This window comes from Pan troglodytes, chromosome 7 (genome assembly GCF_028858775.2).
Source record: "Pan troglodytes isolate AG18354 chromosome 7, NHGRI_mPanTro3-v2.0_pri, whole genome shotgun sequence".
Taxonomy (NCBI): Eukaryota; Metazoa; Chordata; class Mammalia; order Primates; family Hominidae; genus Pan; species Pan troglodytes.
The window spans coordinates 80,813,846-80,958,024 of NC_072405.2; the positions used below are offsets into that span (position 1 = coordinate 80,813,846).

Sequence of the window (144,179 nt, forward strand, 5' to 3'; positions counted from 1 at the left end):
TCCTCACATGGCATAAACCCTTTAATAAGGCACTAATCCATTAGCCTACATGGTCTAACCCCTCCTGAAGGTTCCATCTCTTTATTCTGTTGCATTGGGAATTAAGTTTCAACACAAATTTTGAATGGGGCACAAACATTTAAACCATAGCAATTCTCTTTGATTTATCATTTTTTTATAAAGTAGGCTACTTAAAAATTCATTAGATTCCTTAATACTCAAACTAAGAAGCTTTTATCAAGGAGTTTTTATCATAGTTCTACAAAATTGGAATGCCACAAGGCAGAACTCTCATGAAGTCATTTTTTTCCAATGTAATATATATTTAAAGGCAGATTGATTACAGTCGATGAATTTTCAACACTAATCTCACATTGAAAAAGCTGGTAACTGACAAGAACAAGTTGTTTAGCATAAATATTCAGTGAGGTTGCACACTTTCAAAAGAGAAAAACTAGCTTTGACTCCATGTAGCTTTCTGCTCCACCCATCTTTAGTTGTAAAAGGGAGAGAGGCACAAAGCAGAATCAATTATTGTTCCTTGCAGGAAACTAGAAATTCTTTCCACTTGACCCATTTCACCCACTCATTGAAATTGTACCCTTTGTAATACATTTTTTTTAAATCTGCAGTTTGCTGTGAAGTTTTATAAACCAACCTGTGATACATATTTTGACTCAACAAGCTATTTTATTTTTCTTTTTTAAGAGGCAGGATCTTGCTCTGTCACCCAAACTGGAGTGCAGTGGCACAATCATAGCTCACTGCAGTCTCGAACTTCTGGCCTCAATGAATCCTCCTGCTTTTGCCCATAGCTGGGACTACAGGTGTGTGCCATCATGCAGAGCTAATTTATTTTTATTTTTTGTAGAGAAGGCATCTCACTATGTTGCCCAGGCTGGTTTCAAAATCCTGACTTTAAGCAATTCTCTCACCTTAGCCTTCCCAAACACTGGGATTACAGGCAGAAGCCACTGTGCCTGACCAAAAAAGCTTGTATTTCTTAAAGTGCTTTGCTTTTAAGTGCTGGACACAATTTTTAAAAGCATATTTAAATAGCATGCGTACCCAGGCCCTCCACATATTAGATGAATAACTCACATATGTCATGGAAAGAGATTATTAAAAATATTTTCTTCTTTGCGAGGGAAAAACCCAATGCTGCTGTTTCTTTTTTTTCTTTTCTCCTTTTTTTTTTTTTTCTTTTTTGAAGATATCTCATTCTGTCACCCAGGCTGGGGTGCAGTGGCGTGATCTCGGCTCACTGCAACCTCTGCTACCCGGGTTCAAGCAATTCTCATGCCTCAGCCTCCTGAGTAGCTGGGATTGCAGGTGCCTGCCACCACGCCTGGAAAAGTTTTGTATTTTCAGTAGAGATGGGGTTTCGCCATTTTGGTCAGGCTGGTCTGAAACTCCTGACCTCAGGTGATCTGCCCACCTGGGCCTCCCAAAGTGTTGGGATTACAGGCATGAGCCACCGCACCTGGCCACTGCTGTTTATTTCCATGTGAAGGAGCTCAGTTGGTGTAATTCAAGCCTGAGCCTCCCTCTGCTCCTTTGCTCAGTCTGTTCCCAGGAGGTGGAAAACTCCTCTGACTATTACGTGTCAACTCTGAGGAAGATATTTTCAGGAAGGATGAAGGGAGCTTGCTTGGCTCAGCTCTGCCCTCTTCCTCTTGGAGAAGGGGTGCATAGCAACCTCCCATTTCCCTCTGCACTCCCAAGCTCTGCCACTGCCTGTCAGCCTGGCTTTCACAAGCTGTGCATTTGTCCTCCGAACTAAGCGTTAGTCTCCAATTTAGCCTTTGTCATAGTATATTTTATGTCTCGCTTCATGTTTCATTTCTCAGCCTATTCAGATCTCCAGCTGAGATAAAAGTATGAGTTTTTATTTTAGAACCTGTCACATACCTCAATACTTAGTGCATGAACAAGAAACACTGACAAATATAAAGACAAGAGGGGAATTTGGGGAAGACAGGCTGTTCGTGGGAGCAAGGTTTTGTGGCTTTGGACTTTGGACTTCCATGTGTAAAGAGTAATTGACCTTCACATTTTCTACAGGATCATATGAGATCAGATGAGATTTTAAAATTGTGCAGTGGCCTATGGTGAATTTTTTTAAATTTAGTTTTATTTTAAGTTCTAGGATCCACGTGCAAAATGTGCAGGTTTGTTACATAAGTAAACATGTGCCATGGTGGTTTGCTGCATCTACCCACCCATCACCTAGGTATTAAGTCCTGCATGCATTAACTGTTTATCCTGATGCTCTCCCTCCCCCTGCCCCCACCCCGACAGACAGATCCCAGTGTGTTGTTCTCCTCCCTGTGTCCATGTGTTCTCATTGTTCAGCTCCCACTTGTAAGTGAGAACATGCAGTGTTTGGTTTTCTGTTCCTGCATTAGTTTGCTGAGGATAATTCACAATTGCAAATACATGGAATCAACCCAAATGCCCACCAATGATAGACTGGATAAAGAAAATGTGGTACATATACACTGTGGAATACTATGCAGCCATAAAAAGGAAATAAATCATGTCCTTCACAGGGACATGGATGGATCTGGAAGCTATAATGAAATTTTTATCATACTGGGTAACCTCAACTTATGACAATTTTATGTGCACGCCATGGCTGTTTGTATACACAGGGGAGTGTACTTTGAGGACTTAAGAAAATGGTGCTCAGACTTACTGAACCTACAGAAGTTTGGGCCTCAGCAAGGAGTGGAGAAGAACTTGGTTCTCCCATGGCCCCAACTGCAAGGGCCCCAGCTTGAGCACAAGCCTCCAGCAGGCACAGGGAGAACCAGGTACAAGCTCACCCTGGAGCTCATCATGCAGTCATTGCCTAGGGGAAGATGCAATCAGAGAGCAAAGAGGCATTCTTTACTTATTAAAATGTTGGGGCGAGAACAATTTTTACTGGTTTTGCTGTCCTCCTAGCTGGGGCTGCTAAGGCAGTTCAATTCTACCCGTGTTACATAATGCTTCCTTTAAGTGATTAACAGCTAGACAGGAAAGACTAGATTTGCTGCCCAAAATTCCATCTGCAAGCAGGACCAAGGAGGAAATTGGAGAGATTATTTTAGAATTCACTTGGCTTATTCATAGACTCTGGTTTCAAAATGCCAAATCATTTCTAGATGGGAACACAGTTACCATAGGTGTCTGTAGGTATGCCTGCAGGGAGCACATGTGACAAATATATAGAATTCAAGGGAAAAACTATATGGAGATCCTCATGTTTGAGATATGGTTCTCTCTCATCCCCTTGGGCAGTGCTTCTTAAACATTTAGGATGCATTCGAATCACCTAGAGGGTTTGTTAAAACTGGAGCTGCTGGGCCTCAGCTCCAGAGTTTCCAATTCTGTAGAGCTGGGTGGGGTCTGAGAATCAGCATTCTTAAAAAGTCCTTGGTGAGGCTAATAGTTCTGGTCCAGGGAACCACACTTTGAGAACAATGGCCCTGGGTGTGCAGGCATCAGAAGCATCAACAGCAGCTTCAGTTTAAGAGCCTGGCAGGGGTGATTTTCCAGCAAAAATAAATCTGGGTCAGAAGGGAAAAATATTTTCCAGGCAGTGGGTTGATTAGGGCTAAGCAATAGTATGATAAGCCCATTGAAAATCTGAAAACCTAATAGATGGCAGTTTCTGGACCTACTAAATGCACTAAATGACCTCACCCTTTCTTTTTTCTTCAATTAAAATAAGAAGTTTATTCCCGTTCTTTCTGTTTCCTGGAAAATGAAATGAACAGATGGTTGGTATCTTACATGTTGCGCCAGGTGAGAATATATTTTTGTTCACATTTGCTCACTCACCACTTTTTTAAACTTTTATTTTAGGTTCAGGGGTACATGTCCAGGTTTGTTATACAGGCACATGGCATGTCACAGGGGGTTGGTGTACAGATAATTTTGTCACCCAGGTAATCAGCATAGTACCCGATGGGTAGTTTTTGGATCCTTGCCCTCTTCCCACCCTCCACCTTCCAGTAGGCCCTGCTGTCAGCTGTTCCCCTGTTTGTGTCCATATGTACTTGATATGGTTTGGCTCTGTGTCCCCACTCAAATCTCATGTCAAATTGTAATCCCCAACATTGGAAGAGGAGACTGGTAGAAGGTGACTGAATCATAGAGGTGGTGTCTGATGGTTTAGCACCATCCCCCTAGTGCTGTCTCATGACAGAGTTCTCATGAGATCTGGTTGTTTAAAAGTGTGTAGCACCTCCCCCCACCCTCCTGCTGGCCATGTAAAGATGTGCTTGCTTCCCCTTTGCCTTTCACCATGGTTGTAAGTTTCCTGAAGCCTTCCTAGAAGCAGAAACCTGTACAGCCTGCAGAACCGTGAGCTGATTATACCTGTTTTATTTATAAATTACCCAGTCTCTGGTAATTCTTTATAGCAGTAAAAGAATGGATTAGTATAGTACTTAATGCTTAGCTCCCACTAATGAGGAAGAAACTGAATATTTGGTTTTCTGTTCCTGCATTTATTCACTTAAGATAATGACCTCCGGCTACATCCATGTTCCTGCAAAGGACCTAATCTCATTCTTTCGTATGGCTGTGTAGCATTCCATGGATGTACCAATTTTCTTTATCCAGTCTACTTTTAATGGCATTTAGGTTTATTTCATGTCTTTGCTTTTGTGAATAATGCTGCAATGAACATATTCATATTCTATTCATATTCAGGTGTCTGAATATGCCTATTCAGGTATCGTTGTGGTAGAATAATTTATATTCCTTTGGGTATATACCCAGTAATGGGATTGCTGGGTCTAATAGTAATTCTACTTTGAGTTCCTTGAGAAATTGTCAAACTCCTTTCCACAAAGGCCAAACTAGTTTACATTCCCATCAGCAGTGTATAAATGTTCCCTTTTCTCTGCAACCTCACCAGCATCTATTATTTTTTGACTTTTTAATAATAGCAATTCTGACTGATGTGAGATGGTATCTCATTGTGGCTTTGATTTGCATTTCTCTACTTATTGGTGATGTTGAGCATTTTTTCATATGCTAGTTGCCACTTATATGTCTTGTTTGAAAAGTGTCTGTTCAGGTTCTTTGCCCACTGTTCAGTGGGGTTGTTTGTTTTTCTGCTTGTGAATTTAAATTCCTTACAGATTCTGGGTATTAGACCTTTGTCAGATGCACAGTTTGCATATATTTTCTCCCACTCTGTAGGTTGTCTGCTTATGCTATTAATAGTTTCTTTTGCTTCATAGGAGCTCTTTAGTTTAATTAGGTCCCATTCATCTGTTTTTGTTTTTGCTGCAACTGATTTTGGTGTCTTCATCATGAAATCTTTGACAGGGCCTATATCCAAATGGTATTTCCTAGGTTATCTTCCAAAGATTTTATAGTTTTAGATTTTAAATGTAAGTATTCAACCCATCTTGAGTTGATTTTTGTATATAATGTAAAAAAGGGGTCCAGTTTCAATCTTCAGCATATGGGTAGCCAATGACTCCAGCACCATGTACTGAATAGGGAGTCAGTTCCCCATTACTGTTTTTTTGTAGACTTTTTGGGAGATCAAATGGTTGTAGGTGCGTGGCCTTATTTATAGGCTCTCTATTCTATTCCATTGGTCTGTGGGCCTGTTTTTGTACCACTACCATTGCTGTTTTGGTTACTGTAGCTTGTAGAATAGTTTGAAGTCAGGTAATGTGATGCCTTCAGTTTGTTCTTTTGCTTAGGATAGTCTTGGCTATTCAGGCTTTTTTTTTTTCTTTTTTGAGATGGAGTCTCACTCTGTCACCCAGGCTGGAGTGCAGTGGCGTGATCTTGGCTCACTGCAACCTCTGCCTCCCAGGTTCAAGTGATTCTCCCATCTCAGCCTCCTGAGTAGCTGGACTACAGGCATGTGCCACCATGCCTGGCTAATTTTTTTTTTTTGGATTTTTAGTAGAGAGAGGGTTTTGCCGTGTTAGCCAGGATGGTCTCAATCTCCTGACCTTGTTATCCATCTGCCTCAGCCTCCCAAACTGCTGGGATTTCAGGTGTGAGCCACCGCACCTGGCCAGGCTCATTATTATTATTATTATTATTATTATTATTATTATTATTATTTTTGCTTTCATGTGAATTTTAAACTAGTTTGTTCTAATTCTATGAAGAATGTCATTGGTAATTTGATAGGAATAGCATGAATCTATAAATCTCTTTGGGCAGTATGGCCATTTTAACAATATTGATTCTTCTTATCCATGAGCATGGAACGTTTTTCTCATTTGTTTGTGTCATCTCTGACTTCTTTGAGCAGTGTTTTATAATTCTCATTGTCATGATCTTTCACCTCCTGGTTAGTTGTATTATTGGGTATTTTACTCTTTTTGTGGCTATTGTGAATGAGATTGCATTATTGGCTTGGATGTTGTTTTTTCATAGAAATGCTACTGGTTTTTGTACATTGATTTTGTACACTGAAACTTTGCTGAAGTTGTTTATCACATCTAGCAACTTTTGGGCTGAGTCTATAGGATTTTCTAGGTAGAGAAACATACCATCTGTGAAGAGATACAGTTTGACTCTCTCTCTTCCTACTTGAGTGCCTTTTATTTCTATTTCTTGCCTGATTGTTCTAGCTAGGACTTCCAGTACTGTGTTGAAAAAGAGTGGTGAGAGTGGCTTTTTCTTGTTGATGTTCTCAAGGGAAATGCTTCCAGCTATTTCCCATTCAGGATGGTGTTAAGTGTGGGTTTGTCATAGATGGCTCTTACTATTTTGAGCTATGCTTCTTCAATGCCTAGTTTGTTGAGAAATTTTAACATGAAAGAATGTTGAATTTTATTGAAAACATTTTCTGCATCTACTGAGATGATGATGTGGGTTTTGTTTTCAGTTCTGTTTATGTGATGTGTCATATTTATTGACTTGTGTATGTTGAACCAAACTTACATACCAGAGATAAAGCCTAGTTGATCATGGTGAATTAGCTTTTTGATGTGCTGCTGTATTTAATTTGCTAGTATTTTGTTAAGGATTTTTGCATCTATGTTCATTGAGGATACTGGACTGAAGTTTTCCTTTTTTGTTGTGTCTCTGCCAGGTTTTGGTATCAGAATAATGCTGGTCACACAGAATGAGTTAGGGAAGAGTCCAGCCTCCTCAGTTTCTTGGATTAGTTTTAGTAGGAATGTTACCAGCTCTTTATACATCTGGCAGAATTCAGCTGTGAATCCATCTGGTCCTGGACTTATTCTGGTTGGTAGATTTTTCTTTACTGATAAAATTTCAGAACTCATTATTGGTCTATTCAGGGATTCAATTTATTTCTGGTTCAAATTTGGGAGGTTATGTGTTTCTAGAAATTTATCCATTTCTTCTAGTTTTTCCAGTTTGTGAGTGTAGAGGTGTTCATAGTAGCCTCTTAGGGTTTTTTGTACTTCTGTGGGGGTGGATAGTAATGTCCTCTTTATAATTTCTTATTGTGTTTATTTGGAGCTTCTCTGTTTTCTTCTTTATTAGTGTAACTAACAATCTATCAATCATATTTATTCTTTCATGAAACAAACTCCTGGATTCATTGATTTTTTGTATGGTTTACACCATCTCAATTTCCATCAGTCCAGCTCTGATTTTTGTTATTTGTTTTCTTCTGCTAGCTTTAGAATTGGTTTACTCTTCTTTCTCTAATTTCTCTAGGTGTGATATTATATTATTAATTTCATTTGAGATTGTTTTAACTTTTTGATGTGGATATTTAGCACATACACTTCCCTCTTAATACTGATTTAGCTGTGTCCCAGAGATTCTGGTATGTTTTGTTCTCATTAGTTTCGAAGAATTTCTTGATTTTTGCCTTAAACTCATTGTTTACCTAAAAGTCATTCAGGAGAAGGTGGTTTAATTTCCATGCAATTGTTTGATTTTGAGTGATTTTCTTAGTGTTGATTCCTACTTTTTATTGTGCTGTAGTCTGATAGTGTGGTTGGTTTTATGTGTGTGTGTGTTTTTAATTTGCTGGGGATTGTTTTACGGCTGACTGTGTTGTTGATTTTAGAGTATGTGCAATGTGCAGATAAGATAAATATATATTCTTTTGTTATTGGGTGGAGATTTCTGTAAATGTCTGTTAGGTCTATTTGGTCAAGTGTCAAGTTAAGGTCCCAAATATCTTTGTTAGTGTTTTGCCTTGATGATCTGTCTAATAAATACTGTCAGTGGAGTGTTGAAGTCTTCCACTATTATTGTGTAGTTAGCTAAGTCTCTTTATAGATCTCTAAAACCTTACTTTAGGAATCTGAGTGCTCTTGTATTGGATCCATATATATTTGAGACAGTTTTTCTTGCTGAATTGAACTCTTTACCATTATGTAATGCCCTTCTTTTTCTTTTTTGATCATTGATGGTTTAAAGTCTGTTTTGTCTGAAATTAGAAGAGCAACTCTTGCTTTTTTCTGTTTTCCATTTTCTTGGTAGATTTTTCTCCTTTACTTTGAGCTGGGTGGACATCTCACATTGCATGTGAGATATGTCTCTTGAAAACAGCATATAGTTGGATCTTGTTTCTTTATCCAATTCACCACTACTCTGCACCTTTTAATTGGGACATTTAATGCATTTACATTCATGGTTAATATTGATATGTGCAGATTTGATCCTGTCATCATGTTGTTAGCTGGTTTTTATGTAGACTTGATTTGTGGTTGCTTTATAGTGTCAATAGTTTATGTACTTCACTGTGTTTTTGTGGTGGTTTGTAGTGGTTTTTCTTTTCCATATTTAGCACTCCCTTAAGGATCTGCTATAATTCAGATCTGGTGGTAATGAATTCCCTTAGCATTTGCTTGTCTGAAAAAGGAACTTATTTCTCCTTCATTTTCGATGCTTAGTTTGGCTGGAAATGAAATTCTTGGTTGGACTTATTATCTTTAAAAATGCTGAATATATGTCCCCAATCTCTTCTGGCCTGTAGAATTTCTGCTAAAAGTCCACTGTTAGCCTGATTGAGTTCCCTTGGTAAGTAATGTGACCTTTCTCTCTAGCTGCCTTTGATATTTTTTCTCTCAGTTTGATATTGGAGACCTTTGATTACTATGTGTCTTGTATAGACATATACAAGGGGATACATAGGGGATGATTGTCTTGTATAGTATCTTGCAGGGTTCTCTGTATTTCCTGAAGTTAAAATATGGTTGGCTTCTTTAGTGACATTGGGGATATTTTCATGGGTGATACTCTTAAATACGTTTTCCAAGTTTCTTGGTTTCTTTCCCTCTCCTTCAGGGATGCCTATGAGTCATAGATTTAGTCTCTTTACATAATTTAATATGTAAAAGTCTCAGAGACTTTGTTCATTCTTCTTTATTCTTTTTTCTTTATTTTTTTCTGCCTATTTTGGAGAACCAGTCTTCTAGCTCTGAGATTGTTTTCTCAGTTGCTTAATTCTGCTGCTAATACTTGTGATTATGTTATAAAATTGTTAAAGTGAAGTTTTCAGCTCTATCAAATCACTTTCATTATTTCTTAAAATGGCCATTTCATCTTTCATTTCCTGTATTATTTTATTGTATTTTTTTAGATTCCTTGGATTGGGTTTTAACTTTCTCCTGAATGTTGAAGATCTTCATTCCTTCCATATTCTAAATTCTGTTTCTGCCATTTCATCCATTTGAGCCTAGATAAAAATCATTGCTGGGGCATTAGTGTCTTCATTGAGGGAAATAAGGCATTCTGGCTTTTTTAGTTGTCCAGTTCTTGTGCTGGTTCTTTCTCATCTGTGTGGGCTGATGTTCCTTTAATCTTTGAAAATACTGTCCTTTGGATGAGTTTCTCTACTTGTATTTTCTTTGATACCCTTGGGAGTTTGATTGCGGTATAAGGTGGATTCAGTCAACTGGCCTCATTTCCAGAAGAATTTAGGGGGCCATGGCTCAGCTCAGCACTACTGGGCTGTATACTCTAACTCTAGGGAGCTGGTACCAGGCCCTGGCTTTGTTCACTGGCCCCTTGAGATTCAGAACCTGCTGAGCTGAGGTGCTAAGGTATTCCTGGTCTGCTGGCCACAACACTCTGATGGGTGGTGCCAGCTAAAGTGCTTCATCTGGGCAGTGGCAGCAAGACCCAGGCTCATTTGCATGCATGCCCGTGGCCATGGAAGTGCAGCAGGATGCATGGCTGTTGACTGGGACAGGGACCACCAGGAGTGGAGCTGTATCATTACTCTGCACACTTGTGCCAGTGGCTGGGGTTAGTGGGGAACAGCCGGGACAAAGCTGCCAGTGTCCATGTTTGCACTTGCACTGGCAAAGGCAGATGTGGGGACTGGACATTGGCGGGCATGAAGCTAGTGGCATCCATGCACGTGTTCACAGTGGTGGCAGTGGCAGCACAAGATGGAGGCAGGGCCACCAGCAACCAGTGTCCATTCCACATTCACAGCAGCAGCAGTGGTGGTATGGGGAGCAGGGTGGGGTTGCTTGCATCTATGTGAGTGTTGCCAGCAGTGGCAGTGCAGCCAGATGCCTGCTCATTAGGGAGGCAGGGGCAGCAGGGTATGCTCACACAGGCAGCATTTGGGTGACACAGTATGTGTGCACACACACACTAGTGGGGGAGAAGTGATCTTTGCCTGTGTGCATTCTCACAAAGCAGTGGGGGTGTGGCCACGGGTGAGTGCATCCTGGCAATGCAGGTATGGAGGAGGCTGCAGTGGGAGAGGGTGTGGGTGGGCTGTTGTGTGTCAGTGGAGGCTGCACTGATAGAGCTCTCTGATGCTCAGGTGCAGCCTGCTGGTGAGGGAGCTATGATGTGAGCCCCCAGGAAGCACCTCAATTGGGCATCCAAGGCTGCATTGCAAGCAGGTGCAGTCTGCTGGTGAGGGAGCTATGATGTGAGCCCCCAGGCAGCACCTCAATTGGGCATCCAAGGCTGCATTGCAAGCAGGTGCAGTCAGATTGGGGCCCTACTAGAGGTCAGCAGACAGGGGTGCCCTCAGATAGAACTGGCTTTATCTAACCAGCATAAAAAACAGGATTTATACCTCTCTGTGTCTCTTTAATCCCAAGAAGTTGCTTGGCTAAAGATATGAATTATCTTTTTTGCCTCTAAAGATCTTCTTCAGGATGATACATGGCAAACCATTAACATCAAATAAGATCAGTAGAAACTCCTTGAACCATTGAGGAATTCTCCATAAGTGTATTGCCATCATTGGACTCTCTGCACATTAGCTGTCAACAAGTTTATCTTCTCAAAATGACCATTTTTATTTATGGTAAAAGTATTTAATTATCTGCTACATAGTTAAAGAAACAGAATGGGCCTGGCACAGTGGCTCATGCCTGTAATCCCTGCAATTTGGGAGGCTGAGGTGGGCGGATCATGAGGTCAAGAGATTGAGACCATCTTGGCCAACATGGTGAAACCCCGTCTCTACTAAAAATACAAAAAATAATGATAATAAATTTGCTGGGCGTGGTGGCACACACCTGTAGTCCCAGCTACTCGAGAGACTGAGGCAAGAGAATTGTTTGAACCCGGGAGGTGGAGGTTGCAGTAAGCTGAGATCATGCCACTGCACTCCAGCCTGGTGACAGAGACTGCGTCCAAAAAAAAAAAAAAAAAAGGAAAAAGAAAAAGAAACAGAATGCTATAGAAATGATTTTGATACTTAGCATTCCCTATAACTTTCACTTTGAATGTGGTGGGTTTCTATGAGAGAGACACCTGTCATTTGTAGGCCTGACATAGATTGCTGCTGATTTTGTTTTTGTTTTTTTCTTAATTTAATTTAATTTTATATTAAGTTTCAGGATATTTGTGCAGGATGTGCAGGTTTGTTACACAGGTAAACGTGTGCTATGGTGGTTTGCTGCACCTATCAACCAATCACCTAGGTATTAAGTCCTGCATGGATTATCTATTTATCCTGATGGTCCCCAACACCCCACTCCCCTGACAGGCCCCAATGGGTGTTGTTCCCCTTCTCGTGTCCATGTGTTCTTATTGTTCAGCTCCCACTTATAAGTGAGAACATGCAGTGTTTGGTTTTTGGTTCCTGTGTTAGTTTGCTGAGGATAATTGCTTCCAGCTCCATCTATGTCTCAGCAAAGGACATGATCTAATTCCTTTTTATGGCTGCATAGTATTCCATTGATGTATAGGTACCACATTTTCTTTATCCAGTCTGTGATTGATGGGCATTTGGGTTGATTCTATGTCTTTGCTGTTGTAAATAGTGGCACAATAAACATACACGTGCATGTATCTCTATAATAGAATGATTTATATTCCTCTGGGTATATACCCAGTAATGAGATTGCTGGGTCAAATGTTATTTCTGGTTCTAGGTCCTTGAGAAATTGCAACACTGTTTTCCACAATGGTTGAACTAATTTACCTTTCCACAAACAGTGTAAAAGCATTCCAATTTATCCACAGCCTCACCAGCAACTGTTGCTTCTTGACTTTTTAATAATTGCCATTCTGACTGGCATGAGATGGTATCTCATTGACGTTTTGATTTGCATTTCTCTACTGATCAGTAATGCTGTGCTTTCTTTCATGTTTGTTAGCTGCATAAATGTCATCTTTTGAGAAGTGTCTGTTTATGTCCTTTGCCTACTTTTTTAATGTGATTGTTTTTTTTTTCTTGTAAATTTGCTTAAGTTTCTTGTAAATTCTGGAATTTAGACCTTTATCAGATGGATAGACTGCAAAAATTTTCTCCCATTCTTTAGGTTGTCTGTTCACTCTGATGATAGTTTCTTTTGCTGTGCAGAACCACTTTAGTTTAATTAGGTCCCATTTGTCAATTTTTGCTTTTTTTGCAATTGCTTTTGATGTTTTTGTCATGAAATCTTTGCTTGTGCCTATCTCCTCAATGTTACTGCCTAGATTTTCTTCTAGGGTTTTTATACTTTTGGGCTTTACATATAAGTCTTTAATCCTTCTTGATTATATTTTTGTATAAGGCACAAGGAAGGAGTCCAGATTTAATTTTCTGCATATGGCTAGCCAGTTATCCCAGCACCATTCTTTAAATATGGAATCCTTTCCCCATGCTTGTTTTTTTTCAGGTTTTTCAAAGATCAGATAGTTGTAGATGTGTGGTCTTACTTCTGAGATCTCTATTCTGTTTCATCGGTCTATGTGTCTGTTTTGGTACCAGTACCATGCTGTTTTGGTTACTGCTGCCTTGTAGTATAGTTTGAAGTCAGGTAGCATGATGTCTCCAGCTTTGTTCTTTTTGCTTAGGATTGTCTTGGCTATTTGGGCTCTTTTTTGGTTCCATATGATTTTTAAAGCAGTTTTTTCTAATTCTGTGAAGAATGTCAGTGGTATTTTAATGGGAATAGCATTGCATCTGTAAATTACTTTGGGCAGTATGGTCATTTTTACGATATTGATTCTTCCTATCCACAAGCATGGAATATTTTTTTCCATTTGTTTGTGTCCTCTCTTATTTCCTTGAGAAGTGGTTTGTAGTTTTCCCTGAAGTGGCCCTTCACATCCCTTGTTAGCTGTATTCCTAAGTATTTTATTCTCTTCATAGTAATTATGAATGGGAGTTCATTCATAATTTGGCTCTCTGTTTGCCTATTGTTTGTGTATAGGAATGCTTGTGATTTTTGCATTGATTTTGTATCCTGAGACTTTGCTGAAGTTGCCTAGATTGCTGCTGATTTTGTATGACAACTCTGCATGCTATAACATAGCTATTTATTTTCTGAAGCTCTCTGATACATTTTCTTTAACTCAAAATCTTCAGTCTTGCAGAAGATTTAGCATTTTACTGTTTACCTTTTCAAATATCAAAATGGTAATATATCTTATTAGGTTACCTGGTTTGCAAGAGAATAAAACTTTCAGAAAATATGGTTCATCATGCACAAAAAGAAATGAATGTAAGTGTCCTAGGTCAATATTTCTCTTGTGCAAGAATATCAATGGAAGGGGGAAAAAGAAGAAGAAAGTAAATTCTTTAAATTGGGACTGATTTCTAGACCATAGCAGATGGTAACCTAAGGGGAAGAAATGACTCACCATATCTATTTAGAGAAAGCCAGTGAACAGACTGTTACCCATCCTCTTATGAGTTTGTTTGCCTGTGAACTGACCTAAGGTATCTACCAAATTTATTGTCTTATTGAAAAAATGGCTTAGTACCAAAAGAGGCAGGAAATCACTATTGACCATCTTTAAACATCCACCAAGCTAAGGCCCAGGAAAGAAGACAGTCCCAAGGGAGTCATTTTCCAAGTTAGCAGCTGCTTATTTGCTTATGTAGCTCAGTCTTCTGCAGTGCCCTCCCCCATGAGAGCTGAGAACTTCAACCATGTCAATGGTTACACAGAACTTGCCTTTCTATCAGTTTCCATCATAACTCCAAGCACACCAAGCATTTAATGAGATTCATAAGGTCATGCTGCAGACCATGTTGCCCTTAAAATGACTTTTAGACTTGTTCCTTTCCTAAATCTTCACTTCCTATGCACATATTCTACATATGTCCCATGTTACTTCAAACCTAGGTACCATCACCCACCAACACATTTAGCATTCTAGTTAGGACACTCATGTCTTTTAGAAAGATTCATGGATTATAAGGTGTTTTTGTTGTTGTTGTTGGAGTCCCACTCTGTCACCAGGCTGGAGTGCAGTGGCATGATCTCAGCTCACTGCAACCTCTGCCTCCCGGGTTCAAGTGATTCTCCTGCCTCAGTCTCCCGAGTAGCTGTGACTACAGGCGTGCACCACCACGCCCGGCTAATTTTGTATTTTTTGTAGAGATGGGGTTTCACCATGTTGGCCAGGATGGTCTCAATCTCTTAACCTTGTAATCCGCCCTCCTTGGCCTCCCACAGGGCTAGGATTACAGGCGTGAGAAGGTGGGTTTTTTTTAATGTTTCACTTAAATATATTCACATATGCAATGAATTCCTTCATAATATTTAGCAAGAATCTTAGCCATATTGGTAAAATTTATTTCAGAAAAGGCCAGTTCATATTTTTACCCTCCTAGGCAGAGGCTAAAGATTTCACATATGTACATCCAATAATAAAATCTTCAAAAACTATCATCTATTTATACATTATGGTAGCAATGTTACAAGGTGGAGGAAAGTGGAATGAAATTAAAACAAACCTATATCCTTTCAGGTATCAGACCCCAGGGAAGAATAAAATGAATAGGATAAGCAAATAGTCTGGAGATTAATCTGTTTAAAATAAATATAATTTTGTTTACATAAGGATTGTCCATAAGAAAGGTTTACACAATGCATACAAGGTAAGGTGTGACAAGTCCTTCACCTAGAGAGCTTCCAGAGTTACCAACCCCATATTATATTCTCTGCTCATTTGCAAAGGCAGAGGTTGCTAAATTCTTTGAAGCTGTTATACCCACGAACAAAGCTACACATAAGTACAAAAACTCATGTGTTCCATGCAGTCACCATGTTTCTTTAGTCTAGTTTAATCTGAAAGAGTTCCAATCTTATGCCTTGATAATTTCATAGAATGCCTCTCAGTTTAGGCTTAGTCTAGTGTTTCTTCCTCATTCAATTTAGGTTATGTGTTTTTGAAGGGAGTATTATGACCTGTGACAGTCTCATTACAGAGGAGGTTAACTTTATTCAGTTAAGGTGGTGTCTGCCATGTTGTTCCTACGTAAAGTTACTATTTTCCTCTTCCTCATTAATACACCTCTTGTGGGAGATACTTTGAGACTACGTAATATCCTGCTCCTCATCAGATTCTCACCCTCTAATTTTAGCAGCTGCTGACAACTATTTTAGCAATTCAATTATTACTCTGATGGTTGCAAAATGGTGATTTTCTAAGTCCATTATCCATTTACATGTATTACTTGGCAATCTATTGTAAAGAAAAAGACATTTTCTTCTCTATTTGTCCCATTTGTTTGTTTATATAATGTCAGGGCAATTCATGAATTCTTATTTTATTCTAGGGTGGATTTGTTGTCCAATACTGCATAGCCAATCATTCTAAAACTTAGTGATTTAAAACAACAGTAATCATTTATTGTCTCACACCCATTCTGTGGGTCACGATTTCAGAGTGGTTTGTCTGGATGGGTCTGGCTCAGGGCTTTGATGACGTTGCAGTATGGAGTCAGCTAGTCTTCTGAAAATTAGACTGGGAGGAGAGGGGTCTGCTCCAGGGTGGCCACTCACAAAGCAGGCAATTTGGTGTTTGCTGCTGGTGGGAGGTCTCTCCCCAGGGCTGTCTGAGTGTCCCACAGCATGGACTCTGGGTTCCCCCAGAGTGAGCCATCCAAGAAACTAAGGTGGGAACTGCATTGCCTTTATGACGTACTCCTGGAAGTCATGCTCTGCTGCCTCCACTGCATTCTATTACTAACACAGCCTCCATTCAATGTGGGAGGGATTGCACAAGGGTGTGAGCCTTAGGAGATAAGGTTCATTGTGGGCCATCTTAGAGGCTATCTACGAGTGGATCATTACTTTTTATTATCATTATTTGTTTTGAAACTCACTTTTCTCCAGATTTGGCCCTTCAACGTGGCTCCTATATCCTTTTGACACTCCCCCATTATTCTTTCAGAACTTCCTTAATTCCAGGTGTTATAAGAAATCCCAGGCTCATCTTATACCTTCTTTGCTCTAGCTCTGGCATTAACTATGTATTTATGGATTCCTTTTAGTGAAGAATGGTTTTGAGAAACCAAGATCTAGGGGTTATGTGTGCTCAGTGCTACCAGAGTATCATTGCTTGTAGGTGCTCTCAGCAGAAAGAGGTAGTAAAAGAAAATGCATGCATATAAACACACACACACATATATATATGCACATATATATATATAGCCATGAATGTATATTGATAACAACAATTCCAATCCAACACCACAAATATTATTCTAGCCTTCACCCTTTCAATATTTTTAAACCTCTTCTCCCATGATAAAACTTCTTGTTGCATTTTCATCAATATATTTATGTATTTGCTCAACATCAGAAATTACTAAAAGCAGGTTCAAAATTGTGAACCCACACCACAGGGCAAACAAATGATGATATTAATATGTGTTTATAGTTTTTTTGTCTTTAATCTGAGGATATAACAATACTGTGTTCACAATCACTTGGGTTTTTATCCCCTTCAGTATGGCTATGTTAGTCATCCAAAATAAAATCACATTCATCTGTTCCTGTTTATCATACATTTTTGTTTCCTTCTCATCTTTAAGGCTTTTTTTAGTATGAAAAATTAATAAAATCAGGAGAGGAAATCATTTAGATTTCAGCTAACTCTCCCTCTAGCCACTTCACTGTTCACTCAGTTGACCCATTTACAAGTCCCTACAGTGGCAGATATAGAGGATGTGCATAGGTCCAACAGCATAGATCCCCCTCACTGAAGCCAACCTGAACGCCACCATTGTTGACTGCCCAAATGACCAGTAGAAGGGACTAACACAAAGACACTGATATAACACCTGCTACCTGGAGGCAGGATGGTTGCAATACACCTTTCTACCCTACAGGGAACAATGATATGTCCTCACTGGACTAGAGACTTTATTCTGGATATAGGTTTGTCTTTTTGTCCACTGTCTTTCTCCTAGCTTCATTATATGTAGTGCCATATTTACCATCCTGTTTTCTGATACAGCACTGCGTCTAACAAAGAAACTCATTTTACAAAAAGATGAGTGGCAGTGATACCACGGTCAAAGAATTTCTTGCTCTTTCAACATACTTGATATAATTGGCTTAGTGAAAACCCCAGTTATGGAGCTAATTCTCTGCAAAATAAATGTGGCCTCCAATATGACATGGTGTATCCAAAAAATCACTGCCACTATGTAGTTTTCTCCCATAGCCAGAATATATGAGTCCAGGAATCAAAGCATGATAATTGAAAGGGCTTGTCTAACTATTTTACCTAAGTCATTCACAAAATTTTTGTTTCTCATCTTCGTGTCTTTGGACTCTTGTATGTTCTCAGAGAACACAACAATTGTTTCCAATTGGAAACTAGGACTGCCATTTGGTAATTTGGTCTTATCATGCTATAGAATAAATATCTGAAGGAGATTACTGTGCAGGTTATTATTATTTGTTCTGATTAGCAAGAGGAAATATGGTTGCTTCAACACAAAGAGGTGGAAAGGGAGAAGTATGTCTGGAGCCCAGAGGATTTTGTGAGATGCCTCCTGATATTTCCATGTCAATTAGTAAAATTAATAGAAAACAATAACAATCCAGTTGAGGTAGACTCACTGGGGACTTTGATCATCCAGGAATAAAAGTTTGGAGTATTGAGGTAAAACATCCTACTAGCTAAAGTGCTAACTGAGCACAAAGAGAACACAGAAAGGGTAGTGGGGCAGGAAGTTATAGATATTAACTTCTGCCTTATGACATATTAGAGAAACAATTATAGCATCCATGCATATTTTCTTTCTTTCTTGTCTTAGTAGCCAGCTTCCAAGGTAGTCCCAGTGATTCCTGCCTCCTGGTGTTTCCATCCATTCTCTTTCTCTCTCTCACTACTTCTCTAGAAAAAGTCAGCTACCAGGACATGAACAGTTTTAAGGAAGAGCCTAGATGGCAAAGAACTAAGCACTCCAGACAACAACCATCTGCTTAGAAATGAATCCTTCAGCCCCAGTCTAGCCTTCAGATGTGTATTACTCCATTATCACACTGCTATAAGGAATTATCTGACACTGCATAATTTATGAAGAAAAGAGGTTTAATTGACTCATGGTTCTTCAAGCTGTACAGGAAGCATGTCTGGGAGGCTTCAGAAAACTTACAATCATTGTAGAAGGTGAAGGGGAAGCCAGCATGTTTTACCATTGAAGAGCAGAAGACAGAGTGAAGTGGGAAGTGCTACACCCATTTAAACAACCGGATCTTGTGAAAGCTCACTCACTATCATGGGAACAGCAAGGGGGAAATCTGCCCCCATGATCCAGTCACCTCCCATCAGGCCACTCTCCCAACACTGGGAATTACAATTCAACATGAGATTTGGGTGGGGAGCCAAACCATGACAAGTGTCAAACCATGACAATATGACTGCAATCTTAGCCAATATCTTGATTGCAATTTTATGAGAGGCCCTGAGCCTAAACTATCATTAAGCTCCTTAATTCTTTATTCTCAGAAACTAGTGAAAGATGTTTTCTGTTTTAACCTCTTACATCTTGGATTAAGTTGTTATACAGGAATAAGTAAATAATGCACTTGTTATATTCATATATATAAATATTAGCTAATCCCCCTTTTTCTTATTATAACTTTTTATAATGACCACTGTGGTGGTTTACTTAATAATTTGGACTTACACAGGAGATTGAGACCATCCTGGCTAACACGGTGAAACCCTGTCTCTACTAAAAATACAAAAATTAGCTGGGCGTGGTGGTGGGCACCTGTAGTCCCAGCTACTCAGGAGGCTGAGGCAGGAGAATGGCGTGAACCCGGGAGGCAGAGCTTGCAGTGAGCCGAGATCGCGCCACTGCACTCCAGCCTGGGCAACAGAGCTAGACTCCATCTCAAAAATAATAATAATAATAATTTGGGCTTACAGAATAATCAGATGAGATCGTGGCTAAACTGAAAGGAAATTACCACCATCTAGAGATGAATAACATAATTGATGGATCTTTGTATCTCAGCTTGTTTTGAAGACAGGATAAGACCATCTTCGCTTGTATGAGGCTTAATTGCATCATACAAGGTGGAAGCATAAAGAGGATGTTTTTGCTGCATGGAAGCTTAAATGTGGGTAAAGGCAGTGTTCGAATATTGAATAGCCAAATTGCTGGGCTGGGCTGGTTATTTTTATGTCAGGTCTTTCTTAACCCCCACATATTTCTATACTTTGATCAATGCTGCTGGGTTTGGGAATTGGAAACTACATTTCCCAGATGCCTTTACCAGCTGGCTATTTGTTCTGCCAATGGATGGCATTGGGAGGAGACTAGAAGGTAAAACCTGCATAGCCCTTGTTCTGACAGTAGTGACAGCTGCCAGCAATGAGGGCAGTGCAAGAAGGGGTAGGCTGCTGTGAGCTCAGCAACCCAGGAAATGTACCACCTCTCTGGTGACTCTACTACCTTGGTTACCCCTCTTTGATTCCAGTGCTGTCAGAAAGAATAGCTTCTCAGCATTTCCAGTGCTGGCAGCTGCAGAGCTACCCATGGCACAGCAAGCAAGTGCAACACATAAGTTCCAGTTAGGGGTATTAGAAAGTTTCTGATCTTGTACTTTTATTCTTCCCCCTTTTCAAAAACCCCTCTAGCATCCCCTACTTCTCCTTTTTGTTCTTCAGTCCTCCTAATCACTTTATAAATCATTCGCTATATCTCTTCTAGTTTAAATCATTAAAATGGTTCCTATTTTCCCTGAGAGTAATAAGAATAATAGATACTCAGGCTTGATGGAGATGCATTTTGGAAAACAACAAGCTTAAATATTCCCCAAACATTTCTTTTTATCTCTATATATTTTAGAAATACATGAAACTACTGCATTTTACCTGCATTATTCTCTAGAAGACTATGCATATGATCAAAGTTTGTTAACATCTGGAAACTAGTATAGTGCTAACAGTTCTAGTGGTAATCAATGAAAAGCAATCCATAATCCAGAAACTAGTAATATGAAACACTTAATTCAGTACTTAAATATTCAGCTACAAAGTAAAGTGTTCTCATGCTGAGATATGTTTATCTTCAATATAATATTTGCTTATTTAACTGGAAACTGTTGTCTTCATGGCATGTTGTGTGTTAACACTGTGTTTGTAGATATTTTCAAATCCTGGGTTTTTTTTCCTTTTTCTATTCTATGGTTTTTAATATGCTTCTAATGCGTTTAAATAAATAACGAAGGAAGTTGAGAATGAAAACATTGATGCAGAGATGCTTATTAATTGATAATTGATAAATGCTAATTGCTTCCTATCTGATCTGGCTTCTGACAACCTCCACCTGCACCCCTGCCGCTTTCTGTGGTGCTGCAGCCACACTTCTTGCTAATCCTCAAGCGCACTAAGTTTGTTCCCATCTCAGGAACTGTTCCTTCTGCCTGGAATGCTCCTCGTAATATCTCCATCTGCCTCACTCCCTCACATCATTACAGTCTTTGCTCAAGTGCTTACTTTGAAGACAGCCTTTTCCTCTCCCCATATCCTGGCAGTCCAGATTGCTGACCCATCTGGTCTCTCTCCACTGGGCATACTTTACTTTTCCTCTCAGCACTTATGTCTCCCTGAAATCATGTTCTGCAAGTATATGCTTATTCTTTTACTCTCTGTCCTTCATTGAGTGTAAATTCTGTTGGGCCTGGAAAACTGTCTTTGTTCACCACCTTATATCTTGTACCTAGAACAGTGGGTGCTTGGCACGTACAGTCACAGTAAACATTTATTAAATCAATGTTTTGGTCCATACATTTTCACTGTGATACATGTTTCATAGTTTTACCTCTGCCAATTTTTTAGATTTAACACACACTTTCAGCATTGTATGTTTTAAGCAATACAGAGTGTGATGGCTAAATATATGTCAGCTTTACTGGGCCATGGGGTGCCCAGATATTTGACCAAATGTTATTCTGAGTGCTTTTGTGAGGATATTTTTGGATGAGTTTCATATTTAAATCAATAGACTGAGTAAAGCAGATGGCCCTTCCTGATATGGGTGGGCCTCATCCAATCAGTTGATGACCTTAATAGAACAAAAAGACTGATCTTCCCCTCAGTAAGAGGGAATTCCTCCTGCCTGACTGCCTCCAAGCTGGGGACATTGGTTTCTTCTAGTCAAAACATTGGCTCTTCCGGGGTCTTGTGACTGCTCACTTTTGGACTGGAACTTATACCATGGGCTCTCCTGATTCTCAATCCTTTGGAGTTGGACTGGAATACACAATTACTATTCCTGGGTCTCAGGGTTGCCAATTGCAGACTTGTCGGCCTCCATAATTGCATGATCCAATTTCTTATAATAAATATATAGATAGATGATAGATAGAGATAGATAGATAGATAGATAGATGATGATAGATAGATAGATAGATAATAGGGGATACACAGATAGACACAGACACATGCACACACACAAACATACACCCATATTCTGTTGATTCTGTTTCCCTGGAAATCTCTAATACACAGATGTCATCTAATTTTTCTATAAATTACACATAGATTAATCACTTTCCATGTCAACAGACTATCTCACAGGTGAGTGCTGTTGGTCACACTTTTTGTGACAGTGTCTATGAATGGTGTGGGTTCTAGCTACCACTGCTTTTACACACATACTTTATAAATGCTATGAATCCTGGCTCATTATTTTTATTCAAATGTGTATACAGAGACCAACATGCTTAAGCTAAACTGAAGAGCATTTCAATACTATTTTGCAATAAAAATACCTTCTATGACACAGTTACATTTGATAAAGAGATTATGGCTCAATGAGGCAAATGAATCCTGCCATCACCAAGTGCCCTAAATGATACACAGTGTGTGTCAACCTATATTTGCATTGTTTTCCAAAATGAGTAAATTTTGTTTTATTAAGTTTGTTTTAATAAGGAATATATGTACCTCTCACTTTTGAGTTCTTTAAATCAAGTTTTTTCCCTAACTCAGAGATTTCTAGATATTATCTCTCTCTCTCTCTCTCTCTCTCTCTCTATATATATATATATATATATATATATATTTTTTTTTTTTTTTTTTTTTGAGACGGAGTCTCGCTCTGTCTCCCAGGCTGAAGTGCAGTGGTGCAATCTCAGCTCACTGCAAGCTCCGCCTCCCAAGTTCACGCCATTCTCCTGCTTCAGCCTCCCAAGTAGCAGGGACTACAGGCACCCGCCACCACGCCCAGCTAAATTTTTTGTATTTTTAGTAGAGACGAGGTTCCACTGTGTTAGCCGGGATGGTCTCGATCTTCTGACTTCGTGATCTGCCCACCTCAGCCTTCAAAACCTATTAAATGATGTTTACACTAGAGGAGTTCTGCTCATACAATATTGAGAAATGGACACTTGAAAGACAAAAATCAATTTTCTATTTTGCACTATTTTCCTACATGAGTCTAAAATACGTATTATCTTCTCTATGCTAATTAGATGTTGGTTAGAATATAAGAGAATACAATTACAACTCAAGTTTTCTTCTATTGCCTTATATTTTGTTTTTATAGTTTTGTCTATTTAAAGTCAGAATTTTAAAAAGACAGAGAGAAGCCTGACAAATAATCCCTTAGTCATACATCAATTAAAAGTTCTTTTTGTTCTGCCTTCATCTCTTTCCCTCGCAGGCATCACTATCTTGCTTATATCTATCCTCTTGAGGTAAGAGAGACCAGTCTAAGCCCTCTTCACATTGTCAGTGTCTACTTGTACATAGGAAGTGCTCAACATGGTTTTTGATAGTAGTAATTACTTTTGTTTAAGTTAATAAAACAACTTACATTTGTCAATGCCCTATAAAAATGAAATCATGCAAATATTGGGATGGATTATTTGACTTGCCTGTTCCAAATTATTCTATTTTGAATAATAGTTCTTGTTTTGTACTTGTGTCTTTTGGTACGTTTTGTTTTGTTTTACTGAGAAGGCACATGGCCCTCCCCGTCCTAGTTTGCCTTAGAGACCTGGATGCTTGTATTGTACACTGATGTTTCTAGCTCACTTGGAGGGATCGAGCTTACTTGCCAGTGTGCGGCTCATTCACATGAATCCACTGTAGAAAAATATAAAGCAGATTGTTCTGTTTTCTGACTGTTTTTGAGACAAGCTTAGGCATTCACCCATCTCTTTCAATTGGATTGGCTACTTTCATTAACTTTGAACTAGCATTCTATATAACATACAATTTCCACCATCTCAAAGATAAGCTTGTCCCATGCCATGGCCTCCATCCACTCTTCATTAAGTGAGTGTATGAACCAATGAAAGCCTGTGATCCTTCCTAAAGTCAATTCAGTTGAGTCATCATCTTGAACAGGTGGATATTCTCTGATTTTACACTTTAAAGAGAAAACACAATATAAATTTTTTTTTAGATTTATTAGGTTGAAAATTGAACAGGAAAGGTAATTTTTATCATTGTGAAATTTCTGATTGATACAAAAAACTTTTGTGCTAGGTCCCATAACAAATGAAAGACCAAGGAGCAGAAACATGGGGGCAGGTACCCTTTAAAAAAAAATCTATGGAAGGATCTGGCAAGATGGCCGAATATAAACAGCTCTGGTCTGCAACTCCCAGTGAGACCAACACAGAAGGCAGGTGATTTCTGCATTTCCAACTGAGTGGCACCTGGAACCCCAGTGAGACAAAAACTGTTCACACTCCTGGAAAGGGGGCTGAAGCCAGGGATCCAAGTGGTCTCGCTCAGCGGGTCCCACTCCCAGGGAGTCCAGCAAGCTAAGAACCACTGGCTTGAAATTCTTGCTGCCAGCACAGCAGTCTGAAGTCAACCTGGGACAATTGAGCTTGGTGTGGGCAGGGGTGTCCACCATTACTGAGGCTTCAGCAGGTGGGTTTCCCCTCACAGTGCTAAGGACTGGGTAGAACTCAACACAGCTGTGGCCAGACTGCCTCACCAGATTCCTCTTCACTGGGCAGGGCATCTCTGAAAGAAAGGCAGCAGCCCAGTCAGGGGTTTATAGATAAAACTCCCATTTCCCTGGGACCGGGCAACCGGGGGAAGGGATGGCTGTGGGTGCAGTTTCAGTGGACTTAAACGTTCCTGCCTGCCAGCTCTGAAGAGAGCAGCAGATACTGACAAGGAGGTTTTTCCAGCACAGCACTTGAGCTCTGCTAAGGGACAGACTGCCTCCTCAAGTGGGTCCCTGACCCCCACGCCTCCTGACTGGGAGAGACCTCCCAACAGGGTTGACAGACATCTTATACAGGAAAGCTTCAGCTGACATCAGCCCTGTGCGCCTCTAGGACGAAGCTTCCAAAGGAAGGAACAGGCAGCAATCTTTGCTGTTCTACAGCCTCCGCTGGTGATACCCAGGCAAATAGGGTCCGGAATGGACCTGCAACAAACTGCAGCAGACTTGCAGAAGAGAGGCCTGACTATTAGAAGAAAAACTAACAAACAGAAAGCAATAACATCAACATCAACAAAAAGGACCCCACACAGAAGCCCCATCCAAAGGTCATCAGCCTCAAAAATCAAAGGTAGATAAATCCATGAAGATGAGGAAAAAACAGTGCAAAAATGCTGCAAATTCCAAAAACCAGAATCCTTCTCCTCCAAATGATTGCAACTCCTCTCTGGCAAGGGCACAAAACCAGATAGAGAATGAGTTTGATGAACTGACAGAAGCAGGTTTCAGAAGGTGGGTAATAACAAACACCTCTGAGCTAAAGGAGCATATTCTACTCCAATGCAAGGAATCTAAGAACCTTGACAAAAGGTTACAGGAACTGCTAAGTAGAGTAACCAGTTTAGAGGAAAACATAAGTGACCTCATGGAGCTGAAAAACACAGCATGAGAACCTCATAAAGCATACACAAGTATCAAAAACCAAATCCATCAAGTGGAAGAAAGTATATCAGAGACTGAAGATCAACTCAATGAAATAAGGCATGAAGACAAGATTAGGGAAAAAAGAATGAAAAGGAATGAACAAAGCCTCCAAGAAATATGGGACTATGTGAAAAGACCAAACCTATGATTGATTGGGGCCCCTGAAAGTGACGGGGAGAATGGAACCAAGTTGGAAAACAACACTTCAGAATATTATCCAGGAGAACTTCCCCCAACCTAGAAAAATAGGCCAACATTCAAATTCAGGAAATACAGAGAACACCAGAAAGATACTCCTCAAGGAGAAGAGCAACCCCAAGAAACATAATTGTCAGATTCTCCAAGTTTAAAATGAAGGAAAAAATGTTAAGGGCAGCCAGAGACAAAGTCAGGTTACCTACAAAGGGAAGCTCATCAGACTAACAGCGGATCCCTCTGCAGAAACCCTACAAGCCAGAAGAGAGTCAGGGGGCCAATATTTAACATTCTTAATGAAAAGAATTTTCAACCCAGAATTTCATAGCCAGCCAAACTAAGTTTCATAAGTGAAGGAGAAATAAAATCCTTTAAAGACAAGCAAATGCTGAGGGATTTTGTCACCACCAGGCCTGCCTTACAAGAGCTCCTTAAGGAATCACTAAATATGGAAAGGAAAAACCAGTACCAGCCACTGCAAAACTACACCAAATATAAAGACCAATGACACTATGAAGAAACTGCATCAACTAATGTGCAAAATAACCAGCTAGCATCATAATGACAGGATCAAATTCACACATAACAATATTAATCTGAAAAGTAAATGGGCCAGATGCCTCAATTAAAAGACAAAGACTGGCAAGTTGGATAAAGAGTCAAAATGCAACAGTGTGCTGTGTTCAGGAGACCCATCTCACATGCAAAGACACACATTGGCTCAAAAGAAAGGGATGGTGGAATAGTTACCAAACAAATGGAAAGAAAAAAAAATCAGGGGTTACAATCCTAGTTTCTGATAAAACAGACTTTAAACCAAGAAAGGTCAAAAAAGACAAAGAAGGGCATTACATAATGGTACAGGGATTGATGCAACAAGAACTGCTAACTATCTTAAATATATAGGCACCCAATATAGGAGCACCAAGATTCATAAAACAACTTCTTAGAGACCTACAAAGAGACTTAGACTCCCACACAATAATAGTGGGAGACTTTAACACCACACTGTCAATATTAGACAGATTGATGCGACAGAAAATTAACAAGAATATTCAGGACTTGAACTTAGCTCTGGACCAAGTGGACCTAATAGATATCTACAGAGCTCTCCACCTCAAATCAACAGAATATACATTCTTCTCAGCACCACAAAGCACTTATTCTAAAATCAACCACATAATTGGAAGTAAAGCACTCTTCAGCAAATGCAAAAGAATGGAAATCATAACAAACAGCCTCTCAGACCACATTACAATCAAATTAGAACTCAGGATTAAGAAAATCACTCAAAACCACACAACTCCATGGAAACTGAACAACCTGTTCCTGAATGACTACTGGGTAAATAATGAAATTAAGCCAGAAATAAATAAGTTATTTGAATCCAATGAGAACAAAGACATAACGTACCAGGATCTCTGGGACACAGCTAAAGTAGTGTTTAGAGAGAAATTTATAGCACTAAATGCCCACATCAGAAAATGGGAAAGATCTAAAATTGACACCCTAACATCACAACTAAAAGAACTAGAGAAGCAAGAGCACACAAATTCAAAAGCTAGCAGAATACAAGAAATGATTAAGATCAGAGCAGAACTGAAGGAGATAGAGACACAAAAAAACCCTTCAAAAAATCAATGAACCCAGGAGCTGATTTTTTTAAAAGATTAACACAACAGACCGCTAGCCAGATTAATAAAGAAGAAAAGAGAGAAGAATCAAATAGACACAATAAAAAATGATAAAGGGGGTATCACCACTGATCCCACAGAAATACAAAGTACCATGAGAGAATACTACAAATACCTGTATGCAAATAAACTAGAAAATCTAGAAGAAATGGATAAATTCCTGGATACATACACCCTCCCAAGACTAAACCAGGAAGAAATCTAATCCTTGAATAGACCAATAACAACTTCTGAAATTGAGGCAGTAATTAATAGCCTACCAAACAAAAAAAGCCCAGGACCAGAAGTATTCACAGCCACATTCTACCATAGGTACAGAGAGGAGCTGGTACATTCTGAAACCATTCCAAACAATAGAAAAAGAGGGACTCCTCCCTAACTCATTTTATGAAGCCAGCATCATCTTGATAACAAAACCTGGCAGAGATACAACAAAAAAAGAAAATGTCAGGCCAATATCCCTGATGAACATCTATGCAAAAATCCTCAATAAAATACTGGCACACTGAATCCAGCAGCACATCAAAAAGCTTATCCACCAAGATCAAGTCAGCTTCATCCCTGGAATGCAAGGCTGGTTTAACATACACAAACCAATAAATGTAATCTGTCACATAAACATAACCAATGACAAAAACTACATGATTATCTCAATAGATGCAGAAAAGGCCTTCGATAAAACTCAATACCCCTTCATGCTAAAAACTCTCAATAAACTAGGTATTGATGGAACATATATAGAAATAATCAGAGCTATTTATTACAAACCCATAGCCAATATTATGGTGAATGGGCAAAATCCAGATGCATTCCCTTTGAAAATCGGCACAAGACAAGGATGCCCTCTCTCACTACTCCTATTCAAGACAGTATTGGAAGTTTTTGCCAGGGCAATCAGGCAAGATAAAGAAATAAAGCTATTCAAATAGAAAGACAGGAACTCATATTGTTGCTGTCTGCAGAGGATATGATTGTATATTTAGAAAACCCCATTGTCTCCGCCCCAAAACTCCTTTAGCGGATAAGCAACTTCAGCAAATTCTCAGGATAGAAAAATCAATATGCAAAAACCACAAGCATGCCTATACACCAATAATAGACAAGCAGAGACCCAAATCATGGGTGAACTCCCATTCACAATTGCTACAAAGAGAACAAAATACCTAGGAATGCAATTTACAAGGCACGTGAAGGACTTCTTCAAGAAGAACTACAAACTACTGCTCAAGGAAATAAGAGAGGACACAAACAAATGGAAAAAAATTCCATGATAATCAATATCATGAAAATGGCCAAACTGCCCAAAGTAATTTATAGATTCAATGCCATTCTCATCAAGCTGCCAGTGACTTTCTTCACAGAAGAAGAAAAAACTACTTTAAATTTCATATGGAACCAAAAAAGAGCCCATATAGGCAAGACAATCCTAAGTGAAAAGAACAAAGCTGGAGACATCACACTACCTGACTTCAAACTATACTACAAGGCTACAGTAACCAAAACAGCATGATACCAAAACAGATATATAGGCCACTGGAACAGAACAGAGGCCTCAGAAATAATACCACACATCTATAACCATCTGATCTTCAACAAACCTGACAAAAATAAGCAATGGGGAAAGGATTCCCCATTTAACAAATGACACTGGGGAAACTAGCTAGCCATATGCAGAAAACAGAAACTGGAACCCTTCCTTACACCTTGTACAAAATTTAGCTCACGATGGATTAAAGACTTAAAAGTAAAACCAAAAACTATAATAAACCAAAGAAGAAAACCTAGGCAATACCATTCAGGACATAGGCGTGAGCAAAGACTTCATGACTAAAACACCAAAAACAATTGCAACAAAAGCCAAAATTGACAAATAGGATCTAATTAAACTAACGAGCTTCTCCTCAGCAAAAGAAACTATCATCAGAGTGAACAGGCAACCTACAGAATGGGAGAAAAATTTTTCAATCTATCCATCTGGCAAAGCTGTAATATCCAGAATCTACAAGGAACTTACACAAATTTATGAAAAAAAAAGAACCTCATTGAAAAGTGGGCAAAGGATATGAACAGACACTTCTCAAAAGAAGGCATTTATGCAGCCAACAAACATATGAAAAAAAGCTCATCATCACTGGTCATTAGAGAAACACAAATCAAAACCACAAGGAGATACCATCTCATGCCAGTTAGAATGGCAATCATTAAAAAGTCTGGAAACAACAGATGTTGGCAAGGATGCAGAGAAACAGGAACACTTTTACACTGTTGGTGGGAATGTAAATTAGCTCAACCATTGTGGAAGACAGTGTGGCAATTCCTCAAGGATCGAGAACCGTAAATACCATTTAACCCTGCAATTGGGTTAACCCATTACTGGCTATGTACCCAAAGGATTAAAAATCATTCTACTATAAAGACACATGCACACGTATGTTTACTGCAGCACTATTTACAATAGCAAAGACTTGGAACCAGCCCAAATGCCCATCAATGATAGACTTGGATAAAGAAAATGTGGCACATATACACCATGGAATATTATGCAGCCATAAAAAAGAATTAGTTGCCAGGTGTGGTGGCTCATGCCTGTAATCCCAGCACTTTGGGAGGCCCAGGCAGGCGGATCACAAGGTCAGGAGATTGAGACCATCCTGGCTAACAGGGTGAAACCCCGTCTCTACTAAAAATACAAAAAATTAGCCAGGCATGGTGGTGGGCACCTGCAGTCCCAAGCTACTCGGGAGGCTGAGGCAGGAGAATGGCGTGAACCTGGGAAGCGGAGCTTGCAGTGAGCCAAGATGGCGCCACTGCACTCCAGCCTGGGCGACAGAGCCAGACTCCATCTAAATAAAAAAAAAAAAGAAGAATTAATGTCCTTTGCAGGGACATGGATGAAGCTGGAAACCATCATCCTCAGCAAACTAACACAGGAACAGAAAACCAAACACCTCATGTTCTCACTCATAAGTGGGAGCTGAACAATGAGAACACATGGACACAGGGAGGGGAATACCACACACCGGGGCCTGTTGCGGGGGTGGGGGGAAAGGGAAGGGAGAGCATCAGGACAAATACCTAATGCATGCGAGGCTTCAAACCTAGATGATAGGTTGATAGGGTGCAGCAAACCACCATGGCACATGTATACCTATGTAACAAACCTGCACGTTCAGCACATGTATCTCAGAACTTAAGGTAAAATTTTAAAAAATCTATGAAAATCACAGAAAAAAAATCACATAAAGAGAGAGTCATCCAAAATATACTAACACAATTATGACCAATTTTTATGAAGTCACACTAGAAATGATGACATAATATTTAAAAATTATCTGGCCATTTTAGATTAGCACATGTTAAATAATCCCAATAAAATGTCCACTTCAGCATTTTAAATTTCAGGCAACAGTCTCCAAAAGAAAGCCCTAGAAATTTTATCACTAACAATTTTAATATAGACAAATAAATAATCAGGTTTTACATTATGAAAAACAATTCTAAAATTACAAAGAAAATATTTATAAGAGACGGTTTTAATGAAATTTCTTTAAGTTTCCCAAAAAGGCAGTTCTCTGTAAAAGTTGTGCTTTCAAAGTCAGTCAAGTATATCATGAGAAAAATAAACTCACCCTAAAAGGAATGACAATAGCACGCCGTTGTTAAGTTTTATTTCTTCTTGTCTGGTCATAGGACAAGTTCTCTCTCATAGCCTACCCACTGAAGAGGCAGGGCTTGGGGAGGAGCATGTGGTATGTGATTTGCTGGAAAGACCCATCTAAACTGGGTAGTACTTTGAGGAATTCATACAAGCGATTCTGCGACTTTCTCTCTGACAAGGGATTAGGGCAAAACTCTCTCTGTAATACTCAGAGGTAGTTTCTAATTATGCTGGACAACATGCTCTCAGAAATACATTGATTAAATAAAGGTTATTTTTGCTTGTTTATAAATCTGGATTCTGCCAGGTTACAGGCAGTTGGTGACTGTATGTAGAAATTACATGAATTTATGAGCATTTATTTGTTTAATCTTTTAAAAAATCAAGCTCAAATTTCTATAGCACATCAGCTAGTTTATACTTAAACAATGCAAAAAATTTATGAGATTTTTTTTGTTTTCAAACATTTATTTATCTAAAAAGAGTTACAGGAAGTAGAACTATCATTGAACTTTGAAATAGAATTCTGAAAGAAACATAGAAAAAAGGCTAAGAAAATATTAAAGGGAACTTCAATGAGTAGCAGGACTAGAATGAACCTACATGAACTTATATATATCTTTCACAGAGAACCCTGAAGAAACGGAAGAAACATTGGAAGCAGGAAGAGTAATCATAAAGAGTTACCAGATTTGAATACACCTCTAACTGTAATAAATGTAGAATAACATAAAGGACATACATTATTCAACTATGTGTCCGCAATCCAAGCATGAATCATGTCAATTACAGTATCTGTAATACTGATAAAAATTTTTTACAGTCATAAATGTTTTAAATAACTGTTTTTATTAGCTTTGGGTTTAATTCAATAGTATGAGAAATTTAATTTTTGGTGGTTTCTGATTATAAAAATTGAATTAACATAATAATGTTAGTTATTTAGGGTAATGGACTTCTTTCTATTTAATAAAATACCATCTTCTCCCACTGGATGGCAACAATGACTCAAAAATCAAAGGAGTTTTGCAAATTGCCTTAATGTGTTGCAGGTCTCAAGTAAAGGACAAGTGAAGCACCAAATATATGAACAGATAACTACAGAACCACAATAATACAGTTAGGTACCCCAAGACAGGAAGTGCACAAGTTCATGAAACTGTACAGTACGTAGAAATGAGCAATTTTTAAAAAACTTTCTGTTTTTTGTCTTATGATCTATTGATAATACTGATTATAGTTGTTTAATTAGAATAAGAAAACCATTGTAAATGGTATCATAATCTGAAATGGATTAAGTGCCATCAGACATACAAATGAGCTACATGGACACATCAAGCCATCATTTTTCTCTAGACCAAATTTTAAAAGTAATAGTTTGTGTCGGACTACTTTTAAGTAGGACTAATGTCTTTTAATTATCCTAGATATATACTTCTATACCTAAAACATTGGCTGGTACCTACAGATATTTAATATATATTTATTGAACAGAAACAAACCAAAGATATACTTGATCTTATAAGGATATAAGATTTTGTAAAATTCCCTTCCAGTCATATTTGCTTTCCATCTTTGCAATTGTGGCAAAGGAATGTCAGCATTTATCTACCCATGCAACAGGAGTATTGGGGGCTTATCATTTATCAGTCACTTGCTAGGTGCTGAGAGTTTAAATTCAAATAATACCAGGTTCTTGACCTCGGAGAATTGACACTTTGATGGAGTAGAGACTTGTAAATAATTTTAGGAGATTCAGAAATATTTACAGATATATATCTATACATACTGCTGTTAGAGAAGAAAAAAAGGGGCAAGAAATTCCAATACGGGACAGATCTTAGTCTTCAAAAAGAAGTACCATTGAGGTGCTTTGCAAACTGTTCTCCTGCTAGTCAAAATAGATGAGTCTCTCCTCAGTCAGCAACCTAAAATATCAGTACCATTGCACTCACAAGAAAAATACTTGAATTAGAAGTCATGGAGCTCCTGTTAAAATTCAGGCAAATAAAACTGAGATTCAGTGAATAGATTCTAAGTGTGTGGAAGACATGATCTATTTACACATTTAGAAAATGGAACAGGTTTGGGCTGGGTGTTTCTGCCTCCCCACACCCCTCTAAATCTTGGTCAAGAGCTGCGTGAGAAGAGTGCCCCTCATCCCACAGGGTCGTGAAGAAGAGCCCTCGCTGAAACTCTTCTCCTCAGCATCCCTCTGCTTGTTTGCTTTTTTGTTTTTTGTTTGTGTGTGTGTGTGTGTGTGTGTGTGTTTTTTTTTTTTTTTTGAGACTGAGTCTCCCTCTGTTGCCAGGCTGGAGTACAGTGGCGCAACCTTTGTCCCCCGGGCTCAAGTGATTCTCCTGCCTCAGCCTTCCGAGTAGCTGGGACTACAGGCGTGCACCACCAGCTAATTTTTGTATTTTCGGCAGAGGCGGGGTTTCACCATGTTGCCCAGGATGGTCTTGAGCTCTTGACCTCGTGATCCCCCCACCTCGGCCTCTCAAAGTGCTGGGATTACAGGTGTGAGCCACCGCACGGGCCGTCCCTCTGCTTCTAATCCTCCTCCATTCCCCTCCTGAGTCGAGGCTTCTGCTGAAGAGCCCTTACTGGAGATCAGCATCCTGTGATCCTGAGCATCCACGAGACATATGCACCTCTAACCTCCCTTGGAAATGGTTTACATAGGATTGAACGGAGGGAGAGTTACTATTGTTTTTATTTCTTCTCTAAGCCATGTTTGCTGTCGCACACACCAGATTTCAGTGGCTTGTCTTCTGTGAATAGAAATTTGTCAGACACTTATTTTGTTGATTTAGTTCTGTTGGTAAACACTGGAGCACAGTCTCGTAGTCATCTCTCGGAGTTAGAACTGTCAGCTACTAGGAGCTAAAAAAAAGAGGGACTCCTAGGCATACTGCCATTCAACAGAATCTCTTTCTTTATTCTAAGAGTTCAAAAAATATGGTACAGCCAGATTTTTTCTTTTTCACAGAGTTAAGTATAATCCAGCTAAAAATAGTGCCATGTTTTAATATCTGTAACCTAGAATTTTTATCCACGCAAAAATATTTTCACTTCTTATAGCCGTTTGTGTAAACTTTGCTTAAGGAAATTAATTAATAGATATATGAGTACTTAATTTTAAATGTGAATCTCCATAAATAAAAACATATTTTCATTGGCTAATAAAATTCCCTCATCCCCTCAATTACTTTGCTCTCTCCAATGTAAATCCTTTTTAGGAAAAATGGGATGACAGCTGGCATTATTTGGTCTCCGTTATGTGCATGGCTGACTGATAAGCAATTTACATACATTCTCCTCTTCAGGTCTTATAAGAAACTTATGTCTCTCTTAGAGAGACATATTATCTCCATTTTCCTAAGAAGAAAACAGATTTGGGGGATTAAGTAACATTTCAAAGATCACATAGAAAAATGTCAATGCTGGAATTTGAGCTATGGTCGATCTGATTTTAAAAGTCTACTTCTATATTTGTAAAATTTAATCTGTCCTTGACACATGCATGGAATAGAAGACTCTTCCTCTAGCACTGGCAGAGGAAAGGATTAGAATAATTAGATAACTTTCTACAATATGTAAAACCATGTACACCTAACAACACATCAACAATCATACAATTGAAAATGTGGTTTAATCGTAGCTGTAGATATGTTTGTCATAGGTGAGACCTACACTTCAATAGCAACAATAAAAATGAATTGATATTTAGAATATAAATTCTGGCACATACACCACATCTTCTTTAAAATTCATTGAATATATTGAAATAAAACCAGTCATGTAAAATGACTTAATGATGAACTTATGGAATATCCTATAGTTCTCAGTGTATGTTTAGAACTTTCTGGTGTTCCAATCTTACCGTAGACCAGGGGCTTACAGCCTGTGCCTGGTCCCATCAGGACCCAACAGGTGGATGTTCGATATCATCTTCTCTTATCTTTTAGGTCACTTGCCAATCAGGAAGTTAAACAATGACCTATGTTCTTCATATAAGAAAGCAGAACATTCCGGGCCTTTACTGTTTCAAAAACTTCTCTGTATTGGCCTAGAGGCTTCTCTTACTTGGACTTTTGCAGTGGCTTGAGGTCATAGTTTTGGGATGCAAACACGTAACATTCACTTCCAACTTCTGACTCCATTTATATTTCTCATCTATTTATTTCTGCCCTGGTTCTTGTCTGACATCTTGATTTTGGTACCAAATTAGTTCTTCATAAGAATGAATCTAAAAGTAGGCCCTGCTGTTTATTCTAAGTTTTTCTTAAATCCTCTGATTTTCTTCCTAGGTATGTCTCCATATATTTAACTATAAGCAGTCCTTTTTCAACACATTATATTGGTGCTCATAATATGTTATCAGAAGAATAGTTTTTGCTGCACGTCATAAAAACCTGGATTCCAATAGTCTTAAACTATCCATTATTCCACATAGCAGGAGATCCAGAGAAAATGCAGGCTTCAAGTTTGGTTGACCTGGTGATGTCATCAACGATCCAGGATCATTTCATCTCTTCTCAGCCATTCTCAGTTTAGGCTCCATTTTCAGGCTGGTGGAAATATAGCTGCAGCAGTTCAAGTTTTCTAATTCTGACACAATATCTAGAAGGGAAGAGACCATCCTTTTCTGGAGGTCTCTCTTTGAGCCAAGGAAATGTTTCTTGAAGGTCCCCGCAGATTTCCTCACACATCTCACTGGTCATATGCCCAGGCTTGAAACCACTCACTGGCAAGAGGAATGAATCTGCAATGATTCAGGTCAGTCACCTGGGTGGAGTGAATGTTGGGGAATCAGCCACAATATTCACATGTAGTGAATTTCTTCCAAATATGTTATAAATAGTGATGATGTTGGCATACTATTTGGTTGTGTGCATAGTGCCATGACACTGGTCTGTTGAAAACAAAGAAATATTTTACATGGTGTAATATGTTGCAGGATCTTGGGGGCAAAACTACAAAGTATTTTTGATGCAATGTTCCTGTTATATTTACAGAACCTACTACATGCTGGAGTTCTCTGATACAATGCTAATAAATTTATCCAAAGCTAAAATTTGAATGAATTGTATTAGTTGCTTCATCCTTATAGAATAAGATTGCATCCTTTCAATAATGGGTGTAACACCATATTAAGTGATGCATTTCACTGTTGCTGGCTATGCAGGATATGCTAAGAGACTGTGATTCTGGTTTTCCCAGCATTGATAGATCATTCACCTCCATATCACCTAAAAGAAGAAAGTTAAAGGCAGCAGTATATTTATTTGCTGAGGGTTGTCACCGTGTTCCCTTTCCTTGCTGTGAGTGAGTGGAAGGAAGCTGCAAGAAGACCACTCACAGAGCTTGGCATATGCCCATTAGTATTCGGAGGAGGAAGCGACTGGTACCTGATGCCTACCTGAAAATGTCTAACGGGAAAGATCTGGCCAACCACTCTGAAGGCAGAGCAAGAGGAGTGTACTACATTCAGAGGAAGCCACTCTTCTACCAAAAGCAAGGACAAGGTATGTTTCCCATGATGACCAAAACCCGCAGAAGGAAGGTGTTCGTGAGTCCTCTTAACAGTGATCTCAGTAGGAAGAAAACTAGGAAAGCAGGGTGTGGTGGAAGCCAAAGAAAGAATGGGCAGCAATTACAAACATTCTTAGATATCAAGTGCCCATTGGATTTGGCATGAAGTTCATTGGCACGTTTGGTGGTGAAGGAGTAAGCCCGGTTGCAGCACATTGCATTTTCACGGTCATCAGTTGTAGGTTTGATGGAAAGCAACTGAGGAACTTTCCATCTGTATTCATTATTTGTTGCTTCATAACAAGATCTCCCCCAACCCCCGAAACATAGCTGCTTAACACACCACACATTCATTATTTTACAGTATGTGTGGGTCAGTAATTTAGGCACAACTTATCTGGGTCCTCTGCTTTAGGGCTTCTCAGAAGGCAACAGTCAAGGTGCCAATCAAAAGTGGAGTCTCATCCAAACACTTGTCTGGGAAGGAGCTGCTTCCAGGGACAAGTGATCCTTGGCAGAATTTAGTCCCCACAAGACTGTTGGGCTGGGGGCCTCAGTTCCTAGCCAGCTGTTGGCAAGAGTTCCTTGCCACAGGGGCCTCTCAAATATGATGACATACTAGTTTTATATCACTGAATAACAAATTACCACATATTGAGAAACTTGACAGAATCCAGAAACGCTTGACTAAGTTCTGTGAATCTCATAAGGCTGAAGTCAAGGTATCAGTCATGCTGGGTTCTTTTCTGGAAGATCTGGGAGGAAATCCACTTCCAAGCTCATAAAGGCTGTTGGAAGCATCCAATCCCTTGTGGTTGTAGACCCGAGGTCCCTGTTTCCTTGCTGGCTATCAGTTAGGGCCTGCTCTTTGCTCCTAGAAGCTGCCTGCATTCTTCATCATGTGGTCACTTCCATCTACAAAGCCAGCAGTGGGGTGCTGAATCCTTTTCATGCTTTAAAACTTTTACTTCCCTTATTGCCACCTGTCAGGGAAAACTCTTTGTTTTGAAGGACTTGCATGATTAGATTAGGTACACGCAAATAGTCTCCTATCTTCAGGTTAACTGTGCCATATAACACAACATAACATAGCATAGCATAACATAACATAACAACATAACATAACATAACATAACATAACATAACGAAACAGTGAAAGTGATATAAGTTTCATAGGTTCTGGGGATTAGAGTATAACATCTTGGTGTAGGGTAGGTTACCTTTTTATGTTTCTATTTTCTTCTAGGAGTAGGGGGCCTAGAGCAAGTAGGACTTGCTATGGGCAAAAGTTTAGAGTCAAGTGGGGAAGTATTCCAATAGAGTTAAGAACAAAGAAACAGACAAATTAGGGAAACAGAATTATTGCTGGGAAGCACAGGATGATGCCTTGAGGTAAGAGGTTAGGAATTTAGCTATTAAAGGACACAAAATGCTTATAATTTTCAAAATTCCCTGTCTTATTTGTGTAGCATACCTAGATACAAGATAGCATTTCTAGATTCATGAGTGGTCCAAGGGACTTTGATTAACTTAACTATAGCAAATATACCATTCTTTGTGAGACTATCTGATGGGCAGCCATGGACCCAAGGAGATTTTCTACCCAAAATCTCACAAATTGCCACTCACATATATATTTATTTTAGGCAATCATAATCATAATCAAAATTTGGTCAATGTAATGGCATAATTAAAATGTGAAATTATTGTTGTTATGCAAAGCGTAAGTGGATACATGTTTAGTGTTAAAAAAATTGAGCTAATATTGAGTTGGTAGTGTTTTATCTGATTTCAAAGTTTCTGCAAGATTCTCCAGCCTTGAGCAATTTGAACTGTGCAGTGAATGAAACTACTGAAAGAAACTAGCATACAATAAGCAAATGAAAAGTATGCAGTTATATAACTCTTAGGCATATTGCTGGACAGCACAATAGTATTCTGACCTTAAACAAGTTGCTTAACTTCTCTGAGCCTTAGTTTCTTCATCTTCAAAAATTAGGAAAATAGTATGTCTCTTGCAGTGTATTAAATGAGACAACACAAGTAATTAAAACAGAGTAAGGGATACATGTATTTATTTATCCTAAATGTATTTTTTCTATTTTGTTGTTCAATTTACACCAAGAAGAATTATTCATCCAAATGTTGCCATTCAAACCTTAATTGTTATAAAATCAAGTAAATGTCTGAAGTCTATTCTAAGATGCTACAAAAACTTAAAACAACATTATATATATATATTTTCCCTTTGGGAGGGGAGTCTAAAAACAATGCAATCCCCTTTTCAGTAATATAAACTTTATCTTAATTTTATATTTATTCAAAAGACTAATTTACAATCACTGTGTTCTAATGTTGGCAAAGAACCTTATTATTTCTCTAATGGAATTGATCTATAAATTTTCGTACTTCAAAAGCCTTAATAAATAAATATTAATCAGAGGATCTCACAAAAACTGTGACTGAAAAATATACATATGAGTTCAGCCAAGAAAAAAATGAGTGTAATCAGACTGCTACTCAATTTTAATATTGGAGAACAAAGAAGGTAAATAGCCAATTTATGACAAATGAGGATTTACTCATTGCCAAAATACAATGGATCATTTGTTGTATACTCAAAAAAGTAAGATCTTAATGGAACTTAATAATATCGGCTTTTCCAGTGGCCCTTTTTTTTGTTCATATAAAACTTGATTTTTTTCAATTAAGTACAATTGCAATTGTACTTAATCAAACTGCAATTTGAAAATAGTAAAGTATATTTTAATTTGTTATCTGCTGTTTTTGGTAAATTGATGCATCACTGACAATCAAAGAATATACACATATAGACATTACTGTCATTCTTATATTACAAGCCACATTTACTGACTCACTTAAATGACTTAATATGGTGCATATACCAAATTAAAAGCTGGAGTGATCATTTAAAATTTCTAATCACTTTTGACAGCTTGATTCTACTCTGCTTTGTAAGAGTTAGGCTTTGTAAGCCTACTCAGAAGATAGTGTGGGGTTAGAGTAGAGCCTAGACTGTTATTCAGGGCGAATTTATCATTTTATGACTACACAAAGGAAATTAACCTGCAAAGAACTCAGGAAGAACAGTCATAGAGATGAGGGCAGCCCAGGCATGGTTAGAATTAGCACCCAGTAATTCTGGCTCTTTATATGGTCCCTCTTCCATTATAATGCAATGGTCTTACTTAGTCTTTGATCACTTCATATACTTTCTATAGTGGACATTCCAACTGTGAGAGTGTGTGTGTGTGTGTGTGTGATTGTGTGTGTGTGTGTGTGTTTGTGTGTGTGTGTGTGTGAGAGAGAGAGAGAGAGAGAGACAGAGTTAGGTTTTTTGTTCCCAACCAAATCTCATCTTGAATTATAATCCCCATAATTTGTCAAGGGAGAGACCAGGTGGAGGTAATTGGATCATGGGGGCAGTTTCCTGCACACTGGTCTCATGATAGTGAGTGAGATCTCATGAGCTCTGATGGTTTTATAAGTGTCTGGTAGCTCCTCCTGCATTCATTTTCCATCCTGCCACCTTGTGAAGAAGGCGCCTTGCTTCCCCTTTACCTCTGTCATGATTGTAAGCTTCCTGAGGCCTCCCCAGCCATGTGGAACTGTGTCAATTAAACCTGTTTTCTTTATAAACTACCTAGTCTCAGGCAGTTCGTTATAGCAGTGTGAAAATGGACTAATACAGTAAATTGATACTGGGGAGAGTGGGGTACTGCCATAAAGACACCTGAAAATGTGGAAGTGACTTTGGAACTGGGTAACAGGCATTGGTGGGAACAGTTTGGAGGGCTCAGAAAACACGAAGATGTGGAAAAGTGTGGACTTGTTGAATGACTTTGACCAAAATACTGATAGTGATATGTACAATGAAGTCCAGGCTGAGATAGTCTCAGATGGAGATGAGGAACTTGGGAATTGGAATAAAGGTGCTTCTTACTATGCTTTAGCATAGGGACTATCAGCATGCTGCCCCTGCTCTAGAGATCTGTGAAACTTTGAACTAGAGAGAGATTGATTTAGAGTATCTGGCAGAAGAAATTTCGAAGCAGCAAAGCATTCAATAGGTGCCCTGCATGCTCTTAAAAGCATTCAGTTTTATGCATCCACAGAGAGATGGCTTGGAATTGGAACCCATATTTAAAAGGGAAGCAGAGCATAAAAATTTGGAAAACGTGCAGCCTGATAATGTGACAGAAAAGAAAAATCTATTTTCTGTGGACAGATTCAAGCCAGCTGCAGAAATCTGCATAAGTAATGAGGAGCCAAGTGTTAATCCCAAAGATAATGGGGAAAATGTTTCCAGGGCATGTCAGAGGTCTTTATGGCAGCACCTCCAATCAGGCCCAGTGGCCTAGGAGGAAAATACAGTTTTGTGGGCTGGGCCCAGGGCCTTGCTGCTTTGTGCAGTCTTGGAACTTTGTACCTCATGACCCACCCATGGCTAAAAGGGGCCAAGGTACAGCTCAAACCTTTGGTTCCGAGGGTGCAAGCCCCAAGCCTTGGCAGTTTACATGTTGTGTTGGGCCTGAGAGTACAGAGAAGTCAAGAATTGAGGTTTGGGAACCTCCGTCTAGATTTCAGATGATGTACGGAAATGCCTGGATGTCCAGCCAGAAGTTTGCTGCAGAGGCGAAGCTCTCATGAAGAACCTCTGCTAGGGCAGTGTCGAAGGGAAATGTGGGCTAGGAGCCCCAACACCGAGTCCCCACTAGGGTACTGCATAGTGGAGCTGCGAGAAGAGGGCCAACATCCTCCAGACCCCAGAATGGTAGATCCACTGACAGCTTGCACCATGCACCTGGAAAAGCTGCAGATGCTCAATGCCAGCCTGTGAAAGCAACTGGGAGGGGTGCTGTAACCTGTAAAGCCATAGGGATGGAGCTGCCCAAGGCTATGGGAGCCCACCTGTTGCATCAGTATGACCTAGATGTGAGACACTGAGTCGCATGGAACTTTAAGGTTTAATGACTGCCCAACCAGATTCCAGACTTGCATGGGAACTCTAGCCCCTCTGTTTTGGCTAATTTCTACCATTTAAAACAGGAATATTTACCCAATGCCTGTACTCCCATTGTATCTTGGAAATAACTAATTTGCTTTTGATTTTACAGGCCCCTAGGCAGAAGGACTTCCTTTGTCTCAGATGGGACTTTGGACTTGGACTTTTGGGTTAATGCTGGAATAAATTATGACTTTGGAGGACTGTTGGGAAGGCATGATTTGCTTTAAAATGTGAAAGAGACATGAGATTTGACAGGGGCCAGGGCTGGAATGACATGGTTAGGGTTTGTGTTTCCACCTAAATCTCATCTTGAATTATAATCCCCATAATGCCCACATGTCAAGGCAGAGACCAGGTGAAGATAATTGGATGATAGGGACAGTTTCCCTCATGCTGTTCTCATGATAGTGAGTGAATTCTCACAAGATCTAATGGTTTTATAAGTGTTTGGTAGTTCCTCTTGCATTCATTCTCCTTCCTGCTGCCTGTGAGAAGGTGCCTTGCTTCCCCTTTGCCTTCCACCATAATCGTAAGTTTCCTGAGGTCTCCCAAGCCATGTGCAACTGTGAGTCAATTAAACCTCTTTCCTTTATAAGCTACTCAATCTCAGGCAGTTCTTTATATCAGTGTGAAAACGGATTAATACTGTGTGTGTGTGTGTAAATGTGTGTTCTTTATTGTATATTATAAACACTTAGCTGTACATACACACATATATATCTGCACACAAATGTAAGTGACATGTGACTAGGAAAAACAAATGAAGTATATCTTTGCTGTAATAAAAGATACTGAAAGGGTAAGGTTGGTCCCCCACCCATCTGCTCTCACAGGGACAGTGTGTATTTAACACAGATGCTATGGATGAGCCACCCAAAACATGAGGGCAAATTTCACCCTCTGTCACTTAGTCCTTTCACATCTTGAGTTAATCATATTCATTTTTTTTAAAGCACAGCTATTTTTTTCTCATAGGCAGAGACGGCTCAAAGTCTGTAAAATGACCCCCTTAGGAATAACACAAGGAATGGATGTCAAGCAGTGTCAGATTATTGATGTTATTTGTTACGTGTACTTACAAATAATGTCCCATCACATCTGGGTTTGTTGGGACATACGGCTGTGGATTTCCGATCCACTTTGCGTATGCAACAGCATGGCAGCTTCTATTCTAAGCTGGTATGGAGTTTCACCTAAAATGCATTTTGGATTTATTGACAGAACCATTAATTAGTATCTGAAATTCTTATATGGCACAGAGGCAATCATTAGCAGAGCAAAATGAAAACTGATTCCTACTTCCTGACTTCTGGACAGCAGCTGGGCTGACCTCTCACTTTCATTTCAGAGGATTCTATGAGAGCATTAAATGACCCTGTAGGAAATGCATGCTACATATCCACTGCTGCTGTGGGCTCAGACATAGATTTCAGAATGGATGCAGAGAGTTGCTTAAGAAACAACTCAGGGGAAGTAGAAGAACGGCTTCCTGGTTTTCCAGTCGATGCTGTTTTTGATCCGAAGCAAGGCACAGATAACATGGGGGTACTAGGATTTGTGTTATTTACTTTCAGGGAGCAAAGTAAACAAAATATAGCATCGTACTTTTCAGCTCAACGCTACTGGCATTGTAGTTGAGTGAGCTTCCCCAAGATATTTTATTTGGTGCTACTGCTTGTATTATTATTTTTATTTATTCCCCAGTGTATTTTAAAGAGGTATTAGGGCATTTATGAGGTATTGCTGACATACCTGCCAAGAAGTTTATACATCCCCTCTCCATATAAACATACCCGGAGTCCTAAACCCCATCTTTGTCACACTAACAACCTGTCATTAGCTCTTCCTACCTCTGATCTTTCTCCACTAAACCAAGATAACAGCAGATCACATACACACCATTTTCATTGTGGAAGAGCTAATAATAACTCTCTACTAACTTACAAAGTAACTTGAAGCACTTCATAATTTACTGCCCTTTTGCTAAGGTTTTTCTCTGCTAGTTTTGAATAAACCCCCCTGTCATCTGGAGCAATCTAGTCACCCACTAACATGAATGATCCTTCCAGGCAAGGGGGCCTTGGGCCAGTGCCTTGGGCATTTTCCCTGTTCTGATGTGGCCCTTTGCTCTTACTGGCCCCTCCTTTCGGGACAGTATCGATGTCCTGTTAAATCCCAACCATCTTTCAACACTGACTCATCTCACCCCCTCCATGTAGCATTCCCTTATTTTTGCATTTTTTTCTGTACCTGATAATCATTTAATTGTTTTTGTTCTCTAAATGTCCCAATCGCTCTGTATCTCTGTGTAATATACAGCCATGTCATACAGGATAGAATTTAAGAATAGTTCTCAGTTGATTTTTGATATTTCATTCTATGAATGCCTAGCTGGTGTGCTAAGTAGACATAGTTCACTTAACAGTCAGGGATCACATCCCTCCATTTCCTCTGGGCTCTCATGCTAAGCATCCCAGCATCTCCTGGGATGCTGCACTTTGTACACTCTATGTATTGAAACATTGTTTTTCAATAAATAAATGCTAATGTATGGCTGAAGGAATAACAGAGAAGAAAATTGTGACAAATAAGAGTGAAGAGGAGACAAGAGTGAATAGAAAGTTATAACATAATATGATTTTTCTATCTCTCAAACTGGCCAAATTTCTGAATGCGTATAGTAAACTGGTCAACAAATATCCTTGAAGCATCAAAAATGCCCACTTGAATTTGAAATTTAAAGACAATCCAGTCAAGAACAGGTAAATAACTTGATGTTGTATTACAGAAAAGTAACTCACAATATTCAATAGCCAAGGACCTAGCCAAGAAACTTTGACACCACATTTTACATCAAATTGTCCATAAAAATAACAGACATGTCACAAGAGAACAAAACCACATAGATTCAGTTAAAACTTCAATATAAATCATGCTGTGGGGACCCTGTGATTCCCTGCACAAAATAGAAGCAGCTCCTTAGAACAGCGGGGCTAGGATGCCAGTGATGCTCTTGATCAAGCAGCTAGCTACCTGGGTGGCCACAGGTTAACATAACAAAAGATGCTCAGGCAATTTCTTAATTTCGCTACTAAAATTGTTCTAGGACTTTTTTTCATCATCTTTGATTACAGCAGGTATACCAGATAACATGCAAAAAGACACAGGATGTGACTCCTCAGGATTAAGAAAACATCCATTGCTAAATAACTGTGCTCTCAGAAAAGGAAGTAATTATAATTATGTTAATTTCAGTAGGTTTAAATAGATGTAATGCAGACAATGCCTAATTTAGGATGGTTCAACTCATGTCTTTTTGACTTTATGATGGTGTGAAAGTGATACACATTCAGTAGAATCTATACTTCAAATTTTAAACTTTGATCTGTTCTGGGCTAGTGGTATGTGGTACTCTCCTGGGATGCTGGACAGTGGCAGCGAGCCACAGAACCCAGTCAGCCACATGATCAGGAGGGAAAATAGCCCAACTTTACAGTGTAAGTGGTGTAAATTTATAACTGGCATATTCCTACAAAATGCCCATTTTTGACTTTAATATTTTTAACTTATTGTGGGTTTACCAGAAGATAACACTGTCATAAGTGGGGAGGCACTGCACTTAGCTGCATAGCTATCTTCTTCAATGATGCATGTTTCTGGACCTCAGCAATGTCACCAACTGCCAAACCAATCTGAAGTATGACACAAAATTAAATCACTACAGTTGAATGGTCCACCTAAAAATGCATGTAAGGTCCGTCTTGGTCCATTCAGACTGCTATGACAAAATATTTTAGTCTGGGTAATGTATAAATAGCATAAGTTAATTGCTTACAGTTCTGCAGGCTGGGAAGTCCAAAATCAAGACTCAGGCAGAACTGGTTTCTGGTGAGAGCCCATTCCTCGTAGGTGGCACCTTCTATGTGTTCCCATATGGCAGAAGGGCAAAGAAGCTAATAAGCTCCCTCATAGCTCTTTTATAAGGGAACTAATTCCATTCATAAGGGCTCTCCCCTCATGGCCTAATCACCTCCCAAAGGCCCCACCTTCTAATGCCATCTTCTTGGTGATTAGGTTTCTATATATACATTTTGGATGGGACACAAAAATTCAAACCATAGCAAGGCCTCTGTGGCTAAAGTGGGAGAGTGGGCATATGATCCACTAGTAGTAGCTGCAGAATACTTTGGTAATACACCTTACAGAAAACTACAAGGCCTATATACCTCTGCAACGATGACGGACACATTCAGAGGTTCGGTACTCTTAAGTGTTAAGACACACACATTAATCTGAAATTCATTTCATTTAAGATAAAAATCTGTTTTTTGTTTTTTTTTTTTTGCAAGGACAAGGATGATGTGATATCACATGCAACTGGGTGTGGCCACACAACATGGCAGGAAACTCCAGGAGTTCAGTAACTAAGGTAGACAAGAGCGATTTAACAACATGGAAACAAATACTAAACTGAGAGAATGATACATTTTATATCTTGTATATGTTCAGAAGGAAAACATATATTATAGGGGCAGGAGAGGCTCTGGTGAGAAACCAGAAATTTATGGCTAGATAGGATTAGGTGGGGGGAAGGTGTTAGCTCAGTTCTACTCAATCTGATGAAATTAGCTCATTTCACTCACTCATTTATTTTTCAGGCACTTAGTTCCTGTCTTTGCTGAGCCAGTGTCTTGCATGCTGCACCAGAAAGAAAAGTCAGTGACTGCTCTTGAGGAGCTCAAAGTCCAGTAAACCGTATGTGAAATGTGATCTGTCAAGGTCATCACTGTATGCCCAGTGCTTAGTATAGAGCAGGGCACATAATAGGTAAACAAAACAGTCACAGAATGAATGAAGACAGGGAGAATATATTCTAGGGCTTGCAAACTAGCATTGAGAACTGGATATAGTCAGGAAATAGGTTTTACTGGGCAGAATAACTTTTGTTTAGTTTTTCATTTGCAAGTCTTCAGCTGGGTATTCTCACCGATTTACAACAGTCGCCATCAAAACCAAACATCTCTGATTTTTGCCAGGCGTGGCAGCTCACATTTGTAATCTCAGCACTTTGGGAGGCTGAGGTGGGAGGATCACTTGAGCCCTGGACTTCCAGACCAGCCTGAGCAACACAGTGAAACCCCCTCTCTACAAAAATACAAAAATTACCTGGGCATGGTGGTGAGCACCTGTAGTTGCAGCTACTAGGTTGGCTGAGGTGGGAGGATCATCTGAGACTGGGAGGTAGAAGCTTCAGTGAGCCATGATCACTCCACTGCACTCCAGCCTGGGTCACAGACTGAAACCCTGTCTCAAAAAAAAAAAAAAAAAAAAAAAAATCCAAAGCTAACCATCTCATACCTGCTGCTTCACATATTTTAGATACTAGCCTGGGGTCTGAAGACATTTGAACTTGTAAGCCATAGAAGAGATCAATTATTAACTTTTAATGGTCACTAACATTTATCAAATGCTTATCATGTGCCAAGTACTGTTTTAAGTCCCTTGTATTAGCTGATTTAATCTTTGCAATAATCTAGAAAGTAGGCTTCATTATTATTATCTGTTTGTATCCTCAAAGCTATGGTAACACAAGGAAAGAGCACCCAATAGAGTAAGGTAATTGGAAGTCTACCCCAAAGAAATGATACTTGTTCTGTTTTGAAAGCGTAGCGTTAACCCATGGTGGGAGGATTTCCAGGCAAAAGGAAGAGCCTCTACAGAATGTAGGCAGCATGAAGGAAAGAGTGGCACACTCAGGGAATGTGCATTTCTGGGTAAATCCTGGGAACAGTAGGAATTGGGTAAGATATAGGTAAATCCAGCTCATAGGGACATTTGCCTGCTATGCTGATGGGTTTGGACTGAATTAAAGCTTTTGAAGAGGCATGGAAAAAATACTTAAAAGAGTCACTGATGGGTTCAGTTTTTAATTATCAGATGGTCACTCTGGTGACCATCTGTAGGAAGAATTAGACAAAGCAGTGTGATAAGGTAGAGATGCTCTTGAGGCTGCTGCAGCAATTTGGATGAGGAACCGTAACAGTCCAAGCCAACTGGAAGCAGATGTGAAAGCCAAATAATTACTGAAAGAACTGAGGAAAAACGTGGGAGAGTGAAATAGAGACTATCTGCCAATGATCTTAGTAGGATGACTAGGAGATTCTACTGAGAGGCAGTGGAGATTCTGAAGGAAAGATAACATTAGTCTTGGCTCTGTTGGTTTTGATTTTCCACCAGGATATCCAGGTAGAGATGCACAGTGGGTGTTGGATGTTTGGATCTTCAGAATGGGGCCAACCTATACTACTGCTAAGCCCAATTCTCTTCTGGATAATTATCTTCCAAAACATAAACAATTATCAGAGAAGAATGTAGGCTTTGTGTCATTCTCCATTATTCCTATTGCCATCCTTTGTTTTTCTAGGTCACCAAAATAAAAGTCTGGAGTTGTATCAAATAAGTGGACCAAAATACTTATGAGCCTGCATAATTTTTTTCTTCCCAGAAGCACTAACTAGCACATTCTCTGGTACATAGTCAGACTCAGAGAAAGTGTGTGGAATATGTACATGTGTGCATAAATGGATAAAGGAAAAACAGGCATGAAAATGCCAATAAGCAACCACCACGGACCTAGAGTGGGATGCACCTTTGCCTGCATCAGCCAGCATGCTCATGGCTTGGGCAGATTCTCTAGAGAATTCCATGTGGAAGAGCACTCTCATGTCTGCTGATAGGGTCTAGGCTTTGGCTGGGTTCAAGGTGGCATCTGAACGTTGCAGACGCCCTCTGCATGAGAGACTTCTCCACTTGGATGTCTGGTCAATGGTAAATTCGAGCATAGAGACAATATGTTCCGTAAAGGTCTCTGCCTAACCTCTGACCCCCTCTCCAACTCCAAAGCATCACACACCTTCATCTTCATTGCCTTTCCCTGCTTCTTATTTCTTCATAGCATTTATCACCCCCATGACATTATGCTACACAGTTATTTGTTTATTTAACTTCCTGACTATTTTGTAATCACACAAGGACTGAATATTGGTCTGCTTTCTTCAACACTGTTTCCCAGAACTTGCAACAGTTCATGATATTTAGTAGATTCTAGGTATTTGCCAAGTACATGCATCTGTGCACGCCCTGAGCCTCTTGATGTGCCTGGTGCTCCCCAGGCACCAAATGAGTGTTGAATGAATAGATTTTGTGGTAGATCCTTTCTCATCTCCCCAGTGGAGGGAGATTAAAGAAGTTAAAAATAATTATCATTATGAAATGTTTCAAATGATCAATGAACAGAAAATACATGAAAAAACTACTTACAAGTAAATTCATGAGGACAATTGGGGCAAATACTGTGAAGGAAATAAGCTGTGCAAAGGACAGAACTGGATGTGCCAATTTATTCTTCAGAAATGGTTCTAGGAAGGACTCTCAATAATTGATATTTCCTTGTATCATGCTGAAGGTCTGTATTATAGACAGCAATGGAGAACTAAAGGCATCCTGAAATGCGAAGTGTATACAACAAAAAAATGTTTCCTGGAGAGTAGAATTCTGAAAAAATGTTTCAGAATACTTTTTAAAATTCAGAGGTATGCAGTGATAAAATATTAATAAGCAGTGGCAAAATCATCAAAAGTATATTTTCTGCATAAAGAATCAATCATTGTGCACTTTACATAAACTTTTTTTTTTTTTTTTGACATAGAGTTTTGTTCCATTTGCCCAGGCTGGAGTGCAATGGTGCGATCTTGGCTCACTGCAACTTCTGCCTCCCGGGTTCAAGCGATTCTTCTGCCTCAGCCTCCCAAGTAACTGGGATTACAGGCATGAGCCACTACGCCTGGCCTAAACTTTTTGATGATGGAAAAAGTTACTTAACAAGACCCTACTTTTTTGTAGAATTCAAAAAAGGAAAATTATTTTTCTAAAATCGTTTGAAAGATATAGCAGATGAAAAAACTAAAGTATTAAAATACTGTTGTTATGTAATTATAAATTTTCTAGACTATTTAGATTTACATATAAATGTATATTTCCATAATTCACAGTGATAAAATCAACTACTGATACAACTGCCTTACCTGTAAATTCAGGAGGACGTAAAAGCTGAGTCCAAAAGCCAAAAGAAGGAAGAAAAATACAACTGCAGACCTCAACAAAGTTTTAAAAATTACCTCCAATATAACAATGAAAATTCCACAATTCTCAAATCTAGGAAAATGAAAAAATAAAATATATACTCACTTTTGTGGTCAAAGTGTATCCATACAGCGAAACCATCGTGTATTAAATCAGGTATTAGATTTCATAGATGAGATCATTGAGGCCAATTATTTTGAAAAAGAAAACATTAATTGAATAATCATATCTCATTTTCAATGTGTTAATCAAATTTATTTTTTCTTACTATTAACGTTATCTAGTTTTGGATCCAGGGTCTTGCTTTGTCACCCAGGTTGGAGCGCAGAGGTGTGATCATGGCTCACTACAACTCCGACCTCCGAGGTTCAGGTGATCCTCCTGTCTTAGCTTCCCAAGTAGCTGGGACCACAAGTGTGTGCCATCAAACCTGGCTGATTATTGCATTTTTTTTATAGAGAAAGGATTTTGCCATGTTGCCCATGCTGGTCTCAAACTCCTGGTCTCAAGCAATCAGCCAACCTCGGCCTTTCAAAGTGCTGGGATTACAAGGGTGAGCCACTGCGCCTGGCCCTAAGGTTATCTTAAATCATTTTACCGCTTGGCAACTGGACATTACTTCAACTGAAGTAGGCGAGAAAAATAACAGCTTCCCAATATCAAAGAAGATGCTACCAAATTGGTAATAAAGAAATTAGAGAGGTAAATGGTGTGCTACATCAAGCAGAGATTAACTGAGTTCATGAACTGGAAGACACCTAATGCAGGGTACACAACATATGATTTGTATTTGATCCTTTTATCTCCTTCAGTTTTCTTTTCTACCCACTGCATCCTATATTGGGAAATGTCTGGATAAATAATGGGTTTGTCATCTGGCCACTAACTTGTACTTTGCATTTGGCAAAGACAACTTGTTAAAAGAGGAAATCACAATATTATAAAGCTGAAAGGGACTTCAGCTAAGTTCACAGAGATGCCTAGTAACTCACTAAAGCCACTAATAATGACAGAGCCAAGGGTGTGACAGTGTCTGAACCTGCCTTAAATCCTCTTATTCCTTAGCCACTGCCTTTGTTACCATACCATGTCCTCTCCAAGAGGACACACTCAACTTTGTGCCACTGTGCTCCTGACACAGTAATGCAGACGATATGGTAGAAAAAGTATGCCCCCTGGAGTCAGAAAGACTTTCATTAAATACCTATGTAGTGAATGACTAGCTGAGATCTTCAGCAAGTTACTGAACTCAGTGCTTCAGCTTCTTTTAGACAATGCGAGTAACAACATTGGCCTCGAGTAACAACATTGGCCTCGTTATTGGAAAGATTATGTGAAATAACATGAAACTTTCAGAGGCTGGGGAACTCAACCTTTTTTCCTTCTCTAGAATCAAATTATTTAGGCTTATTTTTTCTTTTATACCACTTCGATTCCACATACTATCTATCAGTTCACTTTGAGTGTTTTAATGCAAAGTAAATGCTTACATATAATATCAGGTAAAACAAGAATAGCCAACACTTTTCCCATTTACTTACCCCATTTAATCTAGATTTGTCTAAACCAATGTTCTTGACCTGGGCTCATTTGGTACCCAGGAGACATCTGGCATTGTCTGCATACATTTTTGGTTGTCACAACTGGAGTGGGATGGATGCTACTGGTATGTAGTGGGTAGAAGCCAGGAGCCAGGAATGCTGCTAAGCGTTTTAAATTATACAAGACAGTCCCCCTCTAAAAAAAAAAAAAAAAGAATAAGAAGAAGAAGAAAGAGAAGGAGAAGGAGAAAGAAGAAGAAGAAGAGGAAGAAGAAGAAGAAGAGGAAGAAGAAGAAGAAGAAGAGGAAGAGGAAGAAGAAGAAGAAGAAGAAGAAGAAGAAGAAGAAGAAGAAGAAGAAGAAGAAGAAGAAGAAAAGAAAGAAAGAAAGAAAGAGAGAAAGAAAGAAAGAGAAAGGAGGGGAGGGGAGGGGAGGGAAGGGAAGGGAAGGGAAGGGAGGAAAAAAATTATCTGGCCACAAAGAACAATAGTGCCGAGTTTGAGAAACCCTGGTCTACATTCTGAACTCTGGAATCATGCTCCAGCCTTTCCTTAATAGGGCATAAAAAATTCTTCACATTTTGAAACAACTGGAAAAGGAATAAGCCAGTTTCAAATGTACACCACTTACAATAGTTTTTCTCTTGATATTAAAAATGCTTAAAGATGGGGAAATCATTAAAGCTTTTTTACCTTCAAAGACACAATAAGAAATTAATCCAATAAAAATAAACCACGATTGCTCCACATTGCCACTGCAGATGGGCTGCTATTTCAGTGAACAAGGGCAGCACTAAAATGGGGCCCATCGTGTTGATAATCCATTCAGTACTACTGCTAATATCCATAAAGTAATTCCTTTTCTGGGATAGAAAAGAATAAAAAATTACCACATATAGAGACCTTGCATCTATGGATGATTATATACATGTACCCAGTAATAAAATTTTCTAGCTTTACAGCTATCTGGGGAGAAGTTTAGGACCAAGGAGTAACCTCATGCCATCCTGGATTGACTTCAGAGCCCTTGAGGTATAGATCGGTGTTGGAGATGGCCCAGAGTCTTCTGTTAACCTGGTGTTATGGGAGTCTGTTGCCTAAGGAAATCCTACAAATTGCTGGGCTTTCCTTGTAGAGACCACTCTGCAATGATAAAAATGCAAAGCATTATTATCATCAAATTTATAAATGCAAATATCTATGTGTTTACACGATGCAACAAAGAAAATTTTCACACAAAGTGAGGTGTTGTATAAAAGATGTATGATTTATAAAAATAATATTCATGAAAATATACAAAAAAATTATAAAAGACTTTCAACCTCCATACTGAGAAATGAAGGATCCATACAATTTATCAACCAAAGGAAGGACCTATACATAATTTATATACTTGGTTCTGATCTGAACTTGGCTCACTCATTAAAAAAATAGAAGATAAAGTAAAAATTATGCTATAAAAAGTTCCAAAATTGTATTAAAACTTGGAATTTCATTTAAAAGGAAAAATTTCTGCTAGAATTCAAAGACAGACCCATTTGAAATGGAGTCTTGGGCCAGATAACTTCTTTATAAACTTTTACATTAAAAATTATCAAGTTCAAAATCTAACCATTATGTTAGCAAAATCTTTAAAAACTATGTAAGAGGAAAGACAGAAAAGTCACTCATAATAACCAAAAGGTCACCCATAATAACCATGTGTAGCCAGACAGATCTTTATGGACCAGTAAAAGTGGAACATCTCTTTTATAGATATATATAGATATATCAAACAGGCAGTGACCTTACCTAAAATCATGTGATTTCTACATTTTGAAACATTTATGCTTGGTATTTCTAATCTATATGTTAGTCAAGCTATGTGAATTTATTATGACACAGTATTATCTCAAGTAATAGCTTATCAATTAATTTATGTTCTGAATATTAAAATATTTGCAACTTTAGACATACAAAATGTATTTCATACCTGTTGGAAAATTTGAACCACTTCTTTGACATACCCTAATATACTTGAGCAAAAAACTAAAATCATACAAATTGTTATTAGACTTGAATTCTAAAACAAAAAAGGGTAAGATACATAGTTACGAGGATATAAAACACTTCAACATTTCCATAATTTTCACTATTAAATTTTTTACTTATTTTGCTTAATTTATACTGTCTACATTTGTGTTAAACAGAAAAGTTAAATGATGCAAATACTCATATAATTTACTAGAGATGAACACACCCACATTTCATAATGTCCTTATTAAGAGAAGTTCAAAAATTGCCAATGGAATTATAAAAGAATATGAATCTGTAGACCTACATAAAATTTTTATTGTGGTAAAATACATATATAAAATTTACCATTTTAAAAGTGTTACATTTTACATGTACATTTACATTTTAAAATATAAAATTCAGTGGCAATAAGTGTATTCACAATGTTATACCACCATCACCATTATCTGGTTCCATAACTTTTTCATCTTTTCAAATGGAAATCACATACCTACAAAGCATCTCTCCCCATTCCCATGCCCCACTTTCCCTGACAACTACGAATGTGCTTTCTTATAGACCTATTTTAAAGTTATACACTTCGGCATTTAAGCTAGCATCTAAAAATGTCAATTCCTTTTAAATTAGTTTACAAAATCATTAATTGACCTGTTTGTTTATATTCTCTCTTATTCCACAAAGGATTTTAGAAGAAATTCATACCATATACAAATTTTTACAGGCTATCTATAGTAATCAAAGTTTTGATATTTCAGATTTATTATGGTTTAGTATTCTTAAGAAAAAATACACTTTTTATAATCCTGTATTTTAAAAAGTCAAAATTTGAAATTACCATGTTATCTAGTATTTCTGAATGATCACTAGTTTTATTGATGATTCCAGCGGAGTTGAAAGCCCATTCCTGGTTTTATTCTGACAACAAGAAAGGTCATTGGTATGAGACCAAGACAGTAAAATCCTAGATTTATCATATGGGCTATAAATCCGTAAGCCAACCTACAAAAAAAATAAACAAACCAGAATTGAGTCATTTTAAACAAAAATATTTACTTCAGATACCTGTGGGAAAAGTGGTAGTAATCTCTTTCAGAAACCTAGTTTGGAAAGTCACTGAAGTTTAAAATCAAGTAAATCTTCTAATTCACCTTTTTCATTTTCAGAGAAGGAATCTCAAGTTCTGAGGAAATTATGACTTCACAAATTAATGAAAGAGTAGGATCTTTAGCCCATATAATCCGAAACCAAGATGAACGCTCTTCCCAGAACACACCTCTCACTTCTATGTCCACTACACTGTAGGCTTCAGAGTGCCTCTCCATGTTTGACATAATAATTCCTTCCCATTCCCCAAATATTCAATTTAATGTTAAAGATAAACAAATTGTAGGCTCTAGGAAGTTTCTTCATGTCTTATATAATAATTTTCTCCCACCTCCTAAACATTTCATTTAATGATAAAGGTAAACAATGCCAGTATTTCAATACCAATATTTGCCTTTGATGCTTATTCTTTTTAAAGTGTAAAACATTAAAATAACAAAATTGAAAACATTAAAATACCACTAAAACATAATTGTTTTGAAGACTTTTAAATAGATTCAATAGGCACAGCATTAAACAATAAATACTACTTAATATCCAGCATTTCATGAGTAAATACTCTTTACACACAGGATGATGGAGAAGCTCTGTGCGGTTATATTGTAACACTGCCTCAGAAATAAAGAGTAATAAAAATACAATAATAATAAATTACTGAGTATAAACTAATATTTTTATTGTCTGGCTCTATAACTTTATTTTGATATTGTGAAAGTGACACTTATTTTTGAAAATTGGAAAAATTAAAAATTACATCAAGATAAAAAAACAGAGAACCATTTCATGCAAGTACAATTATTTGACACAGTTTGTCACTTTAGATGTCTGACTGCTTGAGGTAACATAAGTTTTTTAATCTTATATAGGGTTACAACAGGAAATAACATTAAAGGTAAATTATCAAGAGTTATATCCTCATTCTGTCCATGAAGGAATTCAGGCTTATCCTTCCAGAAAGTTTTTATATAGTAGAATACACATAAATATTTGTTAAGTTAAATCTAGACTATAAATTTTCATTAGAATTATTTGTAACTACTAATATTTATTTAAAAATTGGTTTTTAATTATTCGAGAAATACATAGAGGGATGAATGTCAATAAGGTAGCAAAACAGGAAGTCCTCCTCCACAGAGATATGTAATTAAAAACAATACACAGACCATTACCTTTGTGAGCAATGCAGAACCTAGTTAAGAGATGCCTAAACCCTAGGTGAGCATGTAACCAAAAAGAACCATATCAAAGACAGTAGAAAAATTCATGGCCTTTACTCACCACAGCTCTTCCCTCTGGCACAGCACAGTGTCATTGGGAAAAAAAACTTTCAACTCCTGGTTTCTCCCTGGAATAAGAGAAAAAAAAGAGTGGAAGATACATCCAATGTTCTGATTTCTGAGAGCCTACCCAAGAAAATGTTTTTTATCTTGCCTGAATCTAAGCTCTGAAAGGAATAAGTGCCAGGAGAGGATCACTGATAACAAAGTTGGTCACTGGGACTGAGTCTAGTGCCAGAGAAGATACAGTGTCACAGACAGACACTAGGCAGTGTCCCAGTATCATGACTTGCTACAGCACCAGAGAGGCTGTAGTACCACAGACATATACTGAGGGGAGGTACTGAGTAAAGAGAGGTAAGCCTCTTCAACTGGTAGATAACAAGCACAAGCCCAGAGAAGATGAATCCCTAGAAAAGGCTTGAGAGGCCTCCAGCATTTGTAGCCAGGCAGAAGAAACAATGAGTGAATTCAATGACAGGATATTCAAAATTATCAAGTCTGAAGAGCAAAAAGAAAAAAGAAAAGAAAAGAAGAAAAGTGAAGAGAGCCTAAGGGATTTAAAGAAAACAAGCAGAACAGCATGCACATTATGAAAAGCTCCAAAGAAGAAAAAGAAGATGGAGGATTAGAAAGCCTATTTGAATAAATAATGACTGAAAATCTCCCTAATCTGAGAAAAGAAATGAACACACACATTCAAGAAGCTCAAAGAACTTCAACTAGCATAAATTTAAAGTGAGCTATCCTGAGACACATTATAATCAAACTGTCAAAATTCAGACAGAGACAATTTTGAAATCAGCAAGAGAAAAGCAAGCTATCCCATACCCAGTAGCTCCAATATGATTATCAGCAAATTTCTAGGCAGAAACATTGCAGGCTAGGAGAGAGTGGAATGATATATTCAAACTACTGACAGAAAATAAACTGACAACCAAGAATATTATAACTGGTAAAAATGGTCCTTTAAAAATAAAGGAGAAATAAGATTTTCCCAGGTAAACATAGGGCGAGAAAGTGCATCACCACTAGACTGGCCCTATAAGAAATGCTGAAGAGAGTTCTTCAAATTGAAATGAAAAAAATGTTAAACAGCAACACAACATCATACAAGAGTATAAAACTCTCTGGTAAAGGTCAACATACAGACAATTATAGAATTCTGTCATATTATAAGCAAAAAAATTACTCTTAAATCTGGCATAAAAGTATTTAAACAATAGCATAGAAAGTAACTCTAAATCTATGTTAATGGATATGCAATTAAGAAGCAGTATTATGCATCATCAAGAACATAAAAGTGGATGTGGATGAAGTAATACAAAGTAGAGTTTTTCTATGCAGTTGAAGTTAAATTGTTATCAGTTTAAAATAGATTCTTATACATTAAAGATATTTGATGTAATTGCAATGTTAACTGATAAGAAAATATGTATATAATATACACAAAAGGAAACAGTAAGGGAATCAAAACATATCACTACAAGAAAAATATCAATGAAACACAAAAGAAGACAGCAAGATAGGAGAAAAGAGACGAAAGAGCTACCACATACTGAAAACAATTAATGAAGTGGCAATAGTAAGTGATTTCCTGTCAGTAATTACTTTAAAGGTAAATTGGTTAAACTCTCCTATTAAAATACAAAGATTGACTGAATGGATAAAACACAGGATTCAACTATATGCTGTCTACAAGAGACTCAGTTTAGATATAAGAACAACACACCTGAAGTGAAAAGATGGAAAAATATTCCATCCTTTCACATATTCCATGCAAATAAGTAATATGTAGTATTTCTTTAAAAAGATAAGGAATATGTGGTATGTACATACAATGGAATATTATTCAGCCTTAAAAAAGAAGAAAGTCACATCACATGCTCTAATATGGATGAACCTTGAGGAGATTATGGTAAATGAAATAAGCGAGTCACAGAAGTACAAATACTTTAAGATTCCACTTATATGAAGTACTTAAATTAGTGAAAATCATAGAAACAGAAAATAGAAAGTGGTTTCCAAGGGCTGGGGGAAGGTTGAGGGGAAATTAGTGTTTAAAAAGTACAGGGTTTCAGTTTTGCAACATGAAAGAATTCTAGACATTTCTTGAGTAACAATATGAAAATAATTAACACTACTGAACTGTACATTTGAAAACAGTTAAGACAGTAAATTTAACTTTATGTTTTTTGCCACAATCAAAAAAGAAAAGAAATATATAAACAAATTCTTTTTTAAAATACTGAAACATTGGGTAAGGCCCTACTTCTCACCACACCTATGCCCCAATTCTGGGCATGATGTCATTTCCCCAGTAGTATCATCATTACTAACTTGTTCATCCTCCCAAATCCTTTTCTATATTTCTAAACACAAACATGCATGTACAAAAACTTACATGTAGTTATAGAAAATATGATTATTTTGTATTTACGTTTTTACTCAACTTATGTCTTCCACTTGCTTATTTATTCAACAACATAGCCTACAAATATATCAAAGTTATTTAAAGATTATCAGTAACATTGTTTTTAAATACTGCTTAATATTCTATTGTATGGATTTAGCAGTTTATTTAGACTGTCCCTTGTGGATTAATACCACTACTGTTTAACATTTTGCAAGTAAAAATGATGCAGCCAGGATCGTCTGCTTAGCCCCTGGAGACGATTTTTTTTAATTTGGTAAGTTATAACTTTTATTTCTGGAAAATTCTCAGACATTATTCTGCTTAATTTTTCTCTCCATCATTCTCTCTAAAAATAAAAAAAAAATCCATCTTTCTGGAACTACTTTTAGATAGAAGTTAGGGTTTCTTGTTTTAGCCTCCTTGTATTAACTTTGATTTGTTTGTAGTTTCCAAAATTATTCCACCAAACAACTTCTACATTTTTGGACTGAACACCCACCTACATTTTGGAAAACCTTCTACTATAATTCTCATCAGCACTGTATTAGACTTTTTCTATCTTGGTGTTCATAAAAATCCTCTGAGAGGCTTATTTAAAAATTAGATTCCTAGGTCTACTCCCAAATATTCTGGGTTAGTAGGTCTAAGATGGGCCTTATGAACCTTCATTTTAATAAACGAACCACAGTAATTATGATTCAAGCAGCCAGAGATTCCAGTTTAAAAACTACTACTGTGTCATCAACAACTGAGTATTTCTAGGTTCACTGTTTTTATTTTCAACTTATTTTTACCCTAACCATTTGAAAAGTAATTGAGATATATTGGTAGACAGTATTCTTGGGGAATTAAAGAACCCCTTGTTGCAAATATTTGTTGTCAGTTGGATGTCCAGTGGAACCCATAAAACTACATATCTAGCTATTCTTGGGGGAAAAAAATCCTTACAGGATCTAACTATTGTTTTTTGAGATCTGAACTAAATTTCCATGTAGATGTGATTTTTTTCTGTTTAAAATTAATGTTTTTCTCAAGCTAAAATGAAAAATATGGAAACATATTTGTAAGAGGATCTCACTTAAAATGTTACTAATATTCAAAAACCATACTAGAGACACATACAGATAGTTGTTTTCCATGTGCTTTCATTAAAACAATCCTCTTATTATGTTTCGAAATCTTGTAACTCTGCTTTTAAACTAATAACAAATATGGCAAACCTACCCGTTAAGGTATATAAGTACAATGTAAGTTTAAATATCACCCAAATGCAGAGTAAATAAGAGTTAAAGTATCCAACGTGTTTGTAGCTGTGCTAATAGAGCTTCTAAGGAAGCTCTACTCTTGCATGAACCATTAATGAAATAGCCTCTCACTGGATCCAGTTTGTCTTAATCTCAGTATCTGATTTCTTATGTTCTCCTATTTGGTCCATCTGACTTTCAAACTTTCTGTGCAAAATAATTTCCCATCAGGCCAGCTGCCTTCCTGAAAAGCCTCACTCAGCTCACTTATATCTAAGGCAAGGTTTGCTAAGCTATTAAGACGTCATAAACTCTTGTGCTGGTTTGACACTGAGTGCACTATATTTATCCAAGTGAGCCTATTTCATTTAAATTATACATTGCCCATTGTTATATATTGTCTATTTCTTTTTAGATGCCACATAGATCTTATTTCCTCCTATTCTTATTCTGATGGTGGAGACCAAAAAAAAAGATACATTTTCTTTCTGAGAGAAGTATTGCCTATTTTAAAAATTAAAATTAAGAAACACATACATATGCAACAATTGTTCTAAGTATAACTGTAATGTAGTTACTATTAGATCACTGGACTATCGATTATGAACTATACTAATAGCAAAACATAACATATTCCAGGAGAGCTAAAGTTCTTACAGCAAAGGTGAGTCAGTTGCCATCACCAGTGTTGAGGGCATAAAATCCCCATGAGTCTGCATCCTTCACACTCCAAGTGCTCGGTAAGTCTTAAAGGTTTAACTTTGAGTGATGACTACTGCCATGGTCTGTACCAAAGGCTTCAGGGTAGGGAAATGAACTCATTGAAGGTGAATGAAAATTCCTTATTGGCCTAGAGCAGTGTTGCCCAATAGAACTTTCTGCAGTGACAAAAATGTCTTCTACCTGTGGTGTTCAATATAAGAGCTGCAAGTCAAATGGGCTACTGAGCACTTGAAATGTATCCAGTGTGACTGAAAAAATTATAAACTTCATTTAATTTTAACTAGTTTTAATTCAGGTAGCCACATGTGACTAATGGCTCCCATATTAGATAGCACGAGTCTAGACGAAAATTTGAAAATCCAGTCCTCAAATCTGTTTTGTTCTGTTTTGTTTTGCATGCACACAATTTTAATTTGTTGTCAATATTTACACAAGTATGGGCTGCTATTGCCACATGGCAATGATTTGTTGAACCCAGTAGCCACTGTCCTTTTAACCAGGAGCTTAAGTTACTAGTCTATTACTGTTTTCTCTGTAGTTATTTCAGTTTGAGACCTTTGATTTAGACTGAAGGGGATCATATGCATGGTTTTGATTGCTTCATTGGCTAGAAATGTAAAAGTATCTTTGAAATAAGAGCTGCTTTGGAACAAGTTACTTGGGAAGTTCAAGTCCATGGTGTGTGTTCAAAGCCTACTTTAGATTGGGTTCATCCCTCTGGAAGGCACCTCTCCATGGTCAGTTTGTCTTGGAGCCCAGCGGCTCACCGAACTTGAAAGCTGTGACTGTAAAATATCACCCTTTGCATTTTCCTGGGGTTTATACTGGAGGAAACTCTTGAATATGCAGGTGGATAGAGGTGGCAAGCATTACCTGTGTTCTCCATGGTTTATTTGATTCTGGTTTGGAGCAGGTCTTAAGTGAACATTAGAAAAGAAGGGTAGAACTTTATAGCAATTGAAAAAAATGATTGCTTTCTTTATTAAAAAATAAACAGTTGAGTCACATGGCAGACATGGACATAGAATTATAAAACTGGAATTCTCCCCATCCACCTAATGTGGGACTATTGTATTAAAACATTTTAGAACCCGGCTAGAAACTACCTAGATAATGAAAACACCGAACTTACATTGAGGGCTGCAAAAGGTTTATATGTGATATTCTTTGTAGGTGTTATATTTTCTGTTAATTCTAATGGGCATTGAAGATATCTGAAATTATACTTGATCTGTAGAAAATTTTTACAAAGTAGTTAGTCAAGTACAGAATCCCCAAAATAATTCTTGAAAAATCAAATATACAAGTATACAATTTTGCTAAAAATTAAGTGATTTGAACAAAGTCGAAACATTTCGAGTTGAAAAAAGATATATATTATTGCATATTAATTATAAAAATAAACATCCTGGAAGGCTGTTATTCAATTGCTTCATATCTCACAGTCATGGAAAAAGAGTAATTCTCAAAAGATCATTTAGATATTTTAGATCTTCATTATTAAGGCAAAACTACCCAAGGAAATATAAAGACTAGACATAACACTAAATGATGCTATTAGGAACTGTTAAAATATTAGAGGAAAACTGAGGAGGTAAGGGAAAAATTATTTCACAAGTAGATAATACAATAATATGAAAAAAATGAGACCAGTATTTGCCATCTCCAGTAGATTACACATCGATAGTAACAACATTTTTAATATTTTTCAAAGAACATAAAGAAAGCAAATTTCAAATTATTATGATAAAATAAACTTATGTGGTAGTCTTCGCAGGACTTATCCTCTGGGGAAGGCAACATGCAGAAGTCTAAAAGTATCTTTCAAACAGAAAAACCACCTAAGATATTGGGCAGGCCACTATATATTAGAAAGAATTTTATCCCATTTCTAAAATAACACACGAGATATTTCCCTCCCTTTTCTTGGCTTCTTGCATCTCAAGGATAAATTATAATCTATCTCATCCAGGAACAAAGTTTACAATACAAAGTGTTACAAATACATCTGCATGTTTCAGAAATAACCAGGTGATTCAGAAAAATACCATGTGCTTGAGAATAAAATTGCATGTACTAATATTTGGGTAAGAGATATTCCACTAGTTTTGCCTAAGATTTGATGTCTTTCTGGGCTTCTAAAGGGTATACAGATTACAGGTTGAGCAATCTGAAAGTCTAAAATTCTAAGTGCTCCAAAATCCAATACTTTTTGAGCACCCACATGATGCCACAAGTGGAAAATTCCACACGTAAGTACTTAACACAAACTTTGTTTCATGCACAAAATTATTAAAAATATTGTATAAAATAAACTGTAGGCTATGCTTTTAAGGATTATATGAAACACAAATGAATTTTATATCTACACTTTGATCTCATCCCTATGATACCCCATTATATATAGGCCAATATCTTGAAATCCAAAACACGACTGGTCCCAAGCAGTTTGGATAAGGGATAGTCAATCTGTCTAATTCCTTTACTCAGTTTCTTACAGTGACAACTTATTGTCCCTAATTGAGATTTTTCATCCCAGGTCTACAGTCTTTCCATGATTTAGGTTCAGTCTTCTGAATTGCCCCAGTCTGGAGTAATGTGTTTGTTTCTATACCTCATATGCCAAGCAACACAGAGAGAGTATGTGTTTAGAGGGGAGCGGAGAGGATAGTGGGGGATAGATGCTGTAACAAGAAATAGATGAAGACCCTCTAGATAGTTAACTCAGGGAAAGAACACTTATAGGGTCACACTAGAGCCACCCCTATGGTGTGTGGAAAGGAACTATTTTTGTGGGGCTGCATAAACAATTTGAGACACCTCAAACCTAGTGGCCCATATTTATGACCCTGTGAAAGAAATACCACTTGGCCAGGCTGCCCTCTTAGAACCAGGACTGGACACAATACCCCATATGTTGCCATCAATGCATCCAGGAGCTCCTGGGGCTTCTGGTGAATGTCACCTGCAGAACTTGAGGGTAGATGGTCAGACTATATCCAAAAGGGAAGAAACAGGACCCTGGGTGGTGTCAGGTACCAACGGGACTAAGAAAACTTCAAGGAAGACTCTATTGGTGACTGGATGTCAGTACTGGGGATCACAACAAACATTATGAAAAATAAAGACAAGACTAGTCAGCAGTGCTGTTCAAGGCAGAAACAGGCAAGTCTGGTTATTTATTATAGCTTGTAAACTTGTTAATAATCAACATGGGCAAAATAAAGGATGGGCTGCCTTGGCTGGGGGCTGGGCAGATTGCAGGAGCAACTTTTCAGAAATGTTGTGTAAGTAATTCAAATGTGTTATGTTGAGCTAAATTAAGACATTTAAGTTCATTAATTTTGTTAAAAAGTATTCAAAATACCAAAATAATACAAGTCATCATAGAAAATTATCTAGAAAATATAGTAGCATAAGGAAGAAATTAAAAACTATTCATAATCGCATAACAGACCATTTTTATTAACATTGTGGTATAATTTCAATTCTTTACTATGTTTTCACATGTGAATATTTCACCTTTTTTATAATTATAAATGATGCTGCAGGAAACATTCTATATAAATCTGTCTGTATCTCTGATTATTCATTAAGACAGATTTCAACAACTATAATCACTGAATAAGAAAGTTTGAGATTGTTTTCAACCTTGAGTATTTATGTGTCCTTCGATGAGATTCAGCCACCTAACAAGATAATCTGTACACTATTTGTACTAGTACATATGTACTAGACTGGCTCCAGTTTTTATTAGGCATTATAAAGAAAAAAATGCACACAATGTTTAGCACATAGTAAGTCCTTATTCAATAAATAAAAACAAAATACTAGTACTACAAATAACCACATAAGCAGTATAAAACAGTAGGAGGTAAATTATGTACTGACCATTGCCCTTAGCACTTTATATATTTCACCCCTACTTTTGTAATCACTTTTTTTGTATCCTAAACAGTTAGGATAGAGCCATAATTCAAACTTCTCTACTCTAAGGAAAGCAATTGCACAAAAACGGCTATATGTGACAACTAACACCGGGCACTAGGCCCAATGTACAAAAGGGAGAACTGGGGTGTTTCAAATAGGAGAGTGATTGCCACATCCATGGGAAGCATCTGGTGCTGAACCCCGCAATTCCTGCCTTGTGAGAAGGCAGGCTTAGGTGCCAAATTTCATTCTTATGAGAAGCCAGATAACTGGAACCTTAAGGAAAGCATCCTGGTTTCAAATGTTAGCAATTCATGCAAATTTGAAAGAGCAATAACATGCATGCCAAACAAAACACATATTAAGGTTTTATTCAGCCAGCAAACACCAGTTTATAGTCTCTGTTACAGGTGTGGATTGTTTGAATAAAAAAATCTGTTTACCATATTATCCTGTATTACACAAAATAATTAATAGGATTCTTTAATTCAATAAGGTCCTCATTAAATACTTATCGTCTAAATTCCCTTATAGCCTATGGGAAACTAGAAGCTTTATTTCATGATGGAAATTATTATTATTAGATTGTGATGACAACAATAAATCCTCACATCATATATGCCAAACAGAAACCCAGGAAGAGTTTTGTTTTAGAGAGCTTACCTTCATGCATTCAGGGAGTTATTCGATCATTTCCAAAATTGGACATTTATTGTTTGGAGAATAATGACTAAAAACCTTAAGACATTTATCCCATCTGTAAAAAATGAATACATAAGACAAGCACAGGTCTTCAACCTTCTGTTCTGCACAACAGTTGAAACTCAAGATTATATCTTTAGGAGAAATCTAAACTTACGCTTATTCATGAAATGCAATGCTTGCCCTTAGTTCTGATGGAAGCAATATGTAAACCGAGATCAACCCAGTAATAGGATCCTTGTCTGTTAATAGGCATTAGGAATATGGGCAAATTTTGGGATAGCTATTACAATTATTGTTCTGTCTCTTCTTCTAAATGTCTTTCAAAGAAGCTGGGACTATATCTTCTTTCTCTCCTGAAGTCATAAAATAGGAAGTACTTACAGTCCTAATCATGTTCGGTACAGATTCCATATTCACATACCTACACCATCAAAGCAGTACTGGACCAATATTTAATAGCTAATTCATGAATTAAACTACAAATTAACATATGTAAAGTGCATTGATAAGCACAGCCTCTGCAAAGAAAAGTTTGCCCCTTTTCTTCATTATCATCCAATTGAACAGAGTAAGAAGGTGCTTACCATACCAAGGAGGAACTAAATCTACAGCAGGATGCAAAGAGGAGCTCGTTTATCTCCAAGATCCTATCTAATTTTCTATTAACTCTATCAGTAAAACCCATCTAGTATATCTGTATTATCGACAGAAAAGTTCTGGTTGAACACTTTCATTAACAAGTGCTTTAAAGGAACTATCAGCAGGAGATTTTTGAGGCTGTCCATGCTCAAAAACAAGGGCTTGATCTGCCTTGAATATGGAATTGTTCATTCTGTGTCTACTATTGGGTGACACTGGTCCCTAATGCATGTCTATCTGTGATTACACAGAAAGTGATATTATGAGATATTAGACAAACTACCCTCTAACATCATAATTAAAACTCTTAGAACATGGATTAGAAACCCACAACCACAAAAGATTATTTGCTAAAAGATATCCCATTAAAGGGCATGGATAACAATCTGGATTTACCTTGGGTAATATTTTTGCCAGCATCCACTTTCAGGGTTTCTACTGGCACATGTCAGGCAAGTTCAGGGAGGGCAGTGTGAAGTTTGCTTGACAGTGACATGGTGCCAGACAATACACATGCCTGAATCCCTGGAATCTCGTAAGAGTGCTGCGAAGCTTGGTCTTATGTGCCCATATTTTATTTTGTTAAGAAATATAAACTGAAGATCAGCGAGGTAAAGTAATGTGCCTGTTGTCACTAAAAAAAATCATTTAAAAACTCTGTAAACATTTAAAAATAACTAAAGGAGTATAATGGGATTGCCTGTAACACAAAGAATAAATGCTTGAGAGGACGGATACCCCATTCTCCTTGATGTGATTATTATGCATTGCACACCTGTATCAAAACATCTCATGTACCTGATAAATATATACACTTACTATGTACCCACACAAATTAAAAATAAAAGACTTCTTAAAAATTTAGGTAAACAACTAATATTTTTAAATTGTGATTAATGGCTGAAACTCATTTCTTTTCTCTCAGACTTTGAATCATCCCTGACACCAGAGAACACTAAATGACAGTGGACAGGCAGACAGTGTACCTTTTGCTCCTGATGGTCATAAGAACCACCTCCTTGTTCTTATTGTGAAGTGCAAGGTGCAAAAAGGAGGCCTGCCTGCTCCTTGTTCAGGACTATGTCAGCATTGTGGCTCAGAAGTGCAAAGGCTTTGGCATGGCCTTCCCTTGCAGCAAAGTGAAGCGCAGTGTTCTTTTGAAGAAACGGACACAGAAAATGTGGTGACAATGCCTAATCTGCTTTGTTTCATGGCTGAACTGCCTAAAAGACATTTGCAACACTAATGATTTAATACCAAAATACATAGCATTTAAAACTGGTGTTCAAGCTTCAAACTAATGAGTTTATAGTTCAAACATGGTGTGAGTGTGCATGTGTGGGAAGTGGGTCTGTTTGTTTATGTGTGGGAAGTGGGTCTGTGTGTGTGTGTGTGAGAGAGAGAGAGAGAGAAACAGAGAGAGAGAGAGAAACAGAGAGAGAGAGAGAAAAAAACAGAGAAAATGAATTCCAAGGGGGTTGTTTTGTGCTGCTTTTGCAATGGGATGATTCCACAAAGACAGAGGACCAGCTATCAGGGTACGGATGTTGGGTTGAACACAGAAGAAAATACTCCTGAGATTTATCATCTTGTAGAGCAGTGGCTTACAAATTTGGGGTTTCCCAAGCTTGTACACTTTTTTAAAATTCAGAGACTGTTATAAGGTTGCCAGTTTTTAGTTTCCCCACATGAAGACTATTTTTTTGAAAAAGGCAACAATTGTCCGTCTCCATCATTTTATGAACAAATGTACATTTCAATAGTTACTCTCCCCAAAAGAAGGAATGACATAATAGCACAATAAAGGGCAGTCCTTCAAGTCAATATACTTCAAAATGAAGCACTTATTTTAGTGAAAACTTACACCTTCCTTTCTTTTTCTGAGTCTACCAGGGAGTAAAAGCTTTATCATCAACTCACAATGGCCTGTGGACCAACCTCTGTGAGTCTAGTGGATTCCTAAACATTCATCCACCCCTTGGTATTCTCCCATTTCTGTTGCCTTTTGACTCATACTTCACCTCAAGAGTCTGCTTGCTAAACACCCAAAAAGGCTGGGAAAGGAGCAAGGAAGGGAAGAAGGTATCTAGGAGGGTTTTCTGGCAATGCTGGAAGTTTCTGGTATGTCGAGATTTTGGGTAAGTGTGAGGACCATGGTACATACCCCGTCTTCATCTATGTGATCTGTGCACTTCAAATTACTATCAAGAATTACCTTCATGGTCTGAGTGTACCCTTATGGATGCATGATGCAAAACCATCTAGCCATTGTGGTCACTGATAAAGAGTTAAGAAAAGATGTGTGCATACACTTAGATGAAATTTGGGATGGGATGCCACTTGGCTCTTTCTAGGTAAATCTGATGACAACAAAAAGCGTAATGAGATCTGGCAACTAAATATTTATGAAATATTTATAATAAATGAGTGAATTTCAAGCTCAGTGGTCGTAAATAATCTATTTGTAATGTGATTCACTCATATTTTTTATTTAGTGGATTAAGATATGAAAGTATATAAACACATTACCAAACACTTCGGGGTAGGAGAAGTACACTTAGTGCGTGTGTATCATGCATAATTTTTTCAAAGCTATAATGAACTTATACACATCAACTTAAATCTTGTTTTATTTTTTTCATTGAACATTGCATCCAAAAAATTTTTTTGAAGTGGTGTTAGTCTTTGTGGTCAATAGTTATTAGTAATACTACTAATAATATAGTACATGGCTATAAGATATTTAGCTTAGCGTCACTTATTCTTCTAAGAGTTCAAGTCTGAAACACTTTCCTCTTGTGCTCTCAAAGATGCTTACCCAATCACTTTGAAAACTGCTTATTCTTTTTCACAGAAATTTGAGGTGTAAATATAATGAAGCCTTGTCATATTGCTAATACTTTTTGAAACTAAACATAGAAAATATTTCCTGACACAATTTAATTTCAGTGCTAGTGAACAGATGTTTTAGGGTATAACAGCCATTCCAGTTATGATGTAATTAAGCAACAACTGTCTGGTCTGGTTCTACTTGGGTCGCCTTTGTAAGTCAGTTGCTTGGCATTTCCTTGTAAACCAGAAGAAACTGAGCAAAGCATTCATTTTTGCAGCTATATCACTTAATTTGCTGGCATCAGTATTCTGTTAAGAAAATGTGTTTCTAAACAGCCTAATAAGCTCTTTGCTGCTGCTTTGATGAAATACCAAATGACATGCCTCTGTAAAATATTCCTAGGTTTTATTCTTTTTTTTTACAACAATATCATTTACCTATGCCACATATTTTATTATGCTTACATATTTTAACTTGGTTTCGTTTCTTGTGCTTGAGTTCCTTTAAGTATAATGAAGTTCAGAAATTTTTACTGTCTCCTGTTGTCACTCAAGGGGAGCTTTTTATGTCTACCATTCATCAGACTGAAGAAAAAGTAGGGTATTTGAACTTGTATGTTTGTGTGTGTGTGTGTACGTGCACACATACACATACACAACCATGGTTTTGTATCTACATAGGAAGATGGCAGCATGATGAGCTAAAATATAAGAAACTGTATTTCAAAGATTCTGAAAAAGACTCTGCACAAAGCCACTTATTCTGTGACCTTGAACAAGGTTCTTCAACTCTATAAACTTCAAAGTCTTTTTCAGTTGGAAATAATACTGACTTCCCTTCCAGTATTTTTTTTTTTTTTTTTTTTGAGACGGATTCAAGCGATTCTCCTTCCTCAGCCTCCTGAGTAGCTGGGATTACAGGCATGCACCACCAAGCTCAGCTAATTTTTTTTTGTATTTTTAGTAGAGATGGGGTTTCTCCATGTTGGTCAGGCTAGTCTCGAACTCCCAATCTCAGGTGATCCGCCTGCCTCGGCCTCCCAAAGTGCTGGGATTATAGGCTTGAGCCACCGTGCCCGGCCCCCTTCCAGTATTTAAGAAGTTACGTGTTGATGATAAAATAAAATGTATAAAACTACTTAGTGAAATATAAAGTTAGACAACGTAATTAAAAATATAATGAAAAGATAGCCTGAAAATGGCTAATTAAAGAAACTATATAAACACCCCAATCATATATCCTCACCTGAGTAACAATGCGCCTCTTTTCAGAAGAAGCTGAACTACTTTTTCATGTCCATTTTTTGCTGCAGATGGAGAGGAGTCATTCCATGAAGGTCACCTTCATCCAGAAGCCTCGTATCATTCAGGTCTTGTAGGAGCCTCTGACAGGTATTGATACGCCCATAACTTGGAAAAAATTAGGTTTCATATTTTCAAAGCAAATATTAAACAGAAAGAAGACATGTTGATACATTGCTAGACTGACCTTTACCTGGCTGCAAAATGCAGAGGTGATTTCTTATCTTTGCTTTTGGAATGAATGGACACATTAAAGCCAAGTAGGTTATTTACAGAACCAGGGCCCCCCTGTCTACATGCATAATGTAGAGGAGTACACCCATCGTTGTCTTCATCCATTACCAGCTCTTTGATCTGTTGCATCTACAGGAAAAAATTAATATCATACAAATAACTCTGCTATTATGCTAATATGATGGTTTTCAAACTATTCTGTAGGAAAATATTTTCTAACAAGGGTCAGTATGTATTCCTTGGGGGCAAAAATGTAAATAACCTAAAGGATATTCGAGTAAAATGCATGTGAATGAAGTTGAATGCTCTGTCTCCATGTAATGTACATTACCATATTAAAGGCTCTGAGAGATCCTGCAAGTGGGAAAATATTAAATAATAAATTTAATATTATTTAATATGAATAATAAATAATAAAAACTTAACATTTTTAACTCAGTATTTTTCAAACATATTTGATCACAGCCCTTCCTTCTGCCCCTCCTCTCACTTCCTCCCACCCCTAAGTAACACCTAACAGCTTCATGTTAATATGTTCTGTTAGGTAAAATGGAAGGGATGTTAAAATTAGGTTTACTTTATCTTTTATATGTATAGTAAATTAAAAATGAATGACAAATGAGTAGCTTAGTCCAATCAATTATCATTTTGCTGTTTTTGCTGAAATTTTTCAAATACATATATATTCTTGATTCTTTATTTAAAGACAGTGACAATATTGAATTCTATTTACTATAAAAATATGTTGTATTTCACATGCGCTTGATAGTCACTCAGTATTAGCTGGTGAATATAAATATGAAAATAATGCTTTTAACCTGTCCTCAGCAAGTCAGGTGTGCTGAGTAGTTTTTCTTAATTGATGGTGGAGTATTGATAATTCATACCCATAGTTGGCTTTTCCACTGATATACAAATCCTAATGATCAAAGAATGAAGAAAATCAAACTAATTAAGGATGTATACTTATCATACATGATAGCATATGAAATCCTTCTGTAACTTAAAAAACTCAATCTCAATACAATTATCATCATCATCATCATCACTACCACCATCACCCTGTTATAACTATTCAAATATGTCATCTTTATTTTAAAACGTTGTTAAAATTCCAGAATCAGCTTTGATAATAATAAAAATTATAATAAACAAAATTAGTTTATCCTCTGTTGAACCGAACTTAGTTAATGGAAATCCATAGATATATATTACCTGCAAAAACTCAGGTCGCAGACTTTTTAATCCATAAAGTTGCTATACAGTTAAATGCAGAAAATTACGTCCAAAATTACCTTTAATATCTACTGGGGCACCTAAAAAAAGCACAATGTAAATATAAATTCTATTCACTTATTTAATGCATCCTTTATGTGGATTTTCAACTTGCAAAAAAATTTTGACTTAAAATTTTGCTGACTTTTAGTTTACAGGAAATGTTGTTTAGATGAGAAAACTAAGCATAATTAAAAATGGGCTTACTACCTGTGTGTGTGTGTGTGTGTGTGTGTGTGTGTGTGTCTGTATGTGTAAGTGGGGTAGAAAATATGTGATGCATTACATAAATACATGAGGCCTTACCTTTCAGAGCATAAAATATAAAAATATAAATATAGACACATTAGAGATCAAGAAAGAAGAGGATAGCAGAGAAGGACACCTCACTTCTTTGTTTTCAGAGGCCCAGGTTAGAATCGAAAACAGGGATAGTTATAGTACCTACACCACATGGGACTGATACATTGAAAGACAGTTGATTAATTGTTCAATAAATGCCTGGGGTATAACAATTGCTTTATAAATGTTATCTACTATTGTTCTGAAATTATCTTTTTAAGCATTGCTCCCTTACTGGACTGAAAATTATTCTAGACATGAAAAGTGTTCTGTTTATCTTTGTATTCACAACACCTGGCCCAGGGCCTGGCACACAATAGATGGTTAATAAATGTACATCTAACCAAATTGAGTAATACTTCCAAAGACTTGGCTTGGTCCCTCTTGGTAGCTTTAGAGAGTAGCAAATTTACAATATTCTAAGATGCAGAAGCAGTTGCTAAGTGGAGAGCATCCTACAGAATCAATGCTATTAATATCTGCTCCCTAAAAATCAAGCCATTCAACAAGGAGCTTACAAACAGATAAATCAGCATACATTGCAATCTCTAAATAAGGTTAATTTATTGATACAGAGTGTCTATATTATGGCTAGCACTAAAGTATATGACTAATTATAGAACCATTTGAAATTTCTCCATAATTCATATGTTGTATCATCAGAAATCAAGGCATTCTTTAATAATTTCAGTAAGAAATTATTCTCACATGTTAGGCTTTATACTGACACCTGGCAATAGCTCTAGTTGCTACATAAACCATAAAAATAATACCCTTTTACCTAGACCAATAGTTTAGTATCCACTGTAAGAAATAATTTTTAAATGACTATAATTATAATTTTTAAATGACTATAATTATAAAAGTCTTCCAAATTTATTACATCTATGACTTAAGAAAAATTCACAAAAAATTCCCTTTATAAAAAATCCTATTTTATCTGAAATAGATGAACTGAAATAATTAAATTGACATCACTCAAATCCTAAAATAAAATTTTAGTCAAACATTTATTTGAGAAAATTTATATTTAAAAATCACATTAAACCTATATTGTTAAAATGAATGTCAATGTTAACCATTATGTATTACAATATTTGATATGACAAGAAATCAAAGCCCTTTTAAAATTCCATGGAAAGAATTCTATACCTTACACAGAGTAATAAAAAATATTAATAGCTTAAACTCCAAATGTGGATATTTCCATGTTCTTTTGGGACCCACTGAATATAAATGACAATGGGGGCAGCATCCCCTTGGCAAGCTCCATGGTGGTCAGTGAGGCCACATTTCTCTTGCCTGGCGAAGAGATGGCAGCCTTTGCAGGAAACCATGAATGACCATGGTTTAAGGTTTATGGTATATAATGCATAGTTTAAAGTATATAATGAGTCTCCCCAGGACTCTTCTATGTAAGTGTGACAATTTCAATAGTTGTTATTGACAACACAAAATGTTCAATACTACCAACGGAAATCCGTCATTGCTGATATAGTGCCACTTAAATAAATTCACCACACTTTGATCTCTATAATGGGCTTATTAAAGTTCAACTCAAAAGCTGACTGATTCCACTTCTTAGAGTGAAAAAGATCTCATGCTTCATGCTTTCTCTTGTAGTAAACCTTTGACAATATTTTTTGGCTCCTCAGTTTTTCATTGTTTGTAAAGGTGGCACTGAGGCAGCTGGGGTAGGAGCTTCCCCCAGTGCTGCCTGTCCTGCCTCCACCTCAAAGCAATCAGGGCGAAGAAGGATCACCACCCAAGATCACACTCCCCTAGGACCCTCTAACATGCCATGGGAACAGCTTTCCTTGCAATGTACCTGCCAACTTCCTGCACTAAAAACACTGACATGGATATCCAAAAGTACGCTTTGACACTTCTAAGTTCACAGTAATGTTTGGCCATTACATATTCATGTACAATATACTCTGCTTCCAAGTGTGTCGATCATCCTTTTGTACACATCACATTTTTTGCTGATAAGCAATAAATTAAAATTTGATTTATTTTTGAAAATCCCTATTATGTAATCATATGATTTTTTCACCTATAAATAGTAACAAAAATAAACCAGTAAATGGAATACTTACCAGTGAAATTAAACAGTCTGCCAGGTCACAGTGATCAAATAATGAAGCTCTGAAAAAACAGAATTATAAACATTATAATTAAAGTACTATTTATGTAAATACAAATGTATTTAATAAAGCTACTATATTCAGAAAGTGAATTTAGCTAATCATAGAATAACATGATAGAATGTTAAAGAATTAGTAAGCTTTCAAAATTTATAATTTGATTCTGATAAGGGTAGCATTTTCAAAGTAATAATAATAGGAAAACACCAAATACATCACAATATTTTCTTCCTTATCCTTTAGGAAACCTGTTTTCTCCTGTAAAATCACCATGGAGATATTCTGAAGTGAGTAGTAACATCTGTCCCAAGATAGAAGAGACAAAGAAATCGCTGGTACTGCTATGATCATGGGGAATAACAATAGCTACATGCAAGGTATGTCTCAAATTCACCTGCGGGGTTCAAAAAGTCCCTCTTTGGGAGACTCCTCTTTGGCAAAAGTTAAATGGCAGTGTTAACTTGAGTTTTTTATGAAGCCAAAAATAATTATGGAAAGGATAGAAAACATTTTGGTATCATCTCACAGCCAGTCATACAGATAATGTTAATTTAAAAAGCAAGTAAAAGTTTTCAATCTATATTAAAGCGCCTCCTTAAGACATGTTAATAATTTCTTTTTTTTTTTTTTTTTTTTGAGACGGAGTCTCATTCTGTCGCCCACTTGAGACGGAGTCTCGCTCTGTCGCCCAGGTGGAGTGCGGTGAGTGGCGCGATCTGGGCTCAATGCAAGCTCCGCCTCCCGGGTTCACGCCATTCTCCTGCCTCAGCCTCCAGAGTAGCTGGGACTACAGGCACCTGCCACCATGCCTGGCTAACTTTTTTGTTTAGTTTTGTTTCTTTTGTATTTTTAGCAGAGACGGGGTTTCACAGTGTTAGCCAGGATGGTCTTGATCTCCTGACCTCGTGATCCACCCGCCTTGGCCTCCCAAAGTGCTGAGATTAGCAAATCTCATTTCTTTCTTTCAAGATTGTCTCAAGTATTCTTGGCCTTTTATATATAAATTTCAGAATCAGTTTGCTAATTTTCACCCAAAATATGACAAGATATTGCATTATATTTAAAACATATTAGTTACATTTAGTAATTTTAGGGAATAAATTATAACATTAAGTACCCATCTACCTAAGATAATTTCATCTCATGCATATTGATATATTAAGGCTGTTTTCTAAAGATGCACTTCAACAGTAACCAAATTATTGGGTTTCTAAATTAGCGACACATTCAAATCAAAGAGTTTTTTTTTTTAATTCCTGCCACTCATCCCAGAGATTTTATATATTAAAGGGTATTAATTGGTACTGGGATTTTAGGAGCTACCCACATGATTCCAATCTGCAACAGTTTGAGAATCTCTGGTCTAGAAGTTAGTCTATTGAGTTTTAATTTTATTTCAATGGCTCCTTTTTAACTTTTTTATTTTACTGTATCATTTTCATATCACCAATCCCAGATTCATATATGACAACCCGTTTTTACAATTCTATGTTGTCTTCATATACTTACTTTTACATAACTTATTAACCTTCCTTTAAATTTTTTAAGGTCTCAAATATCTTTATTTCAAAATTATTTTCAGATTCCCCTGTTATTTCTATTTTCTTGGAAATAAATTGGCTTTTTGTTGACTTTTTTTTATGTTTTCTTTTATGCTATACAATTTTAGTTTGCAAATTCATCCTAAGTGGGAGTTCCTTTCTCTTCACACATATCCTATCGTGGCTGGTGGTTTTGCAAATGTGTACATTCATTAGAAACAGATCTTTTATTGGTAGCTAGAGATTCTTTTTTTCTTTTTTCTTTTTTTTTTTTTTTTTTTTTTGAGGCGGAGTCTTGCTCTGTCGCCCAGGCTGGAGTGCAGTGGCACGATCTCGGCTCACTGCAAGCCCCGCCTCCCGGGTTCACGCCATTCTCCTGCCTCAGCCTCCGGTGTAGCTAGGACTATAGGCGCCCTCCACCATGCCCAGCTAAGTTTTTGTATTTTTAGTAGAGACGGGGTTTCACTGTGTTGGCCAGGATGGTCTCGATCTCCTGACCTCGTGATCCGCTTTTTTTCTAAGAGATATTTAGATAGATAGATTTCCAGGTCTGGTTACCTATTGAAAATATATCGGCTACTCTGACTCTCTGTGTGTGTGTGTGTGTCTGTGTGTGTGTCTGTGTGTGTGTGTATGAGACTGAGAGACTGAAGGCTCAACTCAGACAACTCTTTCGCTCACATGGGGAGCATTTCGTACTTGTCTTTCCACAAGAATTGAATTTCCAATATACACTGCTTGTTTCCTATCCTAGCACCTAGTAAGCCTACAGTTTAATACATTTTCCCTGATGTGTATTTCTGTCAAACTTCACAGAAATTTTTTAGCGTTTTTGGCAACTTGGTTATAATTTCCTAAAACTTTATCTTTTGAAACCATTTATGTATAATTGGGGGATTAGCAGAAGGGATTATGGTGGGAAAAGTAAAATATCCATACGTATCTCCTCCATTATTGTCATTAAAAATGGGGATAAAATAAATATGAGAAATTGGAACAGAGTAGAAAAGGCTTGGAAGACCTTGTATGTAGACTTCTTTAGCATATAGAAAATTAATCTTGATCCTATATCCACTGGACTCGATTCAGAATATGCCACAGGAGATTTTATTCTGTGGAATTTCTTTAACATTATACTCCCATTCCCCAGGAACACAAGCAATTCCAGTTGATACACAGGGTCTTTGCTATTTTGTTCTTTTCTTTTAAACTACATAATCTTTGCTTCCATTAGTACTAACTGCTCTTTGCAATTTCTAATTTAACATGAGAAGACTAAAAGTCTGTATACAGAATGATAGGTAGAAAACTTGCCTGTGAAGCACAGTCTGATGACTTTCATCAGCTGCATTAACAATATCCATGCCACCAGAATAGGACGATATCGATAATTTAATAATCTCAGTCTCTCCATGCAGCAAAGTGAAGGGCTGTGCACTTTGCCTTCTGTAAAGGGTTTTAATACTAGAATCAATATTTAAATCCAAATTTAAGAATGTAACTTATATTCATCTGTGAGTTTTTTTGTCCCAGGTCAATAAAATCAAGGAATATCAATTACATTTCAGATGATTAATGGTGATCAGATGAAACTGATCACCATTAATCATCTGAAATGCAATAGATATTCCTTGATTTTATGGACCTACAAAGAAGAGCATCCATACAAAATTTGTAGCTGACAAGTGTGCTTCTTTCTAATAAAACAACTCCTGGCATATACTTCCACCATCATCGTCTGGGTAACATTCTTTCCCCCAGGAACATGAGAACGACGTCTCATTCATTGCCGTAAGCACTCAGCGTAGGAAGTGACTTCAGAATCCATACCAAGAGTGGCAGCTCTTATTTCTATATTGAAGGGACTTAGGATTAGTGTCCAGAAGATACATGAAATTAATAACCAATCTTCTCTTCCTCCAGAAAGCACAGGCCTTTGCAGTATCTTGGAGGGGAGCTTGTTGCCACCCAAAACCCAGATATTGAAGGGAAAAGGGCCCAAACTCTATACTTTTGGTCAGAGATGCCTGGCATAAGGTCAGATCCCAAACACAGTCAGCATTTTCATAGACATGTTTTTAGAAATTAGTTAAGTGGTCCTTAGTTTTAAAAATGATAACTCTTCCGAATAGAACTAAAGCCAAAGACATTCATGATTGGGCTTTAATGTTCCTAGCTGAACATTATCATCTTCTGAGGGTAGGCCTTAACTTGTGTAACAGCAATTGAACTAGATATCGTCTTTATTCTATCTGTATTTGTGTCTGCAATTGTTTTAGGGAGGTCTCAAATTTCTTTACATACACCGAAACTTGGGGTATCCCCTTGTTCTGCTTCTGCAGAAGCAGAAGGAAATAATATTTATTTCTTGTGTGTATTTCAATGTAAATTAACCGTAAAAGAGCTATAAAGCATTTTATATGCTTTTGACAACTCTAAGATGAAAGTGTCATATCAAATACAAAGAGTTACCTCCATTAGGTCTATTTGTACACCATTGTCCAGGCACATTTTGATCATTTCCAAGTCACCATTTTGCACAGCCAGATGGAGAGGTCTGGCTTTCCCATTATCCACAAAGTTGATGTGGGACTGTCTGCTGTACCCGTGCTCTTCACCTTTAGAAGAAAATAGCATTCAATTTAACAAATATATAAAATAAATAATAGGGAGGGTTTTTTATTTTTTAAAAAAAGGAAGGGCACTGAGACACATACAAGCCTGTGGTAAATTTGGTTAAACATTTTTCAAAGTAATAGCACCCACCAGAGTAGACTTATTTATAGTGTATATATGGAAAAGCCTCTACTCACCAAACTTCAGTATTATGTCCATGCATTCTTTGGAACCTGAAAGTACAGCCTGATGAATAGGAAAACATCCAAATGTATTTGATTTACATGGCTTAGCTCCTTTGTGAAGCTGGAAGAAAAGACAAAACTAAAAATGACACCAGTTAAACCTCAAATCACAAATTACACTGTATGTCTATGTAAAAGCACATAGAGAGCTTCATATATTATAAAATCTAAGCATGAAAGTAATTTTGAGCTAAGCAAAGATTCTGAAATAGGGACATTTTATATCTTCCAAAGAAGTAACAATGTAGACACAAAAATATAAATTTTGATATCCCAGCAAACTAAAGTCAACATATTTTTCAATGGAATTAATAAAATTTTTAAAGACACTATCATGACTTCTATACCCATTTTCAATTTCTTATGCGAATAAAATGACAATATTTCCCAGATGCTTTTCCTTCTGTTTATATAAAATTAATAAATGAATATGCCAGCACTCTTGTTAAGCCATGAAAATCAAGCATTTTCACTAATGATAGTTCTTCACTAAAAAGGTGTTAGAAGAACTAAGTGTTATATTACATTGATAATCTGAGCCAATCATTTTAAACTATCATTTTCTATAGATCATTAACCTTCAGTTTTGTTTTAAGTACTTTTAATTATTTCAAAAGAAAATATTTTGAGTAAACAGAAATGTGTGTAGAACCAAATACCACCTGTAATCTCAGCTTTTAGAGATAGTATTAGTTTAGTTTCTATAATATATATAATAGCCCAGAAATATATATGTATAATATAGTCCAGAAATGGAAGATGTACTTTATAAAATCATATTATTAAAGAATATTGTTGGCCGGGCACGTTGGCTCCTGCCTGTAATCCCAGCACTTTGGGGGGCCGAGGCGAGTGGATCACCTGAGGTCCGGAGTTCGAGACCAGCCTGGCCAACATGGCGAAACCCCATCTCTACTAAAAATACAAAAATTTGTGGTGGTATGCTCCTGTAGTCCCAGCTACTCGGGAGGCTAAAGCAGGAGAATCGCTTGAACCCGGGAGGTGGAGGTTGCAGTGAGCCGAGATGCGCCACTGCATTCCAGCCTGGGTGACAGAGTGAGACTCCATCTCAAAAAAAAACAATAATAATAATAAGAAGAAGAATATTGCTAAGTAAAAGCTTTTTGAACAATATTGTCATACAGTATACACATAAAAATTAAATTGGCAAGGAAATCAGACTTTAAAAATACATTGTTTTCTGTAGGACTTTTAACTTTACTATTTCTTTATACCGATTTTCCTTTGGTTAATTTAAGGTTCTTTTCCTAAATTCTTGGTTTGAGTGTTAGTTAATTTATTTTTATTCTCTTTATCATTTATTCTCTTTTTGGTCCAATCATGAGAGCTTAGAGTATGTACCTGTCTCTAAGTACATCTAGTAAAGGTGCTAAAACATACATGTATGGTACATTTAAACACTAGGCAAATATTTTTAAATTATTTTATTTCATTTTCTTACTCTCTGGGATGGTAAAGAGGCAAAATCTTGTGGTAAAAATAAAGATCCTGGTCTGGATAACATGCAAGTGATTAAGGAATATTTGAAACAAGGCTTTTTGCTGGGACTGTAACAGCACACTCAGATGGATCACTGCCAGAAGCAGGAGGAAGTCATGTAGACAAGCATCTCCATCCCCTCACTGGACCACGTCAGGAAGCCTCGCCAGAGACAAAGCTGGCTCTGCTCTCAGGCATGTGGCTAACAACCTTTGTCATTTCATCACTCAGGGCACTGTTTTTGGGAACACGTGGCAATAATTTCTTCAGGTTTTCAGGATTGGCTATGCTTCTTTTGGCTTTTATTTTATGGGCCCGATAAGTCTGGAACTAATTATATTCATCTTTCCTTTGACAATTCAGAAGCTCAGAATCGAATGTGCAAACCATCTTTGTAAGATACAGGCCATTACACTTTGTATTTCGCATTCTAGCCTGACCACCAGCTTCATCTCAATTTTTCCTGCCTATATTTTCTTTTCACTTTGAATTTCTCATAGTTTTCATTACTGCTTTACTATTTGTCTTCTAAAAGCAATCTCAGATCCACTTAAGGCAGGGAGTGTGTATACAAAAACACATAGAACAACTTTTTTTTCTGACATAGTTTCTGTATTTTATGTTTTTCTAAGGAGAAAAACTCAACAGCTTTTGTAAATAATAATAATCCATGTTGTATTCATGAAAAGATAAAGAAAGCAGAAAGATATGACAAATATGCAAACCAAAATCTGCAATGCTTCATTATTATTTTTGGTGCATGCGATCATCACAGCTGTGTTTCCATTTTCTCCTTCCAAATTAACATCAGTACTTCTATGCTCAAGCAAGACCTACACAAAAGTGGAGAATAATTGTCAAAATTTTACAGATTTCCAAATAAAATACTTGTCTTCCACTAGATTTTAAGTTCTCAGATGCCAGGGACCATTTCTATTTATGTTTTTTCATCCTTCTCCCACACAATCTGGCACAAAATTCTGCATACTGTGGGCACTAAGTAAATTTCTCAAATAGATGAAATAATCATGATTTCAATGTCACAACAATTACGGTGATAATGAGTTGTAGCATTGTAAATACTAATTGTAGATAAAAGTTATAGCTTCACTTAATACTTCTGACTAGTATTAGGTGAAGCTATATTCACTAATATTTTCAGAAAAATAAATTTGTGGAGCCATTTAGAATGTGTTCGCAGTGAAGGAGGAAGTCAGGAAGGGAAGAAGGAAGAAAGTAAGAGCAAGAGAGAGAAGGAGGGAGGGAGGGAGGGAGGCAGGAAGAGAATGGTTTTTCTCCCCCTACCAGTCATTTTTCTTTTACTTAGATTGCAAGCATCCTAGGAAATGTCAATGGAAACTCTTTTCAGTAAACAAAACAGAGTTTTGCATAACACTTTGGTAAGGCTTAACTCAATTAATTCAAACTTGGTCTGCAATGGAAACTTTTTCTACAATGTAAGAAATTAGCGTCCTGGCCGAGCACGGTGTCTCATGCCTGTAATCTCAGCACTTTCGGAGGTTGAGGCAGGTGGATCACTTGGGGTCAGGAATTTGAGACCGGCCTGGCCAACATGATGAAACCCCAACTCTACTAAAAACACAAAAATTAGCTGGGCTTGATGGCGCAAGCCTGTAGTCCCAGGTACTTGGGAGGCTGAGGCAGGAGAATTGCTTGAACCCGGGAGGCAGAGGTTGCAGTGAGCTGAGATCATGCCACCACACTCCACCCTGGGAGACAGTGCAAGAAAAAAAAAAGAAGAAAGAAAGAGAGAAAGAGAGAAAAAGAGAAAGAGAGAGAGAGAGGGAGAGAAAGAGGAAGGGAGGGAGGGAGGAAGGAAGGAGGTAGGGAGGGAAGGAAGGAAGTAAGGAAGGAAGGAAGGAAAAGACAGAGAAAGAGAGATAAGAAATTAGCAACCTGATAAAATGGTCAAGTAATTTTTCTGATAGAATTTCATTGAAGACCTGTTACTGCCTCACCTGGTTGACGGCCAGCTGATTATTGCCCAAGTGTCTATAGATCTTTGACCAGTCTTTTTTTTATATTCAATGTAACAAAATTATCTCATCTAAATATCAAATCTTTAAATTGGCCTACTAGAGGCTTTTTCTCTTGCAGAAAGACTATGATAAACAATGGCATGTCCTTATAATTAAATAATGTTAAAAGAATTTATCAAATAAGCTGTTTCTCAAAAACATTGGCTTCCTTAAAAAAGTATACAACCTTTTACCAGAGCCTCTTGTTAACAGAACACACCCATGTGAGTGTCAGTAAATGAATTAGGTTTACTAATTAATTCTGCTCATAAATGAAAATTACACTGAGATTTTGTACATAAAACTACGTGGGAAAATGATTGATGAATTAAGGGAAATGAGAACACAAGATTCCTTCCATGGACTTTAGGCACCTTTGCATTCTCTTCTTAAGAAGCTGTAGATTCATATGGAAAATAACCTACCATAGAAGAGGCTTTTCTCTCTTTGCCCTCTTAGAATCATAGACCATAAAAGTGTAGCATTAGGCTGTTATTACTGTACCACCAAAAGCACAATCTTTCAAAAAGCTGTGTTCAGTTATATGTGGCAGAGATCCCAGAGAGAGTAACTAAACTGTGCACCTACTCCAAATTCAGTCATGACCAAGCAAGTCTGGAAGGTTCGGAGGTGAGCCCTCCACAGGTCCCTTTGATGAGAATCTGGAAAGCCTCATGGAAGGGTCAAACAACTGGATACTTTGAAGTAAAGCCCCAAGAACTAAGGCCTGCAGGCCACTGAGAGAAAAAACCACCCCCTAATCCCCAGGCCAATGTGTCCCAGGGAATATTATGCATACCATAAATCATTTGTTGAAGAACTTGAAGTGATGTGTGGATGACAGTTTTTTTACTTTACAACCATTATAGGCAGCAGAGGAAGGTTTGACGGAAGGTTAGTGGAGCAGCTTCTAAACTGGCAGGGGCTAGGTGGGTAGAGGCTGGACCATGGGTATAACAGGGAGAGGCAGGTAGAGAGGACTGCTGTTTGCAAGCATGAGGGGAGACATTCCAAAACACCTTCTCCTCCTTCTATTCCTGTCATCTCTGGTGAACCAGAGGAGTCTGAAAATATTTTTACACATAGTTGTGGTTGGTAAGAGCAAGTAGGGGAGAGTCAATTTTACTTAGAACTCTATTTTTCTGCTTGTTCTGGTGTCATCAGGAAAATTTGTTTTATGTTCATCACTGAATTTATGAATCAGTTAGGAGCTTTATTTTCTATTTCTATGTGATACCTATCTTTCTGAATGTGTTGGTCTGGAGGTTTCTGCTTTCTAATAACAATAGTCTTTCAACAGTTGTCTGTCTTCATATTCCCAAACCACACTTTCAGAGCCAATATTAATTGAGTTAATAGATATTTGTTCTTAAAAAGGGCTTTCAGAGGGAGCACAGAGCTCCATGAGGAAATATGTGACATTTCTGTGGGAGTCCCTGCAGTCCTTAGTGGCCCAACCCGGATGATATGGAAACAACAGTTGGCTCATGAATAATGCAGATATTTAATAAAACAACAAGAACAACAACAAAAACCAGCTTGTTTCCAGAGGACTTTCTAGTAACCTCTTCAGGGAGCCACTCTGACCTATCTCATAGGTACTGAGACTTCAGCTCGCCCCTTCTCAGTCAGCCAGAACTCCAATTTACTCATTCATTCATCATTTGCCACCACAGTGCTGAGGAATAAGAGATATTTGGATTAGCAAGACACAGCCCTCCTTCAAGGATAATTACCCAGGGGGCAAAAAAAGCACCTGAATGTTTGATTCCAATATCATGTGTTAAGAATTTTGATAGAGCCATATACAAGGAACAGCAGGAAAGCAGAAAGTGGCTCCTCTAATACCCTTCATGCCAAACGTAAAGGAGCCAAGGTCTCAGAAGGCTGAGAGAAAAGGTTTTTGGGCTAAAGGGAGCCAGAAACTCATGCATCTCTTTGGCGATTTATAGAGAAGTTGGTTTTCTTGTGGCTTACCACAAATAGCCAAATCATCATTTGCAATAATATTTCTACAAGAAAATTTATTGTAAGTTCCAAATAGCCTACCTTAGAAATGAACTTCTGGAACACGATCCATTTGTAAACTCCATTCTTCATCAGTTAAGCATGTTTGTTTTCTAGTGTGTCTGACAGACTTTGAGAGGTAGTTTAAAAGCCATGGCCTAATTTTTACCCTTTAGCAATTTTCCAGGATTTCCTCTACTTGATCAAGCTTATTGTTACACCTTGAAAACCAATAAGATGTCTCCCAATGGTATTGTCATGTCTTCAGCGAACTAATCTAACAGGCCATACACTCTAACTAAAACAGCAAGTCACAATTATGTTTTCTGCTTTCACTGAGGCTCTCAATACCTTCTTCCTTTGTCATTAAATCAGTCAGGTAAAAGAGATAAAGCCTAAACTTGAAAACATAAAGATGAAAATAAAATTCCTTAGTCTTGCTGTTTTACTTGTGATGTGCCATTAGGCAAGCTATTCAAATTCTTTTGGCACCTCAGCATACTCAGCTATGAAATGGGAATACTAGTATTTTATTAGATCTTACTTCATAGAGGGCTTATTTAGATGAGAATTCAATAAACGAACATGCACAAAGCTCTTTAAAGGTGCTTGGTAAATAAGAACTGTTCAATAAAGTTAGAACTAATCATCATTATCAACATTAGTTGGTGAGAAGTAGAGCAAATGTAATTATTACATATCATTTGATCTGGAAGCTCAGAAGGTGCTCATCCTGGTGCAGGCAGAGAGAGCTGGATCTGGGTACCAGCACCTGCGCCGCCGGTCAGGCCCTTTGGAGCCAGCCAGTAGCCTTACCTTCATCACCTCATTGTTCATGCCCAGCACAGCTACGTGGAGGGGCGCGATCATGTTGAAGTTTTGGAGGTTTGGGTTTGCTCCTCTGCTGAGTAGAAACTTAACGCTTTCAATTTGGTTTTCATCTACAGCACAGTACAGAGGGCTATTCCATAATCATCCATAATCATTGCATTCAGCACTAGAAAAAGAAACCAAAATATGGGTTAGATTTTGCTCAACACCTCTTGAGTGCCTATCCACTGCAAAACTCAGTGCCAAGTGCAACTGAAATCAGCTGCATCTTTTCTATGGAAACTAAAAACATAGCTTCAATTCTCATGAAACATTTAATGGGCACCTAATGGGAATATATAGAAGCATGGCACTGACTTTATCAATTGAGTTAAATTTCTATCCATAGCAGTCATAAGAGAAAGATCCTCCAATTGCTACATATTTTTATCTATATGAGTTGGGGTATTGTGATAAAATATTGAGATTATATAAAACAAAGAACTATATACTGGGCACTCTACTAAGTTCACGTGACCATTATTTCTTTCAAGCCCCAACAGCCTGCTAGGCATCACCATGACAAATGTTCAGGAGGAAGATGCTGAGGTCCAGAGAGGTTAAAAGTCTTGCCAACATCACAGAGCCAGTAAGGAGGTATGGTTACCATGCCTCTCTGAACCTCAGCTTTCTCGTATTCAAAATTTGTAAAAAAAAAAAAAAAAATACAAAACATATATTCATATGCCTACACACACACACAGAGAGAGACACCTTGCAATGTTGCAGTGTTATTGGGACAATAATATTAAATCGTGTCTTTAAAGATCACAGCGGAGTGCCTGGCCTGTAGGAATGGCTCAGAAAATGTTAATAAGAAAAAAAGACACACCACTAATAAACCACAAGATTAGAATTCGAGCTTGAGTCCCTGATGCCACACCTGGTTTCCATATATTTCTACAATACGATATATGGCACTATTTATCCTGTGAGCTCAGCATACAAGTAATAGGTCCTTTCATCCTGCAAAGTCCTATAGCTATTCTAAAATGGACATATCAACCTTGTAAATTAGTGGCAGTGTTATCTTTATGTCCAGAAAAGGAGAAAAAGTATTGTCTCATAAACATGATTTGGGGACCATCTATGGTACTTGGAACCATGTAGCCACATTTTCTGTTTCTCTCCTTTTTAAAATATATCTCTCCACTATTTCCTTTTATTCATCTAAGTGCTTCATTCTAAACAACACACATACATGCATGGACACACACACACATCTCTTGACTGTTCCGTCTGATCAAGAAGAATCACTCCATTCATCATTCCATTTGGCACCAAACTTAAACAGGGATCTATATTTACAAACTCCCATTCACTAATTAAATAACTTGAATTTCACTTTTATCCTCATCACTTTTCAGAAATCATTTTTACAGAAGTCACCGGGGCCTTCTAATGTAGGGGCTTTATCGTGATCTTCCTACTTGATCTCTTTGTGGCAAGAGCTCCTTCTAACTCTTCTGTCCCAGTAACTTCTCCCATGGCTTGAGTATCATCAATTTTTATCCATCACTATCTTCATCTTTTTCTGGCTTTTCCTCTGCCATCTGTCTCTTGGTGTTTGTACTCTACTCTTAGCTACCTTAACTAGCAATTTTGTGATCCCCTAAAGTATTTTCATGCATTTCCACTGTCTCATCGACTTCCTATGCAATCATGCTCCTGTAGGGCAGCCCCTTTCATTCTACATTTCTGGATATTTCCAGATATTATTGAAGATTATAGATATTGCCTGCTGGATATTTCCAAGTGGATGTCCCCTGGGCCTTTCAAACTCACAGTGACCAAATCTCACACCTTCGCACTCACTTACTTTCTGTTTTCTCATATTCCTCCTTTTGGGGGATGTTTATATTATTAGCCTAATCTCCTAACTTTAAGAATTTCAAAGTCAGTTCCAACTCCCTGCCCCTTTCTCTTCCCATTTACTCTGCTGTTAAGCACTGTTGACTTTACATGCCAATATCTCTTGAACCTCTCCCTGTCTCCTTATTGTAGCCTCACAACCCTGGTGAACTTTTATCCTCTGTTTACTACCAAAATAGCTTTTTAGCTTGGCTTCCACTTCTAATCCATCTTCCACAATATTGATGGAATTATCTTATATAGTGAAGGTCTTATCACACCATCTCACTGCCTCCATCTCTGTGGCATCCACCTCCCTCATTGCCTGCAGTTGAACTGCTTAAACAAGGCAGAGTGTACAAGGCTGGCATCTGGAAAACATCACTGTGGGGGGATGTTACACCTTCTTGAAGTGTCCATTTTCTTCAATGATAATAATTTAGGTGTAGAATAACCTCAATGGAAATAGTATAGAAGAGTATATAAATATATATGCATTTTTACAATCTACCTAAAAATTCAAATAAAGTCTGTGCTTGTTGTGGGGTGTCCTAGATCTCTGCACTATGTTTTGCAATATTTCAGTAGAAGAAGTTGAGGAGTGCTGGTGTGTAGGAAAACCCACATTTCTAAGTGAAATATACAGGCTCTTTATAATTGAAACTAATTACCCTTAAGAATCACTTTATTCCACTCTTCCCAGTGAATTGAATGGGATAAAAGATTTCTAGAAGATGCATTGTAATGTTTTGTTACCTCCAGGAAGGAAATCTTCAGGGAACATCTCCATCTACTCGAATTGACCTTTTCCTACAGCATATTGTGAAGAGAAGGCGTTCATGTCATCACAATTGTTTAATATCTTTTGTTTCTGAAAGTTTTGTAATCCATATGCACTTCCTTCAAAATCCTCCTAGAGGTATTTAAACACCATTACAACAAACAAGCATATGCAAAACTTATGACTATAAAGTTAATCATTTTATAGTCTTAAATAATTTATTATCCAAAACTCTTTATCATGCTTATAATAAAGTAAAAGTTTTTCTTGAAATACACAAAATATTTACAGATACAAAGAAGGTATGAAAAAATGCCCCCAAATTGTTCAGTATGTGAAATAAATGTTTTAATTTTTTGACCATAAACTCATATATGCTTAGAAATAAAGGCCTTCTTCTTTGTTGCCAAGGAAATGAAGAAATCTTCCCCAAACAAATGAATCAGATACTTGCTTTAATTCTACCATTGACCATAACTAGTCACATATGCCACATGATAATATATGTGTTCAAATTCTAGTTTGTTATTTTAAGGATAACTAGAGCATTTCTCACTACTGAAAAGAAAAGCTATCAATTAAAATGATGTATTAAAGTATTTAATGTATCTTAATTATAGCTAAGAAATGATTTAAGATATGAGGATTCATTCAGTAAATGTCAAATTGGAATAAATAAAACTTAATTTCTTAAATTTTTGAACTTTGGATTTTGCTTCTAGAATCACAAAACAGTACTTAACAAATCACTGTTCTATAGTAGTCTCTTAAACTGAGATATGTTACTTTTTAACCAAAAAAAAAAAAAGAATTCTATATAAGCTACATATGGCTTTAGTGACTATAGCATATGACAATGAGCATCCAACCACTTCCAAATTTACACATATTCAGTAATAAATTTAAAATGGGATTATTGTGGAAATAGGGTATTCTCATGTCTCATGCTATCAAAGAAAATGTTGATCTAAGTCTATTTAGAAGCATTCTGGCACTTGAATTTGATACACTATTTGGGTAATAAAGAGATTGTGCTGCCCACTCCCTAGTGCCAGAATGAGCAGTTTGGGATGTCTGTTCAGCGATGTGCTGTCAACACAAACCCAATTCCACACTCTTTAGAGGGAGTACTAGGTTCAGATGCTCACAAGGCACTATTGAATTCACAATAACAAAACAGCATCTAAATATTTTACACGAGCATATCAGATGTACTAGATCTTCTCAATCAGTACCTGACGTATTGTCAGGCTTTGAAAAGATTTTTTAAAGTTCTGAAAGTAAGCCAAGGATGTCATTTAGACAAGTTATATATTCATTTAATGTAGTTTCATGTTGTCACAGAGTCACTTCAGATTCCTTATGATTCAAAACTATGTGATTAGATTCAGAACATAATAGACTAGATCACTTTTAGATAAGCTAATTCTAACTAAACCCCTTAAAACAGAAATATCAAACACATCTGTTTTAGGTTGCTTTAATGAAATACATATAAGTAGCAATGTGGCCAAAAGGTTGGAAACTAAGGTGAGAGATAACAATTGGAAGATCAAATGCTGAAGTATTCACTATCTTGAAAGAAAATAATTGGAAAAGGCTAAAAGCATCAGTCCAATTGTTCTTTTTCCACATTTCTCATCTTGTAAGTTTTCTGTGATCCTTCAGTTTTGTTAGTGTTCCTGAGATACGGTGTATGTGCTGGAGAAAACATGTTATACAGCCTTTGTTTTAATTTAGGAAACCACCAAAAACCCTCTAGAGTTCAAAAAACCCTTCACAGTATTATATATGTTTCTTTGTAATGAGTACAACCACTGAGATTTTTACAAGATGATCTGAAAGTACCACAGTTAATGAAATAAAATATATAAATCCCTCAATCTACAAACTCAAATAAAAAAAATAAATAAAAAGCCTTAAATAACGTAAGTGGTTCTACTTAGGCAATAAATCTAAATAAGGACAATTAGAAACGTGAAGAAAAATAATTTTGAGACTTGGTGCTGAGAAATCCCTCAGCAAATATCTCTAGAAAATGAAACCACAGGCCAGGCATGGTGGCTCATGCCTGTGATCCCAGCACTTTGGGAGGCTGAGGCGGGTGGATCATGAGGTCAAGAGATTGAGACCATCCTGGCCAACATGATGAAACCCCTTCTCTACTAAAAATACAAAAATTAGCCAGGCATGGTGGCGTGCACCTGTAGTCCCAGCTACTCAGGAGGCTGAGGCAAGAGAATTGCTTGAACCCGGGACGTGGAGGTTGCAGTGAGCCGAGATCATGACACTGCAGTCCAGCTTGGCAACAGAGCTAGACTCTGTCTCAAAAAATACTACTACTACTACTAATAATAATAATAAAGAAAAATAAATAAATAAATAAAACCACATGGGTGATATTAGAAATTTAAAATTTCTTCCAGTCCCATATTAATTGTAAAGATACTATCCTGGAGGGTGAAATCCATTCATGACTCAGTTCTCTGCAGTAAGCCAAAAGGCCACAGTTACCTTGCTAATATTAAGAAGGACAAAAAATGTCTGTGGTCAAGGTGGATATGCCAACAGACTCACCTTGGGAGGCCTGGCTACTTGGTGTGTGTGATTTACTATACATGCCTGATTCACACACACAGCTGGCAACAGTGCCAATTTGTGCAACCTATTTAGAGAGCAATTTGGCAATTGCTACCAAACTTAAGGCTGTATGTACCTCTTGACCCTGCTAGGACTTTAACATACAGACAGTCCCGCAAAAGTAACAATGGACAGACAGAGAAGTCACGTCTACGCTCACAGACACACTCAGTCAGGTGTATAATAGCAAAACAAAGCAAACATAAAACAGCCTGAGTGTCCATCAGTGCAAGACTGGTTAAATAAATCATGATCTATTCATACAGTGGGATGTTATGAAGCTGGTAAAAACAGGTAAATTTCCAAGTGCCGATTTAAAATGTATTCCAAAATATATTTTGTGAGTAAATCAAAGTGGAAATCTGCGAGTTCATACTTTTGCAAATAAAAAAAGATCCATTAACATATGCGTTTTTGTGTAAGCATTTTTTTTTTAACCTGGAAAATACATAAGAAACTGTTAACATGATTCCACTGTTGAAAGAGATTTGTGATGAGGGTATGGAGAGTCTCTTTAATGTTGTCTCAACATTTTAAAAGAGCCCCTTTCTCCTGTTGACAATCTGATGAAATCCAGTGGTGGGCTCTAAGCACCCAACAGCCTCTATCCCTTAGACTAAGCCATCAGGTAGTAGCTAGTGCTGCCTTTAGGTCCCGAGAACTGCATAACAAACAAGTACCTATCCTAGAGCCTCAGGCCACTCATCCATCTTCAAAAGGTCACCTCCTCCACAGCATTTCCTGACGTCTCCACCCCCTGAAGAAGGAATTCGCCAGTTCTGTCTCCGTTTTACAGGGGACATTTTCTCTGGTTTCTCTGTTTCACTCTGTTAGACCAGAAGCCTTCTCAACCCCCAAAACTCTTAAATAGCTATCCGACGACAATCAGACACAGCCTTTCGGCTATTTGATTCTAAACAAAATCTACAAAAAAGTTCAAGTGAAACGACACACATTCCAAATTGCCCTGATTTTAGGCAGCTGCCCGATCTTGTGCCAAACGATACAGATACTTTTGGAGTAGGTTTCCCTGGACTACAGTTGTCCAGGAGCAAGAATAGATTGGGCAAACAAGCAAACAAAATAGACAACGCAGGCTCTGTGTGGGCGCGTCATTAGCGGGGTCTCCTCTTGGACTGTGAACACACCCCAAAGCTTGCAACCCCCTGGCCACTCCACGCGTTCTCCAAACCAAGGGCTGCCCGCAAGGAAACCTCGAGCCGAACCGCGGCCGGACTTCAGAACCCGTCCCGACCCGCGAACCCCCAGGGTACCTTAAGCGGTTCCTTGCAGTCCTCCGTGTCGTCCCGCACATGCTCATAGACAACGCCTTGGGGCTCCTTCTTTTCTCCAGGGCGCCACATCTTCCTCGGGCTGCGCTTCATTGACCCCACCCCGGACGCCATCTGGTGCATCTGCTCCCCACGCGCGCGGGCACCTGGGGCGAGAGAGCGCTGTCAGCCGGCCAGGCGCTGGGGTCCGCGCGAGCCCGAGCTCTTCCGCGCTGCAGCTCACAGGCAGCGAAAATCTCGCTCCGCGGGAGCCCTGGAGAACTTCTGGAAGGAGTTCTCAGGCCCGCGCTACTTACAGTGCAGGAAGCAGGCGGGGCGTGAAGAGGAGGTAGAAACACAGACCTCCCTAGCAAAGAGGGAGGCGGCGCAGCGTCTGCCGAGGACTCGCCCCTTCAGGAACAAAGTGACTCCCCCGTCCCGCTGTCCTGCAGCTGCAGCAGCGCACTCCCAGAGTAAAGCGTGTCAGGTCGGTGTGGATGCAGCGAATTTGTTGTAATCTACACACTAAGAGCCCCCTTGCCTCGCCCTGCCCCCTCCAACCGTGTGTCTGTGTGTGTGTGTGTGTGTGTGTAAAGAGAGAGGACGAGAGCATGACAAGGTACATTGGAAAGTTTTTTAGTTTTCAGGATTTTTTTCCAACTAAAATTCTATGGACCTGTGTTTCCCTCCACGTGCACCTCCTTCTGGGGGCCTCTTTGGTATGGAAATAAGGTTTTTAGCAAAACTTCTCATTCCAAACATTTGGGAGAATAGCTAAACCCTAGCACTGGTTTGAGGGACCAGATTAAGTCCTCAGGTCCCATTTCCTGTGGATAATAATATTGATCCCCGTCATGCCTTGGTGTTTAAGGGTGGTTAATAAAAAGGTTAGGTTAAAGGTAAGCCACTGCTGACTGGTGTGTTTGTTTGCCCCCAGCTTTGTTTGAAAGACTTATCTTCATAGGTCTGCTGTGCATAGGTGTCAATTGTGTAGAATAAAAGGTGTTCCCTCTCCATCGAAGAGGCTGGTTCTACGTTTATGTACAGACAAGGGAGCCTCTGAGACTGTTGACGGTAAGTTCAAGTTTACAAGGCTAGAAAGCAAGAAACCTTCTTTCCAAGGCTGATTATGCTTTGCACAGGACAGACGGTAGCTTTGACAGTCTTTTGCTTTGACAGACTGTGCTTCCTGAAGGCCCTGGATTGTCGTATTCACCTGCTCATCTCCAGCACTTAACTCAAGACCCCCGTGGATCCAGGACCTGGCATAGGTGCACTCAGTAACGGTTTGTGGACTGTCTGACCTAGGGGCTATGGCGGGCTGAGCTTAGGGCTAGGCAGAGTGGACATGACGATGTTGAGGAACCATGAAATGTCCCCCCAAATCTTCCAATGGATATGGCAGGTTGCCATCAATTCCACCCCTGGAGTGGAATTCCTTGAAAGGATAATATTGAACTTAACCACATCATGAGTCCATGAGTATGGCTTGCTGGAAGATACAGGTATTCAACTTCACCCTTGCACACTTTTCCCACCAGCATCTTTGTTCAGGGTGTACAGAATAGGAATCAGTTGCACAGCTTGCTCTGATTTAGTTGAAGGAGGTAATGCATTTGGAGAAACCAATAAAGAAAAGAATCAGAGGGATGGGTAAAGAGAATAACTCTCATTGAGTCACTGCTGTCTACCTGACATTTTCCATATACCAGGTTCATGTTTTAAAATGGAAATACCTCATAGGAATATGACGACTTTTTATTCTTTATCATTGATTACTTTGATCAATTGCTTTTCTCACAACACTTAGCTGAAAAGGGTCACTAAGGCAAAAAGGGAATAAAGAGGATGTTCGAAGTGGTCATTTTGGAAGCTGGGGCGGAAGGCGTGTCATCAGATGGCTCTGTTGGCCCTTACAGACAGGGAAGGGAGGCGGTGCAGGGAACTCCAGCAATGGAGGGTGGAGGGGAATGCTGGGAGAAAAGTGGCTCCAGGTCAACAGCACCCCTTGTTTGTGACATCCCCTGGGGTCAGCTGCCAGCACAGAATGATGCTTTCTGCATTCTTGCTTCTGTACCCCATTGACATCCCCAAAGCATATATTCTTTTAAATTTGTCTTCTCCAGCTTTAACACTGAAAAATATAGATGGTTAGTATTATAGAACTGAATGTTTTCCTGATTTCTGCTTATAAAAGCAGAGATTAAATGTTAGTTTAATTTTTAAAAAATATTTTGGGGCACTTGTTCATTTTAGGCACTTTTCAGGCAGTGTCTTTCTAAGACCTCTCAGGAATTCTTATGACTGTTTCTTCTTAATTATTAAATTATTTCATACCCATCAAAAATACCTATTTCATAGGCAGGCAGGGAAGCTTCCTTTTTAAATTAACTGCTAATCTTGGTCTTAGAATGCATAATGTAGACAGGAACAACACGGTATCTAGCTGTTTACAATCAGGATCTTATTTCTTTTGAAATTTAATTATTAATGAATAGCAATAAAGTACAATCTTTTTATATCAATTACACTTTTAAAATAATGATAATGATAAGAGGAAAGGACCCTTCATAGAAATTTCCTGAAGATAATTTTTATTATCAAACTACAATTTGATATTACACAAGACCTTATTCAAGAAAATAAAAAGTAATAATAATAAATGATTTTATTTAAATTCTCAGGGAAAATATATGCATATATTGTTTGGTAATTTTTATGGAAAAAATCTAAATTACCAAAAATTCTCCTTAATTATTTTGTTCCTTAAATTAAAAAATGTTTTTGTTTTTAAATTAATTACATAAATATTTATTTTTAACGTCACTAATCCAGATATGTTTTTAATACCTGGAACTGAAGGTAAAACCTCTTGGTTCCCTTAAGTGCCTTAACCAATAAAATAATGAAAAGGGGCCCAATAAACATACCAAGGAAGAGAAAATAGCATCTTGAAAAAAAAACATAAAATGCACCCATGGAAAGTGTAAAGTTTGATGGTTTTTAATAAATGTATACAATTATCTCCACAATCCAGCTTTATAGTATTTCCAACAATCCACAAAGTTGCCTTAAACCCAAATGCAGTCATTCCCTCCCTGACCCAGACCCCTAGGCAACCTTCAATCTGTCTTTTTAGCATAGTTTCTGTCTGTATAGTTTAGCCTTTTCCTAGAAATTTCAGATACATGGAATCATACACTATTTAATCTTTAGCATCTGGCTTCTTTTGCTTAGCATAATGCACTTGAAATTAACCCATATTGTACTGTGTGTCAGTAGTTTCTTCTTTTTCATTGCTCAGTAGTATTTTATTGTATGGATATACTATATTTTCTTTATCCATTTACCAGTTATTGCACATTTAAAATATTTCCAGTTTGGGTCTATTATAAATAATGCTGCTATGAACATTTTCATACAAATCTGTGGACATACATTTTTATTTCTCTTGTTTAAATAGATACCCAGTAGTGGACTTGCTGAGTCATGGGTAAGTATGTTTTTAGCTTTGTATAAAATTTCCAAATTGCCTTCCAAAGTGGATGTACCTTTTTATATGGCCTCCAGCAGTGTGTGAGGATTCTACTTCTCCACAGCCTCACAAAACTTACTATTTTAATCTTTTTTATTATACTCATTTTAGTGGTATATACCATTGAGGCTTTAATTAGCACTTCTGTAGCAGCTGATGATACTGTCCATGTTATCATGTTCTTATTAACCATTTGTGTATTTTCTTGATGAAATGTTTATTAAATTATTTTGCTTCTTTTTAAATTGGATTGTCTTCTTACTATTGAGTTGTAAGAGTTCTTTATTCTAAATACAACTCTTTAATCAGATGAATAATTTGCAAATATTATTTCAGAATCTGTTACTTTTCTTTATTTTCTTAATAGTACCTTTTGAAAAGCAGAACTTTTAATTTTGATAAAACTCTAATTTGTTAATTTTCTATATTGTGTTTTAGGTGCCATATATAGAAACTTTTGCCTATGCAGGATTAAAAAGCTTCTCTTCAATGGTTTCTTCTAGAAGTGTTAGCTCCTAACTAGATCAATTTTCAGTTAATTTTTGTGTAGGGTGTGGGGTAGAGGTCTAAGTTCATTTTTATTACATATAGATATACAACTATTAATAGTTGTTTTAAAAAACTACACATCCCTCATAGAATTGCCTTGGAAACACTGTCAAAAATCAATTGGAGATGTGTGTGTGTGTGTGTGTGTGTGTGTGTATATGTATATATATGTGTATATATGTATATATATATGTATATACATATATGTATATATGTTTGTTTGTTTCTAGACCCCTATCTTCTTCTATTGATCAATATTCCTATATTTAAGCCAATACCATATGGTCTTGACTTACATATTCAAATTATTAATCCCTTGTCAGATGGGTAGTATGATGGTTAATATTAGGTGTCAACTTGACTAGATTGAAGGATGCCTTGATGGCTGATGAAGCATTATTTCTGGGTATGTCTGTTGCATTGAGTCTATAGGTCCTTTTGGTGAGAAGGGTCATTTTTAAAATATTAAGTCTTCTGATCCATATATGGCATATTTTCTATTTATATAGATCTATCTTGATTCTCTTGGCAGTGTTTTGTAGTTTTCCGTGTACAGTTCATGCATATTTTTGTTAAATGTATTCCTAAGTATTTTATTAGTTTTAAGCTATTTTAAATGGAATTGTTTTTTGTTTGTTTTTGTTTTGTTTTTTTTTGTTTTGAGATGGAGTCTTGTTCTGTCACCCAGGCTGGAGTGCAGTGGCGCAATCTTGGCTCACTGCAACCTCCGCCTCCCGGGTTCAAGTGATTCTTCTGCCTCAGCCTCCCAAGTAGCTGGGACTACAGGCACGCACCACCATGCTCGGCTAATTTTTGTAATTTTAGTAGAGATGGGGTTTCACCATATTGGTCAGGCTGGTCTTGAACTCCTGACCTCATGATCCACCCACCTTGGCCTCCCAAAGTGCTGGGATATAGGCGTGAGTGACCGCACCCAGCCGGAATGGTTTTCTTAATTTTACTATCAGATGATTTGTTGTTTATAGAAATACAATTGAATTTTCATATTGATCTTGTTTCCTACAATGTTGCTAATCTTGCTCATTAATTCTACTAGTTTTTTAGGAGATTTTTTAGAAACTTAAACATAGGGGCAGGGCCAAGATGGCCAATTAGAGCGGTGGTGGCTGGAGGCTCCCACTGAGAACAAAAACAGTGTGCAAATCCTGCACCAGCAGGAGAGTCCAGTATCCAGGACTCTCATCAGGACTAAGTGGTTGACATGGCTTATGGAGAGCAAGGAAAAGTAGGGTGGTGCATAGGCCCACCTGAGAGCCACACAGGGTAAAAGGAGCCCCCAGCCCCACCCAAGGCAGATGATGAGTGAGCGTACTGCCCAGCCTGGGAAACCGTATTTTTCCACAGATCTGTGCAACCTACAGATAAGAAGATCTCACTTGTGAGCCCACACCACCAGGGCCTTGAGTCCCAATCACAGAGCCACACAGATTCTCAACAGCCACTTGGCTGGAATCTGCCTGAGACTACTGAGTTCCTGGGGAGAGGGGTGGCCATCATCACTATGGCTGCCTGCTGTCTAAGCCATCTGAGCTCCCATGGGGAGGGGTGGCAGCCATCACTGTGGCTTTAGGCTGCCGTTTTTTCCCTGGTGGTGCCAGGGAGATTGGGTGGCTTGGTCCAAAGAGGTATCCCCCACCATGCAGCATGCAGGCTGTGACAGACCATAACCAGACTGCCGCTTTAGGCCAGACCCTGACCCATCCCTCCTCACTGGGCAGGGCCTCCCTGTGGGAACTCCAGCAACTCCAGCCAGGGGCTTAGGGACAGAACTCTGATCTCCCTGGGCCTGAGCTCCTAGGGAGAGGGGTGGCTGTGGTCTCCACAGACCAGAGGACTTAGTTTTTCTCCTTGAGAGCTCTGAGGAATCCAAGCAGCCCAGATGAGTGGGTTTCCCCTTAACACAGCACACCCTCTTCACCAAGGGACAGTCAAAATGCTTTGCTAAATAGGTCCTAGATCCTGGCCCCCCTAACTTGGTGAGACCCTCAACAGGGGTCACCAGACACCTTATACAATAGTGTTGCTACTGGCATCGGCTTGGTGACCCTTGAGGTCAGAGATCCCAGAGGAAGGAGCAGGCACCCATCTTTGCTGTTATCCAGCCTCCTCAGGTGACATCTCCAGGTGCAGGGGGTATCCAGATAAATAGGGCCTGAAGAGAGTGCCCAGCAAACCACAGCAGCCCTACTGAAGAGGGACCTGACTACTGAAAGAAAAACAAACAAACAGAAAGCAACAACACCAGCATCAACAAAAAAGTCACCACCCGAACCTCATCAAAATGTCATCAGCCTCAAAGATCAAAACTGGACAAACTCATGAAGATGAGAAAGAAACAATGAAAAAAATGCTGAAAACTCAAAAGGCTGGAGTGCCTCTTCTCCTCCAAATGATCGCAACACCTCTCCAGCAAGGGCACAGAACTGGACAGAGGATGAGATGGTTGAACTGACAGAAGTAGGCTTCAGAAGGTGAGTAATAAAAAAAACTTCACCAAGTTAAAAAAAATGTGTTCTAACCTAATGCAAAGAAGCTAAGAACCATGATAAAAGCCTACAGGAGCTTCTAACTAGAATAACTAGTTTAGAGAAGAACATAAATTACCTGATGGAACTGAAAAACACAGCAGGAGAACTTAGTGATGCAAACACAAGTATTAATAGCTGAATTGATCAAGTGGAAGAAAGAATATCAGAGCTTGAAAACTATCTTGCTGAAATCAGGCAGACAGACAAGATTAGAAAAACAAAGAGTGAAAAAGAATAAGCAAAATTTCTAACTCTGGGACTATATAAAAAGACCAAACCTACAAATGATTGGGGTACCTGAAAGAGACAGGGAGAATGGAACCAAGTTGGAAAACACCTTTGAGGATATCATCCAGGCAAATTATTCCAACCTAGCAAGACAGGACAACATTCAAATTCAGGAAATACAGATAACCCTAGTAAGATACTCCATGAGATGATCAACTTTAAGAAACATAATTATCAGATTCTCCAAGGATGAAATGAAAAAAAAAGTTAAGAATAGTCAGAGAATACCCAGGTCACCTACAACAGGAAGCACATCAGACTAACAGTGCACCTCTCAGCAGAAACCCTACAAGCCAGAAGAGAGTGGAGGAAAATATCCAACGTTCTTAAAGAAAAGAATTTTCATCCCAGAATTTCATATCTGGCCAAACTAAGCATCATAAGTGAAGAAGAAATAGAAATAAAATCCTTTTCAGACAAGCAAATGCTGAGGAAATCCATCACCATTAGGCCTGCCATGGAAGAGCTCCTGAATGAACCACTAAATATGGAAGAAAAAAAAGAAAAAACATTATCAGCCACTGCAAAAACACACTGAAGCACAAAGACCAATGACACTATGAAGAAACTGCAACAACTATTCTGCAAAATAACCAGCTAGCATCATAATGACAGGATCAAATTCACACATAACAATATTAACCTTAAATGTAAATGGGCTAAATGCCCCAACTAGAAGACATAGACTGGCAAATTGGATAAACAGTCAAGATCCATCAGTGTGCTGTATGCAAGAGACCCATCTCACATGCAAAGACAAACATAGGCTCAAAATAAATGAATGGAGGAATATTTACCAAGCAAATGGAAAGCAGAAAAAAGCAGAGGTTGCAATCTTAGTTTCTGACAAAACAGACTTTAAACCAACTTAGATCAAAAAGACAAAGAAGGACACGATATAATGGTAAAGGGATTAATGCAACAAGAAGAGCTAACTAGCCTAAATATATATGCACCCAATACAGAAGCACCCAGATTCATAAAACAAGTTCTTAGAGACCTACAAAGAGACTTAGACTCCCACACTATAATAGTGGGAGACTTTAACACCCCACTGTCTATATTAGACAGATCAATGAGACAGAAAATTAACAAGGATATTCAGGACTTGAACTCAGCTGTGAATCAAGTGGATCTGATAGACATCTACAGAACCCTCCACTCCAAATCAACAGAATAGACATTCTTCTAATTGCCACATGGCACTTACTCTAAAATTGATCACATAATTGAAAGTAATTTTTTTACTCCTCAGCAAATGCAAAAGAACTGAAATCATAACAAACATTCTCTCAGACCACAGTGCCAATTAGAAGTCAGGATTAAGAAACTCACTCAAAACCACGAAACTACATGGAAATTGAATGACCTGCTCCTGAATGACTCCTGGATAAATAATGAAATTAAGGCAGAAATCAAGAAGTTCTTTGAAAACATTGAGAACAAAGAGACAACATAGCAGAATCTCTGGGACACAGCTAAAGCAATGTTAAGAGGGAATTTTATAGCTCTAAATGCCCACATCAGAAAGCTAGAAAGATCTCAAATTGATACCCTAACATCACAACTAAAAGAACTAGAGAAGCAAGAGCAAACAAATCCAAAAGCTAGCAGAAGACAAGAAATAACTAAGATCAGATTGGAACTGAAGGAGATAGAGACATGAAAAACACCTCAAAAAATCAATGAATCCAGGAGCTGGGTTTTTTTAAAAAAAAATTAATAAAATAGATAGACTGCTAGCTATACTAATAAAAAAATAAGAAGATTGAAATAATCACAGTCAAAAATGATAAAGGGGATATCACCACTGATCCTGCGGAAATGCAACCATCAGAGAACACCATAAACACCTATACACGAATAAACTAAAAAATCGAAAAGAAATGGCTAAATTCCTGGGCATACACACCCTCCCAAGGCTAAACAAGGAAGAAGTCGAATAACTGAATACACTGATAACAGGTTCTGAAATTGAGCAGTAATAAATAATGTACCAACCAAAAAAAAAAAAAAAAAAAGCCCAGGACAAGCCAAATTCTAACAGTGGTACAAAGAGGAGCTGGTTTCATTCCTTCTGAAACTATTCCAAACAATTGAAAAGGAGGGACTTCTCCCTAACTAATTTATGAGGCCAGCATTATCCTAAAACCAAAACATGGCAGAGACACAACAATAAAAGGAAGCTTCAGGCCAATATCCCTGATGAACATTGATGTGAAAATCCTCAATAAAATCCTGTCAAACTGAATCCAGCAGCACATCAAAAAGCTTATCCATTACAATCAAGTTGGCTTCATCTCTGGGATGTAAGGCTGGCTCAACATACACAAATCAATAAATGTAACTCATCACATAAGCAGAACTAATGACAAAAACCACATGATTATGTCAATAGATGCAGAAAAGGCCTTTGATAAAATTCAACACCCCTACATGTTAAAAACTTTCAATAAACTAGTATTGAAGGAACATATCTCAAAACAATAAGAGCCATTTATGATAACCCTACAGCCAATATCACACTGAATGGGCAAAATCTGGAAGCATTCTCTTTGAAAACTGACACAAGACATGGATGCCCTCTCTCACTATTCCTATTCAAAATAGTATTGGAAGTTCTGGCCAGGGCAATCAGGCAAGAGAAAGAAATAAAGGGTATTCAAATAGAAGAGAGGGAGTCAAATTGTCTCTGCAGACCACATGATTCTATGTGTAGAAAACCCCATTGTCTCAGCCCAAAAGCTCCTTAAGCTGATAAGAAATTTCAGAAAAGTTGGAGGATACAAAATCAATATGCAAAAAATCAAGCATTCCTGTACACCAACAATAGACAAGCAGAGAGCCAAATCATGAATGAACTCACATATACAATTGCTACAAAGAGAATAAAATACCTAAGAATACAGTTAACAAAGATGTGAATGACCTCTTCAGGGAGAACTACAAACCACTGCTCAAGGAAATAGGAAAGGACACAAACAAATGGAAAAACATTCCATCCTCATGGATAGGAAGAATCAATATCATGAAAATGGCCATACTGCTCAAGGTAATTTATAGATTCAATGCTATTCCCATCAAACTACCATTGACATTCTTCACAGAATTAGAAAAAACTACTTTAAAATTCATATGAAACCAAAAAAGAGCTCATATAGCCAAGACAATCCTAAGCAAAAGAACAAAGCTAAATACATCACATTACCTGACTTCAAACTATACTACAAGGCTACAATAACCAAAACAGCATGGTACTGGTACAAAAACAGACACATAGAGCAATGGAACAGAATAGAGATCTCAGAAATAAGACCACAAGTCTACAACCATCCGATCTTTGACAAACCTGACAAAAACAAGCAATGGGGAACCATATTTAATAATTGGTGCTGGGAAAACTGGCTAGCCATATGCAGAAAACTGAAAATTGTGATGGGCTGATAGGTGCAGCAAACCACCGTGGCACACAATTACCTATGTAACAGACCTGCACATTCTCCACCTGTATCCCAGAACTTAAAATAAAATTTTTAAAAAAGAAACAAACATATAAGACAATGCTAATAAATACAGTTTGTTTCTTCCTTTCCCTAATTTATGCCTTTAATATTTTTCCACCTCAATCACTGATTAGAAGCTTCTGGACATTGTTGAATAGAAGTGGAGAGAGTGGATATCCTTACCTTTTTCCCAGTCTTAGAGGGAAAGCAGTACCTTTCACCATTAAATATGACATTAAAATGTGATTTTCACAGAAGCCTATTATGAGGTTGAGAACATATTTTTATTCTTACTTTATTTTTATCGAGAGTGGGTGTTGAATTTTATCTGATGCTCTCTCTACAACTATTGAGATGATCATATGTTTTTCTCCCTTATTCTATTATTCTATGTTTATAAATTTTCTAATATTAAATCAACCTTTTCATATATTACTAGATTCAGGTTGCTAATATTTTGTCAAAGATTTTTGTGTTTAGGCTCGTGAATAATATTGGTCTGTAGTTGCCTCTTTTGTGGCATTTTTGTATAGCTTTGGTATTAGTATAAAAGTGGACTCTCTGAATAAGTTGAAAAATGTTGTCTTCTATTTTGTAAAGTAGTTTGTATAATATTGGTATTTTTTTAAAGGTTTAATAAAATTCACCAGTGCAGGCCTTTGGGAAGATATTTAATTACTAATTCAATTTTTTATCTTTTATAGAACTATTTTGATTTAATATTTCTGCTTGAGTAAATTTTGATAATTTATTGAGAAATTTGTCTATTTCATATTAGTTTTCTATGTATTTTTTGTCATAAACTTATTCATAGAATTCCTTTACAATCAATTTAATCAGTTGATTTCTTGTAGGGTCTGTAATAACACCCTTTCTTTCATTCTTGTTTTCTGTAATTTATGTCATCTTTCCTAGTTAATAGTTTATAAGTTTTGTCCATTGTTTTTCAAAGAACCAACTTTTGTTTTTACTGATTTCTTCTATTGGTTTTTCTACTTTTGGTTTCATGTTTTCTCTTTCTCTGATTTTTCTTTGTAATTATTTGGGTTTGGTTGGCTGTTTCCTCTACCTCCTTGAGGTAGAACGCTCAGTTGTTGATTTTGAATCTTTCTTTCTTCTAATATAATTATTTGAGGATACAAAATACTTGCTAAGCTTTACATTAGGTGCATCTCATAAATTTTGATTTGGTGTGTTTTCATTTATGTTTTTTTCTTCAACTCACAAATTACTTTTGGAACTGCATTTCTTAATTTTCAAGTATTTGAGAATTTCCCAAATCTCTTCCTGTTGTTAATACTCAGTTCAATCTAGTTATGGTCAGGGAACATACTTTCTATGATTTCAATTTATGTAAATTTAATTGTAGAATTGTTTAAACATGTTTTGTTGTTAACATATGGTCTGTCTTGTAGATTAATCTACATGCACTTAAAAATAATGTGTATTCTGCTATCATTCAGTTAAGATTCAGAGTATGTTATTGGGTATACTTGGATGACAGTGTTGCTCAACTTTTCTACATACCTAGTGATTTTCTATCTATTACGTTATCAGTTACTGGGAGTATTAAAATCTCAAATTCTATTTGTTAGATTGTCTATTTCTTCCTGCAATTCTGTCAGGTTTTATACTCCATTGAGAGGGTGTCTCTGTTCTTAGATGCGTGGATACTTATAATCGTTGTCTTCCCACTATATTTTCCTTTTTAGCGTTATGAAATTTCTTTTATGGTGTTTAATAATATTTCTTGTTTTAAAGTCTATTTTGTCTTATATTATTATTCCAGATTACTTATGCTTATTGTTCACAAGGCAGATTTTTTTCCATCCTTTGACTGTTAATCTAGTTGTCTTTAAAGTGTTTTTGTTTGTCTGTTTTCTGGTTTTGTTGGTTTTTTATTTTTGAGATGGTGTTTTGCTCTGTCTCCCAGCCTGGAGTGCAGTGGCACAATGTCAGCTCACTGCAACCTCTGCCTCCCAGATTCAAGCAATTCTCCTGCCTCAGCCTCCTGAGTAGCTGGGACTACAGGTGCATGCAAACATGTCTGGTTTATTTTTGTATTTTTAGTAGAGAACGGGTTTCACTATGTTGGCCAGGCTGGTCTCAAACTCCTGACCACAGGTGATTCACCCACCTTGGCCTCCCAAAGTGCTGAGATTACAGGTGTGAGCCACTGCACCTGGCTTTTAAAGTGTTTCTTAGAATACAGTTGAATTTTTCTCCTTTATACAAGTTGACAGTCTCTCTCCCTTTTGATTACAATATTTACTCATTATCTCATTGACATTTAGTGTAATTGTTAATACGCTACTGCCATTTTAATATTTGTTTTTTGTGTCTCACCTTTTTCTCTCTGTTTTTTGTCTACTGCCATCTTTTGTATTCAACAATTCTTTTAACATACATTTTAATTCATTGGCAGAATTTTTAAATGTTTTAAAGTTATTGTCATAGTGTAGTGATTTTTATACAATGTTCATCTTTAACTTGTTAAAGTCTACTTTAGGTTAATACTTATTTAATTTAGTAGACTACAGCAACTTTGCTCTAATGTATCACTGTTTCCTCCCCCATTTTATGTTATTATTGTCATATTGAAGTGGAATCATTCATCTGGGCTAAATATCTGAGATTCATTGTCTCACAGCCATGGAAAACAAGGACACAGACACACCAGAGTGAAGTTAAGAGTGGAAATTTAATAAGTGAAAGAAAAAGAAGAGCTCTCTGTGGCAGAGAGGGGTCCTGGAGAAAATGGTTGCCACTTCTGTGGTGAAGTGCAGGAAGTTTTATAGATGATCTTAAGGATGTTGTGTCTGATTTACATAGGACATGAATGATTGGTTGGCCCAGGTGTGCCATATGCACAGAGCATGAAAAGCTGTCTGTTTCCATCTGAATCTTTTATTATGAAGATGGGTTCTTTGCCTGGCTGGTATCGTGTTGCCTGCTTCTTTACTGTACACATGGTGAAAAAGAAAAGGGAGGTTGGAGCCTCCATGTTGAACATACCTAGCCCCCAGGTAGCCTTTTCATATTGGCACAGCTATCAACACTCACCTGTGCAAGCTTTTAGCTTGCTTATCTATGTTTGCTGTTTGATTTTTCAGGCTGTTATTTCATAGAAAAAAAATGACTTTGAGGGTTGATAAAAGTCAAAGAGAACTTTTTGTTAAAAGAGAAGGTCTGCTGAGAACTCTCTTACCCTCACTATCTGCCTAAATAATTTCTTTCTATCTACTGTATTATATTTCCCCCCTTAGGAGTGGTAACCCTAACTGCTGTTATGGAGTGTTGGATGATGACCTTTTCTGGCTACTTCCTACCGGAGAGGGGTGTTGTGTCGGAGACAGCAGCTAGGGTTCCTCATGGGGTTGATTTAAGGGATCTCAGAAGAAAGTTGTGTCCATGCATTGTTCCATCTGCAGCACCATTTGGAATTTGATAGCTTCTAGGTGAAAAGAGAGAAATTTTACAAGAAGTTTATAAATTCCAAATATGAGTATTAAGATTCCTACTATTGGTGGGAGTGTCATTAGTGTCATAGGCCACAACCATGACACTAGAATTTAAAACCTGTTAGCCATTCTGATGGTTTGTAATACTGATTTGTCGCCCCACCAGATGTTGCTGTACTTTACCGAAATGCTAATGTAAAAGTAACATTTTTCTTAGGATAAGTGGCATTGGATTGGGTGGCTAGATTAACTTTAGTGTTAACCTTGGCTAAGTCCCTCCTGCAATTATTAATCCTTTCACGACTTACACAGACCATCTATGACAGGCTTAAACTTTCTGATTTGTCCTAAACATCCCTCCATCTCTTTAAACGACCAGTTATTTCCTTGAGGACAAGAATTTACCATACAAGATTCTTTCCTATATAAAATCCCTTTTCTTTTTCTACCTTCTTTCCATAGGTAGGGTTGATATCATAGGAGCTAAAGGGTGACATATTACCAAAGCCAATAAAAAGTCCTAGCAGACTTAGTGATTGTAAAACTTTCATGTTTACTTCTTGTCAGTAACTATTGTCCAGCTATAAGGATAATAATTAAGGAAAATACTACAGCAATTGAGATAATTTTGTCCAATATTCCACTTTGGAGGTGCTACATTATATAGTCCTACTTCAAACAGTAGAGTGAGTATAACAATTCATGCAAGGGTGGTGTAGTATTTAATTTTCATCTAAAATTTTACTCACCAAGATATAGAATTTCCCTCTGGGGGTCTATGAAGTTACAAATGTAATCCCATGGATAATCAAAATCTTCCTCCAAGTATGTATCAAGAAGCTCTAATATCTGATAGTGAATCTCAAGAGGAATGGTAGAAAAGACTGAAAGTATCTGATAAGTAGGGATGGAACTGCGTAGGATGAGTAGCCCTCACTCATTTAATTTTCTTTTATGGTTTTTAAAGTAAGATCTCTTTTTTCTTTGCATTGATATCCAGGATGTTCCTCTAGGCTGTCTGGGGTTGCTCCCTTAGGCTTTGATTTGACTATGATGTACCTAGGAGTTCATTCCTGTACTTTAATCACTGAGTGGGTGGAAAGGAGAACAGTGTAGGGTCCTTCCATGCTTGGGCATGGGGAAGGAGAGAGAGAGGGCAGAAATTTTACCAATACCAAATCCCTTCAGTTAAATAAAGATGGTCCTATTTCTTGGGGTTGGGCTTCTACCAGTTGCATTAACTCCTATTGAAAATGAGCCAGAGTGATTACAGGCTTAACCAATTCACAGTTGTTTTGTATAATAGAAAGTCATTGGTAAGGAAAGGCCATCCACACAGCATTTCTAAAGGGCTCAGACCTAACTTTCAAGGGGTATTTCTTACCCACAGTAAAGCAATGGAAAGAACAGTGATCCAAGGAAGGTGAGCTTCTCGGGACAGTTTTCTGAGGTGTCTTTTGATACTATCATTTGTTTTCTCTACCTTTTCTGAGGACTGGGGTCTCCAAGAACAATGGAGATGACACTGTATGCCTAGTGACTTTGAGACCCCTCGTGTGACAGCTGCCTTTAATGAGGGGCCATTGTCACTTTGTAGGTACTTAGGTAGGCTAAAGCAGGGAATTATTTCATTAACTAACACTTTTATTACCTTAGAAGCCTTTTCTGTACAGCATGGAAATGCTTCTACCTAGCTAGTGATAGTATCTACCCATACCAGGAGATATTGGATGCCCTTCATCTTTGGCATATAGGTGAAGTCTATCTGCCAGTCCTCCCTGGATAGCTTCTCATCCTTTGTGTTTGAGGAGGAAGGAGCCACCTGTTGAGGGGATTATTTTTAAGACAGACTTCACCAGCATTAACAACCTTTTTTAGTGTTTGTAATAAATTCTCTCCTGAAAACAGTCTCTGGGCACACTGATAAGTTTTATCCTTTCCCAAGTGAAAAGCTTGGTTTAGGATCTTAAGGAATTTCCACTGCTTGGAGGCAGGCAAGTGGAGCTTGCCATCCTATGACTGTAGACATCCAGAGGGCTAGAAATTTGTACCCTCAACAGATAGTGAATTCTATCTCTGCAGGGGAGTACTGGGGCTTAATTTCTTTTATGAAACCTTCACAAATTAGAGGGGCTTCTAGTGTGTTGAGGCCCTGAGGCTTTCTTGCTGCTGACTTGGCTGCTTGATTAGCTAACTTGTTTCCTTTGGCTATTTCAGGGTTGTCAAGAGGTACTGCCTCTTTTCCTACTGAGAAGGAAATTCCTATTTCTTCTCCTTCCCTATATTCTCTTTTCCTTTTTGGCCTGCTATGTGAGACATATTGCTTTCTTCAAACTTCTCTCCTGTCTGTAGAACTGCCTATCTCTCAGCTGTGATTAATGTTTGGCTTATGAGCAGCATAACATCCATCCATGAGAGGTCAAACACCTGAGTTAAAGTTTGGAAAGCTTCTATATACTTTAACTCAGCCTCCATGAGGGTCAGAAAATCGGCCTAAGTCTCCCTTTATTTGACTAAAGTCCTGAAATGAGAATGGAACTTGAACACTAGTGGCATCACCTCCATTGGGCATTTCCTACAGGGATAAGAGTGAAGCTGGGTTGACTGCAACTCTTGCAAAGGTTTAGTAAGAAGGCCATACCCTCGTACAAAAGAAAATGAGCCACTTTTCTTTTCAAAGTCTTGGTGTTTAAGGTGTTCCAGTGCTTCAGAATGCACTGCAGAGGGGTGCAGACAAAGATGGTTTGTTACCCATCTAGAAAGGGAAGCGAGAAAAAGGAGTTCCTTTAATATCCCTTCTTTCCTTAGAAATGGCCCAGGATGGAGGGGAAGACAGTAGGGGCATACCCCCAACTGTTTCCCCTCCTTGGTTTCCTGAGCTCAGCATCCATTAAAGGTGCTCCCCATGGATGCAGACATGACCCTCAGCCATAGAACCTGAAGAGCGAAGCAATTGGGATTAGTCACCTTCACCCACGTGACTCTAGTCCTCTGCTAGTAATTTGACTCCCTAGGCTTGTGTAATCTGTGTGGCTCTCTGATAGATGGATCTCGAAAGAGACTATGTAGCAGTTGTATTGGGGCAAGGCCCCTTAATAGAGGGAGTGTACTGGGTTGAGCTCTATATTCTGCTATTATGGCCTGGACTAAAGTATTTACTCTTAGGCAGTGGCTCTGGTTAGCTTTCAAAAGTAAAATATCCTTCCTATTTAAGTAGTGTTTTAATTAGAGGCAGAATAGGTGCCTTAAAATAATGTAGGGACTAAATGCAGGTTTTCCTGCTGATGGGACAGCACTAAGGCTAAAATTTGGCTTTAGAGGACATTTTCCTCCTCATTATTGAATTTTTCCATTCAAAGAAGGAGCATAAATCCTGGTCTGTAGTAGTAGGGTGCAAAAAGGGAGGAGAATTAGGAAGACAGAATGTTTCAGCACTGTTAACAGGGTCACCAGGACGCGTGAACTTTGTACTTGTAATGACCCAAGAAGCCACCGCATTCCTTACCCCTACTCAAACCTATACAACACTGAGGAACAAAACCTGGGGAAGATTGGGAAATAGATTTCACTCAGATGCCAGCATACAGGGGACAAAAATATCTGCTAGTATTTATAGACACTTTCATCAGGTGGATAGAGGCTTTCCCAACAAGGACAGAAAAGGAATTAGAAGTGTCCACATTCTTATGTAAAGGGATAATCTCAAGGTTTGGATTACCAAAAAGTCCACCCAGATAATATACCCTCTTTCACAGCTAAAGTGATCTAGCAGATTTCCTCAGCCTTGGGCATTACACATTATCTTCACTTCTCCTGAACACCTCAATCCTTGGTTAAGCTAGAAAAAGCTAACCGTGTTTCTGAAAGGACATCAGAGAAACTCTGTCAAGAGACTTCAAAGGCCTGGATTTCTCTCCCACCCATAAACCTTTTACATGTGAAAATGGCTCTGAAGGGAACTCTAAAATTTAGTCCATTTGAAATGACTTATGGGAGACCCTTTTTAACTTCAAACCTCCTGTTTTATGAAGACCCACATACAGTGCTCACCCATATTATCAACCTAGGCCAGGTTCAAAAAGCCCTACAATCACATGGAAATAAAATATTGCTCCCTCCACAAAGGAAAGAATTAACCCCCCTATTCCACCAGGAGAATAATAATAAAAATTTGGAAAGAAGAATCCTCTGATGATCAATAACAACTGACAGGCAAGGGCCCCTATCAGGTGCTTTTGTGTAACCCCACTGCTGTTAAACTTCAGGGTGTAACTAATTGAGTACACCTATCCAGGATTAAACCTGTTTCTTATGAGTTGCAGGCATGAAAGCAGTACATCATGACCTACATCTGTGAACCTTTGGAATTCCTCCACTACCTATTTAAAAGAATCAACACTCAGCCAGAAGTGATAAGCATGATGCTCTGGGTCAGGAATAGGAACATTAACTTTTCTCTTCTTCCTGATTATAATACTTATTTTCTATTGCTTTAGCCAAATACCTCCTTCTAGGAAACACCTCTTTTGTCTTTGTTGTGTGTGGAGACCACTCTAAGGCCCAACCAGGCACCAAGCTGTCACTGTTAATCCAGCTTGCTCTCCCAATTACCCTGATCCAATGAGGGTGGGAACAAAACCATATAGTAAATATTTCAAAAATTATAGCATCAGGGAATCATCTTCATGGTGATGGATTTGTCATTAACATCTCTAGGATAGAAACTTCCATCTTCTATCCAGAGAATCTCATGGCCATCTCCCTAGAATACCTAACTAACTGTAACGATCCCAGGGTACTCAGACTCCTACTTGTGAGGTGGGACTCTCTCCCACTCACAGATTCCACATGAATCCCCCAAAGCCCCCTGCTCACATGGACCTGGGAATTTGGGTATCTATGTCTCCAGCACACTAATGATTCTATATTTTGAAATCACTGTTGCATTAATGGCACAAAAGCAGAAGTTTCCCTGTGATGCTCTGATCCAACTCTAGTTGCCAAGTTCCCAAGGCTGCAACTTGGTAGATGTGATTTCACTTGTAAGCAAGAGACCATATATGGTGCCTTCTACTGGATCAGAAGATACTGGAGAAAAATAAGTGCCTAATCTGAGAAGGTAACAGTACTGCCACTTTCTGGAAAATAAGCATTGTTTGCCACTCCCATTGGAGCAGAGGAAAAATATCTCTATACATCCAACTTGGAAGCAAAAGATAGACATCACACCCTGTGGCCCAGCGGGACTCATTTCTGTTTTTGGCTATGAATGGGAAGACATTACACCCATAATCACTTCCAGCTTTCCAAGGAGCCACCTGTTTCTTTAGGAATAGTTTTCCCTTGCATATCAAAAGCTTGGAACGGAGGTTAATGTACATTGGCAACCCTTGATCCTCCAGGGGTCACAGTCTATAATCCCATAAGACCCCAGGAACACCAGAAATCAGTAATAGAATTAATTCTGGCAGGAATCGGGATGGCAATAGGACTAGCAGCACAATGAGGCTTTGCCTATCACTAGTCAACACTAAAATACTTTAATCAAACCCTAGAAATTTTAATCACCAACACAGGTCAGACGCTAAAGTTAATTCAGGAGCTCCCAAACTCTTGGGCAAATGTAGTTCTAAATAACAGACTCATGTTGGATTATTTATTGGCTGAACAAGGTGGAGTCTGTGTTAACTATTAATAAAACCTGCTGCATATATATTAACAACTCTGGACAGATTGAGATTAACATTCAAATCTATAAGCAAGCTACCTGGTTACATAGACCTAACCAGGGCACTGACCTCAACAATATCTGGTCAGCTGTGAATAGTGCCTTTCCCAAGTCTCACCTGCTTTTTACCTCTCCTAGGATTTTTAATAGCCGTCTTGTTATTATTGAACTTTGGCCCTTGCTTGTTTCGTAGAATGTGTGTCTTCTAGATGACAGCAGTTCCAGGTAAAGACTATGCTGGCACAAGGCTTTCAACCTATCCCATCTACTGACCCAGAGATTAAAAGCATCCTGCCTTTGGGCCCCTTGGATCAAGTACCCAGAGAATTTTACACCTCTGGTGCTAGGCAGGGCCTATGCCCAAAAAAATCCACAGAAAACAGTTACAGAAGATAGATATCCACCCTTCTGCAACCCCCTAAGATTAGGAGGAATATCTAATCTCTGAGAAGGCAATGAGGTAGGAGGTAAGATTCAACTCTGGACCAGATCGAAGAATGGCTGAAACAGGGAAGAGGCACCTCTCTGAAAGACATACTCAGTAGTGCCTGTCAGTTCACTATTGCGAAGGCAACACCTGGAAGTTACCACTACTTGCCATGGAAACAACATAAAAGTTATCAGTCCTTTTCTAGAAGTTTCAGAATACCCTGCCCCCTAATTTGCATGTAATTAAAAGTGAGTATAAATAAGACTTCAGAACTGTCCCTGAGCTGCTACTCTCCACACTGCTGATGCAGTAGCCCTGCTCTGCAGGAGCAGTCATGGAATGGTAACACTGCCATCTCAATAAAGCTGGTTTTTTTTCTATCACCAGCTCAATCTTGAATCTTTTCCTGAGCACAGTAAGGAAACTTCCTAGTTTAAGCCCCAATTTTAGGGCTCACCTGTCCTACATCAAAGCTAAAAAAGTTATCTGCTTCCAAAGCACAATTATGGAACATTCTGTTTATGATGACATGTATTTTCTAAGTATAAGAAGCTTTCTCTACCATGCTCCTTAACTCTTTCTGCACCCTCACCAGAAGTGCCTTCAACTTCCATTATGGAAGTCTGTGTCCTATAGAAGGGGGCTCAGGTAGGAAGAGCTTCAAACCACAGAGCAGCTCTGAGAAAGTCTTCTATGGGCCAATGTGGAGGCAGTGATGATTGACCATTACAGGAGTCCCTCATTGGGCAGAAAGAGCTCAGCTCTAGTACCCTGCTGTGCTGAGTGCAGCAACAAGTAGCCAGGGAGATCACAGCCTTGGTGTTAATACTGCCAAGGACCCCAAAGCTGTGGCAGATGGAAGCAGGCAGCTAACTGCACTCTTCATGGCAGGGGTTCTCTGGAAAGAAGCTTTGAGTGGTACACTCTCAAGGCTGCAGTGCCCCATATTTTCTTGAGGAATCTTCCAGTGGTGGTAGATGTAACTGAGAAGCTTAAAAGAACGTCCAGCAGACTCCTGAGACTAAGAGGATGCAAAGGAAACTTAGGGCCTGACAAAGGTCTATTACAAAGAATGAGGGCTTTGGGTAGTAACTTTTAGGGGTCACAACCTAAGAATAAGGGCTTAGCATCTACTCAGCTCAGTCCCTGATGAGACTTAGTAGATCTGGAATTGCAAGGGCCACAGCATGGGTGCTGGCTAAAAGCAGATACAAATTCCTTATGGAAGGAAAATAATACTACCCAGAGCCTCAATTATCTATAGCTTTTTATATTCAAAAATAATTCAAAAACACACTAAGTTGAAATTTCATGTAACCATTAATAAAGCCAGGCTCATATCATTTGTATGATGCTTAAATTGAATTGGCACCCAGTAGGTTACACCTCCCTAAAGTGAATATTATGCATTATTTTCATCATCGTTGGTGATTACCAAGAGAAAATTAAACAGCAACTGTTTGGGATTTTATATACTTCCCATGAAAAATGTCTAGAGTTTGAATGCTAAATTTTTTTCAGACTTTATCAAAATTGTCCTTAGACAAAGGCCTAATATTTCTAATTAGGAGTTTTAGCTATTAAGAGTCTTTGATTTTAATAAACATTTTATACAAATTAGTGCAGATGTTTTAACATATTTTCGAATTATAACCCTTCAACAGTTGTATTTTGGGGATATCATAGTGTGGAAAAATGGAATTAAACTGACTGAACTTCAGTAGAGTTTTCAGGGTAAGTGTTGAGTTGATAATGGGGCTGGGTCATTCCCTGAGGATGTGGGGTATCAACCTTGACCTCCTGCAGTGGAAACTGGGTGGAACCTGGAACTGAGTGGGAGGGATCTGTGGAAATCTTGGAAGTTTCATCTAGAGGAGTTTGGTTCTTTTTTATTATTTTATCAGATTTAAGTTCTAAATTGAGGTGGAAGTCCCATTTTCTCAAAAAAGACAACATGGAAAGACATGCAAACTTCAAAAAAAAAAATGTGGCAAAATTATGATACCCAAACAGAGGATACTCAGGAAATCAGGAATCTAAGTGAAGATTCTGTACTGGTCATTGCCTGCTTTGGACTTGTATAGAAATATCACACATAATGATATATGCTGTTAAACATGCTCTTTCCAGCCTCTTTTTAGTATTATTGTTTGTGAAAAACTTAAATTGCCTCCAATAGGCTTTGAGGAAACAAGAAAAATAATGCCCTTGGGTTGATGTTGATGTCCTTGGGTTAGTTATTTCCAGTAGGAACAGTGAATTAGGAGAGCCACGACTAGAAGCCACCCTTGGAGTCATCATGAGAAAATCCTGGGGTGGGTATAAATGAGCACAGAGCAGGAAGCTGGGTCTGTACCTAAGACTGCCCCATTCCATCCAGTGATTCCCTTGAGCTCTGTCTGGTTTAAACTAAGAGTTACTGAAATTCACCTGAATAAGGAATGTCCTTACCTTAAACCAGCATGTAATACTTACTGAGAGTGGTTTTTATGAAAGTAAATATTATGTTATTTCTTTTGAAGCATTTGAATATTATTTAACATTTTGAGAAGGGACTATTTTGTTGTTGTTTCTTGGAACACCTGGTTTGCTTCAAATGATGAAATGTTATACCAGTAGCACATCACAATTGCACAACTGCCACTGTTAATTGGCATTCCTTCAATAACTTAGGGGGATCTCATCCTAGTCACAACAAACTAGAAAAATCTCCCTTCCCACCATTATTATTGCTGCTGAAAGCTTGTCGGAACACTGCTTTTCTATTTCACTGATGTATCCCCTTCCAATTACTGTGGCTATTTTGTTCTTGTTTTCCCAGGGTTTCTACATTATTACTACTCAACAGGCCTGAGGTTTTCCTCAGCACTTTTTGGAACAAGAAATTTCAGTTCACTGTGAGAAGCTTAATAGTAATAAAATTGTGCTCTCAGAACTATTCATCTTTCTTATGCTTAATGTTTCCCGTTAGGGTGCTCACTAGATGAATATGATGTGGCTTTTAAAATCCATTAGCTTTCCAACAGCATTCCCTTTTCTTTCTTGTATTCAAATCATTTCCACACCATTATCTTCTGGGAGTGGCACCAGTAACAAGGGAATCAGCTCTTAACTGAGTTTCTGAAATTAAGTTCATTAGAAAGAGTCTTCTCTCAGTAAACCTTGATCTCATATCTCTTTACAGAAATTATAACTTCAACTTTTCTCAGATACAATTTTTATCAAAATCTGGATAACCCTTCATCTAGACTTTCAGTCACATAACTTAGGTTATATCCAAAAGAATTGAGAGTAAAAGTGCTTTTCTCTTTTTTGTGAAAATGTTCCAACTGTATTTTGAGAACAATAAGTTTAAGAATATTATAATAAAATAGAATTTTTTTTAAAGTATGACTAAAGATCTTTGCTAAATATAAATGGAATATTTTCTTCTGGCTTTCAGTGTCTTTCACGTTCATATATTAGGCTATTAATTATGTTAGAGTGCCATATTGTCATGATAAATAACTGAGGGACAGTATGTTCTAGTACTTAACAGACCAGGGAAGTGTTCTATTCCCCTTGGAAAATTAACATACACTACATGTGCTATGGTGACCCTTATCATGTGTACAGTTTAAGATTGCTTTTGAAACACATATTTTTGGAGTATTAGTTACATGAAGTCAAAAGTTAAATGCAAAATTTTATGAAGTGGCTTCCTCTCCATTCTGTAATGGAGAGACTTCTCTCCTCTGTTACCTAGAATTTTCTAGTCTTTCCGGTACATTCTGCTTGTATACTATAGTAGTAAAAGCATTGATTTTGTTTGGCTGTGTCCCCACCCAAATTTGATCTTGAATTCCCATGTGTCATGGGAGGGACCCAGTGTAAGGTAATTGAATAATGGGGGCAAGTCTTTCCTGCTGTTCTCATGATAGTGAATATGTCTCACAAGATCTTATGGTTTTATAAAAGGGAGTTTCTGTGCACAAGTTCTCTTCTCTTGTCTGCCTCCATGTGAGATATGCCTTTCACTTTCCCCCATGATTGTGAGGCCTCCCCAGCCATGTGGAACTGTGAATCCATTAAATCTCTTTTGCTTTATAAATTACCCAGTCTCAGGTATCTTTGTTAGCAATGTGAAAATGGACTAATACAGTAAGTTGGTACCAGGTGTGGGGTGCTGCTGAAGATACTAAAAACCATGGAAGCAGCTTTGGAATTGGGTAACAGGTAGGGGTTGGAACAGTTTGGAGGGCTCAGAAGAAGACAGAAAATGTGGGAAAGCTAAGAATTTCTTAGAGACTTGTTGAAAGGCTTTGCCCAAAATGCTGATAGCGATATGGACAATAATATCCAGGCTGAGGTGGTCTCAGATTGAAATGAGAAACTTGTTGGGAACTGGAGCAAAGGTGACTCTTGTTTTAGCAAAAAGACTGGCAGCATTTTTCCCCTGTCCTAGAGATTTCTGGAACTTTGAACTTGAGAAGGATAATTTAGGTTATCTGGCAGAAGAAATTTCTAAGCAGCAAAGCATTCAAGAGGTGACTTGGATGCTGTTAAAGGCATTGAGTTTTATAAGGGAAGCAGAGTATAAAAGTTCAGAAAATTTGCAACCTGAAAATGTGATATAAAAGAAAATCCCATTTTCTGAGGAGAAATTCAAGCTGGCTGCAGAAATTTGCATAAGAACAGGGAGTTGAATGTTAATAAAAAATGCCTCCAGGGCATGTCACAAGTCTTCATGGCAGCCCCTCCCATCAATGACCCAAAGGCCTAGGAGGAAAAAATAGTTTTGTGGGCTATGTCCAGGGTCCCTGTGCTGTGTGCAGCCTAGGGACATGGTGCCCTGTGTCCCAGCCACTCCAGCTATGGCTGAAAGAGGCCAATGTAGAGCTCATACCATGGCTTCAGAGGGTATAGGCCCCAGCCCTGGCAGCTTCCACTTGATATTGAGCCTGCAAGTGCACAGAAGTCAAGAATTGGGGTTTGGGAACCTCCACCTAGATTTCAGAGACTGTAGGCCAATGCCTGGATATCCAGGCAGAAGTTTGCTGCATGGGCGGGGCCCTCAGGGAGCACCTCTGTTAGGGCAGTGAAGAGGGAAATGTGGAGTCAGAGCCCCCACACAGATTCCCTACTGGGGCACCACCTAGTGGAGCTGTGAGAAGAGGACCAGTGTCCTCCAGAACCCAGCATGGTAGATCCACTGACAGCTTACACCATACACCTGGAAAACCTGCAGAAAATCAATGCCAGCCCATGAAAGAAGTCAGGAGGGAGGCTGTACTCTGCAAAGCCATAGGAGCAGAGCTGCCCAAAACTATCAAAACCCAACTTTTGCATCAGTGTGACCTGGATGTGAGACATGGAGTCAAAGGAGATCATTTTGGAGCTTTAAGATTTAACTGCCCCACTGGATTTTGGACTTGCATGGCACCTGTTTTGGCCAATTTCTCCCTTTTGGAATAGATGGATTTACACAATGCCTATAACCCATTGTATTTAGGAAGTAACTAATTGGCTTTTGATGTTAAAGGTTCATAGGCAAAAAGGGCTTGCCTTGTATCAGATGAGACTTTAGACTGCAGACTTTTGAGTTAATGCTGAAATGAGTTAAGACTTTGGGAGAGTGTTGGGAAGGCATGATTGCTTTTGAAATGTGAGGACATGAGATTTGGGAGGAGCCAGAAACAGAATGATATGATTTGGCTGTGTCCCCACCCAAATCTCATCTTACATTTCCACATGCTGTGGGAGGGACCCAGTGGAAAGTAATTGAATCATGGGGGCAGGTCTTTCCCATGCTGTTCTCACAATAGTGAATAAGTCTCATGAGATCTGATGATTTTACAAAGTGTTGTTTCCCTGAACAAGTTCTCTTCTCTTGTCTGCCACCTTGTGAGATGTGTCTTTCACCTTCCACCATGATTGTGGGGCATCCCCAGCTATGTGGAATTGAGTCCATTAAACCTCTTTTTCCTTATAAATTACCTAGGTATGTCTTTATTAGCAGTGTGAAAACAGACTAATACAAGCACCCACATGAGAATTACACAATTGTGATTCTTATATGAACCATCTGCATAGGTTATTTTCATACAGATCATATGGTAGGTTATGTAATCTCTGTCAGTCTCAATCTCCCCATAAGGGGAATTGGGATGATAATTTTCACCTCACAATTTTATTATACAGATACATGGCAGAATATTTTAAACATGTATTAATATGTACCCAATCTTATATTCAGTGCCTAAAATATTGTAGTTGCTGAAATATGTTTATGGACTTGAATATTGTAAGCAGCACACAACTTCATGTCCATATTATTTTGTTACAATATAGCTAAATTTATTTCTAAAGTTTTATTTCAAGTATCTGTAATTTACAGATTACCTAGAGGTGGCATTCTGAACATATAGATTAATACAGTTTACATCCTAAAAATTTATTCAGTATTTATTCCCACAGAAATTTGATACAAACCATGGTTAAGTTTCTAGGCTGCATCACAGAAAACTATAACATCCATAAAATAGCTGACATCATATTGTTACAGAAGGTCCCTATTCAGATATGAGCAAGGCAGGAGAGGGCCACCCCCTGCCTCACCAAGAATATCAGGTAACCATCAGATGATAATCAGACAGCTGTTAAGCTGTTTCTCTAAAATAATAATTGGTTGTAGCTGGCACCAGGGAAAAGCAGTCTCCCAGTAAAGAGAGAAAACCTGAAGCTGGTGAGCAGAAGCTTCTCAATAAGATCTCAGGAGTTGGGCCAAGGGGTTCAAGCATGCACGCAAAGAGGCAAAATTGTGGAGTGTAAGCACTAGACTAGTAAAGGTCTCGATTGAACATGCATACAACTCCAATAAACACACTGTGAATGTGGCCCTTTCAAGTGCTGACAGGCCACTGTGCATGTGGACAACCCACCCCATTGAAAAATCAGAGGAGAAGAAACAGAAGATCCTGGAAGCATGCCAATGTATAAAACCCCAAGTTAAAGTTTATAAAGAGCACTTGAATCTCTCAAGTCACCCACTTGGTCCTCTTCCAAGTGTACTTTACTTCTTTTCATTTCTGCTCGAAAGCTTTTTAATAAACTTTCACTTCTGCTCTAAAACTTGCCTCAGTCTCTCACTCTGCCTCATGCCCCTCAGGCAATTTTTTCTTCTGAGGAGGCGAGAATTGAGGTTGCTGCAGACCCATATGGATTTGCTATCATGAACACTATTAGTTTACCTTATGCACCAAATACATTAATCTTGAGAGCTCAAGTTTACTGTGAGTCATGTGCCTTGAAAGCTTAGCTAACCCTGCTGACCACTGCGCCTTCATGGATATTGCTTTCCTCCTTGAGACTGTGAGTGCAGAAAAGAGCTATGGAGAAATTGGGTGGAGAGAAGAAAGAAGAAAAAATTTCAACAGAAAACCTACTGGAAGAAATTTGAGACCTTGGAGAAAGGGTTTGAGTTAAGGTAGAACTAATTTAAAAGAATTAAATTGTACACCCATGTTCACAGCAACACTATTTAAAATAGCCAAGAAATGGAAGCAACTCAAGTTTTATTTCAAGATGAATAAAAAAACGAGTGTGTGTGTGTGTGTGTGGGTGTGTGTATGCAATGGAATATTATTCAACTTCAGAAAACAAAAAGATTCTGACACATGCTACAACATGGATGAAATTTGAAGACACTATGCTAAGTGAAATGAGCCAATTACAAAAAAAAGCTGTATGATTGCACTTATATGATGTATGAATAGTAGTCAAATTGATAAAGACAGGAAGTAAAATGGCAGTTTTCAGGGGCTGAAAGAAGAGAAGGTTGGATAATTTCTGCTTAATGGAAATGAAATTTCAGTTTTACAAGATGAAAAGAGTTCTGCAGATTGGTAGCATAAAAATGTGAATTTACTTAACGCTACTGTATATTTAAAAATAGTTCAAATGATAAAATTGTACGTGTATTTTATCAATTTTTTTTAAAACTAGAAAAGTGGATCATGGTACTAAGAAAATAGGTCATTTATCTTGATTGTCAACATGCTTTGAGACGTCTATTATTTAAGGTTCAGCTTTGGAACAATTTGATGGGTGAGAGAGAGGGGAAAGGGTTAAAAAACTACCTATTGGTGTTCCAGCAGGTAGCTAATCAGGCATAATCAGGTCAGGGGAGGGCTTCCCCACCCACTCAGGAATGTAAGGCAGTCATCAGGCAATGGTCATGTGGTCATTAAGCTATCTCTGTAAAATGGCAGCCAGCACCAGGGAAAGGCAGTCTCTCAATAGATAGAAAACACCTAAAGTTGGTGATCAGAAGCTTCCCAATAAGATCTCAGGAGTTGGGCAAATGGGATCATGCATGCACACTAAGAGGCAAAAAGTTGGAGTTTCAATGAAATATGACCCTTCTCTGTGAACATTCAATTGGTAAGGGAAGAACACCTCAAGTGAGAATGTGTACAAGTCCAGTAAACACATTGTGCATGTGTCTCCTCCTAGGTGCTTGCAGGCCACTGTACATGCAAGGCAGCCCACTCAAAGGGAAGAATCAGGGAAGAGGGGATGCAAGACCCCAGAAGCATGTCATGTACCTTGGTTTAAGACCATTTCCTCCTTCCTCCTCCCTAAAACCTTCATGTAACTAAGAGAATTTGGGGGCATTACAGGTTTTTGCAGACTACATATACCTGAGTATCGTAAGATAGCTCATCACTTATAACACCTCATGAAATAAACTCACTTGGCTAAAACTCGTTTCCTCACCTGGGAAACTGAAGCACAAAAGGCCTTTAACTGGTTAAAACAAGTCTCACTTAAGGTACCAGCTCTCACACTTCCAGTAGGGAAGGCCATCAATCTTTTTTTTTAATCAGCAAAAATGGGAATGGCCCTGGGAGATTTAACTCAAGCTCAAGGACAAGCTCAAAAGCCAGGGGGCTACCTGAGCAAGGAATTTGATTTGGCGGCTAAAGGATGGCCAGCATGACTCCAAGCAATTGCTGTGGTGGTCCTGCTGGTACCAGAAGCCAGCAAATTAACTTTGGGAAATGGCTTAACTGTTTACACCCCGCATAATGCAGCAGAATGCTGTCCCCTATAGGTAACCTTTGGCTAACAGACAGATGACTCCTTAAATACCAGGCTGTACTTTTAGTGAGGTCTACAATTCATTTAAGATTGTATTCCCCCCTCAACCCAGCCACTTTCCTCCCTGAGGAAATTGGGGCGCCTCAACATGACTTTGAACAAATTGTGGTACAGACCTCTGCAGCCAGGTAGAATCTCAGGAAAACTCCCTTAGAAAATCCAGACTGGACCCTCTTCACAGATGGAAGTTCCTTTGTGGAGCAAGGTCTCCATAAGGCAGGATATGCAATAGCCACTCTGAATGATGTTATTGAAAGTGCTCTCCTGTCTCCAGGAACAAGTGCTCAATTTGCAGAACTGATAGCTCTTACAAGAGCACTTCAAAGAAGTAAGGGAAAGGTAGGTAACATTTACACGGACTCCTTGTGTGCTTTCTTAGTTCTTCATGCTCATACTGCCATTTGAAAGAAAAGACACTATCTTATCACTAATGGATCCCCTATAAAATATCATCAGGAAATTAACAGGTTATTATCCTCAATTTCCCTTCCAGGAGAATTAGCAGTGATGCATTCTCAGAAACATCAGAAGGAAACAGATGAAATCACAAAGGAAAACAAGTTAGCTGATGAGACAACCAAGTCTTTGGCAAGAAAGCCTAAGGGCCTCGACACTCTTAAAGCCCCTTTAATCTGGATAGAATCTCCAAGAGAAATTAAGACTCAGTACACCCCTACAGGGATAGAATGGGCCACTTCTCAGGGGTACATTTTTTACCGCTTAGGATGGCTACAGTCAGAGGATGGCAAACTCCACTTGCCAGCCTCCAGGAAGTAGAAAGTCCTTAAGATCCTTCACCAAGCTTTTCACTTGAGTAAGGATAAAACTTACTGTGTCCAGAAACTGTTTTCAGGAGAGAACTTATTAAAAAGAGTCCAACAGGTTGTTAATGCTTGTCAAGTCTGTCTTAAAAATAATCCCCTCAACAGGCAGCTCCTTCCTTGTCAATTACAAAGGATAGGATTCTATCCAGCAGAGGACCGGCAGATAGACTTTGCCCACATGCCAAGGATGAAGGGCATCCCATACCTCCTTGTGTGGGTAGATACTTTCCCCAACTGGATAGAAGCATTTCCATGCTGTACAGAAAAGGCTTCTAAGGTAATTAAAGTGTTAGTTAATGAAATAACTCCCCACTTTAGTCTACCTAAGTACCTCCAAAGTGACAACAGCCCCTTGTTTAAGGCAGCCATCATACATGGGGTCTCAAAGGCACTAGCCAAACAGTACCATCTCTATTGTGCTGGGAGATCCCAGTCCTCAGGAAAGGTAAAGAAGACAAATGATATTATCAAAGACATCTCAGAAAACTGTCCCAAGAAACTCACCATCCTTGGGTCAATCTTCTTCCCATGGTTTTACTGCAGGTAAGAAATACCCCTTCAAAGTTAGGTCTGGGCCCTGTTGAAATGCTGTATGGATGGCTTTTCCTTACAAATGATTTTCCAATAGACCAAGAGACCTCTGAATTGGTTAAGCATGTAATTTCCCTAGCTCACTTCTAATAAGAATTAATGCAAGTAGCAGAAGTCCAGCCACAAGAAATAGAACAACCTTTTATTAAACCAGGAGATTTTGTATTGATAAAGGCTCTCCTCTCCCTATCTTCTTCCCTAAACCTAAGCTGGGAAGGGCCTTACACTTTTTTTTCAACCCCATCGGTGGTAACATTTACAGAAATTAACTTCTGTATATGTTACAATTGAGTCAAATCTTGGAAAGCTGAGGGAGCCCTGGATGGCCCAGAGGAATATCCTGGATATCAATGCAAAGAGATAGGGGATCATAAGCTGAAAACCATAAAAGATAAGTAAATGAGTGAGAGCTACTTGTCCTACTCAGTCTAACCCCTACCTTACCAGATACTTTCAGTCATTTCTACCTTTCCTATCAAGATTCACCATTAGATATTAGAACTTCTTTTTCATGCATACTTTCAGGGACATTTTGATTATCCATGGGATTATATTTGTGACTTTATAGACACCCAAAGGGAAATTCTATATCTTCACGAGTAAAATTTTAGATGAAAATTATTTACTAAACCATACTTGCAGAAGTTACTATACTCACTCTGCTATTTGCTGTAGGACTATGCACTTTGCCACATGCAATGTCAAATTCCAGGAGGAAAATTCTAATTGCTGTAATATTCTGCCTAATTTTCACCTTTACGGTAAAACTAATAATTATAGAAATGATTTAGCCAAAGTTAACACTAAAGTTACTCTAGTCACCCAGTCCAATGCCACTTATCCAAAAAAAAAAAAGTTGCTTTTTTATTAACGCTTCTGGTAAAGTACACCGACATCTGGTGGAGGCAAACCAGTATTACAACCCTTCAGAATGGCTAACAGGTATCAAACTCTTCTGTCATGGTTGTGTCCTATAGTACCCCCACTAATTGTGGTAATCGTAATATTCATATCTGAACACTATATTCTAAACCTTCCTCTTTTCACCTAAAAGCTATTAAACTCCAAATAGTGCTGCAGATGGAACCACACATGGACATGACTTTCTTTCAAGGACACTTTGATCAACCCCAGGATGAGCCTTAGCTACTGTTCCCTACACAATGCTCCTCTCCAGCAGGAAGTAGTCAGAAAGAGTCATCATCCATCCTTCTCTAACAGCAATTAGGATTTCCACTCCTGAGGGGGAAATATGGTACAGGATGTAGAAAGAAATTGTTTAGGCAGATAGTGAGTGGAAAACAGTCCTCCACAGAATTTCTTTTCTAACAAAAAGTGGCCCACAGCATTATTCTTTTTTTTCTAACAAAAAGCAGCCTGAAATATCAAACTACAAACTTAGATAAGCAAGCTGGAAGCTTATACTGGGGAATGACAACAGCTGCACCAATAGAAAAAGGCTACCTAGGGGCCAACCATGTCTAATATGGAGGCTCCATCTTCCCTTTTTTTATTACCATGTGTTCAGTAAGAAAAAAATAGGCAACATGGTGCAGCTCAGGCAGAGACTCACCTGCATAATAAATGTTTAGGGTGGGAGGTACCAGAGATTGTGCCTTGTGAAAATAAAACACATGATCTAACCACTTTCTTCATGGCATATATAAATCATACACCACCTCTTCACTAGCTCATTGATAAAATGCCAGGCATTTCACCATGGACCCAGCAACCCATTTTTCCAGCACAACTCTCTGCAGCAGAGGACTGTTCTCTTTCTCTTGCTATTAAAATTCTGCTCCCAACCTCATGCTTTCTGTGTCAGTGTTTTATTCTCCATAGCTGTAAGACAACAAATTTCAGGTGTTACTCTAGACAATGAGGCTGCTTCAATAGCAGACCCCAAATATAAAAATATTTTACCCTGACATATGTTTCTTTGATATATTTTGAAATGGCCCTGCAAAGCTGTCTTTTTGCATCTTTAGAACATTGCCATTAAAGCAGCCAGGCTGTCCCATTCTAGGACTTTCCCAGATCTAGGAGAGATTAAATGAGAGGCTGATGCTTTTAACATCTGAAAAGAGATATTTGCCACCTATACTCTCTGAAGGCTGCTACCAATGAGGCTTCTTCTGCATAACAAGAAACTTGGCCTCCACAAACCCCCTTATCTTAACTCAAGCATTCCTTTCTACTGACTTCAAGTCTCTTTAGACAAAGCTTAACTCTTTCAAACAATTGCCAATCAGAAAATCTTTGAATCCACCTATGACTTGTAGCCATCCCCCTTGAAGATATCTCACCTCTAAACTTGAACCAATACATTCCTTCCATGTATTTATTTATGCTTTTATCCACAATTCATGTCTCCCTAAGATGTATAAAATCAAATTGTAACCCAATTACCTCAGGCACACTATCTCAGAACCTCTTGAGAGCTATAGTCACTCATATTGCCTCAGAATAAACCTCTTTAAATATTATACAGAGTTTTTTTAATCAACAAGACTATTTTATAAGTCTTGTAAAATTATCTGGTTGTTTAAAACATGTACATGTATAACTTTGATAAAAATAAGAATATAATTATCTAAAATATTACCACATTTATAGCACTATTCACCTATGCCAAAATTATAGCCTTCCTACAGAAATTAAAGTGATTCTTATTTTCCATATTGGAAAAAAAAATGTTTCCACCAATTTCTGGATCTGTTAGCAGAATAAGCTACAGACAAAACCCCTCAGACAACGAGTTAAAGAAGGAAGGGCTTTATTTGGCCGGGAGCATCGGCAAGACTCATGTCCCAAAAACCGAGCTCTCCAAATGAGCAATTCCTGTCCCTCTTAAGGGCTTACAACTCTAAAGGGGTCTGCATGAGAGGGTCGTGATTGGTTGAGCAAGCAGGGGGTACATGACTGGGGGCTGCATGCACCAGTAATTAGAACGGAACAGAACAGGACAGGGATTTTCACAGTGCTTTTCCATACAATGTCTGTAATCTATAGATAACCGATTAGGTCAGGGGTCAATCTTTAACTACCAGACCCATGGTGTGGAACCGGGCTGTCTGCCTTTGGATTTCATTTCTGCCTTTTAGTTTTTACTTCTTTTTTCTTTGGAGGAAGAAATGGGGCATTAGACAATATGAGCAGTGGTCTCCTCCCTTAGATCTAGTGGATGTTTGCCACCCAATTGACTTCTAAATCCTCTGTTTCTCCTTGCAGCCAATTTTCTTTACATAAGTAGACAAAGAATAGTAAACATGGGTAATTTTAAACAGAAATAATATAATAACCTGTGGATAACAATGATATGGTGTCAACTGAAATTTCCTGGAAAATTTAAACACTCAAGAACATACATCACAGATTGTGTCCTGACAAATTTGTGTCCTAACAAATTAAGAAAATCCAATCCACACTCTTAATATTGTTTAATTCCATGGCAAATGTTTCTAGACATAGAATGGGTAAAGAGAGAAAAAAAAAAAAAACAGTTAAACCTTGAGCTGTGAACAGCGTTAAGTTGTATGCCATCCTGAATTTAAATATGCCAATGTGGAGGCTTTAGAATAGAAGAAGCCAAAGAAACTACCAAGTATAAAGCCCTCGTGATAGAATTCTAACACCCAAAGTAATGAGTTGGTTTACTCATACTGATTTGATGAAAAACTAATTTTAAAATAAAGCACATTCATTTTCTCTAGTCCTTTGTACAGAGATACACTTTAGGATTATAGACCAGTTTCATCCCAATAGAGAAGAAAGAGGTAGTGATTGATATGGGGAAGCAGAATTCCCACCAAATTACAGGTTCTCAGGGTACAGTCATTTTTATCTGCCTGGTGAAAGGACAAAATTTCAGTAGAGGGTCCCAGTAGGGGCAGCAGCATGAGCTGACTGCATGTCCTGTTGCCTCAGACCATCCTGTTGAGCTGCCTCTGTAATCTTCTTACAGAGCCACCAGGCTGTGGTCCTGCCTTCTACCTGCACTGCTGGGCAACCAAGGGCAGGACCAGATTCTAGGGGAGGAATACCCAGGCAATGAAGGTCTGGAGCACTCCGTGTAAAAATAACACAAATCCTTTAAAACGGCATATGTAAAATAAATCACAACATATATATTAAACATACAATGGTGCTGAAAATTTGCAATATTCTAGAGTTGTGAGGTTTTATCAATTATCTAAGCTTTGTATTTAAAGCTTACAGGCCTTATTCTAAGAATGCTTAATCCAATGCTGGGAATCATTTAATTGTATCAAGCAGTAAACAAATAAATAAATTAATGGTCAGATTTGTTTAAAAATGTGTATCTCCTTGGATCACTGCTGACCAACCTAATCTCTTTCCTGCATTCCTGCATCCTGCCTGGCCTCAGCTGCCTCTCCCTTTCCTTGTTTTAGACGTCAACTCCAAGCCACCAGTTCTTAACTTTGCCTGCACTTTGGTATCCTCTGATGATTTAAAAACATAGATATCTTGGTCCTGCTCCTGGAGATTTTGATTTGGTTGGTAACGGGTGTAATTCTTTTAAAACACCCCACGGTTTGTATGATGCAGCCCAAGTTGGAAACGATGTCTTCCTTACACTGTCTGAGGACCTCAGTTCTGGTGTCTTCTTCACACTGACTGAGGACCTCGGTTCTGGTGTCTGCCTCGGCACGGGCATCCCACCTGCTCCCCACCTGCTTTTCACCTCTATAATCCTCACCACCTTGTCAGGAGCTGCTCATTCTGGCCAGAAGTAGTCCTAATACAAGCTGCTTGTGTGCACATTGGTGACACGTGCCAGCGGTGAGAGGTTCAGTCCCTCCATCCCAGATGTCTGAGAGACTGCTTTCGAATCGCTGCTTCCCATCCATTGAGCCACCTAGGAGGGTTTCATGTAACCACATACAATAGGGAGTTGTTCTTCTCCAGGACGGCCTCTCCCAGGGGGGACAATAGTCCATCTTCTCTCATGGTGGGCTTGTTCCTCCCTGTCCTCGCCCCATATCACCCTCACTCTTTTGAAGCAGAGACTATGTGTACGTTCTTTAAATTATGCTTGAAATCAGTCATTCTCAGGGTGAAAGCAGATTTCTCTTGAGGATATGGCTATTTAGATTGTGCTACTGGCTTTGTCTGATAAAGAGAAACAGTTAAGGTTGTGCACATATCTGTTTCAGTCCCAGGTATTAGGAAGACCATGCCGTCTTACCTGCAGGTCTGCTACCACCTCCTGGCCACCTTTAGAATAACAGCTTTTCAGCTCTTGCTAAATAGCTTCTGTTTTTCTTGGACATCATTACTTTATACTTTGCATTTCTTTCTCATTTTCCTTCCCCTCATATTCTCACCACTACTCTTCTAGACTTTGATTATACTATTTAATTGCTCTTATAGATTCATATGACAAAGCTGAGAATGTATTTTCATTATAGAGTTGGCCAAGTCAGAAAAACCAACTATAGCAGTTATTTGGGATCACACACACATGAGCGCTCACACACACATACACACATGCTCTCACAAAAAGACAATTAGCCAATTGCACTATGCTGCCAGTTAAGCAGGCACTTGGTATCCATAGGCAATGCACCAGCTGTTCCCACCATGCTTAAATCAGCCAGGCCAGCAGCATCCTCCACCTGGCCAGCATCCCCATGTGTATTATTTGTCTATTCTTGCATTGGTATAAAGAAATACCTGAGACTAGGTAGTTTCTAAAGTAAAGAGGTTTAATTGGCTCACAGTTCTGTGGGTTGTACAGGAAGTATAGTGGCTTCTGCTTCTAGGGAGGCCTCAGGAAACTTACAATCACGGTGGAAGGCAAAGGGGAAGCAAACACATTTTACATAGTGGTAGTAGAAAGGAAGAGAGAGAGGGGAGAGGTGCTACACCAGATCTCGTAAGAACCCTATCATGAGAACAGCACTATAGGAATGGTGCTAAAGCATTAGAAGCTGCCTCCATGATTCAATCACCTCCCACAAAGACCCATCTCCAGCATTGGGTCTTTCTTTCTCTTTCTTTTCTTTCTTCCTTTCTTCTTTCTTTCTTTCTTTCTTTCTTTCTTTCTTTCTTTCATCTCTTTCTTTTTTTCTTTCTCTCTTCCTTTCTTTCTTTGAGAAAGATCTCCTGACCTCTTAGGCTTCAAGCAATCCTCCCAACTCAACCTCCCTGGTAATTGGGAGAACAAGTGCGCACCACCATGCCTGGGTAATTTTTTTTTTTTTTTTTTTGAGAGACGGGGTTTCATTTCCCTATATTTCTTGCCCGGGCTTGCCTAGAACTACTGAGCTCTAATGATCCACCTGCCTCTGCCTCCCAAAGGGCTGAAATTACAGGTGTGACCCACCATGCCTTGTCCAGATTTGGGTGGGGACACAGATCCAAACCATATCTCCATGGTAGCCATGGTTTCATGATCAAAAGAAGTATTAAATACCATAGCAAATACCATACCAGGATTAAATACCATATTTGGTGAATGCCTACCTTTATCTTTTAAATCATTTCCATGATAGATATTAATTTCATTTTAAAGTGTTGTGATTATTATTGTTTATCAGTAGAAGCTAGCATTACTACTTTCCAATATGAAGAATGATTTATTTAAAAAACACAAATTTAAGGAGATACTTTTACTTTTTAGCCTACATTTTTTTTTTTCTCAGTAGAAGAGTATTTTGGGGCCCACTGACCTCTCATTTTATGCCACTGAACTATGTAATCACTTTAGATCATTGGTTTGGATTAGAGATGGTAAAAAATATTTTTTTCTAAAAGCAAAGTATGTCTTGGTACATATAAGGTTTATGTCATTCAGCAGATTTTGAGAAAGTAAATGCGAAATTAAAACACTTAATTCAATTTTCCTAATTAACTGGATGATGGCAGCATATCCACATTTTATCAACTGTGAACACAAGGAAAGGGGACTCACCTCTACTTAGTACTGCTAAATACTAATTTCCTGTAATTATCCCCAAATAATTTCAGTTTTCAAAGTATTTTAGTACAAGTACTGTAATGTTTTATATTGTAAACATAGAACTGAGTAAATACTGAGACCATATCTTTAATTTGCCTGCAGGTGAGCTGCATTTTGATTCCATGGCTGCTTTCTTGGGCAATAACAGATCCATCAATTATTTTCTAGATTAGCAATATCCAATAGAACTTTCTATCATATATCTGTGCTGTTCAATATGATAGCTACTAGGATCATAACCAAATGTGGCTATTGAGCACTTGAAATGTGTTGGTGCTACTAGTACTACTAGTATGTAGTACCACTAGTGCTACTGAGGAATTAAGTTTTAATTTAATTTGAATTAATTCAAATATATAGAGTCATGTATGATAGTAGCTATTGTTACTGGAGAACACAGTCTTAGTTGATACAAATGACTTACCCAACAAGTCAGCCTGTTTCTCAGACTGATTCATTGCTACTTTGTGGGGAAAACTTGCTTAATATAAGCATATCTAATCAGAGGCTATTAAAATTAACCTTTTAGTGGGAATTCCCAGTCTCATTCTTGACCCAACTCTTGATCAAATTCTCTCCAGTCCTACTAGTTCTTTCTAAGGCTCACCTCTCCAGTGCCACCCCTCAACCCATGTCTTCCTGATTCTTCTGTGAGCTGATGGATACTTTTTTTGTCCTATAAGACCTCCCATTCATGTTCCACATTTGACCATGGGCCTCTATATTCCACACATTCTCCTGGATTATCCCACTTACTTCGTGGTTTTAATTTCTATCCCTGAGCTGCTGACTTCCAAATCTGTAGCAACAGCCTTGACCTTGGCAACACTTCTTACGGCCAGATCCAAAGTCTTCATGGACATCTTCATCTGGGAAGCTTCCACATAAAATATCCATAAATAAGCTTACATTCCTCTAAGTCTACTTTTCCTGTAGGCTATATTTCCATTACAATCCATCAGTTACTGAAGTCAGATACTGAGTCAACCATCTCAAGTTTTTCTCCTTCACTTTCCCCACATTCTATTAATTTTAGCTCCTGATAATTTCCAAATCCATCTCCCATCACTCCATCCTTATGGCTATTGCCTTGTTCAGTCTTCGTCATCTCCCTCCTGCTGCAATGGTTCACTTGATGGCTTCCTTATTTTGTTTTGTCTTCCTCAAATCCTTTCTCCCCACAACCACATCTTTCTAAAGACATCTTTGCCACTGAACACTCTCCCATGGCTCCTGCACTGCCTAAGGATTAAGACCAGAGCTCTTACACTGTTCACCATGACCTGCTCAATGACCCAGCCTCAACCGCCACCACTCCAGTCTCTCACTCTACCCTGTCACACTTTTAATGGCTTGTGACTCCCTGGACACACTGCTGTGTTTCCATCTCTCTTTTCATACCTCTGAGGTTTTATCCATTCTGCTCCATCCACTAGAAATAGTCTCTGCTCACCCTCCCTTCTATCCTGGCTAAGAACTATTTATTCAGGCACAATTCAAGCAGCATTTCCTCTAGGAAACTTCCACTCAGTTCCCAGACTAGACAAAATTACCTTACACAGCCTTTTTGCATATCTTTTTCATTGTAATTATAATTGTTGATTTTCTGTCTCAGCTGCTTGAATGCCAGGATTTTCTCTTATTCAATGATTGCAGGCAGTTGATGCTCAAAATTTTTACCAAACTTTGGCATGAAGTTCACATTGAATTGCAAGAGCTGTTTCTCCATTGTAGTAGGTGTATTTAAAAAGTACAGTGAGTGTACATAGAAGAAAATTGTGACTAGCTCTGAATAGGACTTTCTATGTCCAAATTGTCCCAAACTTTCTACAGTAACTTGCCAATCATAACGGATTTTTTTTTTTTTTCACAAAATCATCCCAAGTGGCCTGTAGCTCATCTCAAATACCTGCTTTGAAAATGAACATTCAGGAGGTGGTTCCAAGATGGCTGAATAGGAATAGCTCCAGTCTACAGCTCCCAGCGTGAGCGACACAGAAGACCGGTAATTTCTGCATTTCCAACTGAGGTACCGGGTTCATCTCACTGGGGCTTGTCGGACTGTGGGGGCAGGACAGTAGGTGCAGCCCACCGAGCGTGAGCCGAAGCAGGGCGAGGCATCGCCTCACTCAGGAAGTGGAAGGGGTCAGGGAATTCCCTTTCCTAGCCAAGGGAAGCAGTGACTGACAGCACCTGGAAAATTGGGTCACTCCCACCCTAATACTGCGCTTTTCCAATGGTCTTAGCAAATGGCACACCAGGAGATCATATCCCACGCCTGGCTCAGAGGGTCCCACGCCCACGGAGCCTCTCTCATTGCTAGCACAGCAGTCTGAGATCAATCTGCAAGGCAGCAGCGAGGTGAGGGAGGGGCGCCCACCGTTGCTGAGGCTTGAGTAGGTAAACAAAGCGACCGAGAAGCTCAATCTAGGTGGAGCCCACCGCAGCTCAAGGAGGCCTGCCTGGCTCTGTAGACCCCACCTTTGGGGGCAGGGCATAGCCGAACAAAAGGCAGCAGAAACCTCTGCAGACTTAAATGTCCCTGTCTGACAGCTTTGAAGTGAGTAGTGGTTCTCCCAACATGGAGTTTGAGATCAGAGAACAGACAGACTGCCTTCTCAAGTGGGTCCCTGACCCCCGAGTAGCCTAACTGGGAGGCACCCTCCAGTAGGGGCAGACTAAAACCTCACATGGCTGGGTAACCCTCTGAGATGAAGCTTCCAGAGGAATGATCAGGCAGCAACATTTGCTGTTCAGCAATATTCGCTGTTCTGCAGCCTCAGCTGCTGATACCCAGGCAAACAGGGTCTGGAGTGGACCTCCAGCAAACCCCAAAAGACCTGCAGCCGAGAGTCCTGACTGGTAGAAGGAAAATTAACAAACAGAAAGGACATCCACACCAAAACCCCATCTGTACGTCACCATCATCAAAGACCAAAGGTAGATAAAACCACAAAGATGGGGAAAAAACAGAGCAGAAAAGCTGAAAATTTTAAAAATCAGAGCGCCTCTCCCCCTCCAAAGGAACGCAGCTCCTCACCAGCAACAGAACAAAGCTGGATGGAGAATGACTTTGACAAGTTGAGAGAAGAAGGCTTCAGAAGATCCAACTTCTCCGAGCTAAAGGAGGAAGTTCGAACCCATCACAAAGAAGCTAAAAACCTTGAAAAAAGACTAGACGAATGGCTAACTAGAATAACGAATGTTGAGAAGTCCTTAAATGTCCTGATGGAGCTGAAAAACATGGCATGAGAACTATGTGACGAATGCACAAGCTTCAGTAGCCGATTCAATCAACTGGAAGAAAGAGTATCAGTGATGGAAGATCAAATGAGTGAAATGAAGTGAGAAGAGAAATTTAGGGAAAAAAGAGTAAAAAGAAACCAACAAAGCCTCCAAGAAATATGGGACTATGTGAATAGACCAAATCTATGTCTGATTGGTGTACCTGAAAGTGACGGGGAGAATGGAACCAAGTTGGAAAACACTCTGCAGGATATTATCCAGGAGAACTTCCCCAACCAGCATGGTAGGCCAACATTCAAATTCAGGAAATACACAGAACGCCACAAAGATACTCCTCAAGAAGAGGAACTCTAAGACACATAATTGTCAGATTCAACAAAGTTGAAATGAAGGAAAAAATGTTAAGGGCAGCCAGAGAGAAAGGTCGGGTTACCCACAAAGGGAAGCCCATCAGACTAACAGCAGAAATCTCAGCAGAAACTCTACAAGCCAGAAGAGAGTGGGGGCCAATATTCAACGTTCTTAAAGAAAAGAATTTTCAACCCAGAATTTCATATCCAGCCAAACTAAGCTTCATAAGTGAAGGAGAAATAAAATCCTTTACAGATAAGCAAATGCTGAGAGATTCTGTCACCACCAGGCCTGCCCTACAAGAGCTCCTGAAGGAAGCACTAAACATGGAAAGGAATAACTGGTACCAGCCACTGCAAAAACATGCCAAAGTGTAAAGACCGTCGATGCTAGGAAGAAACTACATCAACTAACGAGCAAAATAACCAGCTAACATCATAATGACAGGATCAAATTCACACATAACAATATTAACCTTAAATGTAAATGGGCTAAATGTTCCAATTAAAAGACACAGACTGGCAAATTGGATAAAGAGTCAAGACCCATCAGTGTGCTATATTCAGGAAACCCATCTCACGTGCAGAGACACACATAGGCTCAAAATAAACGGATGGAGGAAGATCTAACAAGCAAACGGAAAACATAAAAAGGCAGGGGTTGCAATCCTAGTCTCTGATAAAACAGACTTTAAACCAACAAAGATCAAAAGAGACAATGAAGGCCATTACGTAATGGTAAAGGGATGAATTCAACAAGAAGAGCTAACTATCCTAAATATATATGCACCCAATACAGGAGCACCCAGATTCATAAAGCAAGTCCTTAGAGACCTACAAACAGACTTAGACTCCCACACAATAATAATGGGAGACTTTAACACCCCACTGTCAACATTAGACAGATCAACGACACAGAAAGTTAACAAGGATATCCAGGAATTGAACTCAGTTCTGCACCAAGCAGACCTAATAGACATCTACAGAACTCTCCACCCCAAATCAACAGCATATGCATTCTTCTCAGCACCACATCACACTTATTCCAAAATTGACTACATAGTTGGAAGTAAAGCACTCCTCAGCATATGTAGAAGAACAGAAATTATAACAAACTGTCTCTCAGACCACAGTGCAATCAAACTAGAACTCAGGATTAAGAAACTCACTCAAAACCACTCAACTACATGGAAACTGAACAACCTGCTCCAGAATGACTACTGGGTACATAACGAAATGAAGGCAGAAATAAAGATGTTCTTTGAAACCAATGAGAACAAAGACAAAACATAACACAATCTCTGGGACACATTTAAAGCAGTGTGTAGAGGGAAATTTATAGCACTAAACGCCCACAAGAGAAAGCAGGAAAGATCTAAAATTGACACCCTAACATCACAATTAAAAGAACTAGAGACCCAAGAGCAAACACATTCAAAAGCTAGCAGAAGGCAAGAAATAACTAAGATCAGAGCAGAACTGAAGGAGACAGAGACACAAAAAACCTTTCAAAAAATCAATGAATCCAGGAGCTGGTTTTTTGAAAATATCAACCAAATTGATAGACCGCTAGCAAGATTAATAAAGAAGAAAAGAGAGGAGAATCAAATTGATGCAATAAAAAATGATAAAGGGGATATCACCACCGATGCCACAGAAATACAAACTACCATCAGAGAATACTATTAACACCTCTACACAAATAAACTAGAAAATCTAGAAAAATGGATAAATTCCTGGACACATGCACCCTACCAAGACTGAATCAGGAAGAAGTTGAATCCCTGAATAGACCAATAACAGGCTCTGAAATGGAGGCAATAATTAATAGCGTACCAACCAAAAAAAGTCCAGGACCAGATGGATTCACAGCCGAATTCTACCAGGGGTACAAGGAGGAGCTAATTCTATTCCTTCTGGAATTATTGCAATAAATGGAAAAAGAGGGAATCCTCCCTAACTCATTTTATGAAACCAGCATCATCCTGATACCAAAGCCTGATAGAGGCACAACAAAAAAAAGAATTTTAGACCAATATCCCTGATGAACATTGATGCAAAAATCCTCAATAAAATATTGGCAAAACGAACCCAGCAGCACATCCAAAAGCTTATCCACCATGATCAAGTGGGCTTCATCCCTGGGATGCAAGGCTGCTTCAACATACACAAATCAATAAACATAATCCAGCGTATAAACAGAACCAAAGACAAAAACCACATGATTATCTCAATAGATGCAGAAAAGGCCTTTGACAAAATTCAACAGCCCTTCATGCTAAACACTCTCAATAAATTAGGTATTGATGGGACGTATCTCAAAATAATAAGAGCTATCTATGACAAACCCACAGCCAAGGTCATACTGAATGGGCAATAACTGGAAGCATTCCCTTTGAAAACTGGCACAAGACAGAGATGCCCTCTCTCACCACTCCTATTCAACGTACTGTTGGAAGTTCTGGCCACGTCAATGAGGCAGGAGAAAGAAATAAAGGGTATTCAGTTAGGAAAAGAGGAAGTCAAATTTTCCCTGTTTGCAGTTGACATGACTGTATATTTAGAAAACCCCATCATCTCAGCCCCAAATCTCTTTAAGCTGATAAGCAACTTCAGCAAAATCTCAGGATACAAAATCAATGTGCAAAAATCACAAGCATTCTTATACACCAATAACAGACAAACACAGAGCCAAATCATGAATGAACTCCCATTCACAATTGCTTCAAAGACAATAAAATACCTAGGAATCCAACTTACAAGGGATGTGAAGGACCTCTTCAAGGAGAACTACAAGCCACTGCTCAACAAAATAAAAGAGAACAGAAACAAATGGAAGAACATTCCATGCTCATGAATAGGAAGAATCAATATCATGAAAATGGCCATACTGCCCAAGGCAATTTATAGATTCAATGCCATCCCCATCAAGCTACCAATGACTTTCTTCACAGCATTGGAAAAAACTTTAAAGTTCATATGGAACGAAAAAAGGGCCCACATTGCCAAGACAATCCTAAGCCAAAAGAACAAAGCTGGAGGCATCACACTACCTCACTTCAAACTATCCTACAAGGCTACAGTAACCAAAACAGCATGGTACTTGTACCAAAACAGAGATACAGATCAATGGAACAGAACAGAGCCCTCAGAAATAATGCCATGTATCTACAACTCTTCGATCTTTGACAAACCTGACAAAAACAAGCAATGGGGAAAGGATTCCCTATTTAATAAATGGTGCTGGGAAAACTGGCTTGCCATATGTAGAAAGCTGAAACTGGATCCCTTCCTTACACCTCATACAAAAATTAATTCAAGATGGATTAAAGACTTACGTGTTAGACCTAAAACCATACAAACCCTAGAAGAAAACCTAGGCAATACCATTCAGGACATAGGCATGGGCAAGGACTTCATGTCTAAAACACCAAAAGCAATGGCAACAAAAGCCAAAATTGACAAATGGGATCTAATTAAACTAAAGAGTTTCTGCACAGCAAAAGAAACTACCATCAGAGTGAACAGGCAACCTACAGAATGGGAGAAAATTTTTGCAACCTACTCATCTGACAAAGGGCTAATATCCAGAATCTACAATGAACTCAAACAAATTTACAAGAAAAAAACAAACAACCCCATCAAAAAGTGTGCAAAGGATATGAACAGACACTTCTCAAAAGAAGACATTTAGGCAGCCAAAAAACACATGAAAAAATGCTCATCATCACTGGCCATCAGAGAAATGCAAATCAAAACCACAGTGAGATGCCATCTCACACCAGTTAGAATGGCGATCATTAAAAAGTCAGGAAACAACAGGTGCTGGAGAGGATGTAGAGAAATAGGAACACTTTTACACTGTTGGTGGGACTGTAAACTAATTCAACCACTGTGGAAGACAGTGTGGCGATTCCTCAAGGATCTAGAACTAGAAATACCATTTGACCCAGCCATCCCATTACTGGGTATATACCCAAAGGATTATAAATCATGCTGCTATAAAGACACATGCACACGTATTTTTATTGTGGCACTATTCACAATAGCAAAGACTTGGAACCAACCTAAATGTCCATCAGTGATAGACTGGATTAAGAAAATGTGGCACATATACACCATGGAATACTATGCAGCCATAAAAAAGGATGAGTTCATGTCCTTTGTAGGGACATGGATGAAGCTGGAAACCATCATTCTCAGCAAATTATCACAAGGACAAAAAACCAAATACCGCATGTTCTCACTCATAGGTGGGAACTGAACAATGAGAAAGCTTGGACACAGGAAGGGGAACATCACACACTGGGGCCTGTCATGGGGTCGGGGGGAGGGGGGAGGGATAGCATTGGGAGATATACCTAATGTAAATGATGAGTTAATGGGTGCAGCACCTCAACATGGCGCATATATACATATGTAACAAACCTGCTCATTGTGCACATGTACCCTAGAACTTAAAGTATAATTTTAAAAAAAGAAAAGAAAATGAACATTCAAAGTCAGTGCTACCAAATAATGCCAATGAGAAAGCATCAAAAACACACTAAAAAAGATGAATTTTCAGTTTCCTTTTATCAATGTTGTTCAAAGCCTGATTTTCAGGACTTAATCTTGTCCTCCCCTGTGCTTCGCTGGGCTTGTCAATTCTTTAGTAGATGGATCCCTGTGATCAGGACTAAACCCGGCGCATGGATCATTGAGCTACCTTAGTGTCTACAGCCTCTTGGCCTGCCTGCACTCCTTACAGTGTGCCCTGGATGCTAAACATCCCATCCAAGCCTGAAATCCACACTCCACACATAGATATCCATCTCTCTGGACCACTTTCGGTATGCAAAAATCAATTGCTTATAAGAATGAGTCGATCTGGTGAGTGATATATGGAAGAGCCAATTTCTCTTCTAGATTAAAAGTAAAAACAGTTAAGATTTTGCTCACCCTAAGGCATTACATTTAGATTGTCTCCTCCTCCATTAGAAGCATGGAAATGTGGGCTGGGTGCAGTGACTCACATCTGTAATCCCAGCACTTTGGGAGGCCGAGACAGACGGATCACGAGGTCAGGAAATCGAGACCATCCTGGCTAACACAGTGAAACCTCCTCTCTACTAAAAATACAAAAAATTAGCCGGGCGACGTGGAGGGTGCCTGTAGTCCCAGCTACTGGGGAGGCTGAGGCAGGAGAATGGCATGAACCTGGAAGGCGGAGCTTGCAGTGAGCCGAGATTGCACCACTACACTCCAGTCTGGGCGACAGAGCAAGACTCCACCTCAAAAAAAAAAAAAAAAAAAAAAGCAAATGTGATTTTCTATTAATTTCATTGAATTTTCCCTCAGGTGTGGTGCTTTCAAATTTACAAACTCTTAGACCTTTCAGATTTTAGAGTCACACTACAACTGTGAGCTAGTACTTTACTGAATGATGTCACTATATGACTAGCATTATACCATCACTATTAAGGAATCTTGGGTAAAAATCACTGATATTTTAGAAAATCATCCCAAAATTAGAGACATACACATACATACAAAAAATAGTTATAAATTATTTTGAATCAGTAAATAATTTGTCAAACATTTTTATAATCTGACCAATTTTTATAGTATTATTGTGTGAGTCCAGTTGTGGGGCTCTAACAAAATACCGGACACTGAGTAACTTATAAACAACAGAAATTTATTTCTCACAGTTCTGGGGGCTGGGAAATCCAAGATCAAGGCACTGGCAGGTTGATGGTTGATAAGGGTTGCCCTCTCTGCTTCCAAGATTCAACTTTGTTGCTGCATCCTTCAGAAGGGATGAATACTGTATCTTCACATGGCAAAAAACCTTTTATAAGGCAATAATCCGTTAGCCCACATAGTCTAACCCCCTCCTGAAGTCTCCACCTCTTTATTCTGTTGCCTTGGGAATCAAGTTTCAACATGAATTTTGAATGGGGCACAAACATTTAAACCATAGCAATTGTCTTTGACTTACTGTTTTTTTTTTAAGGTAGGCTACTTAAAAATCTGTTAGGTTCCTTAATACTCACATTAAGAAACTTTTATCAGAGTTCTACAAAATTGGAATGCCACGAAGCAGAACTCTCATGAAGTCATTTCTTTCCCATGTAATATATATTTAAAGGCAGATTCATTACAGATGATGAATGTGGAACACTAATCTCTCATTTAAAAACTCAGTAACTGAGAAGAACAAGTTATTTAGCAGAAATATTCCGTGAAGTTGCACTCTTTTGAGAGAGAAAAACTAGCTTTGACACCATGGAGCTTTCTGCTCCACTCATCTATAGTTGTAAAAGGGAGAAAGGCACAAAGCAGAATCAATTATTTTTCCTTGCAGGAAACTAGAAATTCTTTCCACTTGACCTGCTTGACCCAATCATTGAAATTGCGCCCTTTGTAAAATGTATTTTTTTACTCTTCAGTTTTCTGTGCAGTTTTATAAACCAACCTGTGATACAAATTTTAACTCAAGAAGCTCATATTTCTTTCTTTTTTAAATTTTTTTTAAGATACAAGATCTTACTCTCTCACCCAGGCTGCAGTGAGTTGGCACAATCATAGCTAAATGCAGCCACAAATATCTGGCTTCAGGTGATCCTCCTGCTTTGGCCTCCCAAGTAGCTGGGACTACAGGTATGTGCCACCACATCTGGCTAATTTATTTTTTTTAATTTTTTATTATTATTATTATTTTTGGAGAGAAATAGTCTCACTATGTTGCCTAGGCTGGTCTCAAACTCCTGGCCTCAAGCAATCCTATTGCCTTAGCTTTCCAAAGCACTGGGATTATAGGTGGGAGCCATTGTGCCTGGCCAAAAAGCTCATGTTTCTCTCTTTTTTTTTTTTTTTTTTTTTTTTTTTTTGAGATGGAGTCTCACTCTGTCGCCCAGGCTGGAGTGCAATGGCGCGATCTCGGCTCACTGCAAGCTCCGCCTCCCGGGTTCACGCCATTCTCCTGCCTCGGCCTCCCGAGTAGCTGGGACTACAGGCGCCCGCCACCACGCCTGGCTAATTTTATGTATTTTTAGTAGAGACAGGGTTTCACCACGTTAGCCAGGATGGTCTGGATCTCCTGACCTCGTGATCTGCCCGCCTCCGCCTCCCAAAGTGCTGGGATTACAGGCATGAGCCACTGCGCCCAGCCAGCTCATGTTTCTTAAAATACTTTGCTTTTAAATGCTGGACACAACTTTACAAAGCATATTTAAATAGATCTTAGATGGCATGAATGCACAGGCCCTCCACATCTCAGACAAATAGCTCACATACGTCATGGACAGAGACTATTTAAAATATTTTGTTCTTCTTTGCAAAGGAAAAACCAATGCTGCTGTTCCCTTCCACGTGAAGGAGCTCTGTTGGTGTAATTCCAAGACTCAGCCTCCCTCTGCTCCTTTGCTCAGTTTGTCCCCAGGAGGTAGAAGACTCCTCTGACTACTAAGTGTCAACTTTGAGGAAGATACATTTCCGGAAGGATGAATGGAGCTTGCTTGGCTCAGCTCTGCCTTCTTCCTCTTGGAGTAGGGGTGCGTAGCAAACTCCCATTTCCCTCTGCACCCCCAAGCTCAGCCACTGCCTGTGAGCCCAGCTTTCACAAGCTGTGCATTTGCCCTCTGAACTAAGCTTTAGTCTCCAACTAAGCCTTTGTCATAATACATTTTATGTCTTACTCCATGTTTCATTTCTCAGCCTATTCAGATATCCAGTTGAGATAAAAGTGTATGTTTTTGTTTTAGGACCTGTCACATACCTCAATACTTGTGCATGAACAAGGAACACTGACAAATATAAACAGAAGAGGGGAATTTGTGGAAGACAGGCTGTTAGTGGGAGCAAGGTTTTCTGGCTTTAGGCATTGGACTTCACTGTGTAAACAGTAACTGACCTTCATACTTTCTACAGTATCATAAGAGGTCAGATGAGCTTTTAAAATTGTGTGGTCGACTATGGTGATTTTTTAAAATTTAATTTAATTTAAAGTTTCGGGATACATGTGCAGGATGTGCAGGTTTGTTACCTAGGTAAACATGTGCCATGGTGGTTTGCTGCACCTATCAACCCATTGCCTAGGCATTAAGCCCCATGTGCATTAGCTATTTATCCTGATGCTCTGCCTCCCCCTGTCCCTACCCGCTACAGATCCCAGTGTGTTGTTCCGCTCCCTGTGTCCCTGTGTTCTCATTGTTCAGCTCTCACTTATATGTGAGAACATGCAGTGTTTGGTTCTCCGTTCCTGCATTAATTTGCTGAGGGTAATTCACAATAGCGAATACATGGAATCAACCCAAAAGCCTATCAATGATAGACTGGATAAAGAAAATGTGATACATATAGAGCATGGAATACTATATAGCCATAAAAAGGAATGAAATTGAGTCCTTTACAGGGACTTGGATGGAGCTGGAAGCTATGCTAAAAGTTTTTATCATACTGGGTAACCTTAACATATGACAACTTTATGTGCAAGCCATGGCTGTTTGTGTAGGCAGGGGAGTGTACTTTGAGGACTCAAGAAAATGATGCTCAGAACTCACTGAACCTACAGAAGCTTGGGCCTCAGCAAGGACTGAAAAAGAACTTGGTTCTCCAATGGCCCCAACTGCAAGGGTCCCAGCTTGAGCGCAAGCCTCCAGCAGGCACAGGGAGAACCAGGTACAGACTCACTTCTCAGTTCGCCATGCAGTCATTGCAGTGGGGAAGATGCAACCATAGAGCAAAAACAGGCATTCTTCACTTAGGACATAACATGTTGGAGAGAGAACAATTTTTAATGGTTTTACTGTCTTCTTAGCTAGGGGTGGTAAGGCAGTTCAATTCTACACATGCTACATAATGCTTCCTTTAAGTGATTAACAGCTAGACAGGAAAGAATAGATTTGCTGCCCAAAATTTCATTTGCAAGCAGGACCAAGGAGGAAATTGAAGAGATTATTTTAGAATTAACTTGGTGTCTTCATAGAATCCAGTTTCAAAATGCCAAATCATTTCTAGGTGGGAACACACTTACTACAGGTGTCTGTAGGTATGCCTGGAGGGAGAGCATGTGATAAATATATAGAATTTGAGAGAAAAAACAATATTGAGATCCTCTTGTTTGAGATATTTTCCTCTCTCATCCCTTTAGGCAGTGTTTCTCAAACATTTAGGGTGCATTTAAATCGCTTAGAGAGTTTGTTAAAACCCAGGTTGCCTAACACGGTGAAACCCTGTCTCTACTAAAAATACAAAAATTTAGCTGGGTGTGGTGGCGGGCACCTGTAGGCCCAGCTAGGCGGGAGGCTGAGGCAGGAGAATGGTGTGAACCTGGGAGGCGGAGCTTGCAGTGAGCCAAGATCACACCACAGCACTCCAGCCTGGGCGACAGAGTGAGACTCCGTCTCAAAAACATTAAAAAAACAAACAAACAAAAAAAAACAGGTTACTGAGCCTCAGCTCCAAAGTTTCCAGTTCTGTAGGGCTGGGTGGGGTCTGAGAATCAGCATTCCTAAAAGTCCTCAGTGAGGCTGATAGTTCTTGTCCAGGGACCACACTTTGAGAACCATGGTCCTGGGTGTGCAGGCATCAGAAGCATCAACAGCAGCTTCAGTTTAAGTGCCTGGCAGGGGTGATTTTCCAGCAGAAATGAATCTGGGTTGGAAGGGAAAAATATTTTCCAGGCAGTGGGTTTATTAGGGCTAAGCAATAGTACGATAAGCCCATTGAAAATCCGAAAACATAATAAATGACAGTTTCTGAACCCACTAAATGACCTCACCATTTCTTTTTTCTTCAATTAAAATAAGAAGTTTATTCCCATTCTTTCCATTTCCTGGAAAATGAAATGAACAGATGGTTGGCATCTTACATGTTGCCCCAGGTGAGAATATATTTTTGTTCACATTTGCTCACTCACCACTTTTTTATAACTTTTATTTTAGGTTCAGGGGTACATGTGGAGGCTTGTTATATAGGCACATGACATGTCACAGGGGTTTGGTGTATAGATAATTTTGTCACTCAGGTAATCAGCATAGTACCCGATGGGTAGTTTTTGGATCCTTGCCCTCTTCCCACCCTCCACCTTCCAGTAGGCCCTGGTGTCTGTTGTTGCCCTGTTTGTGTCCATGTGTACTTGATATGGTTTAGCTCTGTGTCCCCACTCAAATCCCATGTAAATTGTAATCCCTAATGTTGGAGGAAGGGCTTGGAGGGAGGTGATTGGATCATAGAGGTGGTTTCTAATGGTTTGGCACCATCCCCCTAGTGCTGTCTCATGATAGAGTTATCGTGAGATCTGGTTGTTTGAAAATGTGCAGAACCTCCCCCCACCCTCCTGCCAGCCATATAAAGATGTGCTTGCTTCCCCTTTGCCCTTCACCATTATTGTAAATTTCCTAAGGCCTCCCCAGAAGCAGAAGCCTGTACAGCCTGCAGAACTGTGAGCCAATTAAACCTGTTTTATTCACAAATTACCCAGTCTCAGATAGTTTTTTATAGCAGTACAATAATGGACTAGTACAGTACTTAATGTTTAGCTCCCACTGATCATTGAGAATGAGCAGTATTTGGTTTTCTGTTCCTGCCTTAATGCACTTAAGATAATGACCTCCAGCTACATCCATGTTCCTGCAAAGGACACAGTCTCAGTCTTTTATAGGGCTGTGTAGCATTTCATGGTGTATATGCACCAGTTTTCTTTATCCAGTCTACTTTTGATGGGCATTTAGGTTGATTCCGTATCTTTGCTTTTGTGAATAATGCTGCAGTGAATATATTCCTATGCATATTCAGGTGTGTTTGTGGTAGAACAATTTATATTCCTTTGGGTATGTACCCAATAATGGGATTGCTGGGTCTAACCGTAATTCTGCTTTAAGTTCTTTGAAAAACTGTCCAACTCCTTCCCACAATGGCTGAACTGATTTACATTCCCATCAGCAGTGTTTAAATGGTCCCTTTTGTCTGCAGCCTCACCAGCATCTATTACTTTTTGACTTTTTAATCATAGCCATTCTGACTTGTGTGAGATGGTATCTCATTGTGGTTTTGATTTGCATTTCTCTACTTATTGGTGATGTTGAGCATTTTATCATATGCAATTACCACGTATATGTTTTCTTTTGAAAAGTGTTCAGGTTCTTTGCCCACTGTTCAATGGGGTTGTTTGTGTTTTTTTGCTTGTGAATTTAAGTTCCTTATAGATTTTGGATATTAGACCTTTGTCAGATGCACAGTTTGCAAATATTTTCTCCCACTCTGTAGGTTGTTTGCTTATTCTATTGACAGTTTATTTTGCTTCATAGGAGCTCTTTAGTTTAATTAGGTCCCATTCATCTGTTTTTGTTTTTGTGGCAACTGATTTTGGTGTCTTCCTCATGAAATCTTTGACAGGGTCTATATCAAGATGGTATTTCCTAGGTTATCTTCCAATGATTTTATAGTTTTAGATTTGACATTTAAGTATTAAATCCATCTTGAGCTGATTTTTGTATATTATGTAAAAAGAGTTTCAATCTTCTGCATATGGCTAGCCAGTTACCGCAACACCACTTATTGAATAGGGAGTCAGTTCCCCATTACTCTTTTTTGTAGACCTTGTTGAAGATCAGATGGTTGTAGATGTGGCCTTATTTATGGGCTCTCTATTCTGTTCCATTGGTCTATGTGCTTTTGTACCAGTACAATTGTTTTGGTTACTGTAGCTTGTAGTATAGTTTGAAGTCAGGTAATGTGATGCCTTCAGTTTGTTCTTTTGCTTAGGATAGACCTGGCTATTCAGGCTCTCTCTTTCTCTCTTTTTTTTTCTTTTGCTTTCATGTGAATGTTAAAATAGTTTGTTCTAATTCTATGAAGAATGTCGTTGGTAACTTGATAGAAATAGCATGAGTTTATAAATCTCTTTGGGCAGCATGGCCATTTGCAAAATATTGATTCTTCCTATCCATGAGCATGGAATGTTTTTCTCATTTGTTTGTATCACCTCTGACTTCTTTGAGCAGTGTTTTCTAATTCTCATTGTAGAGATCTTTCACCTCCCTGGTTAGCTGTGTTCCTAGGTATCTTATTCTTTTTGTGGCTATTGTGAATAAGATTGCATTCTTGGTTTGGATGTTGTTGTTTTATAGAAATGCTACTGGTTTTTGT

General features: G+C 38.4%; 1 pseudogene; it reads right to left on the reverse strand.

The window, feature by feature from the left end:
• Positions 1-30,068: 30,068 nt before the first annotated feature.
• Positions 30,069-91,206, reverse strand: LOC472791 (transient receptor potential cation channel subfamily A member 1-like; annotated as a pseudogene).
• Between the last annotated feature and the right edge of the window lie 52,973 nt (positions 91,207-144,179).